This window comes from Physella acuta, unplaced genomic scaffold (assembly GCF_028476545.2).
Source record: "Physella acuta isolate Inbredline_101_S28 unplaced genomic scaffold, ASM2847654v3 ptg000200l, whole genome shotgun sequence".
NCBI classification, from domain to species: Eukaryota; Metazoa; Mollusca; class Gastropoda; family Physidae; genus Physella; species Physella acuta.
In genome coordinates this window covers 317,408-461,586 of record NW_026731719.1, presented here as the reverse complement: position 1 = coordinate 461,586, position 144,179 = coordinate 317,408, and the positions used below count along the sequence as shown (strand labels likewise).

Sequence of the window (144,179 nt, the reverse complement as noted above, 5' to 3'; positions counted from 1 at the left end):
GTTCTCAAGATCTTCCTCAGTAGCTATTTTATCATCTGCTATGTCTGTCTCATGGTCTGACTGCCCTTTTGATCCATGTCGACTTGCATATAGAATGCTACACAAACAAGAGCTAAACAATACGTTACTCTCAATGAAAACGCACCCAGAATAATGAAAATGCGATCACAACTTAGTCTAGATAGAACATTGGCCAGGACATCCCGGCCAGTGCGCGCATTGGCCGGTCAATGTACAAAATACGCTGTCAAGTTTAAGCGCTTCGGACTTTGGCCAGTACGTCCCGGCCAGTGCGCGCATTGGCCGGCCAATGTACGAAATACGATCTTAGTGCTAAGTTCTTCGGGCTTTGGCCAAGAGAGCCGGGGTTTAGCCGCACTTCGGGCTTTGACCGTAACATATATATATATATATATATTATATATATATATATATATATATATATATATATATATATATATATATATATATATATATATATATATATATATATCTGAAATGATTACATTACATTTAATTAATCGTCAGTTGAATACCTTAGTACATAAAAGCATTAACAAATTCCATTGAATTACACATTTGTGACATTTTTTTACTTTCGCGTATATATGTAGTATAGAGAAAGTCTTGTAATCGCGCAAAAAAAAAAAAGATTTTTGCAAATCTCGACGTTTTACAGCTCCTTGAGTCAGGAAAATATAGTTTTGAAATCTTGTCCGTATGTCTGTGTGTGTGTGTGTGTGTATTTGTGTGTGTCTGTGTGTGTGTCTGTAACACGATAACTTGAGTACCGTTACAGCTAGGTTGATGAAATTTCATATTTAAGTATTATATCAAAATCGTAGATCTGTATCAACTTTTGAGCGATTTCCGATAAACGAAAGTGTAGCTTTTTCTACTTTGAATTTTTCAAAAGCCTATAACTTGAGTACTATTTCAGATAGATAAATGACATTTCATATATAGGCTAAGTAAAACATCTAATTCTATGCCTTTTGTCAAATTTTTAGTAATTTCTGCTGATCGGAAGTAGTAATCTACGCTATTTCTGATTTCTCAAAAGACGGATGTGAATTTATAAAATACTAATAATATTCCACACTATTATGCACATTTTATTTGGCGTTCACTTGGTGTGCAATTCTTTTTTCTACGAGATTTAATTCTATTTTAAAAACTTTAAGTATTCAAAATGGATTAAAAATCATGTCTATATCCCACATTGCCATCCCCTGTTGATTCATATAAGAACATTCGAGAAAGTTTAGGGGAGATCACTCCCGGTTTATTTTCCATGTGACTTTTTCCTGTGACTTTTTCCTGTGACTTTTTTCCTACAATCGGCTGAGGAGAGGGAGGGGGATGGCGGTTTTGGTTCCTTCTGTATGGAAGGTATAGCTAGTTGAAATGGTCGACTCAGTGACGAGCTAGGAAAATTACTGTCACGAAAAAAGTCAGTTTTTGCAAGGAAAAAAGTCACAGAAATAAAGTCACAGAAAAAGAAGTCACAAATTTTAATGTTTATTATAAAATATTCGGTTTTAATTGTGATAACTGAACTGTAGTATTGCGGATATTTAAAAGCATTTTGGTTTATTATAATAGCCCGATGTATATCTTCTCAAAAGTAAATATATTATAAGACTAGACTACCCGGTCATACCTTGGATAACTGTGGGTTTCGGGGGTCATCCATAAAAAACACAACATCAAGTCTGTCACTTATCGTCACAAAAAAACCAGACCCCACATTCAAAAAAATGTTTTGTTATCTTTTAAAAACACCAATTTCGGCTGAGCATTGGTCTGCTCACACTATCCCTTCATATACTGACATCACAGGTGACCTACTCAACTCTACTTCACCTGCCTAGTGTCCCGCCAAGTCTCAGACAACATGTTTTTATCGTTTAAAAAACGATTCCTGCAGAGGCGTAGCGACCCTTCCCGGCGCCCAGGGAAAAACTTTCAATTTGGCGCCCAGCTCGGGAGCAAATTTTCAATTTGCATCCCCCCCTCAAACTTTCGATTTGCACCCCCCCCCCCTCACTCAAACTATTTATAATGCAAAAATGCAACTAAAATGACATTTTAAATTGTTTTTACAACCAATTTCGGCGCCCCCTAAGGTCGGCGCCCGGGGACATACGTACCCCCCTGCCCCCCCCATCCCTACGCCTCTGGATTCCGGCGGAGCATGTCTCTGACCACACTATCCTTCATGTGCTTAGGATAAAGAAACAGATGAACTCTACTTCACCTGCCCTGTATCCCGCCAAGTTCAGATAGGCAACTTTATCATTCACATTTTAATATTTTTTTGTTTTTTAACATTGACGTGATGTGTCTAGAATTCGTGCCACCCGCATGAAAGCCTATTACTCTATCAACTTAGCTATTCAGACTCGTGACGTCACTGATGTTTTTTTATGGTATAGTTTAATACTTTGAGTCTCCTTATGCAACTTGATTTACGCTGATTTAGGCCAGATCTAGATCTAAGTCTAGTAACTTTCAAATTAAATTGTATCTTAAATTAACTAATTCCATCGTTAAACAAACAAAGATTATATAAAATAATAAAGGTCTGAAATAGTTTAGTATATATAAACTTATTATTATCTAAATCTAGATAGAATTATCTATATTCTACGACTGGTTTGCTTAAGTCTAGTTTTTGCGGAGCTCTTGCTAGATCTAGATTAGACCTATTCTAGATCTAGATAGATAAATCACAAAGATTTATATCAAGTATTTAAGGACTAAAGTAGTTTAATAAAGAAACTCAAAAATGTATTATGATTTCAAAATGGATTGTATTTTTAACTAATTAATCTTTGGTTTGACCTAGATTCTAGATCTAGATCTATAAATAACATTCTTGGCCACCTGATATTTAGATCTATAAATAACTTTGTTGGACAGATTGCAGAGCTAATTTCATATTTATTCATATTTATTAAAAAAAAACGGTTACAATTGCAGGCACGAAGGCCTTTTTTTAACAAATAAAACAATTCAATAACACATAGCAGTAACATAGCACTAAAAATGTGGAATAAAGAAATAGTGTTACATAGTTATAATACAAAATGAGATTAAAAAAGAATATAATAGATGAATGAGAAATATTACAATGAGTCAGTTAGAGAGGTCATTAAATAATTGTAGTTTTAGTTTATATTTGAATATAGAGGAATTTATTGTAAAACTAAATGAAAAAGACAGTTAAAAATTGATATAAGTGTTAGAACGTAATAAATACAGCAAACGGACGTTTTGTTAAAGTTATAGCCGACAGAAAATTAGCTTTAGAACGCGTTAAACATTGGAATGGGAACACAATCTCCTTCGATAGAAGCCGCAATTTTATTGTACTAAAAAGTAAACAGATTTTGTGACGTCACTATTCAGTCAAAATAAAGCTATTGTTTGAAACTTTTAAAATTAATAAGGTTAATCTACCAATGAATAAATCAATAAATTAAAAACACTCGACTAAACACCATCCTAATATTTGACCAACTGCTCTAACACTCAACTAAACACCATCCTAATATTTGACCAACTGCTCTAACACTCGACTAAACACCTTCCTATTTGACCAACAGCTCTAACACTCGACTAAACACTATCCTATTCTTTTACCAACTGCTTTAACACTCGACTAAACACCTTCCTATTTAACCAACTGCTCTAACACTCGAATAAACACCATCCTAATTTTTGACCAACTGCTCTAACACTCGACTAAACACCTTCCTATTTAACCAACTGCTCTAACACTCGACTAAACACCTTCCTATTTAACCAACTGCTCTAACACTCGACTAAACACCATCCTAATATTTGACCAACTGCTCTAGAGTAATGTAGAGGAAAGTTAGGATTCGTGACCTACTAATGTAGAGGTAAGTTAGGATGGTGACCTACTAATGTAGAGGTAAGTTATGATGGTGACCTACTAATGTAGAGGTAAGTTGGGATGTTAACCTACAAATGTAGAGGTAAGATATGGATGGTGACCTACTAATGTAGAGGTAAGTTAGGGTGGTGACCTACTTATGTAGAGGTAAGTTAGGATGGAGACCTAGTAATGTAGAGGTAAGTTAGGATGGTGACCTAGTAATGTAGAGGTAAGTTAGGATGGTGACCTACTAATGTAGAGGTAAGTTGGGATGGTGACCTACTAATGTAGAGGTAAGTTGGGATGGTGACCTAGTAATGTAGAGGTAAGTTAGGATGGTGACCTACTAATGTAGAGGTAAGTTGGGATGGTGACCTACTAATGTAGAGGTAAGTTGGGATGGTGACCTAGTAATGTAGAGGTAAGTTAGGATGGTGACCTAGTAATGTAGAGGTAAGTTAGGATGGTGACCTACTAATGTAGAGGTAAGTTGGGATGGTGACCTACTAATGTAGAGGTAAGTTAGGATGGTGACCTACTAATGTAGAGGTAAGTTGGGATGGTGACCTAGTAATGTAGAGGTAATTTGGGATGCAGATTTCTATTGAGCCTTGCTGAACGTTCTAAGGGAGAGAATACATACTCTTCAAGTAATGATATCTAATTATTTTTTATTTCCCTTTACTTTGGAAAATGAAAACAATCATAGGGAAAATTCGTGACAATGAAAAGAGAATTTATAATAAAACTGACGAAGGAACATTGAGCTAAAAACTGGGGAACATTGGGGAACGTTGGGCCAATGACAGGGTAACATTGAGCCAATGACAGGGGAACATTGGGGAACATAGGACCAGTGATATGGGAACATTGGGGAACATTAGACCAGTGACAGTGTAACGATGGGCCAGTGAACGGGGAACATTGGGCCAGTGATAGGGGAACATTGGGCCAGTGATTGGGGAACATTGGGGAACATTGGGCGAGTGACTGAGAAACATTGGGCCAGTGATAGGGGAACATTGGGGAACATTGGGCTAGTGACTGGGGAACATCGGGCCAGTGATAGGGGAACATTGGGGAACATTAGGCCAGTGACTGGGGAACATTGGGCCAGTGATAGGGGAACATTAGGTCAGTGACTGGGGAACATTGGGCCAGTGATAGGGGAACATTGGGGAACATTGGGCTAGTGACCGGGGAAAATTGGGGAACATTGGGTTAGTGACCGGGGAACATCGGGCCAGTGATAGGGGAACATTGGGGAACATTTGGCCAGTGACCGTGGAACATCGGGCCAGTGATAGGGGAACATTGGGCCAGTGATAGGGGAACAATGGGCCAGTGATAGGGGAACATTGGGGAACATTGGGCCAGTGATAGGGGAACATTGGACCAGTGACTGGGGAACATTGTGCCAGTGACTGGGAACATTGGGGAACATTAGGCCAGTGACTGGGGAACATTGGGCCAGTGACTGGGGAACATTGGGGAACATTGGGCCAGTGATAGGGGAACATTGTGGAACATTTTTGCCAGTGACTGGGGAACATTGGGCCAGTGATAGGGGAACATTGGGCCAATGATAGGGGAACATTGAGGAACATTGGGCTAGTGACCGAGGAACATCGGGCCAGTGATAGGGGAACATTGGGGAACATTTGTCCAGTGACTGGGGAACATTGGGCCAATGATAGGGGAACAATGGGAAACATTGGGCCAGTGACTAGGGAACATGGGGCCAGTGATAGGGGAACATTGGGGAACATTGGACCAGTGATAGGGGAACATTGGGGAACACTGGGTCAGTAATAGGGGAACATTGGGCCAGTTAATGGGGAACATTGGGCCAGTGATAAGGGAACATTGGGCCAGTGATAGGGGAACATTGGGGAACATTAGGCTAGTGACCGGGGAACATTGGGGAACATTGGGGAACATTGGGCTAGTGACCGGGGAACTTCGGGCCAGTGATAGGGGAACATTGGGGAACATTTGGCCATTGACTGGGGAACATTGGGCCAGTGATAGGGGAACATTGGGCCAGTGATAGGGGAACATTGGGCCAGTGATAGGGGAACATTGGGGAACATTGGGCCAGTGATAGGGGAACATTGGGCCAGTGATAGGGCAACATTGGGCCAGTGACTGGGGAACATTGGGCCAGTGACTGGTGAACATTGGGCCAGTGACTGGGGAACATTGGGCCAGTGACTGGGGAACATTGGGCCAGTGATAGGGGAACATTGGGCCAGTGACTGGGGAACATTGGGCCAGTGACTGGGGAACATTGGGCCAGTGACTGGGGAACATTGGGCCAGTGACTGGGGAACATTGGGCCAGTGATAGGAGAACATTGGGCCAGTGATAGGGGAACATTGGGCCAGTGACTGGGGAACATTGGGCCAGTGATAGGAGAACATTGGGCCAGTGATAGGGGAACATTGGGCCAGTGACTGGGGAACATTGGGGAACATTGGGCCAGTGACTAGGGAACATTGGGAAACATTGGGCCAGTGATAGGGGAACATTGGGCCAGTGACTGGGGAACATTGGGCCAGTGACTGGGGAACATTGGGCCAGTGACTGGGGAACATTGGGCCAGTGACTGGGGAACATTGGGCCAGTGATAGGAGAACATTGGGCCAGTGATAGGGGAACATTGGGCCAGTGACTGGGGAACATTGGGGAACATTGGGCCAGTGACTAGGGAACATTGGGGAACATTGGGTCGGTAATAGGGGAACATTGGGCCAGTGACTGGGGAACATTGGGCAGGTGACTGGGGAACATTGGGCCAGTGATAGGGGAACATTGGGCCAGTGACTGGGGAACATTGGGGAACATTGGGCTAGTGACCGGGGAACATCGGGCCAGTGATAGGGGAACATTGGGGAACATTTGGCCAGTAACTGGGGAACATTGGGCCAGTGATATGGGAACATTGGGGAACATTGGGCTAGTGACTGGGAAACATCGGGCCAGTGATAGGGGAACATTTGGCCAGTGACTGGGGAACATTGTGCCAGTGACTGGGGAACATTGGGCCAGTGATAGGGGAACATTGGGGAACAATGGGCCAGTGATAGAGGAACATTGGGGAACATTGGGCCAGTGACTGGGGAACATTGGGCCAGTGATAGGGGAACATTGGGGAACAATGGGCCAGTGATATGGGAACATTGGGGAACATTGGGCCAGTGACTGGGGAACATTGGGCCAGTGATAGGGGAACATTGGGGAACATTGGGCTAGTGACTGGGGAACATTGGGCCAGTGATAGGGGAACATTGGGCCAGTGACTGGGGAACATTGTGCCAGTGACTGGGGAACATTGGGCCAGTGATAGGGGAACATTGGGCCAGTGAACGGGGAACATTGGGGACATTGGGCCAGTGACTGGGGAACATTGGGGAACATTGGGCTAGTGACTGGGGAACATTGCGCCAGTGATAGGAGAACATTGGGCCAGTGACTGGGGAACATTGGGCCAGTGATAGGGGAACATTGGGCCAGTGATTGGGGAACATTGGGGAACATTGGGGAACTTTGGGCCAGTGATAGGGGAACATTGGGCCAGTGATTGGGGAACATTGGGGAACATTGTGGAACTTTGGGCTAGTGACCGGGGAAAATTGCGGAACATTGGGTTAGTGACCGGGGAACATCGGGCCAGTGATAGGGGAACATTGGGGAACATTTGGCCAGTGACCGGGGAACATCGGGCCAGTGATAGGGGAACATTGGGAGACATTGGGCCAGTGATAGGGGAACATTGGGGAACTTTGTGCCAGTGATAGGGGAACATTGGGGACATTAGGCCAATGACATTGCCTACTGCCACATTTAACGCCGCTTTTATCACGCTCAAATGAGTTCATCTCTTTTGTCGGATTTTTTATCTTAAAAAACCTGAACTTAATTGTAGACATCAAATAAGATCGAGCAGTTTTACCAGAAGTCTGAGCTATAAATAGCCTCACAAGCTTTTTGCCTCCACGCCAGTTTCCGTGTCCACATTTTCTTCATTAAACGTATCAAGTTGCCCGGGAGATTAAACAGCCATGAAATTTGATGGCTACAAGCGCAGCAAACATGTAAGATATACAGTTGTCCATTACAGTCTGACACCGATCCTTGTAATGGTAGATAAGGTCTTTGTACACAGACAGCTTCAACAATTAACTGAGAACATTTGGAGGTGGGTGAACGGTGGAGGGAGACATGTAACTAGGTATACAAGAGTTACTCATCTTGTGTGATTAGATGAGTTACTCATCTTGTTTGATTAGATGAGTTACTCTTTATGTGTGATTTGATGAGTTACTCTTTATGTGTGTTACTGTTCTTGTGTGATAATCTCTAAACGAGCTTTATCAAGCACTTGAGATCAGTCTTGTGTGAAAGTCAACTGAGCAGTCCACACATCAAAGCCTACACCAACCGTCACGTAATGCTCCCGCACACACTTAGACATGACATCATCACACAGTTCATTACCCATTTCGTTAACCCACAGAATAATGACCCCTAAATTACTTTTCTTCCCTAACCCTATAGGTAACCCTAACCCTATAGGTAACCCTAACCCTAACCCTCTAGGTAACCCTAACCCTATAGGTAACCCTAACGCTAACCCTAACCCTATAGGTAACCCTAACCCTAACCCTAACCCTATAGGTAACCCTAACCCTAACCCTATAGGTAACCCTAACCCTCTAGGTGACCCTAACCCTAACCCTATAGGTAACCTATCTACAACACTGAACTAGGCATACAACTGACATTTCTCTGTAGCGAGGACTAACTTCAGGGTACATTTCTGATCAACAAGGTGGGAGGGGGGGGGGGAGGGAGTTATGTCATATTCCAGTGCTGAGAGAGAGGTAATAGACAGTTTATATCATAATAGAGAATTGCCGTACACAGCTACAGTTCATCTAATTATCCAATGAATAGGAAGGTTAAACCGTATCAGATCTACTAACTTAATTCAAGAGGTTGTCGAGTTAGTATCCTGTTCGCTGGGTTGTCGAGTGAGTATCCTGTTCGCTGGGTTGTCATGGTTGTATCCTGTTCCCTGGGTTGTCATGGTTGTATCCTGTTCCCTGGGTTGTCGAGTTAGTATCCTGTTCGCTGGGTTGTCATGGTTGTATCCTGTTCGCTGGGTTGTCGAGTTAGTATCCTGTTCGCTGGGTTGTCATGGTTGTATCCTGTTCCCTGGGTTGTCGAGTTAGTATCCTGTTCGCTGGGTTGTCATGGTTGTATCCTGTTCGCTGGGTTGTCGAGTTAGTATCCTGTTCGCTGGGTTGTCATGGTTGTATCCTGTTCGCTGGGTTGTCATGGTTGTATCCTGTTCGCTGGGTTGTCATGGTTGTATCCTGTTCGCTGGGTTGTCGAGTTAGTATCCTGTTCGCTGGGTTGTCGAGTTAGTATCCTGTTCACTGGGTTGTCATGGTTGTATCCTGTTCGCTGGGTTGTCGAGTTAGTATCATGTTCGCTGGGTTGTCATGGTTGTATCCTGTTCGCTGGGTTGTCGAGTTAGTATCCTGTTCGCTGGGTTGTCATGGTTGTATCCTGTTCCCTGGGTTGTCGAGTTAGTATCCTGTTCGCTGGGTTGTCATGGTTGTATCCTGTTCGCTGGGTTGTCATGGTTGTATCCTGTTCGCTGGGTTGTCATGGTTGTATCCTGTTCGCTGGGTTGTCATGGTTGTATCCTGTTCGCTGGGTTGTCGAGTTAGTATCCTGTTCGCTGGGTTGTCATGGTTGTATCCTGTTCACTGGGTTGTCATGGTTGTATCCTGTTCGCTGGGTTGTCATGGTTGATGTGGGTGACTGGTGGACAATTGGGTGGTGTGTCAGAGACGGCGTGTTGTTGCTGTGGGTGTACGGCGTGTTGTTGCTGTGGGTGGATGGCGTGTTGTTGCTGTGGGTGGATGGCGTGTTGTTGCTGTGGATGGATGGCGTGTTGTTGCTGTGGATGGATGGCGTGTTGTTGCTGTGGGTGGACAGCGTGTTGTTGCTGTGGATGGATGGCGTGTTGTTGCTGTGGATGGATGGCGTGTTGTTGCTGTGGGTGTACGGCGTGTTGTTGCTGTGGGTGGATGGCGTGTTGTTGCTGTGGGTGGATGGCGTGTTGTTGCTGTGGATGGATGGCGTGTTGTTGCTGTGGATGGATGGCGTGTTGTTGCTGTGGGTGGACAGCGTGTTGTTGCTGTGGATGGATGGCGTGTTGTTGCTGTGGATGGATGGCGTGTTGTTGCTGTGGGTGGATGGCGTGTTGTTGCTGTGGATGGATGGCGTGTTGTTGCTGTGGGTGGATGGCGTGTTGTTGCTATGGGTGGATGGCGTGTTGTTGCTGTGGATGGATGGCGTGTTGTTGCTGTGGATGGATGGCGTGTTGTTGCTGTGGGTGGATGGCGTGTTGTTGCTATGGGTGGATGGCGTGTTGTTGCTGTGGATGGATGGCGTGTTGTTGCTGTGGGTGGATGGCGTGTTGTTGCTGTGGGTGGATGGCGTGTTGCTGCTGTGGGTGGATGGCGTGTTGCTGCTGTGGGTGGATGGCGTGTTGCTGCTGTGGGTGGATGGCGTGTTGTTGCTGTGGGTGGATGGCGTGTTGTTGCTGTGGATGGATGGCGTGTTGTTGCTGTGGGTGGATGGCGTGTTGCTGCTGTGGGTGGATGTCGTGTTGCTGCTGTGGGTGGATGGCGTGTTGTTGCTGTGGGTGGATGGCGTGTTGTTGCTGTGGGTGGATGGCGTGTTGTTGCTGTGGATGGATGGCGTGTTGTTGCTGTGGGTGGATGGCGTGTTGTTGCTGTGGGTGGATGGCGTGTTGTTGCTGTGGATGGATGGCGTGTTGTTGCTGTGGGTGGATGGCGTGTTGTTGCTGTGGGTGGACGGCGTGTTGTTGCTGTGGGTGGATGGCGTGTTGTTGCTGTGGATGGATGGCGTGTTGTTGCTGTGGATGGATGGCGTGTTGTTGCTGTGGATGGATGGCGTGTTGTTGCTGTGGGTGTGTTGTTGCTGTGGGCGTGTTGTTGCTGTGGGTGGACGGCGTGTTGTTGCTGTGGGTGGATGGCGTGTTGTTGCTGTGGGTGGATGGCGTGTTGTTGCTGTGGGTGTGTTGTTGCTGTGGGTGGATGGCGTGTTGTTGCTGTGGGTGGATGGCGTGTTGTTGCTGTGGGTGTGTTGTTGCTGTGGGTGGATGGCGTGTTGTTGCTGTGGGTGGATGGCGTGTTGTTGCTGTGGGTGGACGGTGTGTTGTTGCTGTGGGTGGATGGCGTGTTGTTGCTGTGGGTGTGTTGTTGCTGTGGGTGGATGGCGTGTTGTTGCTGTGGGTGGATGGCGTGTTGTTGCTGTGGGTGGACGGTGTGTTGTTGCTGTGGGTGGATGGCGTGTTGTTGCTGTGGATGTGTTGTTGCTGTGGGTGTGTTGTTGCTGTGGGTGGACGGCGTGTTGTTGCTGTGGGTGTGTTGTTGCTGTGGGTGTACGGCGTGTTGTTGCTGTGGGTGTGTTGTTGCTGTGGGTGTGTTGTTGCTGTGGGTGTGTTGTTGCTGTGGGTGGACGGCGTGTTGTTGCTGTGGGTGGACGGCGTGTTGTTGCTGTGGGTGGATGGCGTGTTGTTGCTGTGGGTGTACGGCGTGTTGTTGCTGTGGGTGGACAACCTGCCCGCGGGCTGTCGTCACATCCTTGACATCCATTGTGGAAACTTCTCCAATACCGCTCTCGAAATCTTTGAATGTCAAATGGTGTGAGCGTTCAAAGCGAACGGACCCAGAAACGAAAGCTTACGCATGCGCCGTAGAAAGCATAAGACCAGGTGATAATCTAAGTTTTTATAACATTTGTGTGTACGTGGGAATTATAATGGCTAGACAAAACCACTCATAAAATGTGCATTGGTAGTTTTAAATTCATAATTCAAACACGAGAACACACTTGAAAAATGTAGTATAGTACATCTTTCGTCGAAATATTAAAAAAAAAATGAATGCCTATTGTTATATTGTATTGTTATACTGAGTTTGTGCGGTTTTCTTGTTACCTCTATTTTAAGGGGAGTATATCTGTGTGTGGGGAAAAGTATAGTTCTTGGTGTGGAAAGTATAGATGTGTGTATAAAGTATAGCTATGTGTGTGTGAAATATATGTGTGTGTGTGAAGTATAGATGTGTGTGTGGAAAGTATAGATAACAAAACCTCCTTGACATTTGAATCTACTTCTTCTTCTTCTTCTTCTTCGTTCTTAATTATTAGTGTTGAAGGGGGTCTAGATTTATCTGCCAGTGGGTTTTGATCTCGAGACTTTGTTCGAATTTATCAACAATGAGCTTTTTGCCGACTAGACCACGCCTCCAACACAATTAAGCGTTACGTGTCAACTGGTTATGCGCCATTGAGGCCATTGACTCCGATTTCAGCCTGCTTTTCTTTTTTGGATTTGCTTCCATAGCCTTTGTCCAACCAAGAACAAACTACAAGGCAGCAGTTGTTTAATTTTGGAGTTGTCTCTCCTAGAAGAGTGGCTGTCCCCAGCTAACGAGCCTCATCTGCCCGAGGGTTCGAACTCGAGACTTTTCGGTTTAGCAACCATGAGATTTACCGACTCGACCACGCCGAATCTAGAATCCCCTTATTTGTTGTGTTAGAAATGGCACACTTTTTCAAAACAGGTCGCAGTGACTATACTAGACACAGCTCCTCAAATCACGTGACTAGACACAGCTCCTCAAATCACGTGACTACACTAGACGCAGCTCCTCAAATCACATGACTACACTAGACACAGCTCCTCAAATCACATGACTACACTAGACACAGCTCCTCAAATCACGTGACTACACTAGACACAGGTCCTAAAATCACGTGACTACACTAGACACAGCTCCTCAAATCACGTGACTAGACACAGCTCCTCAAATCACGTGACTACACTAGACACAGCTCCTCAACTCACGTGAACTAGACACAGCTCTTCAAATCACGTGACTACACTAGACACAGCTCCTCAAATCACGTGACTACACTAGACACAGCTCCTCAACTCACGTGAACTAGACACAGCTCCTCAAATCACGTGACTACACTAGACACAGCTCCTCAACTCACGTGAACTAGACACAGCTCCTCAAATGACGTGACTACACTAGACACAGCTCCTCAAATCACGTGACTACACTAGACACAGCTCCTCAAATCACGTGACTACACTAGACACAGCTCCTCAAATCACGTGACTAGACACAGCTCCTCAAATCACGTGACTACACTAGACACAGGTCCTAAAATAACGTGACTACACTAGACACAGCTCCTCAAATCACGTGACTACACTAGACACAGCTCCTCAAATCACGTGACTACACTAGACACAGCTCCTCAAATCACGTGACTACACTAGACACAGCTCCTCAAATCACGTGACTACACTAGACACAGGTCCTAAAATAACGTGACTACACTAGACACAGCTCCTCAAATCACGTGACTACACTAGACACAGCTCCTCAAATCACGTGACTACACTAGACACAGCTCGTCAAATCACGTGACTACACTAGACACAGCTCGTCAAATCACATGACTACACTAGACACAGCTCCTCAAATCACGTGACTACACTAGACACAGCTCCTCAAATCACGTGACTAGACACAGCTCCTCAAATCACGTGACTACACTAGACGCAGCTCCTCAAATCACATGACTACACTAGACACAGCTCCTCAAATCACGTGACTACACTAGACACAGCTCCTCAAATCACGTGACTACACTAGACACAGCTCCTCAACTCACGTGAACTAGACACAGCTCTTCAAATGACGTGACTACACTAGACACAGCTCCTCAAATCACGTGACTACACTAGACACAGCTCCTCAAATCACGTGACTACAATAGACACAGCTCCTCAAATCACGTGACTAGACACAGCTCCTCAAATCACGTGACTACACTAGACACAGGTCCTAAAATAACGTGACTACACTAGACACAGCTCCTCAAATCACGTGACTACACTAGACACAGCTCCTCAAATCACGTGACTACACTAGACACAGCTCCTCAAATCACGTGACTACACTAGACACAGCTCCTCAAATCACGTGACTACACTAGACACAGCTCCTCAAATCACGTGACTACACTAGACACAGCTCGTCAAATCACGTGACTAATCTCCAGCAACTAGAACTGGCGCGTGCAGCAGACGATGGACTGGCAGATCGATACGATCGTCTGCCACATTCCCTCCAAATCAGCTGTGTCGTCTGGACACAATCATTTACAAACTACATCAGGACTATCAAACTATCAAATGTTTTGTTAAGGTATGACAAACTACATCAGGACTATCAAACTATCAAATGTTTTGTTAAGGTATGACAAACTACATCAGGACTATCAAACTATCAAATGTTTTGTTAAGGTATGACAAACTACATCAGGACTATCAAACTATCAAATGTTTTGTTAAGGTATGACAAACTAAATCAGGATTATCAAACCTTTATTTAAGGTATAACAAACATCATCTAGAACACAACATTCGTATCAAATCTGATTAACAAATGATTATTAGAATTTTTCAATGTTATTATCTGATTTATAACATTTGATTTTGTCTTATTTCTTTCAAGCAACGGCTGCTAGTTATAGATGCATGGCGTACCCTGCTCGCCATGTGAGGATCTGGGGTGGAAGCTATTCGTCCATTACCTCCCCTGCAGCGAGGGCCTTCCAATGACTAAACATGAGAGAAATAGGAGATTTCCTTCATAATACTGGCTCACATGACCAAACATTGGCAGCATTGAACGTTGGCCGTGTGTTTGTTTTAAAAACAATCATTTTATACTCGCATCAATTTCAAAACATGCTCTATAATGCACTGCGTGTGTGTTAAATTGTGTGAGGTGATTGTGTGTAAAATGATGTGAGGTGATTGTATATGCTAATTTATGTGAGGTGATTGTGTTTTGAATTATGTGAGGTGATAGTGTGTGTTAATTTATGTGAGGTGATTGTGTTTGTTAATTTATGTGAGGTGATTGTGTGTTGAATTATGTGAGGTGATTATGTGTGTTAATTTATGTGAGGTGATTGTGTGTTAAATTATGTGAGGTGATAGATGTATCTGCTACCTGTCAATAAAAAATATTTTATTTATTGTAGATCGTTGGTAACATTTGTTTTCCAGTAGATTTTAACGATTGTTGCATCACCTTTGGATCGCTAGTAATTATAGTTTGTACAGTTCCTATAAAATTGTACCACGATTCAGGATTAGAGATTGTGACTAAAGAGCTAAAGACAAAATTGGTCGGGCTCGGCTTCTACTTGTATGGTTAGATTCTAACACCAATAGTTTGGTTTCTACTTGTATGGTTAGATTCTAACACCAATAGTTTGGTTTCTACTTGTATGGTTAGATTCTAACACCAATAGTTTGGCTTCTACTTGTATGGTTAGATTCTAACACCAATAGTTTGGCTTCTAACTTCTACTTGTATGGTTAGATTCTAACACCAATAGTTTGGCTTCTACTTGTATGGTTAGATTCTAACACCAATAGTTTGATTTCTACTTGTATGGTTAGATTCTAACACCAATAGTTTGGCTTCTACTTGTATGGTTAGATTCTAACACCAATAGTTTGGCTTCTAACTTCTACTTGTATGGTTAGATTCTAACACCAATAGTTTGGTTTCTACTTGTATGGTTAGATTCTAACACCAATAGTTTGGTTTCTACTTGTATGGTTAGATTCTAACACCAATAGTTTGGCTTCTACTTGTATGGTTAGATTCTAACACCAATAGTTTGGCTTCTACTTGTATGGTTAGATTCTAACACCAATAGTTTGGTTTCTACTTGTATGGTTAGATTCTAACACCAATAGTTTGGCTTCTACTTGTATGGTTAGATTCTAACACCAATAGTTTGGTTTCTACTTGTATGGTTAGATTCTAACACCAATAGTTTGGCTTCTACTTGTATGGTTAGATTCTAACACCAATAGTTTGGCTTCTACTTGTATGGTTAGATTCTAACACCAATAGTTTGGTTTCTACTTGTATGGTTAGATTCTAACACCAATAGTTTGGCTTCTACTTGTATGGTTAGATTCTAACACCAATAGTTTGGCTTCTAACTTCTACTTGTATGGTTAGATTCTAACACCAATAGTTTGGTTTCTACTTGTATGGTTAGATTCTAACACCAATAGTTTGGCTTCTAACTTCTACTTGTATGGTTAGATTCTAACACCAATAGTTTGGCTTCTACTTGTATGGTTAGATTCTAACACCAATAGTTTGGCTTCTAACTTCTACTTGTATGGTTAGATTCTAACACCAATAGTTTGGCTTCTAACTTCTACTTGTATGGTTAGATTCTAACACCAATAGTTTGGCTTCTAACTTCTACTTGTATGGTTAGATTCTAACACCAACAGTTTGGTTTCTACTTGTATGGTTAGATTCTAACACCAATAGTTTGGCTTCTACTTGTATGGTTAGATTCTAACACCAATAGTTTGGCTTCTACTTGTATGGTTAGATTCTAACACCAATAGTTTGGTTTCTACTTGTATGGTTAGATTCTAACACCAACAGTTTGGTTTCTACTTGTATGGTTAGATTCTAACACCAATAGTTTGGCTTCTACTTGTATGGTTAGATTCTAACACCAACAGTTTGGTTTCTACTTGTATGGTTAGATTCTAACACCAATAGTTTGGCTTCTACTTGTATGGTTAGATTCTAACACCAACAGTTTGGTTTCTACTTGTATGGTTAGATTCTAACACCAATAGTTTGGCTTCTACTTGTATGGTTAGATTCTAACACCAACAGTTTGGCTTCTACTTGTATGGTTAGATTCTAACACCAATAGTTTGGCTTCTAACTTCTACTTGTATGGTTAGATTCTAACACCAACAGTTTGGTTTCTACTTGTATGGTTAGATTCTAACACCAACAGTTTGGCTTCTAACTTCTACTTGTATGGTTAGATTCTAACACCAATAGTTTGGTTTCTACTTGTATGGTTAGATTCTAACACCAATAGTTTGGCTTCTACTTGTATGGTTAGATTCTAACACCAATAGTTTGGCTTCTACTTGTATGGTTAGATTCTAACACCAACAGTTTGGTTTCTACTTGTATGGTTAGATTCTAACACCAACAGTTTGGCTTCTACTTGTATGGTTAGATTCTAACACCAATAGTTTGGCTTCTAACTTCTACTTGTATGGTTAGATTCTAACACCAATAGTTTGGCTTCTACTTGTATGGTTAGATTCTAACACCAATAGTTTGGTTTCTACTTGTATGGTTAGATTCTAACACCAATAGTTTGGCTTCTACTTGTATGGTTAGATTCTAACACCAATAGTTTGGCTTCTACTTGTATGGTTAGATTCTAACACCAATAGTTTGGTTTCTACTTGTATGGTTAGATTCTAACACCAATAGTTTGGCTTCTAACTTCTACTTGTATGGTTAGATTCTAACACCAATAGTTTGGTTTCTACTTGTATGGTTAGATTCTAACACCAATAGTTTGGCTTCTACTTGTATGGTTAGATTCTAACACCAATAGTTTGGTTTCTACTTGTATGGTTAGATTCTAACACCAATAGTTTGGCTTCTACTTGTATGGTTAGATTCTAACACCAATAGTTTGGTTTCTACTTGTATGGTTAGATTCTAACACCAATAGTTTGGCTTCTACTTGTATGGTTAGATTCTAACACCAACAGTTTGGTTTCTACTTGTATGGTTAGATTCTAACACCAACAGTTTGGCTTCTAACTTCTACTTGTATGGTTAGATTCTAACACCAATAGTTTGGTTTCTACTTGTATGGTTAGATTCTAACACCAATAGTTTGGTTTCTACTTGTATGGTTAGATTCTAACACCAATAGTTTGGCTTCTACTTGTATGGTTAGATTCTAACACCAATAGTTTGGCTTCTACTTGTATGGTTAGATTCTAACACCAATAGTTTGGTTTCTACTTGTATGGTTAGATTCTAACACCAATAGTTTGGTTTCTACTTGTATGGTTAGATTCTAACACCAATAGTTTGGTTTCTACTTGTATGGTTAGATTCTAACACCAATAGTTTGGCTTCTACTTGTATGGTTAGATTCTAACACCAACAGTTTGGTTTCTACTTGTATGGTTAGATTCTAACACCAATAGTTTGGTTTCTACTTGTATGGTTAGATTCTAACACCAATAGTTTGGTTTCTACTTGTATGGTTAGATTCTAACACCAATAGTTTCAACGCCTTTTTAATGAATAATTGGACACACCTCTCCCCAATTTTATTCCTAACTAATATGTGCGATGAAGGTAGCCTACATTTGTAATCCTTTGAGAACCTTATAAGTAACATGTGTTCAGGTTTGTGTGTGTGTTCGTGCGTATGAGTGTATGAGTATGTGTTTGTTTTTGTATGTATGTGTGTTTGTGTGTGTTTGTGTGTGAGAGGTATGGTGATCTTGTTCTTTCATCCGGGGTCACAAATATTGGGGTCACAAATATTGGGGTCACAAATATTTAATACTTTCGACATGAGTTTGCGAGTGGTAATAATGTTAGACTTAGGTCATATAAATGTCTTAGATCACATGAGTTTTAAGAAACTTACCCCGACATGGGTCCAACTTCCAAGCCTTGTGTACATAATTTTAGTTTTATCCCATCGGGGCTAAAGTTAGGTCCTAGTGAAATCTTAGACACAATCCTTATCCTAGAGAAATCTTAGACACAATCCTTATCCTAGAGAAATCTTAGACACAATCCTTATCCTAGAGAAATCTTAGACACAATCCTTATCCTAGAGAAATCTTAGACACAATCCTTATCCTAGTGAAATCTTAGACACAATCCTTATCCTAGAGAAATCTTAGACACAATAAGAATGATTGGTATTTTATTTTATTGCAATCATATATATCTATATCTATATCTATATATATATATATATATATATATATATATATATATATATATATATATATATATATATATATCTTGATAATGCCGATGACGTAACTAAGTAAAACGTATGTCGGTCCGTCAAATCTCGAATCACGTCTTCATGTGGTGGTGTTTGTATCGACAAACGTCGTATAGCCCACAGGAACGACAACTGGCTGTATTTCAACTTGATATCTTTAGGGTCCTTACTTCACACTTGATTCTAGTGCAACAATTAGGTACCCGCTATCAGCGTGCTACAACGCTCAAACCCCCACTCTCCCCCCTCCCCGCCTACTGTCTCAAACCACTTTTTTTCCTACCCGTTTTATCAGGTAGGTGCCAACTGAAACATAAGAACATAGACCTCGGCAAGCAAATGAGATTTGGTAATTTTTAATCTTTTCTGATTTAGGTAAGAGTTAATAGTTTTTCTTATTTAGGTAAAGGTTAAGTTGTTTGTAGTTAGGGACAGAGTTATTGTGCTGACTAGGTTAGGGTTAAGATGTTTGTAGTTAGGGACAGAGTTATTGTGCTGACTAGGTTAGGGTTAAGATGTTTGAGCCTATACCATCGATCGAGATGTGATCCTTCTTGACCTTTGACCCAACCCTTCAACTCACCCTAATACAGACATTTGTTGTTGACTAAAATCGATTTTCCCCTGACATTTTCTACCCAACAGTTGCTCACACAAATAATCGATTCATCCCGGAACCATGGCGGGCAGAGGGAAATTTGGATTGAACTTTATTCAATAAAAACTTTCATGGTGGCAGGGGCAGACAATCAGACATGGGAGGAGGGGCAGACAATCAGACATGGGAGGAGGGGCAGACAATCAGACATGGGAGGAGGGGCAGACAATAAGACATGGGAGGAGGGGAAGACAATCAGACATGGGAGGAGGGGCAGACAATCAGACATGGGAGGAGGGGCAGACAATCAGACATGGGAGGAGGGGCAGACAATAAGACATGGGAGGAGGGGAAGACAATCAGACATGGGAGGAGGGGCAGACAATCAGACATGGGAGGAGGGGTAGACAATCAGACATGGGAGGAGGGGCAGACAATCAGACATGGGAGGAGGGGCAGACAATCAGACATGGGAGGAGGGGCAGACAATCAGACATGGGAGGAGGGGAAGACATGGGAGGAGGGGCAGACAATCAGACATGGGAGGAGGGGCAGACAATAAGACATCGGAGGAGGGGAAGACAATCAGACATGGGAGGAGGGGCAGACAATCAGACATGGGAGGAGGGGCAGACAATAAGACATGGGAGGAGGGGAAGACAATCAGACATGGGAGGAGGGGCAGACAATCAGACATGGGAGGAGGGGTAGACAATCAGACATGGGAGGAGGGGCAGACAATCAGACATGGGAGGAGGGGCAGACAATCAGACATGGGAGGAGGGGCAGACAATCAGACATGGGAGGAGGGGAAGACATGGGAGGAGGGGCAGACAATCAGACATGGGAGGAGGGGCAGACAATCAGACATGGGAGGAGGTGTAGACAATCAGACATGGGAGGAGGGGTAGACAATCAGACATGGGAGGAGGGGCAGACAATCAGACATGGGAGGAGGGGCAGACAATCAGACATGGGAGGAGGGGCAGACAATCAGACATGGGAGGAGGGGCAGACAATCAGACATGGGAGGAGGGGCAGACAATCAGACATGGGAGGAGGGGTAGACAATCAGACATGGGAGGAGGGGTAGACAATCAGACATGGGAGGAGGGGCAGACAATCAGACATGGGAGGAGGGGCAGACAAAAGTGTGTGAGGGTAAAGTGTGAAAGTAAAGTGTGTGAGCGTATACTGTGTAATGGTAAATTGTGTGGGGGTAAAGTGTGAGGGTAAAGTGTGTGAGGGTAAAGTGTGAGGGTAAAGTTTGAGGGGGAATTGTGAGGGTAAACTGTGTAATGGTAAATTGTGTGGGGTAATGTATGAGGGTAAAATGTGAGGGTAAAGTGTGAGGGTAAAGTTTGAGGGGGAATTGTGAGGGTAAATTGTGAAATGGTAAATTGTGTGGAGTAAAGTGTGAAGGTAAAATGTGAGGGTAAAGTGTGAGGGTAAAGTGTGAGGGTAAAGTGTGAGGGTAAAGTTTGAGGGGGAAGTGTGTGAGGGTAAAGCGTGAGGGTAAAGTTTGAGGGTATAGTGTGTGAGGGTAAAGTGTGAGGGTAAAGTGTGTGAGGGTAAAGTGTGTGAGGGTAAAGTGTGAGGGTAAAGTGTGAGGGTAAAGTGTGAGGGTAAAGTGTGAGGGTAAAGTGTGAGGGTAAAGTGTGAGGGTAAAGTGTGAGGGTAAAGTTTGAGGGGGAAGTGTGTGAGGGTAAAGTGTGAGGGTAAAGTTTGAGGGTATAGTGTGTGAGGGTAAAGTGTGTGAGGGTAAAGTGTGAGGGTAAAGTGTGAGGGTAAAGTGTGAGGGTAAAGTGTGAGGGTAAAGTGTGAGGGTAAAGTTTGAGGGGGAAGTGTGTGAGGGTAAAGTGTGAGGGTAAAGTGTGAGGGTAAAGTTTGAGGGGGAAGTGTGTGAGGGTAAAGTGTGAGGGTAAAGTTTGAGGGTATAGTGTGAGGGGGAAGTGTGTGAGGGTAAAGTGTGAGGGTAAAGTTTGAGGGTATAGTGTGTGAGGGTAAAGTGTGTGAGGGTAAAGTGTGAGGGTAAAGTGTGAGGGTAAAGTGTGAGGGTAAAGTGTGAGGGTAAAGTTTGAGGGTATAGTTTGAGGGGGAAGTGTGTGAGGGTAAAGTGTGAGGGTAAAGTTTGAGGGTATAGTGTGTGAGGGTAAAGTGTGTGAGGGTATAGTGTGAGGGGGAAGTGTGTGAGGATAAAGTGTGTGGTGGTATAGTGTGTGAGGGTAAAGTGTGAGGGTAAAGTGTGTGAGGTAAAGTGTGTGAGGGTAAAGTGTGTGAGGTAAAGTGTGTGAGGGTAAAGTGTGTGAGGGTAAAGTGTGTGAGGGTAAAGTGTGAGGGTAAAATGTGTGAGGGTAAAGTGTGAGGGTAAAGTGTGAGGGTAAAGTGTGAGGGTAAAGTGTGTGAGGGTAAAGTGTGTGAGGGTAAAGTGTGAGGGTAAAATGTGTGAGGGTAAAGTGTGAGGGTAAAGTGTGAGGGTAAAGTGTGTGAGGTAAAGTGTGTGAGGGTAAAGTGTGTGAGGGTAAAGTGTGAGGGTAAAGTGTGTGAGGTAAAGTGTGTGAGGGTAAAGTGTGTGAGGGTAAAGTGTGAGGGTAAAGTGTGTGAGGGTAAAGTTTGAGGGTATAGTGTGTGAGGTAAAGTGTGTGAGGGTAAAGTGTGTGAGGGTAAAATGTGTGAGGGTAAAATGTGTGAGGGTAAAGTTTGAGGGTAAAGTGTGAGGGTAAATTGTGTAATGGTAAAGTGTGTGAGGGTAAAGTGTGAGGGTAAAGTGTGAGGGTAAAATGTGTGAGGGTAAAATGTGTGAGGGTAAAGTTTGAGGGTAAAGTGTGAGGGTAAATTGTGTAATGGTAAAGTGTGTGAGGGTAAAGTGTGAGGGTAAAGTGTGAGGGTAAATTGTGTAATGGTAAATTGTGTGGGGGTAAAGTGTGATGGTAAAGTGTGATGGTAAAGTGTGATGTTAAAGTGTGAGGGTAAAGTGTGAGGGTAAAGTGTGAGGGTAAAGTGTGAGGGTAAATTGTGTAATGGTAAAGTGTGTGATGGTAAAGTGTGTGGGTAAATTGTGTGAAGGTAAAATGTGAGGGGGAAGTATGTGGGGGAAGTGTGAGGGTGAAATGATGACACAAATTTTGAGACGTGCGTGATTATCACGTGATTACATAGTAAGCCGTATGTCTATTATTTCAGAGGGTAGAGACAATGTACAGCTCACCAGGTAAGTCAAGAAAAACCTTCAAATGAATTAACCTGTTTTTTCAAGACATTTACACCATAGGTCACTAACTCAGTAACTGATCCAACGTACTTAACAAAATAAAGTGAAATGGATCAGTTAGTAGCGAACATTGACTTGACGGCGATACATGTCTTTCGTCCTTTGATCTTTAGCGACAAACAGATAGGCTACATGCTAGCACACAGATAGGCTACATGCTAACACACAGATAGGCTACATGTTAGCACACAGATAGGCTACATGCTAGCACACAGATGGGCTACATGCTAGAACACAGATGGGCTACATGCTAGCACACAGATAGGCTACATGCTAACACACAGATAGGCTACATGTTAGCACACAGATAGGCTACATGCTAGCACACAGATGGGCTACATGCTAGAACACAGATGGGCTACATGCTAGCACACAGATAGGCTACATGCTAGCACACAGATAGGCTACATGCTAGCACACAGATAGGCTACATGCTAGCACACAGATGAGCTACATGCTAGCACACAGATGGGCTACATGCTAGCACACAGATAGGCTACATGCTAGCACACAGGCTACATGCTAGAACACAGATGGGCTACATGCTAGCACACAGATAGGCTACATGCTAGCACACAGATGAGCTACATGCTAGCACACAGATGGGCTACATGCTAGCACACAGATAGGCTACATGCTAGCACACAGGCTACATGCTAGAACACAGATGGGCTACATGCTAGCACACAGATAGGCTACATGCTAGCACACAGATAGGCGACATGCTAGCACACAGATAGGCTACATGCTAGAACACAGATGGGCTACATGCTAGCACACAGATAGGCTACATGCTAGCACACAGATAGGCTACATGCTAGAACACAGATGGGCTACATGCTAGCACACAGATAGGCTACATGCTAGCACACGGATAGGCTACATGCTAGCACACAGATAGGCTACATGCTAGCACACAGATAGGCTACATGCTAGAACACAGATGGGCTACATGCTAGCACACAGATAGGCTACATGTTAGCACACAGATAGGCTACATGCTAGCACACAGATAGGCTACATGCTAGCACACAGATAGGCTACATGCTAGCACACAGATGGGCTACATGCTAGAACACAGATAGGCTACATGCTAGCACACAGATAGGCTACATGCTAACACACAGATAGGCTACATGCTAGCACACAGATAGGCTACATGCTAGCACACAGATAGGCTACATGCTAGCACACAGATGAGCTACATGCTAGCACACAGATGGGCTACATGCTAGCACACAGATAGGCTACATGCTAGCACACAGATAGGCTACATGCTAGAACACAGATGGGCTACATGCTAGCACACAGATAGGCTACATGCTAGAACACAGATGGGCTACATGCTAGCACACAGATAGGCTACATGCTAGCACACAGATGGGCTACATGCTAGCACACAGATAGGCTAAATGACAGCACACAGACAGGCTACATGGCAGCACACCAGTTTTTCTTCCAGACTTGTTCTCCGGGGGGGGGGGGGCACTTGAAATTTTCGAGGTGGGGCGGTAGACTTTCTTCGGGGGGGGGGGGGGGGGGAGGCACTGCTAAAATTATATATTTTCTATATAAGTTTCATTTCGTTCGGGGGGGGGGGGGAAGGGCAGGAGGCGAAAGACTTTCTTCGGGGGAGGGGGGAGGCTGAGCCCACCCGAAGAGATGCCTGGAAGAAACTCTGCAGCACACCATATAGAAACCATATAGAAACTGTATAAAAAAAACATATAGAAACCATATAGAACTGTATAGAAATTATATAGAAATCGTGTAGAAACCGTATAGAAAGAATATAAAAATACGATCTGACCAGCGGTGTATCATATGCTGCTATTTGTTTTATTTTCTACTTTTCAGTACTTCATATTTAGTGAATTCGACTCTACCCTCCCTTCCATACCCCCCCCCCCCCCGCCACCGTGAAAGCAGCCGTCTGTGACGACAGTTTACGGACGACAATGAAAACATCAAGCACAACTTCTTACCTCTCCTTAGTTTCAAATCGTCAAAAGCTAAATTATCTGCCCCTAATAGCCGCTACTAATTCAACCCGGACCTATGATTGTAAACATTCAGGGTGAACCTTAGCTCACCAGAACGGTGGGGATGGCGGTTGTAGCTATATGCCTAGAGAGTGGGGGAGTAACGGCGTGCGTTTACGTTGTGTATCCCATGGTCCCCATAAAGAGAAAATCATTTATATAGAAGATACCTGACCTCCCCAGAAAGAAGGGGGGGGGGGGGTCAAGAAGGGGAGAGAATCGACGTCTCACACAAAGTTGAAAGCAATTTGAATTAGCGGTTTCCTTTGTTAAATCCATTTCCAATTAAATTTTTAACTTTATAAATAGTTATTTACATTGAATATAATGTTTTACTTTGTAAATTGTTATACACTTGGGATGTAAGTGTTTAACTTTATAAATAGTTATTTACATTGAATGAAAATGTTTTACTGTGTAAATTGTTCTACACTTGGGATGTAAATGTTCAACTTTATAGTTATTTACATTGAATGAAAATGTTTTACTGTGTAAATTGTTCTACACTTGGGACGTAAATGTTTAACTTTATAGTTATTTACATTGAATGAAAATGTTTTACTGTGTAAATTGTTCTACACTTGGGATGTAAATGTTTAACTTTATAGTTATTTACATTGAATGAAAATGTTTTACTGTGTAAATTGTTCTACACTTGGGTCGTAAATGTTTAACTTTATAGTTATTTACATTGAATGTAAATGTTTTACTGTGTAAATTGTTCTACACTTGGGATGTAAATGTTTAACTTTATAGTTATTTACATTGAATATAATGTTTTACTGTGTAAATTGTTTTACACTTGGGATGTAAATGATGAGAGAATTGAAGGTGGATTGTGCCCACGCCAAAATATGAGGCTGGTGGTGCCGAGTATACCATCGGTTGTCGTTGGTGTTGTCTCAACATATTTCAGATGTTTGATCTGACATGTTGGATGTACATCATGTCTTTTTGTACTAGGTGTACAGGGTCCATTGATTCGGCGTTTGATGTATTGCGGATTTGAAGAAAGCTATTGCATGGATCACTTAACAGTCCCATTATAGTGGTAAATCTTCTACATTCTTGTGATGTGCTATGTAGAAACGTTGAGTTTTATGTATATATATATATATATATATATATATATATATATAAATATATATATATATATATATATATATATATATATATTTATATTTATATTTATATTATTAGGACAGGTGGAGGGTATGTGGTGTTGTGATGGGTATGTATGAAAGGTGTGTATGTGGGACGGATCACTGCGTGTGTGTGTGTACATACGGTTGTGGTGAGCAAGGCTGGGTGTGATGACGTGTATGTTGTTGTACAGAGTGAACGAGGGTAACAAGGGAAGCGACTGGTCGAGTGACAGCGGTTGTGTTGTGAGCGGGAGAAAGGAGGTGTGTACAGTTGGAGGTAGAAGGTGACAGTTGGAGGTAGAAGGTGACAGTTGGAGGTAGAAGGTGACAGTTGGAGGTAGAAGGTGACAGTTGGAGGTAGAAGGTGACAGTTGGAGGTAGAAGGTGACAGTTGGAGGTAGAAGGTGACAGTTGGAGGTAGAAGGTGACAGTTAGAGGTAGAAGGTGACAGTTGGAGGTAGAAGGTGACAGTTGGAGGTAGAAGGTGACAGTTGGAGGTAGAAGGTGACAGTTGGAGGTAGAAGGTGACAGTTGGAGGTAGAAGGTGACAGTTGGAGGTAGAAGGTGACAGTTGGAGGTAGAAGGTGACAGTTGGAGGTAGAAGGTGACAGTTGGAGGTAGAAGGTGACAGTTGGAGGTAGAAGGTGACAGTTGGAGGTAGAAGGTGACAGTTGGAGGTAACAATTTGGTTGTAGTTGCAGAGATTAAAGAGACTTATGCTACCCAGATCGCTTAGAGTGTTGTGGTCTTCGTATACCAGACCTCCCCACAATATTGTAGAAACATATAGAGACATATAGAGACATATAGAGACATATAGAGACATATAGAAACATATAGAGACATATAGAAACATATAGAGACATATAGAGACATATAGAGACATATAGAAACATATAGAAACATATAGAGACATATAGAAACATATAGAGACATATAGAGACATATAGAGACATATAGAGACATATAGAGACATATAGAAACATATAGAAACATATAGAAACATATAGAGACATATAGAGACATATAGAGACATATAGAGACATATAGAGACATATAGAGACATATAGAAACATATAGAAACATATAGAAACATATAGAGACATATAGAGACATATAGAGACATATAGAGACATATAGAGACATATAGAAACATATAGAAACATATAGAAACATATAGAGACATATATAGACATATAGAGACATATAGAGACATATAGAGACATATAGAAACATATAGAAACATATAGAAACATATAGAAACATATAGAGACATATAGAGACATATAGAAACATATAAAAACATATAGAAACATATAGAGACATATAGAAACATATAGAAACATATAGAAACATATAGCGACAAATAGAAACATATAGAGACATATAGAAACATATAGAAACATATAGAAACATATAGAGACATATAGAGACATATAGAGACATATAGAGACATATAGAGACATATAGAAACATATAGAAACATATAGAAACATATAGAGACATATATAGACATATAGAGACATATAGAGACATATAGAGACATATAGAAACATATAGAAACATATAGAAACATATAGAAACATATAGAGACATATAGAGACATATAGAAACATATAAAAACATATAGAAACATATAGAGACATATAGAAACATATAGAAACATATAGAAACATATAGCGACAAATAGAAACATATAGAGACATATAGAGACATATAGAAACATATAGAAACATATAGAAACATATAGAAACATATAGAAACATATAGAAGTTAACATTGACACAGCACGTGAAGGAACTATGCGCAAAAAGCTCGAAGAGGTTGGCCATTCTTAAAAAGCTGACCCACACCAGGTGGGGCGCCGACGCTAAACTGCTCAGGGCCGCTTACATCGGGTACGTGAGAGGGGCTATAGAGTACGGGCTTCCCGTACTGACCTATGCGACTAAGACCACCCTCGAAGCATTGGACCGTGTCCAAAACGAGGGTTTACGTCTCATTACCGGGGCATATAGAACGACGCCCGTTCCAGCTTGTGAAATAATAGCGAACGTTGAGCCTCTGAAGCTCCGGATAGAAAAGGCAGTCCTGAAAACGGCTGAGAGGTTCGAAAGGTTAGGCGACTTTGAGCTATCGCACTCCATTCTGGCTGAAGAACGGACGCGGCTCAAGCGACAGAGCTTCGCCAATGTTGCAAGAACATTGCAGGCCAAACACGACCTACCTGAGAACAGAGCCCGAATTAGTACCGTACCTGAACGGCCCCCGATGGAACTGCCTGACTGTCCGGAACTAAGCCTCGAATTGCCGGGCGGGCTGAAGAAGAGCGCAAGCGTCGGTGATTTGCTATATGCCGCGGAAGCGGCAACCGAGCGGTACCCGGCCTTCTGGATAAGAGCGTACACCGATGGATCAGCCTCCTCGGGATTTACGCGGGTCGGGTACGGAGCCTATATTGAGTATTGGGACGGGTCGGTGACCCGAACCAGCTGTTTGAGCGGACCGTGCGGCGGCACCAACTATGAAGCAGAAATTAGCGCCATCGTGGCCACGCTCACGAAGATCGAGGATCTCGTAAGAAGCGGAGATGCCGTAGCACAAGGAGCAGTGATCTTCACTGACTCCATGTCAGCCCTCCAAGCTATGGGCAGCTACGGCAATGATGACAACGATTCATGCGTCCTATCAATGCTTTACGGTGCCGATCGCATTGCGAAAATCCTAGGCAGAAGAATCTGCTTCCAATGGGTGCCCGGCCACGTCGGCTTGGCAGGTAACGAGAAAGCAGACGCACTTGCGAATAGAGGGGCGCGGAAAGTAGTTGCTACCATTCCCGTTACATACAACGAGTGTCTAGTGAGGCTTAAAGAAAGTTTCAAACGGGAATGGGAAAAGGAGTGGGCAGAAGGGTCCAAAGGCCGGGCTGTCTTCAAGCATATGAAGAAGCCCTCGAGAACGGATCCATGGTGGAACTTGCAAAGATGGCAGCAGTCCATCATCACCCAGCTACGTACACGCCACTGTCCGTCGAAGTCCTACCTGAGTGGACTGAAGATTACCCGTGATGACCAATGTCGACACTGCGGTAATGCCGTAGAAACGGTCGAGCATGTCATTATAGAGTGCCCTGCACTGGCCCAGATGAGGCGGGAGCACATAGACGGGATCAAAGACATGGACAAGTATCTGTACAGAAACTGGGGCCTGATGAAGGACGTGTGCAGTTTCGTACGAGAGTCTGGTGTCCTCTCCTACTACCGCGTGGCGGACCATGGGTTCTGAACTCGAAAAAGCCCTTGGAGAACCGAGCTCCAACCAGAACCGCCTTGACCCCCCTACCGACGATCAAGTAGATACGCGGGAGGAAAGCGCGCGCCAAAGCCACGGATGTGGGGAACTGCTCATAGGCGGGCTAACGGGCGAGAGCCCAAGCAGGAGCGGAAACCACGGAGGTGGCAGCTCGAGACAAACGCCTACCCCCCCTCGTGTGAGATGTGCGCTAGCCTGGTCACCTGGATGTCCCTATTCGGCGGGGTACGGAAAGGTGTCCATAGCTACGACTTACCCACGGAATCACGAAAAGCTGACCGCGAAGGCCGACGTCCAAATTTGGCTAGATGCCCCCGCCCTGCACCCCCTGGCGGTTTTTAGGTGACCTGGCTTGCGACAGGGCCACCAGGGCTTCCCGCGAAGGCGTACCGCCCGGACACTGGAACGGGAAGTCGGACAAGGAACAGCTCCCAGGACGAGTAGTACGAAGTACTGGAGCGGCAGTAAAGCTCGAGTCCGCCCAGCAGACGAGAGGGAGCGCCTAGGAATAACGGGCACGCCAAGTGCGAGGCCAAGAACTGCGTTATCTCCTGCCAGGGTTGTTGTGGGATGACACCACGAGGGCCTAGATGGGGGTCTGGACCACCGTGGTGGAGAAACACGACAGCTAGAGCAATCCGAAGCCCCTCGACTCTGTTTTTAAAAAACGACCGAATGCCGTCCACGATCTAGCTAGATACCACGACGGTGGGACGATGTCCTGCGTCGGGTGATGGGGAAGGCAAGTCTAGTGGGAACCCACGGAAAATAGCGACCAAAGCGCGGCATTCAACCCGACATCTTCGAGCTGCCCACAGCTCGCAATAACTGCCAGTTAGTCGGAGTTTGCCGTGTGGAGGCCTGCCTGGTTAATGGGAGTCATACTCCTGAACCGGATTCCGTGTCATTTGAGAAACATATAGAAACATATAGAGACATATAGAGACATATAGAGACATATAGAGACATATAGAGACATATAGAAACATAGAAACCATATATAATCCAAAAGAAACCATATATAAACAATATAAAACCATATAGAAACCATATAGAATCCACATAAAAACTATATAGAAATGATATAAAAACCAACATCAAATTGAAATTAGAACTCTAATCACGTCTGTTTAAAATATATCTGACTTGTTGTTTAACTAAGCACAGGCTACTAGTGGCTTCACACATTGGTTGTAGTATCTTCGTCTATAGCAGTGGTTACCCAGGTTTGATGAATATAATATTTTTAAAATATCAGATTTTTATTTACATTATCTAGAATCTGCCGTGGATGTGTTGGATGGAACATTTAGTTTAAAGTTTTGTACTTACATGAACTGAAATACGTTCAAGGAAATCCACATCTTATCACACAAGTTGTGTCCCCTGATCCAGTCATCTTGCCAGACAGGCTAAATATAGCCTGACGTCTCGCGCGTGGTCAGGCCAATCTTGAGCCAGACTGATCCATTTGTTCGTCTGGGTACACTAGTGTTAAATTATCTGAGCTCCTCTCAACTTAGCTCCAACACTAGCATTACATTATTTGAGCTCCTCTCAACTTAGCTCCAACAGTAGCGTCAAATTATCTTAGCTCCTCTCTAAAAAACTTAGCTCCAACTAGATTTAAAGTATGTAAATAAATAAATAAAAAACACATTGAATTATCATGTTAGTATTTCAAAGTGTTCTTTCCTACTCGTTTACCACCGTACCCCAACATACATAATCCCCCCCCCCTCTCCCCAAGTACACAACCCAGCCAACATAATTCCCCCCTCTCTAGAACACAACCACCTCAAGTACACAAACCCCCACCCACCTAATTCCCCCACCCCAGTAATACAAACCCTACCCCCACCCCACCGACATTGGTGCAGGTCTAAGAGTGTGAACGGTAACACTGACATTGAAAGTGTGTCAACGGTAACACTGACATTAAAAGTGTGTCAACGGTAACACTGACATTAAAAGTGTGTGAACGGTAACACTGACATTGAAAGACTTCTCATGAGTTACCTAATTAATAAGTGGTAGATTCAGGGGTTACCTAATTAATGAGTGGTAGATTAGGGGGTTACCTAAGTAATGAATGGTAGATTCAGGGGTTACCTAATTAATGAATGGTAGATTAGGGGTTTACCTAATTAATGAATGGTAGATTCAAGGGTTACATAATTAATGAGTGATAGATTCAGGGGTTACATAATTAATGAGTGATAAATTCAGGGGTTACCTAATTAATGAGTGATAGATTCGGGGGTTACATAATTAATGAATGGTAGATTCAGGGGTTACATAATTAATGAGTGATAGATTCAGGGGTTACCTAATTAATGAGTGATAGATTCAGGGGTTACCTAAGAGTGAGTGGTAGTTCAGGAGTTTTTTTTAATTAATGAGTGGTAGATTAAAGAATTGCCTGATTAATGAATGGTAGATAGATGCTACGAGTTCACGAAGACGATACAGAGTGATAATTTTGATGGAGACACTCTATGTACGATACACTGATTTTTAGCAGGAATAGAAACACATGTATAACAATCATTGAATTATTTAAACATAAACAATTTTTTTTAACATAAACAAAATGAACTGTATGGGAATGTTCGTAGCGATTATCTTTTTGATGTGTATGTTTGTAGAAGATTATCTTTTTGATGTGTATGTTTGTAGAAGATTATCTTTTTGATGTGTATGTTTGTAGAAGATTATCTTTTTGATGTGTATGTTTGTAGAAGATTATCTTTTTGATGTGTATGTTTGTAGAAGATTATCTTTTTGATGTGTATGTTTGTAGAAGATTATCTTTTTGATGTGTATGTTTGTAGAAGATTAACATAAAATTAAAATCTCCTGTACATGGTTACTGTCTTAAGGTTTCATTTTTTTTTGCCTATATTTAAACTGATGTTTAGAAAATTCAATATTTATAATTCCAGCATTTGAGATTAGTTTTTAAACGAAACGATTTAATTAATGTAACGTACACATAAAACACATTATAAGTTTAAAACCCTTCTAAAAATTAATTATAAGTTACCATATATATATATATATATATATATATATATATATATATATATATATATATATATATATATATATATATATATACATACATACATACATACATACATACATACATATGTATATAGATATATATAGATATATATATATATATATATATATATATATATATATATATATATATATATATATATGTATATATATATATATATATATATATATATATATATATATATATATATATATATATATATATATATATATATATATATATATATATATACACATACATACATACATACATACATACATACATACATATATATATATATATATATATATATATATATATATATATATATATATATATATATATATATGTGTGTGTGTGTGTGTGTGTGTGTGTGTGTGTGAGAGAGTGTGTGTGTGTGTGCGACAGTCCGGAATCTATATATATAATTCTCTTCTGGGAGCCGTTAGAAAACAAGCTGCAAACGCCTCCTTGCAGTCCCCTCTCTTTCTCTCTATCACTATCACTACCACCCCCACCCCACCCCCACATTGTCTGGTGAGCTGTGGTCACGCTAAAAGTTTACAAAGCTAAATGTTTACAAATTGTAGAGCCGTAGAGCCGGGTTTCTATTAGGGGCAGATAATTTAGTTCGATTTTAAACTTACAGGAGGTAACTAAGAAATAACTAAGAGGAGGCTGCTTTCACGGGGGGGGGGGGGGGCTGTGTAGGGTCGGGGTTAGGGGAAAGGGGGGGGGGGTTGTGTAGGGTCGGGGTTAGGGGAAAGTGGGGGGGGGGGGTTGTGTAGGGTCGGGGTTAGGGGAAAGGGGGAAGGGGGGGGTAGTGTTTTAAAGCTCAATATTTTCAGTGGCAGCATTGGTACTGTCGAATTCACAAATTATGAATTACTGAAAAGTAGAAAATAAAACAACTAGATCTAAATAGCGGCGTATGATACGCTGCGGGTCGGCTCGAAAATTATTAATTACACTGTATGATTTTCGTTCCCTAAAACTTAACGCCAATTAAATTCCCCCTAACGTAAGATGCATTATCCTTTAAAAGATGATGATTAGTAATGTCAGAAAAAAATATGTAGCAGGTGCTAATTCGTTTAGGACAGTCTTTTTATGTTTTATTTTTGGAACAGTCTCTGTTATTATATAGTACACACTTGGATTATAAATTTGTTAGATTAACCCATATTATCCCAAGGTCTCAAATTTTTATAATTTTTTGATATGGTTTAGCTTTTGGGCACTGAATGAAGGAATGACTATGGATTTTTTTTTTAAATCAATACTTTTTTAAATATCGATTTTTTAAAAAACGTCCCATAAATGGGACGCTAGCAACGAACGGCCCCATGTACATTTATTGAAAAATAAAATCATTTATCACGAAATATGGCTATTTACGCGAAATTTAAACTGTATACTGATTTTGTATTGTTAGACCAATGATTACATTGTTTAGGACAGCTAAAAATACTGATAATGATCAATTGGGTTAGCCATACCATGGTCAAAAATGCAGAAATTATGTTCAAAAGTCTAGTTTTCTTTCAATCTAGCATCCATCAAAGTGAATAACACTTGGAAATAAGTAAAGCTGTGACTAGTACATCTAATTAGACACACATGATCACAAATATTGTTATTATTCATCAAAACTGTAATATAATTAAATATAAATAATTGATTTTTTGGTGGGCGTACTTGAAATTTTCAGGGGTGGGGACTTAAATTTCAGGGGAAGGGTGGACATTGGTAAAAGTATGTTTTGTATATAAATTCCATTTTGTTCTGGGGGCAGAGCCCCCCTCCCCCTCCTCCGAAATGATGCCTGAAAGAAACTCTGCCCTCAGTGAATTTGCAAAAGATGATCCGATCCAGTCCCAGATGTCATCCAGCCATCTTCTCTTTTGTTACCCTCGCTATTCCCCCCCCCCCCCACCCCTCACAGGCGTACATTAGGACATCAGACATCTTATTTCTAGGGCACGGATCCGTCTCTGGGGGCTTGTATTGAGTGTTCATGGCTCTCATCCATGTATGCACCTCACTATGCGAACGGTTCCCAATCTAACACCAGGGATCTCGTTTAAAAGTTAACAAAGTAAAACTGGTATTGGGAACCTTTGGATGAGAATATTATTGGGGCATGACAACTGTACACAGCTAATTCACATTTCTGCTATATGTAGCTTAAGCTCTCTGATATGAAGAGAGTTAACCAACACCCATGACTGAATTATTTCACCTAAATCGTGGCCATTGTTATTATTCTGGTTTGTTATAATTTTAATATCAAGCGCTAGTAAATTTACAGAAATACTAAATTAGTTTGTATTCAATGGTATTAAATACTTCAGTAAGTGTAATTCTGAAAACTTAAAAATAAAATGTAAGTTTTTCAATATTTGCTATTTTTTAATACAATAATATATAAGAAAATATAGCTCAAGGTCATAATTAAATATCTATAAATACTACTTAACACCCCAAAGTCAACAGTTAACAAAGTCAACAATTGTTTCACCATAAATAACCATTTAACATAAATATTTGCATCTGTGTTTCTCGCTAGTGTCCAATAAATGTGACGTTTGTGTAACAATCTGCATAAATATAGGTCAAGGTCATAATTAAATATCTATAAATACTACTTAACACCCCAAAGTCAGCAGTTAACAAAGTCAACAATTGTTTCACCATAAATAACCATTTAACATAAACATTTGCATCTTATTTTCTCGCTAGTGTCCAATAAATGTGACGTTTGTGTAACAATCTACATGGGGCCATTCGTTGCTAGCGTCCCACTTATGGGACGCTTGTTGTACACTTGATATAATGAAGTAGTAGAAAAAAATTGTTATTCTTAAATTTTTATCAGATAGAAATATGGTACTGCTACAAGTTTCAAATGTATGTTGCACTTAAAATGTTAATATTTTAGAAGATATGCATTTTCCTGTGCGCATGTTTTCTTTTTTCTGCCATTTTGACAAGTCCTGCAAATCCGGCACTATAACATTTTCTAAATTAATTTTTTTCAAAAAACACACACACATTCAATAGTCTAGCCATTTTCAAATACAATGAAACATAATTTGTGTTTTAACTAGTTTTTAATAAATTTTAGCAATTTTTTTTACAAGCGTCCCATAAGTGGGACGCTAGCAGAATATGGGTTAAGATTATACAGTTGACATGCAATAGCAAATTATTGTTGACATTGGAATACGATATGGTATTTCGTTGACTGGTTGATTGTATAATGAAACAAGCTAGAGGAAACAAACTGGAACCCAACGGACACAATAACTCGAAGTCTTCTCGCTCACAGTCAACAACAAATTCAGAACTAATTGTACTGGTTAAAGAAGCTGTAATAACCGGTTAAATGGTAGTAGCTGACGCCCATGACGTTCTGATTAGAATCAGCAGCGATAATAATAATCATTAAAAAAGTTTAAAAAAACCCACGTTTTCTGATTGAACTAAAAAAGTAGAAAATAAATGCTATACATCACAATAATGCAAGCGATCACTCTACAATAAGCGATCAAAAACGTGGGGCGCCGAAGTAAAAGTTATATTACTATTGATTAGATAATACTATTGACTTTTATTAGGGAGCTTGTAGAGAGTCAACAGTATTAGAAACTGTAAGAAAATCAAGGCGCCTTTGCATACTGATTTAACTGTTTTCTACCTTGATTGTGTAACTGTAAAACGTATATCTTTAAGAAACAGTGACCGGAAAAACCGCTTACCAGCTTTCCTAGATGGGGAGGGAAGGGGCCTTTTTCGAAGACTAAAATCGGAAAAATTCACACCGGATCAAGGAATAAATAACCGATATCACTCAGAAAAGAAACCCATTGAACTAAAGCGTATTTTACGATTGTGTAACATAAAAAAGAGTTAGTGACGTTTAAAATCCGCATTACCATTTTTGTCCAAGATGGTGGGGCGCTTTTTCACTAACAAAAATCGCAGGATTTGCAACGGATCGGTTGCTAGATAACTCTTTTAACACTTAGAAAAGAAATCAATTGTATTAACACTTAATGTACGATTTCACTACCCAGTTTTGCTAAGTAATAACGCGACTAGTTCTTTGTACGATTCTTACTATTCTCTCAACTTGATCGTGATAGATCAGATACTTTTACTTGATTGCATTACATCTTGCCTGGATCACTGCATTAAAGAAAAATAAATATAACGGATTCTTGTATCGCTATCCGATCAGTAAAATAGCAGACGGTCGGAGCGGGTGGATGGGAAGCGACACTCTTTGCCACAATTTTAAGAGAGAAGAAAATTAGTATATTGTACTGATTATTACTTTGTTCAACCTAACTGATAATTCTAAATTGCAATATTGGCCTACTGTTATCGAAATTTTTCTAAAGACACGACCAAAAGTAGACCAAATAAGGCTTGCAAAATACACTCTAAAGCAGTGGTTCTTAACTTTTTGGAGTACCGAACCCCACCAGTTTCATATGCGCAATCACCGAACCCTCCTTAATAGTTGTATCGTCCACAATGACAAAATCCGATCGTGAATCCTATGAGTCGGGTGTGTGTCTCGACCTCCGCGGAAGTCCTGAGACTGAATTACCGAACCTCTCGGGTTCGATGGAGCCCACTGTTCTAAGCTCTTTTGATTTTCTACTTTTTGTTCGTTTCGGCATCTTAAGGGGAATTTAATTGGCGCCCGGTGAAGTTTTAGGGAACAACAATCAGTGTAATTGTTAATTTTTTCCAGACTGTCGCACACACAAACACACACGCATATATATATATATATATATATATATATATATATATATATATATATATATATATATATATATATATATATATATATATATATATATATATATATACATATATACATATATATATATATATACATACATACATACATACATATATATATATATATATATATATATATATATATATATATATATATATATATACATACATATATATATATATATACATACATATATATATATATACATACATACATATATATATATATATATATATATATATATATATATATATATATATATATATATATATATATATATATATATATATATATATATATATATATATATATATATATATATATATATATATATATATATATATATATATATATATGGGGGGGGGGGCGCCAAACTGAAAGTTCGCCCCGGGCGCCGGGAGGGGTCGCTACGCCTCTGCCCGGGGCGGCCACCCTCCCCGCCCTCCCCTAGCTACGCCTCTGGTTTTAAGGTGACCAAGTGCCACAATTGAAGCAGGTAAAATGATTTTATTTTAAATGACGTCATTTATGGACGAGACCTTAGGACTAACTTGGATGGTTAGGGTAATGGTTACGATTAGGGTTAGGGTTAGAGTAAGAGTTAGGGTTAGATTTATAGAGTTAAAGTTAGTGTTAGGGTGAGGTTTGGGTTAGGGTTAGGATTAGAGTTAGGGTGAAGTTTGGGTTAGGGTAAGGATTAGGGTTTGGGTTGAGATAGGTTATATATGTGAACGACTCGTTAGGTGGCGTTTTGATTTTCTGATTTATTCGGTTCTTTCTATCGGTTTAAATTAGCGTGAAATGGCATAACGACGTAGTTAATGTAACTTGCTGCCCTCAATTAATCGCAACCATAGGTCAACCACCTTTACTGCCCGCTCTTGGGATAAGCATAGGATTAGAACAGAAAGCCGACACAGTACAAATGCTGTATTGACGCAAAACGTAAACAACACACAATATGGACAGACAAGGCTGACCAAGGAATGGCTACGACAAAAAACATGCAAAACACAATGATGTGCCTCCATCTTTTATAATTATTATTTCTACCCTGCATTTAACCAAAAACTTAACAAAAGTTGAATTTGCTGTGTAAATTATCTTATAGTATTCTTCACTTATTATTTGTTATAAACTCAAATGCTTTTACAGTTTATAAATATATACAAAAGAAAACCCACATCAATAAACACCCAAAATGTTAGAATTGTCAACAATTGAATCAAAATGTTTATCACAAGATTTCAGTGACTTTTTTCAGTGCTTTTATTTCTGTGACTATTTTTCCAATAAAATTTGTCCTTTGTGACTTTTATCTGCGATTTTTTTCCTCGCAAAAACTTACTTTATTCTGTGCTATTTTTCCTGTGGGTTTTTTCCGTTCACTGCACAGCAGCCCTACCCCAGCCCTACCCTAGCCCTACCCCAGCCCTACCCTAGCCCTACCCCAGCCCTTCCCCAGCCCTAGCCCAGCCCTACCCCAGCCCTACCCCAGCCCCAGCCCTAGCCCAGCCCTAGCCTAGCCCTACCCCAGCCCTAGCCCTACCCCAGCCCTACCCCAGCCCTAGCCCTACCCCAGCCCCAGCCCTAGCCCAGCCCTAGCCTAGCCCTACCCCAGCCCTAGCCCTAGCCCTACCCCAGCCCTACCCCAGTCCACCCCCGCCCCACTTCACCGCTACACCATTGGACCTCAGCACTGCTTCAACTCAATGACTTAATGACTTAATGACTGACTAGTCTACCCGAGTCAACTCAAGGACTAGTGTGAAACTTATAAATTAATGAGACTTAATGACCCTAAATGACCCATAAGAAAGACTGCAATTGAAATAAATTGCTAGGGTCATTAATAAATGTGTTAGGTGATATTCTGTGATAACGAATGACGTCACTAATTGATTAATTACAAGGTCTGAGCACACATTCGCCGTATGTTTTACGTTGCGGATATTTGTTTTCGTTACCTCTGGGGGAGGGGTGTGAGGAAGAGGTGTGTGTGAGGGGGTGGGGGTGAGGGGGTGGGGGTGAGGGGGTGCTGAGGTGACAGGTCGTTATCCCGCCTCTCAGTGTTTGTGTCGCTGTCTGTTTATCGATGTGTGTGTGTGTGCATGCGTGTGTGTGTGTGTGATATTCAGTGTGCATGCGTGTGTCTATGTATAAAATGTATCTAGTAATTGCAAATATTTAAATTAATTAATGACAGGCAAAGTTGTAAGTGGAGATTGATTAAAGTCAATAGTTCATGCCCTCACTGTTTCACAACTTAAGTTCTAAACAAGTGAGATTTAAAGAGGACATACACACTTACATGCACACATACAGGCAATACCCACCTACATGCACAGAGAACATATACACCTACATGCACAAAGAACATATACACCTACAAGCACAAAGAACATATACACCTACGTACATGAACACATTCATGACAGAAAACCGTAAATTTTAATGCATGAATACATACAAAAGACATCAGTTGCAAGTGATTGCTTTTAGTCATGCTTTACTTCCATATCGAAACCTCGTTTAGTAACTTGAGTTTTCTCACTAATACAGACTTGAAACTAAACCATCCGACATAACTATTCTGTTAATTATTCACCTAACTTACTGGTCCCAACCAACTAACATCTCCACATTGACTTATATTTCTCCCACTAACCCTAACTCTAACCCTAAACCCAATAACCTTACACTCACAAATCTAACCTGCCTATGTCGCTCACAAAAAAAGCTTTACTATTTTAAGACAGTCAATGTTGTAGTCTCGTAAAATCCACGTAAAATCCACGTAAAATCCACGTAAAATCCACGTAAAAACCAGGCAAATTCTTTACTGTTACGATCAAGATTTTTCCCCCAGTGTGCTAGATTTTTTGCGATCCTTTCCTTGTCTGGGCGAAGACGTGTTGTGTTTTGTGTTCGCTAAGAGGCGTGAGCCGTCACACTTTCACAATGCCTGTATCCAATGCTCTCAAAGTCTCCGAGAAAATGTCCCCGCTCGACACCTTGCCTACACTCGACACATGCATCGCCAGACCACCTCGCTTGATAATGGGCTTTTGCACGTGTAAAATAAAACCTAAGGGCACTAATGCCTCACACTCGGGCATAAAATGTTCGGGTAGTTAAGGGCTAACACCAGGGGAAACAATGCGCTCTACAGGGATCGATTTCCTTTTGATCGTCTCCCTTGGTAATTAGACGTTCTGTGTGAAACCAACAGCATCCAGGAGGTCCTGTCTTCTGCGATACCAGTAGGTCATGTCTTCAGCGATACCTGGACGAGATGTCTTCTGCGATACCATGAGGTTATATATTCTGCGATACCAGTAAGTTATATATTCTACGATACCACGAGGTAGTATATTCTACGATACCATGAGGTTATATATTCTGCGATACATTGAGGTTATATATTCTGCGATACCAGTAAGTTATATATTGTACGATACCACGAGGTAGTATATTCTACGATACCACGAGGTAGTATATTCTACGATACCATGAGGTTATATATTCTGCGATACCAGTAAGTTATATATTCTACGATACCACGAGGTAGTATATTCTACGATACCATGAAGTTATATATTCTGCGATACCATGAGGTTATATATTCTGCGATACCAGTAAGTTAGATATTCTATGATACCACGAGGTAGTATATTCTACGATACCATGAGGTTATATATTCTGCGATACCATGAGGTTATATATTCTGCGATACCAGTAAGTTATATATTGTACGATACCACGAGGTAGTATATTCTGCAATACCATGAGGTTATACATTTGTCTAGGGGACAGGGATAAAGATATAACCATGTGCGGACTAGGAATAGAGATAGACACGGAGTTAAAAATACAAATACAGATAGATATAGAGTTAAAGATACAGATACTGATAGATACAGAGTTAAAGATACAAATAGAGATAGATACAGAGTTAAAGATACAGATACTGATAGATACAGAGTTAAAGATACAAATAGAGATAGATACAGAGTTAAAGATACAGATACTGATAGATACAGAGTTAAAGATACAAATAGAGATAGATACAAATAGAGATAGATACAGAGTTAAAGATACAGATACTGATAGATACAGAGTTAAAGATACAAATAGAGATAGATACAAATAGAGATAGATACAGAGTTAAAGATACAGATACTGATAGATACAGAGTTAAAGATACAAATAGAGATAGATACAAATAGAGATAGATATAGAGTTAAAGATACAGATACTGATAGATACAGAGTTAAAGATACAAATAGAGATAGATACAGAGTTAAAGATACAGATACTGATAGATACAGAGTTAAAGATACAAATAGAGATAGATACAGAGTTAAAGATACAGATACTGATAGATACAGAGTTAAAGATACAAATAGAGATAGATACAAATAGAGATAGATACAGAGTTAAAGATACAAATAGAGATAGATACAGAGTTAAAGATACAAATAGAGATAGATACAGAGTTAAAGATACAAATAGAGATAGATACAAATAGAGATAGATACAGAGTTAAAGATACAAATAGAGATAGATACAGAGTTAAAGATACAGATACTGATAGATACAGAGTTAAAGATACAAATAGAGATAGATACAAATAGAGATCGATACAGAGTTAAAGATACAGATAGAGATAGATATAGAGTTAAAGATACAGATACTGATAGATACAGAGTTAAAGATACAAATAGAGATAGATACAAATAGAGATAGATACAGAGTTAAAGATACAGATACTGATAGATACAGAGTTAAAGATACAGATACTGATAGATACAGAGTTAAAGATACAAATAGAGATAGATACAAATAGAGATAGATACAGAGTTAAAGATACAAAAAGAGATAGATACAGAGTTAAAGATACAGATACTGATAGATACAGAGTTAAAGATACAAATAGAGATAGATACAAATAGAGATAGATACAGAGTTAAAGATACAGATACTGATAGATACAGAGTTAAAGATACAAATAGAGATAGATACAGAGTTAAAGATACAGATACTGATAGATACAGAGTTAAAGATACAAATAGAGATAGATACAGAGTTAAAGATACAGATACTGATAGATACAGAGTTAAAGATACAAATAGAGATAGATACAAATAGAGATAGATACAGAGTTAAAGATACAAATAGAGATAGATACAGAGTTAAAGATACAGATACTGATAGATACAGAGTTAAAGATACAAATAGAGATAGATACAAATAGAGATAGATACAGAGTTAAAGATACAGATACTGATAGATACAGAGTTAAAGATACAAATAGAGATAGATACAAATAGAGATAGATATAGAGTTAAAGATACAAATAGAGATAGATACAAATAGAGATAGATACAAATAGAGATAGATACAGAGTTAAAGATACAGATACTGATAGATACAGAGTTAAAGATACAAATAGAGATAGATACAGGGTTAAAGATACAGATACTGATAGATACAGAGTTAAAGATACAAATAGAGATAGATACAGAGTTAAAGATACAGATACTGATAGATACAGAGTTAAAGATACAAATAGAGATAGATACAAATAGAGATAGATACAGAGTTAAAGATACAGATAGAGATAGATACAAATAGAGATAGATATAGAGTTAAAGATACAGATACTGATAGATACAGAGTTAAAGATACAAATAGAGATAGATACAGAGTTAAAGATACAAATATGGGTAAGCTGAATGATTCGTAGTTAGATTTGCCTTGGGATTGGGATTGAGAATAATACATGTGCTACTACGTACATCTCCAGCAGAGGCGTAACGAGGGGGGGGGGTGCGGACCGCACCGGGTGACACCATTTAGGGGGGGTGATACCAAGGCAAAAAATAGTAAAATATATAGAGAAAAACTTGAGGGGGGGGGGGTGCAAATCGAAAGTTTGGGGGGAGGGGGGTGCAAATCGAAAATGTGTAGGTTTGTTCCCGGGAAGGGTCGCTATGCCTCTGGGAGTGACACCATTAAGTGCTCACCGGGTGACACCCGACCTCGCTACGCCGCTGATGTCCAGTTATGTACATGAATAGTACTCAAAGACATTTGGATAGAGTTAAGATTGCGCCAGTTTTTGTTTGACTATTGGATTAGGCCTAACTCCTAATCCTCGGCATTCTACTCTGTACGGATTAAGCATCAGTTCATCAGTCAGAAGTTGGACATCTCGCAGTAGTAGGTCTAATATAAGGTGACATTATTAACAGTTGGAGAAGGAGGGGGGGTGCAGGTAATTCTGTAGACAAGCAAGCAAGGGACCATCAGGCCAATAGTGAGCTAGACATCATTCATTTGGTGATTTGTCAAACGTCTAGTTATAAACTGTGGGTGTGTCTGTCTGTAAGATAGCATTAATTAATGAATTAATTAATGCGCTGGAGACCAAATACAACAACAGGCGGCAGTTGGTGTACTGTTTGCTGTGGATGTCATTAACGATATCACATTCACCTGTCTGTTAATTAGCTCAGTTACGTCATTAGCTCCGCTTGGAAACAAGCTCCGTGTACAATATATGTCTATATATGTTCAGATTCTTGTACAATATATGTTTATATATGTTCAGATTCTTGTACAATAAATGTTTATATTAGCACAAACTGTAGGGATAGTCTATTGTTTGCGTTCTAGACTAATATAGTTTAGGGTAATGATTTAGGCATTGTTTAGTGTTTAGATGGATGCATATCAGTATTTTTCATAGATACATAAATACATAGATACTTACATACATAGATACATAAATAAATACATAAATACTTAAATACATACATAAATAAATAAATACATACATAGATACAGAACTACATAACTACATAACTACATAGATACAAAGATACATATATACATCGATACATAGATACATAGATACATAGATACATAGATACATAGATACATAGGTACATAGGTACATAGGTACATAGGTACATAGATACATAGATACATAGATACATAGATACATAGATACATAGATACATAGATACATAGATACATAGATACATAGATACATAGATACATAGTACCTAGATACATAGAAACATATAGACATAGATACATGGATATAAAGAATACTAGATCTCATTCATAAGATCAATAATAGGCCTAATCATTTTGAAATGAACTCCCTTACAACATCTATATTTAGAAATTTTATTTTTACTAGCTTTAAAAGAAAAACTCGATTAATAATGCTTTTGTCTTTTTAAAAATTTCGGCGACTTCTAGTGCATCGATTTCATTTAAGCTTTACACGTAGGTAACAAAGCAGTTTGACATAAAATATGACTTGATAAAATGTTTCATAATTTGAGTCAGTCCTTCCTCCCATCATCGCTATAGATTTTGGAACCATGAAAGTAATTGCACCTCATTTCGTGCTTTTGACTTGCGTTTCAGTGTCTTAATAAAAAAGGGTGGGTATATTTATATAACAACTAAAAATAGTTTGTATAGTTGCCACTGGTTTTACTCTTTCGCCTAACGTGAATAAAATATTAAATAAACGCACGTTGCTAAAACATATTAAATGTATCAATGTCAAATAATATTTCGCTTAGATTACTAGAATAATTGGATACATTTTAATAACAGTAGGGTAAAAAAAAACTAATTAATTAAAATCTTTTATAATTTTGCCAGGAGAGTGGATTTAAAAAGCAATTCAACTCATGCTAATAAAAAAAATGTGAATGTAATTTCTGCGGAGTGCAAGACGACATTATTGTTAGAATATTAAAATTAGCTTTCATTGATAAAATGCACTGTGGTAGGTAAAACACGGATATTTTAAATTCTGCCTTTTGTTTATTTCATGGATAAGGTGGGGTATTATAGTCGTTTACTTAGTTGAATCAGGCGGTTCCGCCGGCGCCCCGGCTGGGTGCGATTTAGAGCCCCGGGTGACCGCACCGGGTGACACCATTTAGGGGTTACACCATGGCGCAAAATTGAAAAATGTACAGAAGAAAATGTGTCAGTTCCATTAATGATGAATTAAAGTTAAATAGTCTTTCAAGTGTAAATTGACAATTATTACAAGGGGGTTAGGGTGACATCATGTCATAACTGTGCTATAGAGAAAAAAGTGCTTCGTACATCTGTATTATTAACAGACTATAAATAAACATTGTTACTTTTACATCTGCAGTGATTAAGTAATGCACATACATGTACACGTAGGCGGCATATATTTAAAATATAGACTTATGTAGGCCGACACTAATATATAATTATATATATATATATATATATATATATATATATATATATATATATATATATATATATATATATATATATATATATATATATATATATATATATATATATATAAATATTTATTTATTTATATACAGTTTGTTTCTTTTTTTTTTGGGGGGGGGGGATGTTTACACCACGAAGTGCCACACCGGGTGACACCCAACCTAGTGACGCCACTGTCGCTAGGTGTAAAGAAGAATCTGCGTTTACTAGATATACATAATAACATTTGAGTGGGAGTATTAACAACATAATATAACATGTCAAACTTTATTTCGTCATACACACTAATTAGTGAGGCATTATCAAACATTGAACTACTTTTATATGCTACTTTTTAATGAAGATATGAGAGCTTGTAAATTCTGAATTTTTTAAGTGGTATAAAAAGTTGATCATTACGTTGATGACAGCACATACGTAAAAGAGTGATACAAATAGACTTACCTCTCGCGAGCAACTGACATCAAGTTCATTGGTAGAGTTTTACAAATGTAAACATTCTTTCATTTTCCATAGGCGATACTGTTGATTCTAGCGACGAGTTGCTATAGAGCAGACGAGTGAAATCGTGTAGAGCAGACGAGTGAAATCGTGTAGAGCAGACGACTGAAATCGTGTGGAGCAGACGACTGGTCAGGCGGCGACCACTGTCCTTCCTGGAGCTTCCTGCGCTCTCTGTCAGACGCCGGATAGACTCGTCACATCAACAAACCTCAGCGGTGCCCGACTGAATTATCTTTCCTTGTGTCAGTTGATCGTCAACTGGCTGTCGTCAATCACAGGGGTGGGAGGGGTGGAGGGGAGAACGGGGGGAGGGGGGAGGACGGGGAAGGGGAGGGATGGAGGGGAGGACGGGGGGAGGGGAGGGATGGAGGGGAGGACGGGGGGAGGGGAGGACGGGGGGAGGGGAGGGATGGGGGGGGGGGGAAGCGCTGTGTACATGGATTAGCACTGGCAGCGTATGTTTAGAATCGGGATGGTTGGATGGTTGGATGGTTAGAGGTTTGGGATGGTTGGATGGTTAGAGGTTTGGGATGGTTGGATGGTTAGAGGTTTGGGATGGTTGGATGGTTAGAGGTTTGGGATGGTTGGATGGTTAGAGGTTTGGGATGGTTGGATGGTTAGAGGTTTGGGATGGTTGGATGGTTAGAGGTTTGGGATGGTTGGATGGTTAGAGGTTTGGGATGGTTGGATGGTTAGAGGTTTGGGATGGTTGGATGGTTAGAGGTTTGGGATGGTTGGATGGTTAGAGGTTTGGGATGGTTGGATGGTTAGAGGTTTGGGATAGTTGGATGGTTAGAGGTTTGGGATGGTTGGATGGTAGAGGTTTGGGATGGTTGGATGGTTAGAGGTTTGGGATAGTTGGATGGTTAGAGGTTTGGGATGGTTGGATGGTAGAAGTTTGGGATGGTTGGATGGTTAGAGGTTTGGGATGGTTGGATGGTTAGAGGTTTGGGATGGTTGGATGGTAGAGGTTTGGGATGGTTGGATGGTAGAGGTTTGGGATGGTTGGATAGTTGGATGGTTAGAGGTTTGGGATGGTTGGATGGTAGAGGTTTGGGATGGTTGGATGGTTAGAGGTTTGGGATGGTTGGACGGTTGGAGGTTTGGGATGGTTGGATGGTTAGAGGTTTGGGATGGTTGGATGGTAGAGGTTTGGGATGGTTGGATGGTTAGAGGTTTGGGATGGTTGGATGGTTAGAGGTTTGGGATGGTTGGATGGTTAGAGGTTTGGGATGGTTGGACGGTTAGAGAATTGGTATGGTTGGATGGTTTTGGTTTAGGATTGTTGGATGGTTTGATGGACAGTAGCTAAATGTAGAAGTTTGGGATGGTTGATAGTTTAGGATGGTTGGATGGTTTGATGGACATTGGCTACAAGTAGATAAACGTGAAAAAAATTTATGGATGTTTAAGAAGTTATAGTTATAGCATCTAGGGTTAGGGTTAGGGTTAGGGTTATAGTTATAGCATCTATAATAAATGTGAGCTGAAGAAAGACACTATGGCATTTGGACTAAATTTTGATGACGTAATAAGGACCTATATGGTGTTGTTTTTACTGAACTATTCAGTCTGTAAAAGTGAACTATTATTCACCCTGTAAATGTGAACTATTATTCACCCTGTAAAAGTGAACTATCCAGCCTGTAAAAGTGAACTATTCAGCCTGTAAAAGTGAACTATTATTCACCCTGTAAATGTGAACTATTATTCACTCTGTAAAAGTGAACTATTCAGCCTGTAAATGTGAACTATTCAGTCTGTAAAAGTGAACTATTCAGCCTGTAAAAGTGAACTATTCAGTCTGTAAAAGTGAACTATTCAGTCTGTAAATGTGAACTATTCAGTCTGTAAAAGTGAACTATTCAGCCTGTAAAAGTGAACTATTCAGCCTGTAAAAGTGAACTATTCAGCCTGTAAAAGTGAACTATTCAGCCTGTAAAATTGAACTATTCAGTCTGTAAAAGTGAACTATTCAGCCTGTAAAAGTGAACTATTCAGTCTGTAAAAGTGAACTATTCACCCTGTAAAAGTGAACTATTCAGCCTGTAAAAGGGAACTATTCAGTCTGTAAAAGTGAACTATTCAGCCTGTAAAAGTGAACTATTCAGCCTGTAAAAGTGAACTATTCAGCCTGTAAAAGTGAACTATTCAGCCTGTAAAATTGAACTATTCAGTCTGTAAAATTGAACTATTCAGTCTGTAAAAGAGAACTATTCACACTGAAAAAGTGAACTATTCATTCTGTAAAAGTGAATTATTCATTCTGTAAAAGTGAACTATTCAGTCTGTAAAAGTGAATTATTCATTCTGTAAAAGTGAACTATTCATTCTGTAAAAGTGAACTATTCATTCTGTAAAATTGAACTATTCAGTCTGTAAAAGTGAACTATTCAGCCTGTAAAAGTGAACTATACACCCTGTAAAAGTGAACTATTATTCACCCTGTAAAAGTGAACTATTGAGTCTGTAAAATTGAACTATTCAGTCTGTAAAAGTAAACTATTCAGCCTGTAAAAGTGAACTATTCAGCCTGTAAAAGTGAACTATTCTGCCTGTAAAAGTGAACTATTCACCCTGTAAAAGTGAACTATTCAGCCTGTAAAAATGAACTATTCAGTCTGTAAAAGTGAACTATTCATTCTGTAAAAGAGAACTATTTACACTGAAAAAGTGAACTATTCATTCTGTAAAAGTGAACTATTCATTCTGTAAAGGTGAACTATTCAGTCTGTAAAAGTGAATTATTCATTCTGTAAAAGTGAACTATTCAGCCTGTAAAAATGAACTATTCACCCTGTAAAAGTGAACTATTCACCCTGTAAAAATGAACTATTCACCCTGTAAAAGTGAACTATTCAGCCTGTAAAAGTGAACTATTCACCCTGTAAATGTGAACTATTATTCACCCTGTAAATGTGAACTATTATTCACCCTGTAAAAGTGAACTATCCAGCCTGTAAAAGTGAACTATTCAGTCTGTAAAAGTGAACTATCCAGCCTGTAAAAGTGAACTATTCAGTCTGTAAAAGTGAACTATTATTCACCCTGTAAAAGTGAACTATCCAGTCTGTAAAAGCGAACTATACAGCCTGTAAAAGTGAACTATTCAGTCTGTAAAAGTGAACTATTATTCACCCTGTAAAAGTGAACTATTATTTACCCTGTAAAAGTGAACTATTCATTCTGTAAAAGTGAACTATTCAGCCTGTAAAAGTGAGCTATTCAGTCTGTAAAAGCGAACTATTCAGCCTGTAAAAGTGAACTATTCAGCCTGTAAAAGTGAACTATACAGCCTATAAAAGTGAACTATTCACCCTGTAAAAGTGAACTATTCAGCCTGCAAAGGTGAACTATTCAGTCTGTAAAAGTGAACTATTCAGCCTGTAAAAGTGAACTATTCAGTCTGTAAAAGTGAACTATTCAGCCTGTAAAAGTGAATTATTCATTCGGTAAAAGTGAACTATTCACCCTGTAAAAGTGAACTATTCACCCTGTAAAAGTGAACTATTCAGCCTGTAAAAGTGAACTATTCAGCCTGTAAAATTGAACTATTCAGTCTGTAAAAGTGAACTATTTAGCCTGTAAAAGTGAACTATTCAGTCTGTAAAAGTGAACTATTCATTCTGTAAAAGAGAACTATTCACACTGAAAAAGTGAACTATTCATTCTGTAAAAGTGAACTATTCATTCTGTAAAAGTGAACTATTCAGTCTGTAAAAGTGAATTATTCATTCTGTAAAAGTGAACTTTTCATTCTGTAAAAGTGAACTATTCATTCTGTAAAATTGAACTATTCAGTCTGTAAAAGTGAACTATTCAGCCTGTAAAAGTTAACTATTCACCCTGTAAAAGTGAACTATTATTCACCCTGTAAAAGTGAACTATTGAGTCTGTAAAATTGAACTATTCAGTCTGTAAAAGTGAACTATTCAGCCTGTAAAAGTGAACTATTCAGCCTGTAAAAGTGAACTATTCTGCCTGTAAAAGTGAACTATTCACCCTGTAAAAGAGAACTATTCAGCCGGTAAAAACGAACTATTCAGTTTGTAAAAGTGAACTATTCATTCTGTAAAAGAGAACTATTTACACTGAAAAAGTGAACTATTCATTCTGTAAAAGTGAACTATTCAATCTGTAAAGGTGAACTATTCAGTCTGTAAAAGTGAACTATTCACCCTGTAAAATGAACTATTCACCCTGTAAAAGCGAACTATTCAGCCTGTAAAAGTGAACTATTCAGCCTGTAAAAGTGAACTATTCAGTCTGTAAAAGTGAACTATTCATTCTTTAAAAGTGAACTATTCAGCCTGTAAAAGTGAACTATTCAGTCTGTAAAAGTGAACTATTCAGTCTGTAAAAGTGAACTATTCACCCCGTGAAAGTGAACTATTCACCCTGTAAAAGTGAAGTATTCAGCGTGTAAAAGTGAACTATTCAGCCTGTAAAAGTGAACTATTCAGCCTGTAAAAGTGAACTATTCAGCCTGTAAAAAAGAATTATTCAGTTTGTAAAAGAGAACTATTCAGTCTGTAAAAGTGAACTATTCAGTCTGTAAAAGTGAACTATTCAGCCTGTAAAATTGAACTATTCAGCCTTTAAAAGTGAACTATTCAGTCTGTAAAAGTGAACTATTTACCTGTAAAAGTGAACTATTCACCCTGTAAAAGTGAACTATTCAGTCTATAAAAGTGAACTATTCAGCCTGTAAAAATGAACTATTCAGTCTGTAAAAGTGAACTATTCAGCCTGTAAAAATGAACTATTCACCCTGTAAAAGTGAACTATTCACCCTTTAAAAGTGAACTATTCATGCTTTAAAAGTGAACTATTCAGTCTGTAAAAATGAAGTATTCATTCTGTAAAAGTGAACTATTCATTCTGTAAAAGTAAACTATTCAGTCTCTAAAATTGAACTATTCAGTCTGTAAAAGTGAACTATTCATTCTGCAAAAGTGAACTATTCAGTCTCTAAAATTGAACTATTCAGTCTGTAAAAGTGAACTATCCAGCCTGTAAAAGTGAACTATTCATTCTGTAAAAGTGAATTATTCACCCTGTAAAAGTGTACTATCCAGCCTGTAAAAATGAACTATTCAGTCTGTAAAAGTGAACTATTCAGTCTGTAAAAGTGAACTATTCACACTGAAAAAGAGAACTATTCATTCTGTAAAAGTGAACTATTCATTCTGTAAAAGTGAACAATTGAGTCTGTAAAAGTGAACTATTCACCCTGTAAAAGTGAACTATTCAGACTGTAAAAGTGAACTATTCACCTCGTGAAAGTGAACTATTTACCCTGTAAAAGTGAACTATTCAGCATGTAAAAGTGAAGTATTCAGTCTGTAAATGTGAACTATTGAGCCTGTAAAAATGAACTATTCAGCCTGTAAAAGTGAACTATTCAGTCTGTAAAAGTGAACTATCCAGCCTATAAAAGTGAACTATCCAGCCTGAAAAAGTGAACTATTCAGTCTGTAAAAGTGAACTATTCACACTGAAAAAGTGAACTATTCATTCTGTAAAAGTGAACTATTCATTCTGTAAAAGTGAACTGTTCATTCTGTAAAAGTGAACTATTCATTCTGTAAAAGTGAACTATTGAGTCTGTAAAAGTGAACTATTCACCGTGTAAAAGTGAACTATACACCCTGTAAAAGTGAACTATTCAGTCTGTAAAAGTGAACTATTATTCACCCTGTAAAAGTGAACTATTCAGCATGTAAAAGTGAACTATTCAGTCTGTAAAAGTGAACTATTGAGCCTGTAAAAGTGAACTATTCAGCCTGTAAAAATGAACTATTTACCCTGTAAAAGTGAACTATTCACCCTGTAAAAGTGAACTATTCAGCCTGTAAAAGTGAACTATTCAGCCTGTAAAATTGAACTATTCAGTCTGTAAAATTGAACTATTCAGTCTGTAAAAGTGAACTATTCAGTCTGTAAATGTGAACTATTCAGCCTGTAAAATTGAACTATTCAGCCTGTAAAAATGAACTATTCAGCCTGTAAAAATGAACTATTCAGTCTGTAAAAGTGAACTATTTAGCCTGTAAAAGTGAACTATTCAGTCTGTAAAAGTGAACTATTCATTCTGTAAAAGAGAACTATTCACACTGAAAAAGTGAACTATTCATTCTGTAAAAGTGAACTATTCATTCTGTAAAAGTGAACTATTCAGTCTGTAAAAGTGAATTATTCATTCTGTAAAAGTGAACTTTTCATTCTGTAAAAGTGAACTATTCATTCTGTAAAATTGAACTATTCAGTCTGTAAAAGTGAACTATTCAGCCTGTAAAAGTTAACTATTCACCCTGTAAAAGTGAACTATTATTCACCCTGTAAAAGTAAACTATTGAGTCTGTAAAATTGAACTATTCAGTCTGTAAAAGTGAACTATTCAGCCTGTAAAAGTGAACTATTCAGCCTGTAAAAGTGAACTATTCTGCCTGTAAAAGTGAACTATTCACCCTGTAAAAGTGAACTATTCAGCCGGTAAAAATGAACTATTCAGTCTGTAAAAGTGAACTATTCATTCTGTAAAAGAGAACTATTTACACTGAAAAAGTGAACTATTCATTCTGTAAAAGTGAACTATTCAATCTGTAAAGGTGAACTATTCAGTCTGTAAAAGTGAACTATTCACCCTGTAAAATGAACTATTCACCCTGTAAAAGCGAACTATTCAGCCTGTAAAAGTGAACTATTCAGCCTGTAAAATTGAACTATTGTTCACCCTGTAAAAGTGAACTATTCAGTCTGTAAAAGTGAACTATCCAGCCTGTAAATGTGAACTATTCAGTCTGTAAAAGTGAACTATTATTCACCCTGTAAAAGTGAACTATCCAGTCTGTAAAAGTGAACTATCCAGCCTGTAAAAGTGAACTATTCAGTCTGTAAAAGTGAACTATTATTCACCCTGTAAAAGTGAACGATTATTCACCCTGTAAAAGTGAACTATCCAGCCTGTAAAAGTGAACTATTTAGCCTGTAAAAGTGAACTATCCAGCCTGTAAAAGTGAACTATTCAGCCTGTAAAAGTGAACTATTCAGCCTGTAAAAGTGAACTATTCAGTCTGTAAAAATGAATTATTCACCCTGTAAAAGTGAACTATTCAGTCTGTAAAAGTGAACTATTCAGCCTGTAAAAGTGAACTATTCAGTCTGTAAAAGTGAACTATTATTCACCCTGTAAAAGTGAACTATTCAGCATGTAAAAGTGAACTATTCAGTCTGTAAAAGTGAACTATTGAGCCTGTAAAAGTGAACTATCCAGCCTGTAAAAGTGAACTATTCAGTCTGTAAAAGTGAACTATTCACACTGAAAAAGTGAACTATTCATTCTGTAAAAGTGAACTATTCATTCTGTAAAAGTGAACTATTCATTCTGTAAAAGTGAACTATTGAGTCTGTAAAAGTGAACTATTCACCCTGTAAAAGTGAACTATTCACCCTGTAAAAGTGAACTATTCAGCCTGTAAAACTGAACTATTCAGTCTGTAAAAATGAACTAATCAGACTGTAAAAGTGAACTGTTCAGTCTGTAAAAGTGAACTATTCAGTCTGTAAAAGTGAACTATTCAACCTGTAAAAGTCAACTATTCAGCCTGTAAAAGTGAACTATTCACCCTGTGAAAGTTAACTATCCAGCCTGTAAAAGTGAACTATTCACCAGGTAAAAGTGAACTATTCAGCCTGTAAAAGTGAACTATTCAGCCTGTAAAAGTGAACTATTCAGCCTGTAAAAGTGAACTATTCAGCCTGTAAAATTGAACTATTCAGTCTGTAAAAGTGAACTATTCAGCCTGTAAAAGTGAACTATTCATTCTGTAAAAGTGAACTATTCAGTCTGTAAAAGTGAACTATTTAGCCTGTAAAAGTGAACTATTCAGTCTGTAAAAGTGAATTATTCATTCTGTAAAAGTGAACTATTCACCCTGTGAAAGTTAACTATTCAGCCTGTAAAAGTGAACTATTCAGCCTGTAAAACTGAACTATTCAGTCTGTAAAAGTGAACTATTCAGCCTGTAAAACTGAACTATTCAGTCTGTAAAAATGAACTATTCAGACTGTAAAAGTGAACTATTCAGTCTGTAAAAGTGAACTATTCAGCCTGTAAAAGTGAACTATTCAGCCTGTAAAAGTGAACTATTCACTCTGTGAAAGTTAACTATCCAGCCTGTAAAAGTGAACTATTCAGTCTGTAAAAGTGAACTACTCAGTCTGTAAAAGTGAACTATTCAGTTTGTAAAAATGAACTATTCAATCTGTAAAGGTGAACTATTCAGCCTGTAAAAGTGAACTATTCAGCCTGTAAAAGTGAACTATTCATCCTGTAAAAGTGAACTATTCAGTCTGTGAAAGTGAACTATTCAGTCTGTAAAAGTGAACTATTCATCCTGTAAAAGTGAACTATTCAGTCTGTAAAAGTGAACTATTCAGTCTGTAAATGTGAACTATTCAGTTTGTAAAAATGAACTATTCAGTCTGTAAAAGTGAACTATTCAGCCTTTAAAAGTGAACTATTCAGCCTGTAAAAGTGAACTATTCAGTCTGTGAAAGTGAACTAGTCAGTCTGTAAAAATGAACTATTCAGTCTGTAAAAGTGAACTATTCAGCCTGTAAAAGTGTACTATTCAGTCTGTAAAAGTGTACTATTCAGTCTGTAATAGTGAACTATTCAGCCTGTAAAAGTGAACTATTCACCCTTAAAAAGTGAACTATTCAGTCTGTAAAAGTGAACTATTCACCCTGTAAAAGTGAACTATTCAGTCTGTAAAAGTGAACTATTCAGCCTGTAAAAGTGAACTATTCAGTCTGTAAAAGTGAACTATTCACCCTGTAAAAGTGAACTATTCAGCATGTAAAAGTGAACTATTCAGTCTGTAAAAGTGAACTATTGAGCCTGTAAAAGTGAACTATCCAGCCTGTAAAAGTGAACTATTCAGTCTGTAAAAGTGAACTATTCACACTGAAAAAGTGAACTATTCATTCTGTAAAAGTGAACTATTCATTCTGTAAAAGTGAACTATTCATTCTGTAAAAGTGAACTATTGAGTCTGTAAAAGTGAACTATTCACCCTGTAAAAGTGAACTATTCACCCTGTAAAAGTGAACTATTCAGCCTGTAAAACTGAACTATTCAGTCTGTAAAAATGAACTAATCAGACTGTAAAAGTGAACTGTTCAGTCTGTAAAAGTGAACTATTCAGTCTGTAAAAGTGAACTATTCAACCTGTAAAAGTCAACTATTCAGCCTGTAAAAGTGAACTATTCACCCTGTGAAAGTTAACTATCCAGCCTGTAAAAGTGAACTATTCACCAGGTAAAAGTGAACTATTCAGCCTGTAAAAGTGAACTATTCAGCCTGTAAAAGTGAACTATTCAGCCTGTAAAAGTGAACTATTCAGCCTGTAAAATTGAACTATTCAGTCTGTAAAAGTGAACTATTCAGCCTGTAAAAGTGAACTATTCATTCTGTAAAAGTGAACTATTCAGTCTGTAAAAGTGAACTATTTAGCCTGTAAAAGTGAACTATTCAGTCTGTAAAAGTGAATTATTCATTCTGTAAAAGTGAACTATTCACCCTGTGAAAGTTAACTATTCAGCCTGTAAAAGTGAACTATTCAGCCTGTAAAACTGAACTATTCAGTCTGTAAAAGTGAACTATTCAGCCTGTAAAACTGAACTATTCAGTCTGTAAAAATGAACTATTCAGACTGTAAAAGTGAACTATTCAGTCTGTAAAAGTGAACTATTCAGCCTGTAAAAGTGAACTATTCAGCCTGTAAAAGTGAACTATTCACTCTGTGAAAGTTAACTATCCAGCCTGTAAAAGTGAACTATTCAGTCTGTAAAAGTGAACTACTCAGTCTGTAAAAGTGAACTATTCAGTTTGTAAAAATGAACTATTCAATCTGTAAAGGTGAACTATTCAGCCTGTAAAAGTGAACTATTCAGCCTGTAAAAGTGAACTATTCATCCTGTAAAAGTGAACTATTCAGTCTGTGAAAGTGAACTATTCAGTCTGTAAAAGTGAACTATTCATCCTGTAAAAGTGAACTATTCAGTCTGTAAAAGTGAACTATTCAGTCTGTAAATGTGAACTATTCAGTTTGTAAAAATGAACTATTCAGTCTGTAAAAGTGAACTATTCAGCCTTTAAAAGTGAACTATTCAGCCTGTAAAAGTGAACTATTCAGTCTGTGAAAGTGAACTAGTCAGTCTGTAAAAATGAACTATTCAGTCTGTAAAAGTGAACTATTCAGCCTGTAAAAGTGTACTATTCAGTCTGTAAAAGTGTACTATTCAGTCTGTAATAGTGAACTATTCAGCCTGTAAAAGTGAACTATTCACCCTTAAAAAGTGAACTATTCAGTCTGTAAAAGTGAACTATTCACCCTGTAAAAGTGAACTATTCAGTCTGTAAAAGTGAACTATTCAGCCTGTAAAAGTGAACTATTCAGTCTGTAAAAGTGAACTATTCAGCCTGTAAAAGTGAACTATTCAGTCTGTAAAAGTGAACTATTCAGCCTGTAAAAGTGAACTATTCACCCTGTAATAGTGAACTATTCAGCCTGTAAAAGTGAACTATTCAGCCTGTAAAAGTGAACTATTCAGCCTGTAAAAGTGAACTATTCAGTCTGTAAAAGTGAACTATTCAGCCTGTAAAAGTGAACTTTTCAGCCTTTAAAAGTGAACTATTCAGTCTGTAAAAGTGAACTATTCAGTCTGTAAAAGTGAACTATTCAGCCTGTAAAAGTGAACTATTCAGTCTGTAAAAGTGAACTATTCAGCCTGTAAAAGTGAACTATTCAGCCTGTAAAAGTGAACTATTCAGTCTGTAAAAGTGAACTATTCAGCCTGTAAAAGTGAACGATTCAGTCTGTAAAAGTGAACTATTCAGCCTGTAAAAGTGAACTATTCAGTCTGTAAAAGTGAACTATTCAGCCTGTAAAAGTGAACTATTCAGCCTATAAAAGTGAACTATTCAGCCCATTTTCAGGGACCGGGTTTAAAGCGATTTGACCGTTGTCGTGTGTTTTCTAGAGCCCAACTTTTTTTGGCCATGCTCACAAATGTTAAACAACTCTTTTGTTTTACCTGAAATAAAAGTTATCTCTCCTAAACTTTCTCGAATATTCTTAGATAACACTATTTTAGATGGCAACTCTGGATATAGACTTGATTTTTAATCAATAGAATATCGTAGAAACTATCATTGTGCACCACTTGAACAGCAAACAATACGTGTTTAATAGTGCGGAATATTAATACTTTATACATTCCTATGCGTTTTTTTTTTGGAGAAATCGGAAATAGTGTCAAGTAGTATTTCCTTTAAACGGAAATTGCTCAAAATTTGACATATGTCCAGAGGTCGGCAACCTTTTGCGACGGAAGAGCCAAAAGTTACAATTTACAAAATTCTCAATTTTTAAAGACCCACTAACATTATTTTCATATTTTTTAAAAATGTTATAAGGATAAGGTAAATACATTTGATTTATGATTTGAAATAAATAGCGATATATATGAAGTCATATTGATTCATATAAAAACATACACGTTTAGCACAAAAACTCTTTTAGCTAGCTCTAACATGATAATATTAGTAATCAAATAATATAACTATATGACTAGGGATCCTTCATAAATGACGTCACGCTTTTTTGGCCATTTTTTACACCCTCCCCCCTACGTCACACATCGTCACAAAAGTCTGAACCCCCCTCCCCCCCAGGTGTGTGACGTCATTTATGGACACTCTCCTATCCCACTACACTTTAGAATTCAATAACTTTTTTTCCTTTCTTTACGGACACCACTGTCTAGGAGGAGTCTCCACACAGCCTACTTCAACGAACTGGTTTGGATATCGGTTTGATTACCGTGTATCGGTTTGATTACCGTGTATCGGTTTGATTACCGTGTATCGGTATGATTACCGTGTATCGGTTTGATTACCGTGTATCGGTTTGATTACCTTGTATCGGTTTGATTACCGTGTATCGGTTTGATTACCTTGTATCGGTTTGATTACCGTGTATCGGTTTGATTACCGTGTATGGGTTTGATTACCGTGTATCGGTTTGTTTGATTACCGTGTATCGGTTTGATTACCGTGTATCGGTTTGATTACCGTTTATCGGTTTGATTACCGTGTATCGGTTTGTTTGATTACCGTGTATCGGTTTGATTACCGTGTATCGGTTTGATTACCGTGTATCGGTTTGATTACCTTGTATCGGTTTGATTACTGTGTATCGGTTTGATTACCGTGTATCGGTTTGTTTGATTACCGTGTATCGGTTTGATTACCGTGTATCGGTTTGATTACCGTGTATCGGTTTGATTACCTTGTATCGGTTTGATTACTGTGTATCGGTTTGATTACCGTGTATCGGTTTGATTACCGTGTATGGGTTTGATTACCGTGTATCGGTTTGTTTGATTACCGTGTATCGGTTTGTTTGATTACCGTGTATCGGTTTGATTACCGTGTATCGGTTTGTTTGATTACCGTGTATCGGTTTGATTACCGTGTATCGGTTTGATTACCGTGTATCGGTTTGATTACCGTGTATCGGTTTGATTACCGTGTATCGGTTTGATTACCGTGTATGGGTTTGATTACCGTGTATCGGTTTGTTTGATTACCGTGTATCGGTTTGTTTGATTACCGTGTATCGGTTTGATTACCGTGTATCGGTTTGTTTGATTACCGTGTATCGGTTTGATTACCGTGTATCGGTTTGATTACCGTGTATCGGTTTGATTACCGTGTATCGGTTTGATTACCGTGTATGGGTTTGATTACCGTGTATCTGTTTGATTACCGTGTATCGGTTTGTTTGATTACCGTGTATCGGTTTGATTACCGTGTATCGGTTTGATTACCGTGTATCGGTTTGTTTGATTACCGTGTATCGGTTTGATTACCGTGTATCGGTTTGTTTGATTACCGTGTATCGGTTTGTTTGATTACCGTGTATCGGTTTGATTACCGTGTATCGGTTTGTTTGATTACCGTGTATCGGTTTGTTTGATTACCGTGTATCGGTTTGATTACCGTGTATCGGTTTGATTACTGTGTATCGGTTTGTTTGATTACCGTGTATCGGTTTGATTACCGTGTATCGGTTTGATTACCGTGTATCGGTTTGATTACCGTGTATCGGTTTGTTTGATTACCGTGTATCGGTTTGTTTGATTACCGTGTATCGGTTTGATTACCGTGTATCGGTTTGTTTGATTACCGTGTATCGGTTTGATTACCGTGTATCGGTTTGATTACCGTGTATCGGTTTGATTACCGTGTATCGGTTTGATTACCGTGTATGGGTTTGATTACCGTGTATCTGTTTGATTACCGTGTATCGGTTTGTTTGATTACCGTGTATCGGTTTGATTACCGTGTATCGGTTTGATTACCGTGTATCGGTTTGTTTGATTACCGTGTATCGGTTTGATTACCGTGTATCGGTTTGTTTGATTACCGTGTATCGGTTTGTTTGATTACCGTGTATCGGTTTGATTACCGTGTATCGGTTTGTTTGATTACCGTGTATCGGTTTGTTTGATTACCGTGTATCGGTTTGATTACCGTGTATCGGTTTGATTACTGTGTATCGGTTTGTTTGATTACCGTGTATCGGTTTGATTACCGTGTATCGGTTTGATTACCGTGTATCGGTTTGATTACCGTGTATCGGTTTGTTTGATTACCGTGTATCGGTTTGATTATCGTGTATCGGTTTGTTTGATTACCGTGTATCGGTTTGATTACCGTGTATCGGTTTGATTACCGTGTATCGGTTTGTTTGATTACCGTGTATCGGTTTGATTACCGTGTATCGGTTTGATTACCGTGTATCGGTTTGTTTGATTACCGTGTATCGGTTTGATTACCGTGTATCGGTTTGATTACCGTGTATCGGTTTGTTTGATTACCGTGTATCGGTTCGATTACCGTGTATCGGTTTGATTACCGTGTATCGGTTTGATTACCGTGTATCGGTTTGTTTGATTACCGTGTATCGGTTTGATTACCGTGTATCGGTTTGATTACCGTGTATCGGTTTGTTTGATTACCGTGTATCGGTTTGTTTGATTACCGTGTATCGGTTTGATTACCGTGTATCGGTTTGATTACCGTGTATCGGTTTGATTACCCTGTATCGGTTTGATTACCGTGTATCGGTTTGATTACCGTGTATCGGTCGCTTCTGTCTATCGTTTCGCACATGGTTTATCTTCCACCCTACCTGTACCAAGAGTCCAGTACCAGGCTCAACTGTAGAAAACTAATGACTAAAATACGTCACTCTTGTCAAATGAATGCATACGAATGAATGCATTCAGAATAAAATAACGTTCCCCATTCAACAATATTCGAAAAAGTCGGCACTTGGACGACGGCAAGCACTGACTTGTTGCCAAGCGGCTGTCAGCTGTCCGTATACTTTTCTGCCCCACCTAATTTATCTGTTCTCCGATGAGTGTTTTTATCCTGTTTAAGTTTTTAAAGTTGTTTCATTTTTACCGAATAATATTTTTTTATGAGTTTTGAAAATGAAATTATATAACTATTAATATTTGTGTATAGAGCCGGAGAGCCGCATCTTGACATCTAAAGAGCCGCATGCGGCTCGCGAGTTCTCAAGTTATAGGCTTTTGAAAAACCAAAAGTAGAATAAGTTCTACTTCCGTTTACCGGAAATCGCTGAAAAAAATAATACAGAACTTCAAAGTTTAAATATAATAATTATTTATGAAATTTCATCAACCTAGCTGTAACGGTACTCAAATTATCGTGTTCACAGACACACAGACAATAATCCACACAGACACAAACAGACACACGGACAAAATTGCAAAACTATGTTTTTCTGACTGAGGGAGGTGTACAACGTATAGATTTGGGAAAATCTCGATTTTGATTTTTTGCACGATTACAATGCTTTCTCCATACTTCGTCTACGACAAACTAAAAAGGACCACCTTTCTCGAAAAGCTAACTAAAAATGTGTGCTGTTTTAAAATCCAAGCTAAAAATTGTTAGTGAATATCTTCAAACTAATTTATTATGAATTTTCAAAATGTGGGCCCGTTAAAACCACTAGTTTTAATGACCATAAATTACCCAAAATTTAGTGTTTTTTAACGGACCCAAATTTTCAAAATTCATAATAAATGAGTTTGAAGATATGCACTTAACATTTTTAACTAAGTATCCCAAATTATGGAAGAAGATTATGAATTCATTGTATATTGGGCTTAAAATATAATATTTTATGAATGGTGAAAATCTTACGAAAGGGCTTATATTTTCAAGATGGCCGCCTTTGTCAAAGATAACAAGATTTTTCCACCATTTTTTAAAATGGGAAGCACATATGCAGATGTACCTTTAATGGTTCAAATTGAGCGGTCCAATGGGTTAGTAGTTTCAACCCTTAATTCTGAGAATCTGATAACAAAGTTCTGATAACAAAGTTCTGATAACAAACTTCTGATAACAAAGTTCTGATAACAAAGTTCTGATAACAAAGTTCTGATAACAAACTTCTGATAACAAACTTCTGATAACAAAGAGCAAGTTTGTGAAGCAGCTGCAAATGGTCGATCTACTTTATGCACTTTAAAACATGTAAAGATTAATAAAGCCGCGGTCAAATTTCAATTACTTAAAACGCGACTATTAGGATTAGGATTAGGGTTAGGGTTAGGATTAGGTTCAGGTTAAATGTCGCTTTTTTTGCAAGAAAATTATCACTCAAACGTTCCCGATTTAACAGGTGTGAGGCACAGTTTGACAGACGGACATCCCCAAATTTGTTTTTAAATATATATATATATATATATATATATATATATATATATATATATATATATATATATATATATATATATATATATATGTATTTATTGTTACGACTGTGGGGGCATAGATTGAAGGGATATGGTTGACAATAGAAGTGACACAGACTAAACAGTTCTTGACGAAGACGATTAGCGGTGTACGTGTTGCAATTAGATTGTAATTACGGACGATGGCATCGATGGAGGGTTAGGACAGTCAGGACAGAGCAGCTCAACAAGGAGGACGTGTAGTTGTAGATAGTGTAGGTTAGAGTAGGTGTTAGGATTTTCATATATTGTATCTAGGTGGTGATTATTCTTAAATGTTGTACCTCTGTTGTGAGAATTAAAGTTTAGCTATTATCGAAAGGTGTTCATTAGTCTTATTTTCTTGTTTTTGTTTACGATTCCCTGACTAGTTCGAAAGGATTAGAGAAATGGTCGTAACTATATATATATATATATATATATATATATATATATATATATATATATATATATAAATATATATATATATACATATATATATATATATATATATATATATATATATATATATATATATATATATATATACAAATATATATATATATATATATATATATATATATATATATATATATATATATATATATATATATATATATATATATATAAATATATCCTAATATATAAAAGACCAAGTGCGCACTTCTCTCTCTGTCCACAAAATATTTTCGCAGGATATCACATCAGAATCTTCAGCGATATATGGAGTAATCGATACGGACTTTTGTTGAAAAAAATATGGTAGATGTTTTAAATGTTCAAACAAAATTTTATTTAAAGAAGGAAAATAAAAAATAAAGGCTTATTCGAATATAGAAAAACAGTTTTGATTATGCAACCGGAAAAGTGTTTATAGTTGGGACAAGAACGCCGTAATCGATGATGTCACATGGTATATGTTTGAAGTACGGAAAGTACACAAAACCAATGGCGTCACCTTCCAATTTTAGAATACGAAGAAATGAACTATTTCATTAAAATTTGATTTAGATCTAAGATTTACTTATCGAGACGTAATGCATGAAATTTATACAATTTCCTCGGCCAAAACTAATGCAAATTACTTAAAAAAACAATATAAATACCATTGAAAAGCCGGGTTTTTCACGGAGCCATTTAAGTCTTTTAAGCAATGTATGCATTTAATATGGTGTTGTGTTGACTAATTATGTATATAATTTGGTTTTCTTTTTTCTAATAGGTATTAGTAGCCTATGTTATTTAAATGTGTCGGACTTTTAGAAATTTAGTTATTTCTTTGCATTGTCACTAATATCGTTAAACCTGCAGTAAAGCACATTGCGTTTTGACCAATAACTGTTTTATAAAATATCCTTCTAAAAATGTATACCATTAAAATATATAGACCGATAATTCACTTATAACGGGTACCAACGGCTAGTATGTTCATAAAGGCCTATATATATATATATATATATATATATATATATATATATATATATATATATATATATATATATATATATAAACACATTTTGTGTTTGCTTGTGTGTTAAAGTGGTGTTTACTTGTGTGTTAAAGTGGTGTTTATTTGTATGTTAAAGATGTGTTTACTTGTGTGTTAAAGTGGTGTTTACTTGTGTGTTAAAGTGGTGTTTACTTGTGTGTTAAAGTGGTGTTTACTTGTGTAAAGTCGTCATTTTAGATGTAGGGAAATACAGCATCGAACACCCGCGTTAAAACGACCTCAACAGAGAATATAATTTACAAGCGAGTTGGAATATTTATGGTGGCGGGAAGATTGGAATCACTTTGTAACAGGCCGCAGTCAACTAACATGCGGGATGAGGGCCTTGCATTAGAAAAAACTTTTCACAAACGCTTTACAAAAACATATTACAGAAGTTGGTTTAGAAAAACATAGTACTGAATGACATATTACAGAAATGGTTTTACAAAAAGATCAGCTAGCTAGAGAACGTAGGGACTTGGGGTAAGCAAATGATGTGGGCTCATTTTTATAACCAACTGTTAGAACGCGTGCGACGTCGAAACGGCCTTTGACAAAATACGACCCCTACATTTGAGCCCCGTCAAATACGACCCCTACATTGGAGCCCCGTCAAATACGACCCCTACATTTGAGCCCCGTCAAATACGACCCCTACATTTGAGCCCCGTCAAATACGACCCCTACATTGGAGCCCCGTTAAATACGACCCCTACATTTGAGCCCCGTCAAATACGACCCCTACATTGGAGCCCCGTCAAATACGACCCCTACATTGGAGCACGTCAAATCGAGCCCGTCAAAAGGCAGCGACCAATGGACCAATAGGCTCCCGTCCTCATTGAATATGACACTGCCAGTGGCCCCCGTTCATCAATACTCTTTAGAGTTAGCTAACATAGTACAACGTATGAATTTCTTGTTCGGCAGGCCTTATTTTTTATATTATTTTATCTAGTACAAGCCGACCCGCGGCGTAGCATGCGCCGCTGTTTAGTTGTTTTATTTTCTACTTTTCAGTAAAACATAATTTGTCAATTCGACACTACCAATGCTGCGACTGGAAATATTTTGCTTTAAAACAATCAGTAGCTCGTGAAGGACGATTATCCTCACCCAGGCTTTCTCGCCCCCCCCTCCCCCCCCCCCTCCCCCCACCCCCCGCACCCGGTCCCGTAAAAGCAGCCGTCAATGACGACAGTTTACAGACGACAATGAAAAGATCAAGCAGAACTTGTTACCTCCCCTCAGTTTCAAATCGTTTAAAAACTAAATTATCTGCCCCTAATATCATTCGCTAATTCGACCCGGCTCTACGATTGTAAACATTCGGCTTGAACCACACCTCATCAGTTAGGTGAGGGTGGTAGCGATATGGTCTGTTGCGCAAGCCTGGAGAAAAATGGAGGGGGCGAATGCGTATATATATATGGTGACAGGACAAATGATCTCAGGACTGTAAATATGGTTTTTTTTTTTAAATTTTTTTTTACGCATAATAATTGTGAATAAAATGAATTTGTTAAACTTAACAAAGCATCAAAAGATTCGTTAAAGTTAATGTTGTAATAGTATTTGATTTGAAAAAGTATAAATTAAAACAAAATTACTCCTTAGCCTGAAAGTTATAATAAATGATAATGTATAAAACAAATAAAGTAAAGGTAGCTAAACACCATTAATGTTAGAAACACGCATGTGAATGGGTATTAAGGTTTGTAACGTACAACTATTGCTTTTATTGCCTTATCAATACAAACATTACGTTTACGTTTTTTTTTTTATGATAACACCTCTCCAATATTATGTGATCATGTATTGTGTGAACTCTTGCTCGACATGTTCTAACTTCACATTTCCAAATTTCTTTGCCTGCTGCTCTACTTATGGCTTTTACAAACAGAAATCCACCAGAAACGAATGTCCTAAAACGTTTCTGCGAGGTAACAAAGAGGCCATAGCTTAGTAATCACCACAAATACTCTTTGTTTGCATGCACATTAAGAGATCTTAAGCTCCACGATGACCGCTGTCGTTTAAATAAGCATTTGTAATGTCCATGTAGGGGGGTCTTTCCTTTAAGGCATGTCTCTGCAATCAAAGCGAGCGGCCACCTTGATACAAAGGTGTGTCTTGTTTGTTATTTCATTCCATTTGATCTAGTTTCGTCCACCTGACGTGGTAGGATTGTCTCATGTTTGTCAAACACACTACGCTGTCTATCGAAACATTCTTTAATCTTCGCATACTGTATTAGTAATTTTAATTTATGTGTTTAGTTCAATATGACAAATTTAAACGGCAAACATTTCTTGCAATTATCTTGACTAAGTCGTTTTGTCGGGGTATATTGTCCGGGATGTTTTTTTCGGGGGGGGGGGGGGGACAAATACTTTGCTTATTACAACATATACCTTGCGACGTTACAACATATACCTTTGCGACGTTACAACATGTACCATGGATTTTACAACATATACCTTGGATGTTACAATATATACCTTGGATGTTACAATATATACCTTGGATGTTACAATATATACCTTGGATGTTACAATATATACCTTGGATGTTACAACATATACCTTGGATGTTACAATATATACCTTGGATGTTACAACATATACCTTGGATGTTACAATATATACCTTGGATGTTACAATATATACCTTGGATGTTACAATATATACCTTGGATGTTACAATATATACCTTGGATGTTACAATATATACCTTGGATGTTACAATATATACCTTGGATGTTACAATATATACCTTGGATGTTACAATATATACCTTGGGATTGTAGAGCATTTGCCATGGGGTTTTAAAAAAAACTATGTAATAATTGAATTGAGCTTTTGGACGTTGCTTAGGAACATCAAGCATAAATCAAATACCCATATAAGTTAGACAATTAGTACCGAATTTACTTGCATTAATTAAATATCACATTGATTATAACACATTGACGACATGAAATTGATGTCAACAAATATGTCTCCTGTAACAAGAATGTCAACATGCATCTTATTTATTTCATGCTTTCATCTTCTACGATTAACGATTTAACGATTGATTGTGTTTTTATCTTCTACGATTAACGATTCAACGATTGATTGTGTTTTCATCTTCTACGATTAACGATTTAACGATTGATTGTGTTTTTATCTTCTACGATTAACGATTCAATGATTGATTGTGTTTTCATCTTCTACGATTAACGATTTAACGATTGATTGTGTTTTCATCTTCTACGATTAACGATTTAACGATTGATTGTGTTTTTATCTTCTATGATTAACGATTCAACGATTGATTGTGTTTTCATCTTCTACGATTAACGATTTAACGATTGATTGTGTTTTTATCTTCTGCGATTAACTATTCAACGATTGATTGTGTTTTCATCTTCTACGATTAACGATTCAACGATTGATTGTGTTTTTATCTTCTACAATAATTATTTGAGACGGTATAGCGCGAATACTAAACCGAATATGTTAATTTCAGTTCACTGTATTAGCGCTGGGTGCCTGAATCGTGTTAGGGAAATTAAAGATGGCAGGTGCTACGTTAAATATAGGTTCGTAGGTTGGTGTGATAGTGCTACACTAACTATACGTTCATAGGTTAGTGTGATAGTGCTACACTAACTATACTTTCATAGGTTAGTATGATAGTGCTCCACTAACTATACGTTCATAGGTTAGTGTGATAGTGCTACACTAACTATACTTTCATAGGTTAGTATGATAGTGCTACACTAACTATACGTTCATAGGTTAGTGTGATAGTGCTACACTAACTATACGTTTATAGGTTGATGTGAAAGAGCTACACTAACTATACGTTCATAGGTTAGTGTGAAAGAGACAGGTGAACTCATCTTCATCTGCCCAGCCTTAGGTTCAATTGTAAACATGAAGACTATCAACGTTAATATGAAAACATATGGTACACAACTATACTTTATAAACAAACAGTTTTTTTTACAAAATGTTGGATCCTTTAAGGAATAATAATTATAATATATATGCCAAGTAATGGCTATGTGTCTAAGTGTGTGAGTTTGTAAATATGTGTGTGTGTGTGTGTATTTATGTCTGGTAGTAGTGAGTGCCTTTATATATATATATATATATATATATATATATATATATATATATATATATATATATATATATATATATATATATATATATATATATATATATATGGTGTCTATATATATCTGTGAGTGTCTGTGTATGTGTGTGGCTGTCTTTGCTCATGTGTTTTAGTGTCTCTGTAAAAGAATAAACCAATCTTGACTAAAACAAGAAATATCATTTTAAATGCAAATGACCACATGTTTTACATAATAACAGCTTTGGGTTGTTTAAATCACTAAAATCTTAACTGCGGTGATGATTGCCAAACTAATGACTAAACTTATCAGATTTTGACAAACATTATAAATACCAACTACGTGCCCAATGAATGCTATACCCTACCTGGTGAGTTTCTCTGTAAGGCTACACACGCAGTAATTCAAGGTTTAGAAATATATGAGCTCGACGCTTTTTCACTGATTTATTTCCACTAATCGTTCCATTGTTTTATCTTCAGAACTGTCAAAATGGTGTCGACGTGGTGTGTGTTCCTAGCCCTGATTGGTTGCTCTGTGACCCAGGCCGCCAGTGGCTGTCCAAAGACACCATCAGAATGTGGAGGCGCCAACACAAATGGAAACATCATCGACCTGCAAGAGCCGCAAAAGCCTGGCCCGTTTCATGACTTGACCAAAGCTGAGATGACTGAGGTAAGCAATGACTTGACCAAAGCTGAGATGACTGAGGTAAGCAATGGCTTGACCAAAGCTGAGATGACTGAGGTAAGCAATGACTTGACCAAAGCTGAGATGACTGAGGTAAGCAATGACTTGACCAAAGCTGAGATGACTGAGGTAAGCAATGACTTGACCAAAGCTGAGATGACTGAGGTAAGCAATGACTTGACCAAAGCTGAGATGACTGAGGTAAGCAATGACTTGACCAAAGCTGAGATGACTGAGGTAAGCAATGACTTGACCAAAGCTTAGATGACTCAAGTAAGCAATGACTTGACCAAAGCTGAGATGACTGAGGTAAGCAATGACTTGACCAAAGCTGAGATGACTGAGGTAAGCAATGACTTGACCAAAGCTGAGATGACTGAGGTAAGCAATGACTTGACCAAAGCTGAGATGACTGAGGTAAGCAATGACTTGACCAAAGCTGAGATGACTGAGGTAAGCAATGACTTGACCAAAGCTGAGATGATTGAGGTAAGCAATGACTTGACCAAAGCTGAGATGACTGAGGTAAGAAACCCGGAACGTTACAAATCCCAGTCCTTGTGACTTTCAACCTTATTTTTTACAGCTCCGTAAATTCCTGGAGAAAGATCCTAATATCCCAATTGATACCCATATGTTTACAGCTCCGTAAGTTCCTGGAGAAAGATCCTAATATCCCAATTGATACCCATATGTTTACAGCTCCGTAAGTTCCTGGAGAAAGATCCTAATATCCCAATTGATACCCATATGTTTACAGCTCCGTAAGTTCCTGGAGAAAGATCCTAATATCCCAATTGATACCCATATGTTTACAGCTCCGTAATTTCCTAGAGAAAGATCCTAATATCCCAATTGATACCCATATGCTTACAGCTCCGTAAGTTCCTGAAGAAAGATCCTAATATCCCAATTGATACCCATATGTTTACAGCTCCGTAAGTTCCTGGAGAAAGATCCTAATATCCCAATTGATACCCATATGTTTACAGCTCCGTAAGTTCCTGGAGAAAGATCCTAATATCCCAATTGATACCCATATGTTTACAGCTCCGTAAGTTCCTGGAGAAAGATCCTAATATCCCAATTGATACCCATATGTTTACAGCTCCGTAAGTTCCTGGAGAAAGATCCTAATATCCCAATTGATACCCATATGTTTACAGCTCCGTAAGTTCCTGGAGAAAGATCCTAATATCCCAATTGATACCCATATGTTTACAGCTCCGTAAGTTCCTGGAGAAAGATCCTAATATCCCAATTGATACCCATATGTTTACAGCTCCGTAAGTTCCTGGAAAAAGATCCTAATATCCCAATTGATATCTATATGTTTACAGCTCCGTAAGTTCCTGGAGAAAGATCCTAATATCCCAATTGATACCCATATGTTTACAGCTCCGTAAGTTCCTGGAGAAAGATCCTAATATCCCAATTGATACCCATATGTTTACAGCTCCGTAAGTTCCTGGAGAAAGATCCTAATATCCCAATTGATACCCATATGTTTACAGCTCCGTAAGTTCTTGGAGAAAGATCCTAATATCCCAATTGATACCCATATGTTTACAGCTCCGTAAGTTTCTGGAAAAAGATCCTAATATCCCAATTAATACCCATATGTTTACAGCTCCGTAAGTTCCTTGAGAAAGATCCTAATATCCCAATTGATACCCATATGTTTACAGCTCCGTAAGTTCCTGGAGAAAGATCCTAATATCCCAATTGATACCCATATGTTTACAGCTCCGTAAGTTCCTGGAAAAAGATCCTAATATCCCAATTGATACCCATATGTTTACAGCTCCGTAAGTTCCTGGAGAAAGATCCTAATATCCCAATTGATACCCATATGTTTACAGCTCCGTAAGTTCCTGGAGAAAGATCCTAATATCCCAATTGATACCCATATGTTTACAGCTCCGTAAGTTCCTGGAGAAAGATCCTAATATCCCAATTGATACCCATATGTTTACAGCTCCGTAAGTTCCTGGAGAAAGATCCTAATATCCCAATTGATACCCATATGTTTACAGCTCCGTAAGTTCCTGGAGAAAGATCCTAATATCCCAATTGATACCCATATGTTTACAGCTCCGTAAGTTCCTGGAGAAAGATCCTAATATCCCAATTGATACCCATATGTTTACAGCTCCGTAAGTTCCTGGAGAAAGATCCTAATATCCCAATTGATACCCATATGTTTACAGCTCCGTAAGTTCCTGGAGAAAGATCCTAATATCCCAATTGATACCCATATGTTTACAGCTCCGTAAGTTCCTGGAGAAAGATCCTAATATCCCAATTGATACCCATATGTTTACAGCTCCGTAAGTTCCTGGAGAAAGATCCTAATATCCCAATTGATACCCATATGTTTACAGCTCCGTAAGTTCCTGGAGAAAGATCCTAATATCCCAATTGATACCCATATGTTTACAGCTCCGTAAGTTCCTGGAGAAAGATCCTAATATCCAAATTAATACCCATATGTTTACAGCTCCGTAAGTTCCTGGAGAAAGATCCTAATATCCCAATTGATACCCATATGTTTACAGCTCCGTAAGTTCTTGGAGAAAGATCCTAATATCCCAATTGATACCCATATGTTTACAGCTCCGTAAGTTCCTGGAGAAAGATCCTAATATCCCAATTGATACCCATATGTTTACAGCTCCGTAAGTTCCTGGAGAAAGATCCTAATATCCCAATTGATACCCATATGTTTACAGCTCCGTAAGTTCCTGGAGAAAGATCCTAATATCCCAATTGATACCCATATGTTTACAGCTCCGTAAGTTCCTGGAGAAAGATCCTAATATCCCAATTGATACCCATATGTTTACAGCTCCGTAAGTTCCTGGAGAAAGATCCTAATATCCCAATTGATACCCATATGTTTACAGCTCCGTAAGTTCCTGGAGAAAGATCCTAATATCCCAATTGATACCCATATGTTTACAGCTCCGTAAGTTCCTGGAGAAAGATCCTAATATCCGAGCCGCCAACACGAGCACAGCCACCGTCAGCTCCAGCTTTATCTACATGGCTGATCTGTACCTGCCTAAGAAATCAGAGGTTCTCAAATTCCTGGATTCTATGGGTAATTTCATGTGTCGTTCTAGAAATGTGTTAAGTAATACACACAATTTAGGATTCTGAATGGATACGAATGATTTATAAAAGGAAATGCAATTACAAACATATATATATATATATATATATATATATATATATATATATATATATATATATAGATAGATAGATATAGATATAGATATAGATATAGATATAGATATAGATATAGATATAGATATAGATATAGATATAGATATAGATATAGATATAGATATAGATATAGATATAGATATAGATATAGATATAGATATAGATATAGATATAGATATAGATATAGATATAGATATAGATATAGATATAGATATAGATATAGATATAGATATAGATATAGATATAGATATAGATATAGATATAGATATAGATATAGGTATAGGTATAGGTATAGGTATAGGTATAGGTATAGGTATAGGTATAGGTATAGGTATAGGTATAGGTATAGGTATAGGTATAGGTATAGGTATAGGTATAGGTATAGGTATAGGTATAGGTATAGGTATAGGTATAGGTATAGGTATAGGTATAGGTATAGGTATAGATATAGATATAGATATAGATATAGATATAGATATAGATATAGATATAGATATAGATATAGATATAGATATAGATATAGATATAGATATAGATATAGATATAGATATAGATATAGATATAGATATAGATATAGATATAGATATAGATATAGATATAGATATAGATATAGATATAGATATAGATATAGATATAGATATAGATATAGATATAGATATAGATATAGATATAGATATAGATATAGATATAGATATAGATATAGATATAGATATAGATATAGATATAGATATAGATATAGATATAGATATAGATATAGATATAGATATAGATATAGATATAGATATAGATATAGATATAGATATAGATATAGATATAGATATAGATATAGATATAGATATAGATATAGATATAGATATAGATATAGATATAGATATAGATATAGATATAGATATAGATATAGATATAGATATAGATATAGATATAGATATAGATATAGATATAGATATAGATATAGATATAGATATATAGATATAGATATAGATATAGATATAGATATAGATATAGATATAGATATAGATATAGATATAGATATAGATATAGATATAGATATAGATATAGATATAGATATAGATATAGATATAGATATAGATATAGATATAGATATAGATATAGATATAGATATAGATATAGATATAGATATAGATATAGATATAGATATAGATATAGATATAGATATAGATATAGATATAGATATAGATATAGATATAGATATAGATATAGATATAGATATAGATATAGATATAGATATAGATATAGATATAGATATAGATATAGATATAGATATAGATATAGATATAGATATAGATATAGATATAGATATAGATATAGATATAGATATAGATATAGATATAGATATAGATATAGATATAGATATAGATATAGATATAGATATAGATATAGATATAGATATAGATATAGATATAGATATAGATATAGATATAGATATAGATATAGATATAGATATAGATATAGATATAGATATAGATATAGATATAGATATAGATATAGATATAGATATAGATATAGATATAGATATAGATATAGATATAGATATAGATATAGATATAGATATAGATATAGATATAGATATAGATATAGATATAGATATAGATATAGATATAGATATAGATATAGATATAGATAAAGATATAGATATAGATATAGATATAGATATAGATATAGATATATGCCCCGGGAGGGTGCGATTGTGTAAGGTATGTAAAAATAAAAGTTGAAATGCGGTTCGACACCGTTCATCCTATTGCCATAACAATTTTGAGGAGTTGATGAGAATACTCCAGAGAAGGTTCGTACGGGGGAAAATTTAGTTAGTTTTAATCAGCCAGGGTCCGTGCGCCGCGTCCATGCGGTAGTGTAACCGAGGCTCACGAGAGAGCCCCTCTAAGTCCCTGACACCTGGGCAGTTACCGTTATGTCTTAAAATATAGATGTAATACAAGGGATACAAATATCTAAATATTCATTTCCATAATATGCGAGTACATAAATAAATCTTGCTCCAGGTAAGCAACCTGCCAGGTATGCACGTGTGATGATGAACCGTGGTGACCTTGACCCCCCTGTGATAGAAGAATATGTCTGTGGACCTCTGCCTAGCGTCAAAAGTTGCGACCTGCTTAAGATTAGAAACAGAAGGAACCCAGTCGAGTTCTCTTTCAGGTGCTGACATTTTTAATGGCTGGTTGGGCTGGGTGGACATTTTGCGGTGTTTAATAATTAATTAATTGCGGAGATGAAAAGTGGGTGGGGATGTTTACCTTTCAATTAATTTTTTTGTTGCAATGGCTGGTGTAACTGGAAAGAAAAAGTGGGGGGGAGGTGGGAAGTGCCCCTAAAAACCTATTGTTTAAATGTTTTGACATAATTTCTTGATCTTTAAAGACGTATTTTAAAGATTTGAGACTATTTATTTATAGCGACAAATGGTTGATGATTTGACTAAATGTATTGATCTTTGGCACAAGATTAATTAGAGAGCCGTTTTCTCCACTCAACAGACCGTTTAATCAGATGGAGTTTGATGCAATCTACGACTACATTTGGGAACCTCTAGAAACTAAGGTAACCTTAGTCCTGGTACTTTGCTAATGAACTCTAGATATACATTTATGAGTCAGGATACACCACTAGGATTCTGGAGGCTAATGGTAGAAAAATGGTTGCTATAACAACTCATTCACTTTTCATTCGCTTCACTGCTTTAACAGATCGGCCATGTTCTAATGTTACTCTCTAATGTTACAACATATCGGCCATGTTCTAATGTTACAACATATCGGCCATGTTCTAATGTTACAACATATCGGTCATGTTCTAAAGTTACTCTCTAATGTTACAACAGATCGGCCATGTTCTAATGTTACACTCTAATGCAGTAGCGTAGCGAGGGGGGGCGGGGGGGGGGACAATTGTCCCCGGGCGCCGACCTTAGGGGGGGCGCCAAATTGAAAGTTTGAGGGGGGGGGGGGGTGCATTTGAAAAGTATCAGGGGGGTATGCAAATCGAAAGTTTGAGGGGGGTGCAAATGAAAAGTTCGAGGGGGGGGGGGGTGCAAATCGAAAATTTGCTCTCGAGGGGGCGCCAAATTGGAAGTATGTCCCCCGGGCGCCGGGAAGGGTCGCTACGCCTCTGCTCTAATGTTACAACAGATCTGCCATGTTCTAATGTTACAACAGATCTGCCTAGTTCTAAAGTTACAACAGATCTGCCTAGTTCTAAAGTTACAACAGATCGGCCATGTTCTAAAGTTACAACAGATCGGCCATGTTCTAAAGTTACACTCTAATGTTACAACATTTCGGCCATGTTCTAGTGTTACAACAGATCTGCCATGTTCTAATGTTACAACAGATCTGCCTAGTTCTAAAGTTACAACAGATCTGCCTAGTTCTAAAGTTACAACAGATCGGCCATGTTCTAAAGTTACAACAGATCGGCCATGTTCTAAAGTTACACTCTAATGTTACAACATTTCGGCCATGTTCTAGTGTTACAACAGATCTGCCATGTTCTAATGTTACAACAGATCTGCCTAGTTCTAAAGTTACAACAGATCGGCCATGTTCTAAAGTTACAACAGATCGGCCATGTTCTAAAGTTACACTCTAATGTTACAACATTTCGGCCATGTTCTAGTGTTACAACAGATCTGCCATGTTCTAATGTTACAACAGATCTGCCTAGTTCTAAAGTTTCAACAGATCTGCCTAGTTCTAAAGTTACAACAGATCGGCCATGTTCTAAAGTTACAACAGATCGGCCATGTTCTAAAGTTACACTCTAATGTTACAACATTTCGGCCATGTTCTAGTGTTACAACAGATCTGCCATGTTCTAATGTTACAACAGATCTGCCTAGTTCTAAAGTTACAACAGATCGGCCATGTTCTAAAGTTACAACAGATCGGCCATGTTCTAAAGTTACACTCTAATGTTACAACATTTCGGCCATGTTCTAGTGTTACAACAGATCTGCCATGTTCTAATGTTACAACAGATCTGCCTAGTTCTAAAGTTACAACAGATCTGCCTAGTTCTAAAGTTACAACAGATCGGCCATGTTCTAATGTTACTCTCTAATGTTACAACAGATCTGCCATGTTCTAATGTTACAACAGATCGGCCATGTTCTAATGTTACAACAGATCTGCCTAGTTCTAAAGTTACAATAGATCGGCCATGTTCTAATGTTACTCTCTAATGTTACAACAGATCGGCCATGTTCTAATGTTACACTCTAATGTTACAACATATCTGCCATGTTCTAATGTTACAACAGATCGGCCATGTTCTAATGTTACAACAGATCGGCCATGTTCTAATGTTACAACAGATCGGCCATGTTCTAATGTTACAACAGATCTGCCTAGTTCTAAAGTTACAACAGATCGGCCATGTTCTAAAGTTACAACAGATCGGCCATGTTCTAAAGTTACACTCTAATGTTACAACATTTCGGCCATGTTCTAGTGTTACAACAGATCTGCCATGTTCTAATGTTACAACAGATCTGCCTAGTTCTAAAGTTACAACAGATCTGCCTAGTTCTAAAGTTACAACAGATCGGCCATGTTCTAATGTTACAACATTTCGGCCATGTTCTAATGTTACACTCTAATGTTACAACAGATCGGCCATGTTCTAATGTTACAACAGATCGGCCATGTTCTAATGTTACAACAGATCGGCATTGTTCTAATGTTACAGCAGATCGGCCATGTTCTAATGTTAGAACAGATCGGCCATGTTCTGATGTTACTCTCTAATGTTACAACAGATCGGCCATGTTCTAATGTTACAACAGATCTGCCTAGTTCTAATGTTAAAACAGATCGGCCATGTTGTAATGTTACAACAGATCTGCCTAGTTCTAAAGTTACAACAGATCGGCCATGTTCTAATGTTACTCTCTAATGTTACAACAGATCTGCCTAGTTCTAATGTTACAACAGATCGGCCATGTTCTAATGTTACAACAGATCTGCCTAGTTCTAAAGTTACAACAGATCGACCATGTTCTAATGTTACTCTCTAATGTTACAACAGATCTGCCATGTTCTAATGTTACAACAGATCGGCCATGTTCTAATGTTACAACAGATCTGCCTAGTTCTAAAGTTACAATAGATCGGCCATGTTCTAATGTTACTCTCTAATGTTACAACAGATCGGCCATGTTCTAATGTTACACTCTAATGTTACAACATATCTGCCATGTTCTAATGTTACAACAGATCGGCCATGTTCTAATGTTACAACAGATCGGCCATGTTCTAATGTTACAACAGATCGGCCATGTTCTAATGTTACAACAGATAGGCCATGTTCTAATGTTACAACAGATCGGCCATGTTCTAAAGTTACAACAGATCGGCCATGTTCTAAAGTTACACTCTAATGTTACAACATTTCGGCCATGTTCTAGTGTTACAACAGATCTGCCATGTTCTAATGTTACAACAGATCTGCCTAGTTCTAAAGTTACAACAGATCGGCCATGTTCTAAAGTTACAACAGATCGGCCATGTTCTAAAGTTACACTCTAATGTTACAACATTTCGGCCATGTTCTAGTGTTACAACAGATCTGCCATGTTCTAATGTTACAACAGATCTGCCTAGTTCTAAAGTTACAACAGATCGGCCATGTTCTAAAGTTACAACAGATCGGCCATGTTCTAAAGTTACACTCTAATGTTACAACATTTCGGCCATGTTCTAGTGTTACAACAGATCTGCCATGTTCTAATGTTACAACAGATCTGCCTAGTTCTAAAGTTACAACAGATCTGCCTAGTTCTAAAGTTACAACAGATCGGCCATGTTCTAATGTTACTCTCTAATGTTTCAACAGATCTGCCATGTTCTAATGTTACAACAGATCGGCCATGTTCTAATGTTACAACAGATCTGCCTAGTTCTAAAGTTACAATAGATCGGCCATGTTCTAATGTTACTCTCTAATGTTACAACAGATCGGCCATGTTCTAATGTTACACTCTAATGTTACAACATATCTGCCATGTTCTAATGTTACAACAGATCGGCCATGTTCTAATGTTACAACAGATCGGCCATGTTCTAATGTTACAACAGATCGGCCATGTTCTAATGTTACAACAGATCTGCCTAGTTCTAAAGTTACAACAGATCGGCCATGTTCTAAAGTTACAACAGATCGGCCATGTTCTAAAATTACACTCTAATGTTACAACATTTCGGCCATGTTATAGTGTTACAACAGATCTGCCATGTTCTAATGTTACAACAGATCTGCCTAGTTCTAAAGTTACAACAGATCTGCCTAGTTCTAAAGTTACAACAGATCGGCCATGTTCTAATGTTACAACATTTCGGCCATGTTCTAATGTTACACTCTAATGTTACAACAGATCGGCCATGTTCTAATGTTACAACAGATCGGCCATGTTCTAATGTTACAACAGATCGGCATTGTTCTAATGTTACAGCAGATCGGCCATGTTCTAATGTTAGAACAGATCGGCCATGTTCTGATGTTACTCTCTAATGTTACAACAGATCGGCCATGTTCTAATGTTACAACAGATCTGCCTAGTTCTAATGTTACAACAGATCGGCCATGTTGTAATGTTACAACAGATCTGCCTAGTTCTAAAGTTACAACAGATCGGCCATGTTCTAATGTTACTCTCTAATGTTACAACAGATCTGCCTAGTTCTAATAATACAACAGATCGGCCATGTTCTAATGTTACAACAGATCTGCCTAGTTCTAAAGTTACAACAGATCGACCATGTTCTAATGTTACTCTCTAATGTTACAACAGATCTGCCATGTTCTAATGTTACAACAGATCGGCCATGTTCTAATGTTACAACAGATCTGCCTAGTTCTAAAGTTACAATAGATCGGCCATGTTCTAATGTTACTCTCTAATGTTACAACAGATCGGCCATGTTCTAATGTTACACTCTAATGTTACAACATATCTGCCATGTTCTAATGTTACAACAGATCGGCCATGTTCTAATGTTACAACAGATCGGCCATGTTCTAATGTTACAACAGATCGGCCATGTTCTAATGTTACAACAGATAGGCCATGTTCTAATGTTACAACAGATCGGCCATGTTCTAATGTTACAACAGATCGGCCATGTTCTAATGTTACAACAGATCGGCCTAGTTCTAAAGTTACAACAGATCGGCCATGTTCTAATGTTACAACAGATCGGCCTAGTTCTAAAGTTACAACAGATTGGCCATGTTCTAATGTTACTCTCTAATGTTACAACAGATCGGCCATGTTCTAAAGTTACACTCTAATGTTACAACATTTCGGCCATGTTCTAAAGTTACGCTCTAATGTTACAACACCAGTTCTAATATTACAAAAAATCGGCCATGTTCTAATGTTACAACAGATCGGCCATGTTCTAATGTTACAACAGATCTGCCATGTTCTAATGTTACAACAGATCGGCCATGTTCTAATGTTACACTCTAATGTTACAACAGATCGGCCATGTTCTAATGTTACAAAAGATCGGCCATGTTCTAATGTTACAACAGATCGGCCATGTTCTAATGTTACAACAGATCGGCCATGTTCTAATGTTACAAAAGATCGGCCATGTTCTAATGTTACAACAGATCGGCCATGTTCTAATGTTACAACAGATCGGCCATGTTCTGATGTTACTCTCTAATGTTACAACAGATCGGCCATGTTCTAATGTTACAACAGATCTGCCATGTTCTAATGTTACAACAGATCGGCCATGTTCTAATGTTACACTCTAATGTTACAACAGATCGGCCATGTTCTAATGTTACAAAAGATCGGCCATGTTCTAATGTTACAACAGATCGGCCATGTTCTAATGTTACAACAGATCGGCCATGTTCTAATGTTACAAAAGATCGGCCATGTTCTAATGTTACAACAGATCGGCCATGTTCTAATGTTACAACAGATCGGCCATGTTCTGATGTTACTCTCTAATGTTACAACAGATCGGCCATGTTCTAATGTTACAACAGATCGGCCATGTTCTAATGTTACAACAGATCGGCCATGTTCTAATGTTACACTCTAATGTTACAACAGATCGGCCATGTTCTAATGTTACAACAGATCGGCCATAATCTAATGTTACAACAGATCTGCCTAGTTCTAATGTTACAACAGATCGGCCATGTTCTAATGTTACAACAGATCTGCCTAGTTCTAATGTTACAACAGATCGGCCATGTTCTAATGTTACAACAGATCTGCCTAGTTCTAATGTTACAACAGATCGGCCATGTTCTAATGTTACAACAGATCTGCCTAGTTCTAATGTTACAACAGATCGGCCATGTTCTAATGTTACTCTCTAATGTTACAACAGATCTGCCATGTTCTAATGTTACAACAGATCGGCCATGTTCTAATGTAACAACAGATCTGCCTAGTTCTAATGTTACAACAGATCGGCCATGTTCTAATGTTACAACAGATCTGCCTAGTTCTAATGTTACAACAGATCGGCCATGTTCTAATGTTACTCTCTAATGTTACAACAGATCGGCCACATTTTACGTGAAAGCTACAACGCCTCGATAACCGGATGTGACGATGACCCGACAGATTGTCTGACCTACAATCCAATTCCTTTAGGGACTGGATTGTTGAGCAACATCAATCAAAGGTCAGATGCTTACATAATACACGAACCAAATAAAAGGTCAGATGCTTACACAATACACGAACCAAATAAAAGGTCAGATGCTTACATAATACACGAACCAAATAAAAGGTCAGATGCTTACATAATACACGAACCAAACATGGGATTTTGACTAGAGATACTTATCTTAGAAACACAGCATGTCTTAGGATTCGTTTATTTTTTACTTTTGAAAGATACAATCAAAAGGAAAATAAAACACTTATTAAACACTTAAATCTTACTTTCTCGTGTACTAGGTAGGGGGGGGGGGGAGTATTATAATCGTGCAAAAAAAAATTTCGAAATCTTCTGCCATATTTAAAAACAGAATTGAATCCCCTTAGAATTAAGCAACATATGAACCTACACTGTGTCAGCATAATAGAGAGGAAAATTAGTACTTTCTTAAGGAAACATTGATTACTTTAAAAAAAAAATCGGAAATGCGTAAAGTACTACTTCCGTGGAACGGAAATTCCTTAAAATGAAATGGAGAAACCAAAATAAGATCATAAAACTTTATTAGAAATTTCGTCTCGTTAACTGAAACTGTTTATAAGTTATAGTGCTCCCAGAAAATAAAGTGTATTACAACTTCCGATAGTTTATACCACTTTTAATTACAGAGAATCGTTCAAAAGTTAATTAGAACCTGCAAATAATATCTAATACTGTAAGGTTAAATCTCGTCTACTTTATTTTAATGGTACTTTACGAGACCGATAGTAGAGTACATACTACTTGCGGTTTCCGAAAATCGCCAGAAAGTACACATTTGATATAATTCTTATTTATGAAATTCAGACAACATAACTGAAACAGTGCTTAAGTTACAGTATTTAAACACACAAACACACACGCACCGACAGTAGGACAGGATTGCAAAATAAGTTTTTCGGGCGCCGTAATGTTGTAAAACGTCGACGTTTGTCCAAATATCGATTTAGATTTTCTTTACGATTATAATACTATTTTTACTTTCTCGTATACAAAATATAGAAAATATAGAGGAAGTATTGTAATCGTGCAAAAATAGATATCGAGATTTTCACATATGTTGACGTTTTACACCTCCCTGAGTCGGACAAACATATATATATATATATATATATATATATATATATATATATATATATATATATATATATATATATATATATATATATATATATATATATATATATATATATATATATATATATATATATATATATATATATATATATACATACATACATACATACATACATATATATATATATATATATGTCTGTTAACACGATGACTTGAATACCGTTACAGCTAGGTTGATGACATTTTAGAAATGAGTATTATATCAAATGTATAGTTTTGTATCAACTTTTGATCGATTTCCAGTAAACAAAAGTGGAACTTATTCTACTTTTGTTTTTTCTAAAGCCTATAACTTGAGTACTGTTTCATATAGATAAACGAAATTTCACATGCATGTAAAAGATCTAATAATCTGTCTTCTGTCAAATTAATTTCCGTCGACTGGAAGTACAACTTCCGATTTCTTAAAAAATCGTTTGTGAATGTATGAGGCACTAATAGTATTATAGTATATAATACTATTATACATATATTGTTTGCCGGTTACTTTATACGCAATTCTTTTTTCTCGAGTTGCCATCCCCATAGTGTTAAATATGAATATTCGAGAAAGTTTAGGGGATATTAATCCCGCTTTTTACATTTTGTTTACGATAGAGCAGGGCGGCGTAACTTAAAATTGTGTGCACGACTACAATCTATAATATAAGGCTGGTGGTAGTGTGTCAGTCAGTCTGTCATTCCGTCAGTCATTTCGTCATCTAAAGATTTTGGATAAATAAAAGTAAAGATCAAACTATGCAGTGCTTTAAAATTGCGTCGCATTGCCTTACTATTAGCAATGGAGTAGGTTATGTTTATGTAACGACTTAAATTTATTTTATAATTGCCACAGTTTTTAATTTTTTGCATAACGTGAAGCAAATATTAAATATAAGCTACGCTAAATATAGGTGATTAAAACATATTAAAAAGATCAATGTTAAATAATATTATCGCTCAAAAAAGGTTTAATAATAATGCCGGAGGGGGGGAAGGTGATTTTACAAGCTTTTATTTAACTCGCTTCCTCTGTCGTCAGTCTGTCTGTCTAGATCGAAACGCCGGAGTGAAAATTCGGACACTTATACTTGACCAATACGATTCACATTTGGCACGTGGGTCAAGACATGAAGACAATGCAATCTGAAATTAAATTTGACATAATTGGATGTATAATTAATTTTTTTATGAATTAATTAAAATTTGGACCGAGTTAGTAGACATGTCTAGCCAACCACACCACACGCGTCATCACCTTCAATAGCTGCGCCATCACGTTCAGTAGGCGCGCATTGGTTTTTAGTCATGTAACTCTATAGTAAATAAAACATGTAAAGTACTGAAAAAAAATTCATAAAAAACGTTTTAATAACAAGCTGTTATGTAATAATGCTCTAAAAAGTAGAAAATAAATTATAGACTACTATTTAAATAACTATAAAGAAAAGCGTGTGTCACTTTAGTATCTATTGGATACCTTTACTAATGTTAAGGAAGACACCCACGCTTTTCTTTATAGTAATTTAAATAGTAGTCCATAATTTATTTTCTACTTTTTAGAGCATTACTACATAACAGCTTGTGATTAAAGCACTTTGGGTTAGGGTTAGGGTTAGGATTTGCCCCGATCTAGACTATGAGCACTATGGGTTTATGTTTGAACTTAATTTTATATTTATTCAATGCGTTGTTATCTGCGTTTAATTTTGCGTTTGTGTTTAAGTGTTGCGTTTGCGTTTGTTATTAATTTTTCGGTTGTGTTTTGTCTTTGCATTTGTATTGTGTTTGTGTTTGCGTTTTCTATTTAGTTTGTGTTTGCGTTTCTTTGTGTTTGTGTTTGCTTTTGCGTTGTGTCTGTGAGTTTTTGCGTTTGTTTTGTGTTTTCTTTAGTGTTTGTGTTTGCGGTGTGTTTTTTTTTTCTTTTGTGTTGTGTTTGTGTTTTCTTTTGTGTTTGTATTTAGTTTTTTTTTCCATTCTATAGTTGGTACATTTAAAAAAGATTCCCCGTGGCGGAGCACGGGTATGCAGCTAGTACTTTGTATGTGTGGCGTGTATCAAAGTTCGCAGTATGTAAGAGTGTGACTTGTGTTTTTGCCATGTATCGAAGTGTCTTCTCTGTACGCAGGCGAATGTGGCTGTTCGCCATGTACAATATCCCCTTCTACGTTCTCCACCCCCTCGACTTTGGCGTCCTGTGTAACCTCGAGGGTTCGGATCCCAGCAAGTGGACCGTAGACATGTTGTGGTATGCTGGCCAAATGTACAACACGGTAGATGATCTAGTTGCCGGCCACAAGGCGAAAACGTAAATCTTTACTTACTTGTTTCATATGATACTGAAATGAAATGTTACGATTATTTAGTTCAACTTTCCCAAGATACTGACAATACATTTTTCCACATATCGACAACACATTCATTTCCATTGATTGCTAAACAGCAAAAATATCTTCTCTTCCCAGAATCCCCACGGTGAAAGTGGTCAAGCCAAAAGAGACCAACGAACTATTTAGCACTTTGCACAGACGAGGACAGCCTCTACCCAAGAAACCACAGAGAGCACCAATACAGGTAGAGCCAGACGGCAAGAGGTACTCACTCAAACACAGGAAGGTAAGTTAGGGGAGATAATCTAAATAAATCTTACTCACTCACAGAAAGGTAAGTTAGGGGAGATAATCAAAATAAATCTTACTCACTCACAGAAAGGTAAACTAGGGGAGATAATCAAAATAAATATTGCTCACTCAAACACAGAAAGGTAAGCTAGGGGAGATAATCAAAATAAATCTTACTCACTCACAGAAAGGTAAACTAGGGGAGATAATCAAAATAAATATTGCTCACTCAAACACAGAAAGGTAAGCTAGGGGAGATAACCAAAATAAATCTTGCAAGCCTCATTTTCACAATGGGTTGTTCAGGTTGTTCCATCCTCTCGATAGGTTATATAATGGAATAGTTTGGTGTAAAAAAAAAAAACCTCCATGCAGGATATGTTGAGTTCCTGGGAAATATTTAGCAACTTTTATTGAACTAGATTGGTGCTGTTGTCTATTACCACTTGTGTGACTTACCAGCGACCCGATGAGAGTGTAATCTAAAATCAACTTTGACTTTATTTCATCTCTAATCAATTACAAAAGTTTTCTAGATAAAGTACTATTTACCGTACTATTTTAAGCGTCGTTCATTGAGTACTTTTCTTTACAGTATATTTAAACTAGGCATGCTGCCCAGCTTCGCTTAGGCTTTCGAAAACTGAGAATTTGAATGCTTAATTAATTCGCCCGAAGGTCGGTCTACGACCTCAAGAGTTATGAAGAGGTTCCTCCGTGGACATTTTTTTTCGATTTATAGCTCATATAAGGTACCGGTCAGTCGAGGTCAGTTTTGACCCCCACATCGTAGACTTTTCGGCCAACCGGCCCCCGTGTTCTGTCGCACCAAGGCAAGATCATGCCAAATTTGAAGCGCCTGCGGCGCCGGGAAGTGCCCTATCGGACACCCGACAATCTAGATCTAGATCTAGATTCCTAAAAGAATTTTTTTTTTAAATTTAGCCCGAGCATAATAAAAAAGAATACATTAACCAAGTTGACTTGCTGTGTCTCGAACCCGCACCACCTGCGTGGTTTAATGTACACTAACATCTCCGCTATTTAGGCACCTTATAAAATACGGAGAATGAAACACGTATTTTAAAATCTTAACTTACGCGAATATGCCTATTCTTTCAAATTAATTTTTTATCCCAAATTATCCAGTTCCAAACAAAGATTTTGTATAAAATAAATAAGTCTTGAAATAGTTTAGTCATAATATAGAAATTTATTTTTGGAATTGATTTTAGAGAAGTTAGAGTCTAAATCTAGATCTTAGCGTCTACGTCTAGATCTAGTTATTGCGTAGATTTAGATTTAGATTTAGTCTAGATCTAGAATCTCTAGATCTAGAATCCAAATACATAAAATAAATTTTATGAGTTTAGGCCGGAAAAATTGTATTGTTTACATTTCATAGTGTACGTAGATCTAAATCAAATTTGAATGAAATAGTTCATTTCTTTTCATTCTTAACACGGCAGATGACGTCATTAGTTAATGTATAAGCAATAGTGACGTCACAGTTTTATGCGTTCTTTTTCACATATATTAATGCTTTTCCGGTTGCATAAATAATACTGTTTCTCTACATTCGAATACGCCTTAAATTTTTATTTTTCTTCTTTAAATAAAATTGTGGTTATACATTTAAAACATCTAACATATTATTTTCAACAAAAGTCCGTAAAAAATTCTCGATATATCGCTGCCGATTCTGACGTGATGTCCGGCGAAAATTTTTTGCGGACAGAGAAAGAGAGAGAGAGAGAGAGAGATGTGCGCACATTGGGCTTTTATAAATTAGGATAATAGTGTATTATTATTTTTTATAAATAATTTTTTTTTGCGCATTTTCCATTCTGGAGAATTGCGTTTATTAACCCGTCATTTCTGGATGTATGAATGTATGAATGTATGAATGTGTGTCCGCAGCTTTAAGTCGTATCTCCTCCTCAACGAAGCAATATCGAGGACTAGTTTCAAAGCAATTATGTTAAGCAAGTTACCAGGATGATAGTGGGTCAAAAAAATTCCGGGTTTCTTTCATGGATTTCCCGGAAAAGCCAAAAAAACTCGAAAAAATGCAGTTTTTGGCCCATATCTCGGCAACCAGACCACTTAGCGACTTGAAACATTTACCAATCGATTCCTGCCATAATTTAGAACAATATTGCCGAAGAAAGTTTTCAAAAATATCCTTTCGTTCGGTCACAAAATTTTTTTTTATTAATTAAAATTTGGACCGAATTAGTAGGCATGTTTATCCAACCACGGTTCCCAGAAAGAACCGCAACGGAAAAAAGCGCAACGGAAAAAAGCGCAAATCAAAAAGCGCAACGGAAATAAGCGCACACGGAAAAAAGCGCAAAGAGAAAAAAGCGCACACAGAAAAAAGCGCAAAGAGAAAAAAGCGCAAACGGAAAAAAGCGCAAAGAGAAAAAAGCGCACACAGAAAAAAGCGCAAACAGAAAAAAGCGCAAACGGAAAAAAGCGCAAAGAGAAAAAAGCGCACACAGAAAAAAGCGCAAACAGAAAAAAGCGCAAACGGAAAAAAGCGCAAAGAGAAAAAAGCGCAAACGGAAAAAAGCGCAAACAGAAAAAAGCGCACACGGAAAAAAGCGCAAACGGAAAAAAGCGCAAACGGAAAAAAGCGCAAACAGAAAAAAAGCGCAAACGGAAAAAAGCGCAAACAGAAAAAAGCGCACACAGAAAAAAGCGCAAACAGAAAAAAGCGCAAACGGAAAAAAGCGCAAACAGAAAAAAGCGCACACAGAAAAAAGCGCAAACGGAAAAAAGCGCAAACAGAAACAGAAAAATGCGCAACCAGAAAAAACACAAAGAAAAATGTACAAAAGAGAAATTTAGCACAAAGACCATATGGACTAGATGACACATTTATACATGACTGTTAGGGCTGCTGTGAGAGTGTCGTGTTTGATCACGTGATCTACTACCATTTAAAGCGTACCACTACCATCTGCATTCCCATCACCACGATACAGGCGATAATCACTTTACACAATGCCTATTATTTTCTTGGTCAATAATTATTCAACTACTATTCTCGTATAAACATAAAACTATCGACATTACACGAAGTATCTTTCACATTCTCCCTAGTCCGAACTACCTAGCTTGCATACTATAACAACCCGTTCCTATGGCAAAACTTCACTCTCTTTCGTCCGCGTGATCAAACATGCATTCGTCATATCTCTCGTAACAACATTCATTCGCACCAAAATAACAATTTTGTATTTAATATTTTTTCACATCATGACGCACCTACCTACCTACCTACTACCCACCTACCCACCTACCTACCTAACTACCCACCTACCCACTTACCCACCTACCCACCTACCCGCCAACATACTTACCAAACTACCCACCAAAAAAGTATCGGCGAAGTTCGTAAGTTTCGTAAACTGTACTAGACATCTTTTTTTTTTAATGAAAATTCATTGACATCATTGACATATGTTACATATATGTTACATTTTGCAACAACCTTAATTAGTGCGTTGGGCTTGTATGAAAACTCACTTCGAACTAACTCAATTACACCATACAACCGGGCAATCGTTCCTATTCTACAGAATTGTGTATACTATTTATTTACATTCTTTAATCTCAATATAACTAAAATAGACTTTTGTTTGAAGGGTAATGAAAACATGTAAACAATAGGGACGCTACTCTAAATCTATGCGAATACTTATATGCAGTGGCGTAGGCAGGGGGGGGTCATAACCCCTCCCCCCCCCCATAGACCCCTCGGTATATATATATATATATATATATATATATATATATATATATATATATATATATATATATATATCACATCACAACAGTTGGGTGACGCTTACCGTGTAATGTTAAAATAAATAGCATGTAATTGAGTTAGTTCGAAGTGAGTTTTCATACAAGCCCAACGCACTAATTAAGGTTGTCGCAAAATGTAACATATATGTAACATATGTCAATGATGTCAATGAATTTTCATTAAAAAAAAAGATGTCTAGTACAGTTTACGAAACTTACGAACTTCGCCGATACTTTTTTGGTGGGTAGTTTGGTAAGTATGTAGGCGGGTAGGTGGGTAAGTGGGTAAGTGGGTAGGTGGGTAGTTAGGTAGGTAGGTAGGTAGGTGGGTAGGTGGGTAGTAGGTAGGTAGGTAGGTGCGTCATGATGTGAAAAAATATTAAATACAAAATTGTTATTTTGGTGCGAATGAATGTTGTTACGAGAGATATGACGAATGCATGTTTGATGACGCGGATGAAAGAGAGTGAAGTTTTGCCATAGGAACGGGTTGTTATAGTATGCAAGCTAGGTAGTTCGGACTAGGGAGAATGTGAAAGATACTTCGTGTAATGTCGATAGTTTTATGTTTATACGAGAATAGTAGTTGAATAATTATTGACCAAGAAAATAATAGGCATTGTGTAAAGTGATTATCGCCTGTATCGTGGTGATGGGAATGCAGATGGTAGTGGTACGCTTTAAATGGTAGTAGATCACGTGATCAAACATGACACTCTCACAGCAGCCCTAACAGTCATGTATAAATGTGTCATCTAGTCCATATGGTCTTTGTGCTAAATTTCTCTTTTGCACATTTTTCTTTGTGTTTTTTCTGGTTGCGCATTTTTCTGTTTCTGTTTGCGCTTTTTTCCGTTTGCGCTTTTTTCTGTGTGCGCTTTTTTCTGTTTGCGCTTTTTTCCGTTTGCGCTTTTTTCTGTTTGCGCTTTTTTCTGTGTGCGCTTTTTTCTGTTTGCGCTTTTTTCCGTTTGCGCTTTTTTCTGTTTGCGCTTTTTTCCGTTTGCGCTTTTTTCCGTTTGCGCTTTTTTCCGTGTGCGCTTTTTTCTGTTTGCGCTTTTTTCCGTTTGCGCTTTTTTCTCTTTGCGCTTTTTTCCGTTTGCGCTTTTTTCTGTTTGCGCTTTTTTCTGTGTGCGCTTTTTTCTGTGTGCGCTTTTTTCTCTTTGCGCTTTTTTCTGTTTGCGCTTTTTTCTGTGTGCGCTTTTTTCTCTTTGCGCTTTTTTCCGTTTGCGCTTTTTTCTCTTTGCGCTTTTTTCTGTGTGCGCTTTTTTCTCTTTGCGCTTTTTTCCGTGTGCGCTTATTTCCGTTGCGCTTTTTGATTTGCGCTTTTTTCCGTTGCGCTTTTTTCCGTTGCGGTTCTTTCCGGCCACCCCAACCACACCACACGCGTCATCACGTTCAGTAGCTAGGCGCGCAATGGTTTTTAGTCATGTAACTCTATTGTACATAAGGACATTGCGCTAAAATTGTCACTAGACTTTTTAATTACCTTGTTTTTTCCTTTTAGTGAAGAATTATATAAAAGCTTGTCATTAAAACATTTTTACAAGCTTTTATTTTACTTGCGTCCTCTGTCTGTCGTCAGTAAGTCGTCAGTCTGTCCTCAGTCTTAATCCTAAATCAAGACGGGAAAGCGAAATTTCTGGCATTTCTAACCGACCAATTTCTCTGAAATTCAGCACGTGGGTCAAGACCCGTTGACAATTTAATATGACAGTAAATCTGACTTAATTATATGACTAATTAATTTTTTAGAAATTAATTTTAAAAATTTGAAATTAGTAGGTAGTCTTATCCTACTATTCCGCACTATTATACGTGCGTTATTGTGTTCATTATGTGTGCAATGGTTTTTAGTCATGCAACTCTATTGTAAATACAAAAATTATGAACTGAGAAAAAAAATGCATAAAAACGTTTTAATAACCCGATTTTATATAATAATGTGTTAAAAAGGAGAAAATAATTAATTTTCTTTAAATATTATAATACTCTACTATTTAAATAACTATAAAGAAAAGAGTGGATATATGTATTGGATACTTTTACTAATGTTTAGGAAGCGACCCACACTTTTCTTTATAGTTATTTATAAAAAGTTTATAATTAGATGTTTCAAGCATTTTTAATGCAATTTTGGGCACTAAAAAACTTTTTTTTTTTAAACTAACAATTCACAGCTATTTAAATAACCGTAATGATTAAAGAACAGTGTGTATCACTAAATAGTATATCGTGATAGTAGCGTAGGCAGGGGGAGGGGAGGGGGGGGGGGGTTAACCATTACAACAACTCTATAAGCAGCCCACGCTTTTCTTCAATTTATTGATATAGTGCTTTATCATTTAAAATAAAGATGTAATTAGTGTAATTAGTGTAATTAGTGTAATTAGTGTAAATAGTGTAATTAGTGTAATTTCTTGATTGGAGTACAGGTGGAGTACATGGGCTGGACCTTCAACTTCCGGATGTCAGCACTGACTGGACCTTCGCTCTATGACGTCAGGTTTAAAGGGGAGAGAATCGCTTACGAGCTTGGTCTGGCTGAGATATCCGTGTTTTATTCCGGTGGCGCCCCTTTGTCCGTGAGTTAACTTAAGAGTGTGTGTCAATTAGAAATACAATTATGAGTTTTGTGAGATAGTCTACCTTCGCTAACCTAAGTTAAACTTTTTATTTCACGTGAATTTTCAAATGTTTTTTCACAAAAACATAAAAATCGAGACATTTTATTTATTTAAATTAAAGGATACTTTTGTTTGTATAAAAAAAAATATCGCAATGATTGTTGAAGATTAATTTTCCCCAGCAAATAACAAACTACGTGGACAGTGGCGTGCTACTGGGGTCTCACTCCAAGTCAATGGTACCGGGGGGTGACTGCCCTGAGTTCTCTACCCTTGTCAACCAGGTGCTTTCTATTTCTGACTCTATCCTGAACCTCTTCATTACTACTGCATCAAACAAAGTTTGATTAGTACCAATTGTTTGTGTAATTAAGTACAATAACAGAAAATCTCTGATCTAGACATTCTGGAGTCAGCATCAAGACGAACCTGGAGTCTTTGACGCCACTTTCTGTTTGTTCGAGATCAACAACGGTTACCCGATTAGGAGACACTCGTCCTATGAGAAGGAAGCTGGTTCGTTCTATGGCGGCATGTTGGATTCTGTACTCACACTAAGGTTTGTTCTATGGCGGCATGTTGGATTCTGTACTCACATTAAGGTTTGTTCTGATGAATGAAACAAGTTAAAATGAAACAAATGAATGAAACAAAAGAATGAAACAAATGAATGAAACAAATGAATGAAACAAATGAATGAAACAAATGAATGAAACACATGAATGAAATGAATGAAACAAATGAATAAAACGAATGAAAAAAATGAATGAAACAAATAAATGAAACAAATGAATGAAACAAATGAATGAAACAAATAAATGAAACAAATGAATGAAACAAATGAATGAAACAAATGAATAAAACAAAAGAATGAACAAATGAATGAAACAAATGAATAAAACACATGAATGAAATGAATGAAACAAAAGAATGAAACAAATGAATCAAACAAATGATTGAAACAAATGAATGACAATTGCTCTGAATTTTCGCCTACAGATCCGCGTTGACAATAGGCAACTATGATTACATCATCGACTTCATCTTCCATCAAAATGGCGTTGTCGAGGCGAGATTAATGAGCACAGGTGAGTTGTGTCTAATTAGTCTAGTTAATGAGCATAGATGAGATATGTCTAATTAGTCTAGTTAATGAGCTCAGATGATATATGTCTAATTAGTCTAGTTAATGAGTTCAGATGAGATATATCTAATTAGTCTAGTTAATGAGCTCAGATGAGATATGTCTAATTAGTCTAGTTAATGGGCACATGTGAGTTGTGTCTAATTAGTCTAGTTAATGAGCTCAGATGATATATGTCTAATTAGTCTAGTTAATGAGCACAGATGATATATGTCTAATTAGTCTAGTTAATGAGCACATATGAGATATGTCTAATTAGTCTAGTTAATGAGCCCAGATGATATATGTCTAATTAGTCTAGTTAATGAGCTCAGATGAGATATGTCTAATTAGTCTAGTTAATGAGTCCAGATGAGATATATTTAATTAGTCTAGTTAATGAGCTCAGATGAGATATGTATAATTAGTCTGATTGTTACAACAAGTCCGTGTTTATATGTCCAAATGCTAAATCCAGTATGTGCTTCTATCCCAAAACTCTACATCCAATCCATAGTTCAATGACCTAATGTTACATCAAGTCCATGTTTTTATTACCCTATATTACTACCAATCCATGATTCTATTTCCCAATGTTACGTTCAGTCCATACTTTTGTCACCCAATGTTACATACAATCCATGTTTATGTCTGCAAATGCTACATCCAATCCATGTATATATCTGCAAATGTTACATCCAGTCAATAAATATCCAGTTTACATCCAGTCCATGTTTGTCCAGGTTACATCCAGTCCAGCTTTTACTCTGACCTTGAGAAGTCCTATGGCTTTAAACTTGAGAAATCACTGACCGGAAGTGTCCACCACCACATGGCCCACTTTAAAGCTGACCTGGATGTGGGTGGTACGTCTAACCGTTATGAGACTCTGGACATCGTCAACGAAGTAGTTTCAATCAGAGAGGTAAGGGTTGAGGTTAGGTTTAGGTTTATATTTAGTTGAAGTTAGGATTAGGTTTAAATTTAGTTGAGGTTAGGGTTAAGTATAAATTTAGTTGACGTTAGGATTAGGTTTAAATTTAGTGGAGGTTAGGATTAGGTTTAAATTTGGTTGAGGTTAGGGTTTGGTTTAAATTTAGTTTAGGTTAGGATTAGGTTTAAATTTAGTTTAGGTTAATACCATCTGATGGACGGCACGGTTAGGTTTAGATTTGTTAAGTTTAGGTTAGTTTGGCTTTAGGCTAGTGCACTTAGGGTTATGCAGCATTTAAACACGTAATACTAGTACATTTATATTCCCATCGAATGTATGAAAACATGATGCACACATAGAATGCAAGTGTGAGTAAAAAGCTAACTTTAAACTTGATTGATCTGAGAAAAGAACCCAGGCATGATGTACCAGCAAACAAAGTACACGAGAAACCTGAAGAAAACGGAGCGAGAAGCTGTCTACGACTACAACTTTCACACGCCAAAGTATCTTGTCGTACACAACGAGGCCAAGAAATCCAAATTTAATGAGCTCAAGGGTTACAGGTAGGGGAATCTAATCAACATTAAATTACAGGTAGGGGAATCTAATCAACATATCCGTAAGTTACAGGTAGGTGAATCTAATCAACATATCCGTAAGTTACAGGTAGGTGAATCTAATCAACATTAAGTTACAGGTAGGGGAATCTAATCAACATTAAGTTACAGGTAGGGGAGTCTAATCAACATTAAGTTACAGGTAGGGGAATCTAAACAACATTAAGTTACAGGTAGGGGAATCTATTCAACATATCCGTAAGTTACAGGTAGGGGAATCTAATCAACATATCCGTAAGTTACAGGTAGGGGAATCTAATCAACATTAAGTTACAGGTAGGGGAATCTAATCAACATATCCGTAAGTTACAGGTAGGTGAATCTAATCAACATATCCGTAAGTTACAGGTAGGGGAATCTAATCAACATATCCGTAAGTTACAGGTAGGGGAATCTAATCAACATATCCGTAAGTTACAGGTAGGGGAATCTAATCAACATATCCGTAAGTTACATTTAAGGGAATCTAATTAACATATCCGTAAGTTACAGGTAGGGGAATCTAATCAACATATCCGTAAGTTACAGGTAGGGGAATCTAATCAACATATCCGTAAGTTACAGGTAGGGGAATCTAATCAACATATCCGTAAGTTACAGGTAGGGGAATCTAATCAACATATCCGTAAGTTACATTTAAGGGAATCTAATTAACATATCCGTAAGTTACAGGTAGGGGAATCTAATCAACATTAAGTTACAGGTAGGGGAATCTAATCAACATATCCGTAAGTTACAGGTAGCTGAATCTAATCAACATTAAGTTACAGGTAGAGGAATCTAATCAACATATCCGTAAGTTACAGGTAGGGGAATCTAATCAACATTAAGTTACAGGTAGGGGAATCTAATCAACAAAGCCGTAAGTTACAGGTAGGGGAATCTAATCAACATTAAGTTACAGGTAGGGGAATCTAATCAACATATCCGTAAGTTACAGGTAGGGGAATCTAATCAACATTAAGTTACAGGTAGGTGAATCTAATCAACATATTCGTAAGTTACGGGTAGGGGAATCTAATCAACATATCCGTAAGTTACAGGTAGGTGAATCTAATCAACATATCCGTAAGTTACAGGTAGGGGAATCTAATCAACATTAAGTTACAGGTAGGGGAATCTAATCAACATTAAGTTACAGGTAGGGGAATCTAATCAACATTAAGTTACAGGTAGGGGAATCTAATCAACATATTCGTAAGTTACGGGTAAGGGAATCTAATCAACATATCCGTAAGTTACAGGTAGCGGAATCTAATTAACATATCCGTAAGTTACAGGTAGGGGAATCTAATCAACATATCCGTAAGTTACAGGTAGGTGAATCTAATCAACATATTCGTAAGTTACAGGTAGGGGAATCTAATTAACATATCCGTAAGTTACAGGTAGCTGAATCTAATCAACATTAAGTTACAGGTAGAGGAATCTAATCAACACATCCGTAAGTTACAGGTAGGGGAATCTAATCAACATTAAGTTACAGGTAGGGGAATCTAATCAACATATCCGTAAGTTACAGGTAGGGGAATCTAATCAACATTAAGTTACAGGTAGGGGAATCTAATCAACATTAAATTACAGGTAGGTGAATCTAATCAACATTAAGTTACAGGTAGGGGAATCTAATCAACATTAAGTTACAGGTAGGGGATCTAATCAACATTAAATTACAGGTAGGGGAATCTAATCAACATATCTGTAAGTTACAGGTAGGGGAATCTAATCAACATATCCGTAAGTTACAGGTAGGGGAATCTAATCAACATATCCGTAAGTTACAGGTAGCTGAATCTAATCAACATTAAGTTACAGGTAGAGGAATCTAATCAACACATCCGTAAGTTACAGGTAGGGGAATCTAATCAACATTAAGTTACAGGTAGGGGAATCTAATCAACATATCCGTAAGTTACAGGTAGGGGAATCTAATCAACATTAAGTTACAGGTAGGGGAATCTAATCAACATTAAATTACAGGTAGGTGAATCTAATCAACATTAAGTTACAGGTAGGGGAATCTAATCAACATTAAGTTACAGGTAGGGGATCTAATCAACATTAAATTACAGGTAGGGGAATCTAATCAACATATCTGTAAGTTACAGGTAGGGGAATCTAATCAACATATCCGTAAGTTACAGGTAGGGGAATCTAATCAACATATCCGTAAGTTACAGGTAGGGGAATCTAATCAACATTAAGTTACAGGTAGGTGAATCTAATCAACATATCCGTAAGTTACAGGTAGGGGAATCTAATCAACATACTCAGTACCGTTAGGTCATAGAACTGACCTAAACTTGATAGACGACTGAAACTAGACATTACTTTCTAGGATATGAAAGGAGACATTTAGTCTGGTCTAGTTAGTGGAATATTTTATCATGTCCACTGCAGGGGCGGACTACAGTGCCGCCAGACCCCGCAATGTGGGGGGCCCAGGCCGTTTAGGGGCCCACAGCCGACCATAATCATTTTTTTATAGTTAAAACAAAAATTTCTTGTAAAAAAACAAACTGATCTACTTCAGTAGTGATTGTTCTACAGTAGCTAACACACGCTGTTTCGTAAAAGGAAAAAATATATACAGGCTACATTCGTTGTAGTGTGAAAGGCAGACGTTCAAACCACTTCTATGACTTATTTCCTCTTTTCAAATAGTCAAATATGTGTGTTCTTAAGAACCTTTTAAACGATTTGCAATGAACAAATTAAAAAGCAATTACTTCTCTTAATTATTAATTTAAAAAAATACATAATAAAGAATGACATAGTATAAAAAGGAAATGTATTAAAAACTAATAATATAAATACGAAAAAAACATAGAAATAAACATTAGGCGAGAAACCATAACACCTTAAAAGCTTTCATGCTTCATATTTTTTGACCGACTTGTTATTTAGAAAGCAATATGCAAAACATGGAAACAAAAATTCAAAGCAGACTAATAGCACTTACACAAGTGATGAGTTGTTGTAACATGTTTCAATTAAAAATAAAAACTAAGAATTTTAATTTTTCAAATTTCGAACAAGACCGTTTTGAGTATTCTATGTTCGTATTTTGTATATATATATATATATATATATATATATATATATATATATATATATATATATATATATATATATATATATATATAATAGGACCATATATATATATATATATATATATATATATATAATAGGACCATATATATATATATATATATATATATATATATATATATATATATATATATATATATATATATATATATATATATATATATATATACTAGGCATACTGCCTAGCTTTGCTTAGGTTTTAAAATAAAGAAATTGAGAATTCCAATATTTGATTAATTGCTGATTGGCTATTATGTGGAATGCTTAGTTTTTTTTTGTTTTTTTTAACAGATATTTTATTTATTTTTAAAAACAAAATTGATGACAACAAAAATTTACAAAAGAAACCTCTCATACATGATCAAACAGAAGAAGCTGTTTTATGTTAGATATATAAACAATACAGCATGAAGGATGAAACATTTGAACCACACATGTTGAGATGATAATGAACCTTTATACAAATGAAGTCAGTGGTGAAATAGATGGACTGATCAGACTCTTTCTTGAGACTCTAACAGTACAAAACTGTCACCACGAATGACCACCATGCCAATGTTTCTCAGTTTTGACCCCTTTACGAAGTTTTCCCCGATATGCCGAGTTTTTTGTGACACCCCTAGGCGTTCTTCTACCACCTCACAAAATTTCAAGGGGGCTCGTCGGAGGAATTTTTTTTCGTAAAAGAGCTCATATAAAGAGAATTTCACTCGCGGTCATGTTTTAGCCCTTGTCGAGGGCTATGAGTAAAACCGACAGTTCTCCCAAACGGCGGAGCCATTTATCTAGATGTTAGCAAAAAAAAATAGCCAGATGTGCTGACCGTATGTGCCTTAAAATCTGAAATGAAATTACCCTCTGTTTTTCCCATAAAATATAAAGATTAAATAGGGAAATACTACTGGTCAGTTCTGACCCCTTTACGATGTTTTTCCAGAAATGCCGAGTTTTTATGACACCCCTAGGCGTTCCTCTACCACCTCATAAAATATCAAGGGGGGTGGTTGGGCAAAAGTTTTTTTCGTAGTATAACTCATATAAGGCGCCGATCAGTTGAGGTCAGTTTTGACCCCCTCTTCCTGGACTTTTCAGCCAACCGGCACCGGCCCTTTTGTTCCATTGTCCCAAGGCAGGATCCTGCCAAATTTGAAGCGCCTGCGGCGCCGGAAAGTGCCCTATCGGGCATCCGACCACTTTGGTTCATATATATATATATATATATATATATATATATATATATATATATATATATATATATATATATATATATATATATATATATATATGGGGCCACAAACATTTTTTTTTCGGGGTGGCCCTTTTTTTCTAGTTCCGCCACTGGTCCACTGTTTAAGTTTGTAACATTGACAATGTCCACTGGTAAACTATTTAACGTTGACCAACAGAATTCAGCTAAACGGCATCTCTCACAACCTGCTGCCACGTGACCGGGGCAATGAGGGCACCATCCCCTGGGCACGGCACCAGATGGTGGTCACCAGACACAAGGACGACGAGATCTGGTCCAGCTCCAACTACGGCATGTTTGACGGCCTTGACCCTGTAGTCAACTTCACCAAGTTTTATGATGACGACGAAGACATTGTTGACCAGGTAAGGACCTTTTATTTTATTTTGTTACAATCTTTGCAAACAGATTATTAATGTTGATTGAAATTGCTTGTTACAATCTTTGCAAACAGATTATTAATGTTGATTGAAATTGTTACAATCTTTGCAAACAGATTATTAATGTTGATTGAAATTGCTTGTTACAATCTTTGCAAACAGATTATTAATGTTGATTGAAATTGTTACAATCTTTGCAAACAGATTATTAATGTTGATTGAAATTGTTTTGTTACAATCTTTGCAAACAGATTATTAATGTTGATTGAAATTGTTTTGTTACAATCTTTGCAAACAGATTATTAATGTTAATTGAAATTGTTTTGTTAGAATCTTTGCAAACAGATTATTAATGTTGATTGAAATTGTTTTGTTACAATCTTTGCAAACAGATTATTAATGTTGATTGAAATTGTTTTGTTACAATCTTTGCAAACAGATTATTAATGATGATTGAAATTGTTACAATCTTTGCAAACAGATTATTAATGTTGATTGAAATTGCTTGTTACAATCTTTGCAAACAGATTATTAATGTTGATTGAAATTGCTTGTTACAATCTTTGCAAACAGATTATTAATGTTGATTGAAATTGTTACAATCTTTGCAAACAGATTATTAATGTTGATTGAAATTGTTACAACCTTTGCAAACAGATTATTAATGTTGATTGAAATTGTTACAATCTTTGCAAACAGATTATTAATGTTGATTGAAATTGTTACAATCTTTGCAAACAGATTATTAATGTTGATTGAAATTGTTTTGTTACAATCTTTGCAAACAGATTATTAATGATGATTGAAATTGTTACAATCTTTGCAAACAGATTATTAATGTTGATTGAAATTGTTACAATCTTTGCAAACAGATTATTAATGTTGATTGAAATTGTTTTGTTACAATCTTTGCAAACAGATTATTAATGATGATTGAAATTGTTACAATCTTTGCAAACAGATTATTAATGTTGATTGAAATTGCTTGTTACAATCTTTGCAAACAGATTATTAATGTTGATTGAAATTGCTTGTTACAATCTTTGCAAACAGATTATTAATGTTGATTGAAATTGCTTGTTACAATCTTTGCAAACAGATTATTAATGTTGATTGAAATTGTTACAATCTTTGCAAACAGATTATTAATGTTGATTGAAATTGTTACAATCTTTGCAAACAGATTATTAATGTTGATTGAAATTGCTTGTTACAATCTTTGCAAACAGATTATTAATGTTGATTGAAATTGCTTGTTACAATCTTTGCAAACAGATTATTAATGTTGATTGAAATTGCTTGTTACAATCTTTGCAAACAGATTATTAATGTTGATTGGAATTGCTTGTTACAATCTTTGCAAACAGATTATTAATGTTGATTGAAATTGCTTGTTACAATCTTTGCAAACAGATTATTAATGTAGATTGAATTTGTTACAATCTTTACAAACAAGTTTAAAATGTAGATTGAAATTGTTCCAACCGTTGCTAACGTCTCCCAACCAGGACCTGGTATTCTGGCTGACTGGGGGCATGCATCACATCCCCCACACTGAAGACCTGCCTGTGACCCCAACTGTAGGCAATCACTTGACCTTCTTCTTGCTGCCCTACAACTATTTCGATGAGTGTCCGTCAATGGGTTCACGGGATGCAATGTATATCAAACACATTGACCCACGTGACCCCACCAAAGGTGTTACTGTTGACAGGTGAGATTAAGAGTTTATACATATTTAAACATACAATGGAGAGGTCACCTGAAATCATACACGCTTTTTCCCCCCAAAATACCCAGTAACTATTATAGCCGACCTGTGAGATTATAAGGATTTTTGGAAATATTATAGCAAGAGTGAGCTCCATACAACCTGGTACTGTAAACTTTGGGATGGCCTTGTAGTGGAGTCAGCCAATGATATGGCACATGTAGTGGAGTCAGCCAATGATATGGCCCATGTAGTGGAGTCAGCCAATGGTATGGCCCATGTAGTGGAGTCAGCCAATGGTATGGCCCATGTAGTGGAGTCAGCCAATGGTATGGCCCATGTAGTGGAGTCAGCCAATGATATGGTAGGAAAGTTTGTGATAAAGTTACTCGTGTTTCGACAACTCTACTTCACCTGCTCTGTGTCCCGCCAAAACCCGATAGGCAACTTTATCCTTCACATATAAAAAATGAAAAAAAAATAAACCGGGAGTGATCTCCTCTAAACTTTCTCGAATATCCTTATTTAACTCGGAATATAGACATTATTTTTAATTACTTTTAAAAATAGAATAGAATCTCGTAGAAAAAAAAGAATTGCGCACCAAGCGAACGCCAAAACAAAATGTGCATAACAGTGCGCAATATTATTAGTACTTTATAAATTTACATGCTTTTTTTGAGAAATCGGAAATAGCGTAAATTAGTACTTCTGGTCAACGGAAATTACTCAAAATTTGAAAGAAGGTAGAGAATTAGATCTTTTACTAACATGTGAAATTTCATTTATCTATCTGAAATAGTACTCAAGTTATAGGCTTTTGAAAAATTCAAAGTAGAAAAAGTACCTTTTCCGGTTATCAGAAATAACGGTACTCAAGTTATCGTGTTTACACACACACAGACAGACAGACAAACAGACACACACACACACACATACACACGGACAAGATTGCAAAATTATGTTTTTCCGTATCAGTGAGGTGTAAAACGTCGAAATTTGTAAAAATCTCGATTTTCTTTTTGCACGATTACAAGACTTTCTCTATACTTCGTATATACGAGAAAGTAAAAATTACAATGTCGTGATAGAACCAGATCTAGATAATGATGTAAAATCTACTGCTAGCTTAAAGTCTCAAGTTTTTCCGTAGTTCTAGATTCTACATATGAAACCTAGGTAGGTAAATCCCATGTATTGTCAAATTAGATGATCATTGAAGCTAAAAAGCAAAGATTTATATCAAATTAAATATTTAAGGACTTACATAGTTAAAGAAACTCAATACTTTATTGTGTTTTTATAATTGATTTTATTTTTTACTAATTAATTTTGGTTTGACCTAGATTCCCGATTTTAGATCTAGGATTAACGTTCCCTTCGCCATGGGCCCTGAGTCCTATTGCTTATCTGTAAATCTTGAGAAATTTATTGTATAGGCCTACTCACATTAGCAGAATTGTTGAAAATTGATAATAGTGTTCGAACCTAATAAAAATAGCAAACGAACGTAACGTGAAAGCTACAGCCGACATAAAATTAGCTTTATAACGCATTTAACGATTAAATGGGCAAAAAAGCTTCGATGGAAGCCGCCATTATTGTTATAAAAAGTAAATAAATCATGTGACGTCACTATAAGTAAAGTCATTGTTCTGAACTTTTATAATTAAAGTGGTTTATCTACCAATGAATATATCAATAAATTAATTAACGTCTATTAATTTTTTATTTACAATTTGGTCAAAAAGTACTTTGTTCTCTACCTAAATACGTATTTTCCTGCTCTACAAATAGTGCAGATTCTCTCCTGTAACCAAACAGACAAACAAAAAAAAAACAGTAAAAAGCAAAAAAAAAAAAAAAATAAGCATACAGACATGTAAACAAACTTGCGTTTTAATAATAGATTTATAGATAGATAGATTGATTGATTGATAGATTGTATATACGAAATTGTTTCCAACCCAAAAAAATAAACAGACAGACGCCATTTTGATATACGTCAAGGCTACAATACTGCCTCCATACTTTTTTACAAACTTTTATTTTACTTACTTCCTCTGTCTGTCTATCGTTAGTCTGTCTGTCTAGATCGAAACGCCCGAAAGAAATTACGGGCACTTCTAACAGAGTCGGTCCATAGTTGGTAAGTGGGTCACGATATGAAGACAATGGAACATGACATTAAATTTGACTTAATGGTTGCCTAATTATTTTTTTTTATTAATTATTTTAAATTTTGACCAAATTAGTAGGCAGTCTTACCCACATATTCCGCACCATTATACGTTATCACGTTCATTAGGTGCGCAATCATGCAATTCTACTGTAAATTTTAAAAATGTAAACTACTGAAAAAAATATTTCACAAAAAACGTTTTAATAAAAAGCTTTTATTTAATAATGCACTCTAAAGTAGAAAATAAACAAATTTCTTAAAATATATAATAATACAATACTATTTATATAACTTTAAGTAGTAATAGTATCCAATAAATAATATAATGACCCACGCGTTTCTTTATAGTTATATAAATAGTACTGTATTTTTTAATATTTTAAGAAATGTATTTATTTTCTACTTTTTAGTGCATAAAAGCTTGTTATTAAAACTTTTTTTTTAATTTAGAAAAAAAAAATCCTTTAAAAAGTATAAACTTTGTTATGAAATTATTCTTTTTTAACTGCAGGAACGGCAACTCAAAGCTACAGTGCGTCATACCTATACCTTCCCTTGAAAATGATGTCGCTAAGAATCCAGATTTAGTCCTGGAAAGCAAGAAGAAAAATTTCATTTATTAATTAATTTCTGTCACTCCAGCCAAGTAGGCATATCAATCGCAAAATGAAAACTTTCACACGATAAAACAGAGATTCCAGAATTATTTTATTTATCAATGAAATTTTCAAAATGATTATAAAGTATAAAATGTAAAGAATAAAATAGTCGCCTTGACTTAAATACATTGAGTTTCATTTGTGTTTATCACACTATTAGCACACTATTAATACAGTTGTTTTGAATTAAATACATTTCTGTTTTTCAATAGAGTATAACCGATTAGCACACTATTAATACAGTTGTTTTGAATTAAATACATTTCTGTTTGTCAATAGAGTATAACCGATTAGCACACTATTAATACAGTTGTTTTGAATTAAATACATTTCTGTTTGTCACTAGAGATGTAATGATTAGAACACAACCCGTGTTGCTGTATTCGTGGTATTCAATTTTAAATGCGGACATTTAAAATTTCGGACATGATTCTAATAGATTAATTTAAAAATAGTGAATAGTCCTGATTACTTGAATCTATAAGGCTTACTCATTATGACGAATAGTTCTTATTACTTGAATCTATAAGGCTTACTAATTATGATGAATAGTGCTGATTACATGAATCTATAAAGCTTACTAATTATGACGAATAGTGCTGATTACTTAAATGAGATAAAACCAAACCCGTTGTGCCAAAAATGTGTTAAAATCACCACTAGAACAAAATCGAAAAGTAAAATAAAATGAAAAATTCATAAAAAAACCGTTTTAATAACAAGTAGAAAATAAATTATACACTACTACTAGCCGTCCCGGCCAGGCCCTGCTCTGGCTTCTGTGAAAAACCTTTCTGTTAAAGACCGTTACCTGTGTGTTTAGTAATCATCATAAACCCGGCATTGCCCACCCAAACCACAACCAACCAAAACAACAAAACGCAAACATAACGCTAACACAATTACAAATACAAACGAAAACAAAAACCTAACAACAAACCCAACCACAATCACAAACACCAACACAAACACAAAGAAAAAACAAACAAAAAAGAAAACGACAAAAAAACCTAACAACAAACCCAACCACAATCACAAACACCAATACAAACACAAAGAAAAAAAAAACGAAAAAGCAAACAAAAACAAACCAAATCCAAACGCAAAACCAACCACAAGCACAAACCCAAAGAAAAAAAACACAAACGAAAAAGCAAACGAAAACAAACCAAATCCAAACGCAAAACCAACCACAAACACAAATACAAACACAAACCCAAAGAAAAAAATACAAACGAAAACGAAAAAAGAAAGAACAAAAACGAACCAAATCAAAACGCAACGACTAACGCAAACCCAACCTAAACACAAAGAAAACACTAACGCGAACATAAACGCAAAGTGCTCACAGTCTAGCCCTGAGCACAATCGCATGTTTCAGCTTAATAATCGACTACAGTACCCCAACTTATTCATAGTCTTTTGCACTCACTTTAACGAACGTAGGTGCCAAACCAAACCAAATGAACAATTATAATACTCCAAGCTTATTCGTAAAATACCTACAACATTTTCACTTGATCAATCCCCGCTAATTATGTTATTATTTTTTTCCCAACACCAAAATAAAGTAATAAAAAGTAAATTCTTTTCCACTAATGCAATGTTTTATAAAGGGAAGTAATTGTGTTTTCCTAATTTATCAAAGGGAAGTAAGCGCTAAAGGACTAAATATAAATAATTTTCAGACATAATTAGAATTTTTGTTATTTTTTTTAAAATTATGTTTAATGAACATGCCGACAATTATTACTATCAGTTTGATAAATGAAAATTATTTCCCAACACTTTCAATAGTAAATTTTTTAACTCACAAATTTAGACTAAGAGTACGATAATAGTCTAACACTTAAATCCATGGAAGTATGTCAACGACAAACAAACAAACTTAATTTTACATACAGAATTGAGCTTTATATATTAGATTTAGATTACTATAAAGAAAAGCGTGGGTCTCTTCTCAAATATTAGTAAAGGTATCCAATAGGTACTAAAGTACTAAAGTGACCCACGCTTTTCTTTATAGTAATTTAAATAGTAGTGTATAATTTATTTTCTACTTTTTAGTGTATTAGTACATAAAAGCTTGTTGTTAAAACGTTTTTTTTTTCAGTACTTTATAAATTTTATTTACAACTAGCCGTCCCGGCCAGGCCCTGCTCTGGCTTCTGTGAAAAACCTTTCTGTTAAAGACCATTACCTGTGTGTTTAGTAATCATCATAAACCCGGCATTGCCCACCCAAACCACAACCAACCAAAACCAAAACAACAAAACGCAAACATAACGCTAACACAATTACAAATACAAACGAAAACAAAAACTTAACAACAAACACAACCACACCCACAAACAGCAATACAAACACAAAGAAAAAACAAACAAAAAAGCAAACGAAAACAAAAACCTAACAACAAACCCAACCACAAACACCAATACCAACAAAAAAAAATCAACGAAAAAAGCAAACGAAAACAAACCAAATCCAAACGCAAAACCAACCAAAAACACAAATACAAACCCAAACAAAAAAAAACACAAACAAAAACGAAAAAAGAAAGAACAAAAACGAACCAAATTAAAACGCAACCACTAACGCAAACCCACCTAAACACAAAGAAAACACTAACGCGAACATAAACGCCCGGGGCGGAATCGCCTGTTTTAGCTTAATGAACGACTATAGTACCCCAACTTATTCACAGTCTTTTGCACTCACTTAAACGAACGCGCCTGTTTCAATTTAATAAACAATTTTAATACTCCAAGCTTATCCGTAAAATACCTACAACATTTGCACTTGATCAATCCCCGCTAATTATGTAATTATTTTTTTTCCCAACACCAAAACAAAGTAATTAAAAAGTAAATTATTTTCACGGAATGCAATGGTTTTATAAAGGGAAGTAATTGTGTTTTTCCTAATTTATCAAAGGGAAGTAAGTGCTCTAGGACTAAATAAAGACATAATTAGAATTTTTGTAAAAGATGATATTTTTTTAAAACTTGTGTTTAATGAACATGCCGACAATTATTACTATAATTTGAAAAATGAAAATTATTTCCCAACACTTTCAATAGTAATTTTTTAGCTCATAAATTTAGACAAATGCGCACGATAATTTTCTAACACTTAAATTCGTACAATTCCAACGACATACAAATGCATTACATACAGAACTGAGCTTTATATATTAGATAGTGTTACATGACTAAAAACCCATGTTTAAAACAATTGAATTAATAAAAATAAAAATAAAAAAATCTACCCCCTCCTCTCTCCCACTCTATCCACTTTACCCCCAGACATGATAACCCCACAATCCCTTTAACTGTTCCAACGACCCCACCACCCACCGCAACATCAATATCCAGAACTTATTTAAAGTTCTAAATCTTGTCTCTTTCCCCTCATCTTTCACACTGCAACCTTTTGAAACCTCAATGCGACCACTACAACACCCTTTCAACTAGTCAACTTAAGTTGTTTCACTACATAGAAAATGCTTCACTGTCCCATTGACCCTCTTTGAAAAATTTCCTTTCCTCTCCCCACCCAGACTTCTGACACTTTCATTTGACCTTCACCCCTTTTACTGTCATCCTTTGCAATTTTTATAATCAAATACATGACATCATGTAAATATTCATTATGTACATTTGCAAAACCTGTCGTTTTCATTTGGTGTTCAAAATTATGTTAAAAAAATTGATGTTGATGTACTTGTTTTAATTGCAAATAAAAGTATTAAAAAAAAAAAAACCATTGCGCGTCTATTGAACGTGATGGCGCAGATATTGAACGTAATGACGCGTGTGGTGTGGTTGGATAGACATGCCTACTAATTCGGTCCAAATTTTAATTAATTCATAAAAAATTAATTAGGCATCCAATTAAGTCAAATTTAGTTTCAGATTGCATGGTCTTCATGTCTTGACCCACGTGCCTACTGTGAATCGTATCGGTCAAGTAGAACTGCGTTTCGATCTAGCCTGACGACACAGGAAGTGAGTTAAATAAAAGCTTGTAACTAAAATAACTTTAGATTGACGTTTGCTGTTTTACAAATGGAAAATGTGTTAGAGGCTTTGCCAACTGAGGGGTCAGGTAATTGGGGCATGAAGGTCCTCACAATCTGCCAAATCAGGTAGCTAGGAAATCAAGGTCCTCACAATCTTCCAAATCAGGTAGCTAGGACATCAAGGTCCTCACAATCTGCCAAATCAGGTAGCAAGGACATCAAGGTCCTCACAATCTGCCGAATCAGGTAGCTAGGACGTCAAGGTCCTCACAATCTGCCAAATCAGGTAGCAAGGACATCAAGGTCCTCACAATCTGCCGAATCAGGTAGCTAGGACATCAAGGTCCTCACAATCTGCCAAATCAGGTAGCTAGGACATCAAGGTCCTCACAATCTGCCAAATCAGGTAGCTAGGATATAAAATGATAAACAATCCACTGACAGAATATTAATAGTTTCGCTTTCAGATCTACTTTAAAAGTCTTTTATACTGGTAATATTTTTAAAAAGATATTGTATGATAATTGTTAATTCACACAATGATCATACAACTGATTTTCAACATCACATAGCTACACGCCATAAAATATCAAACCACACATCACATCACCACACCACACCACACATAACCACACCACACATCACCAAACAACACATCACAACACCACACCACACATAACTACACCACATATCACCACACCACACATTACCACACCACACATCACCACACCACACATCACCGCACTGCACATTACCACACCACACATCACCACACCACACAATACCACACCACACATAACCACAATGCACATAGCCACACCGCACCCAACCAACATCACCCCACCACACATTACCCCACCACACATCACCCCACCACACATTACCGCACCACACGTTACCACAGTGCACATAACTACAACTGACATTACCAATCTAAAAAGCACGGCACCACACATCACCACACCACACATCATGACACCACACATTACCGCACCGCACCACACATCACCACACATTACCGCACAAAACATCACGACACCACACATTAGCACACCAGACATCACCACATCACAGAATAATGCACCGCACCAAACATCACATCACCACACCACACATCACCATACCACACATCACCACACCACACATCACCATACCACACATCACCACACCATACATCACCGTACCACACATAAACATACCACACATCACCACACCACACATTACCAGACCACACATCACCAGACCACACATCACCACACCACACTTCACCACACCACACATCAGCACACCACACATCACCACATCACAGAATAACGCACCGCACCACACCAAACATCACATCACCACACCACACCACACATAACCATACCACATATCACCATACCACACATCAGCACACCACACATCAGCACACCACACATCACCACACCACACCACACATAACCACACCACACATAGCCACACCACACATCACCACACCATACATCACCACAACACACATTACAACACCACACATTACCACACATCACCACAATGCACATAGCCACACCGCACCACACATCACATCACCCCACCACACATTACCACACATCACCGCACCCCACCACACATCACCGCACCCCACCACACATCACCACAATGCACATAGCCACAACACACATTACTACACCACACATTACCACACATCACCACAATGCACATAGCCACAACGCACCACACATCACATCACCCCACCACACATTACCCCACCAAACATCACCCCACCACACATCACCGCACCCCACCACACATCACCGCACCCCACCACACATTACCACACATCACCGCACCCCACATTACCCCACCAAACATCACCCCACCACACATTACCACACATCACCGCACCCCACCACACATTACCGCACCACACGTTACCACAGTGTACATAACTACAACTGACATTACCAATCTACAAAGCTCCGCACCACACATCTCCACACCACACATCATGACACCAAACATTACCGCACCACACCACACATCACTACACCACACTTCACCACACCACACATAAACACACCACACATAAACACACCACACATCACTGCACCACACATCACCACACAAAACATCACCACACTACACATCACCACACCACATATCACCACACCACACATCACCACACCACACATTACCACAGTGCTTATAACCACACCGCATATCACCAAAACTAAAACTGACATTACCAATCTACACAGCACCGCTCATTACCACACCACACATCACCACACCACACATCACCGCACCACACCACACATCACCGCACCACACCACACATCACCACACAATACATTACCACAACACACATTACCATTAAACACATCAGCACACCGCACTCGCATCACCACACCACACATCACCACAACACACATCACCATACCACACATCAGCATACCACACATCACCACACCACAGAATACCGCACCGCACCACAACACATCACCACACACCACATCACCACACTACACATCACCAGACTACAGATCACCACACCACACATCACCACCCCACACATTACCAATCTACAAAGCACCGCACCACACATCACCACACCACACCTCATATTACCACACCACACATTACCACACTGCAAATAAACACACCACACCACACATCAACATAACTACAACTGACATTACAATCTACAACAATCTACACAGCGCCGCACCCCACCATACATTACCTTACATACCACACCACACATTACCACACCACACATTACCACACCACACATTACCATACTCCACAGCACAACACAACACATTACCACATCACACATTACCGCACCGCACATAACCACAACTCATATTAGCACACCACATACACGAGCACACCAAAGATAATAATTTGGCACGCAATAGCTTTTAATATGATATAGATTACATACATTAACCAGGGTGTCTTTTGATACGCAAGCGCATGTAGAACAAAATGTCGAGCCAACACGAACAATAGAAGATTTTGTTTATTTCATTGTAAGAACTGTACAAAAGTTAGCTCAAATAGAATTTAAAATTGATAATTAAGATGGGGATTTAAATCGAACATTCTGATGAAATTAATATTTAAAAAGAACTAAAGTAAAAATGGTTTGATAATGGATCAATTGAATGTAAAGCAAATTTTATTGAGCCTAAAAGGTCGAGGGTTCGGGTTAATCTCGGTTCCCTCAGCTCCAACAGGGGTGCCCTTCACTGCTTCAGTACTTATCGTATCTCTGATGGTGCTCAAACAGAGCCGTCTGGGAATTCACTCGTTTCGAGTTTTCTTTCTCAGATCTGTAACAGAGCGTCTGACACTAAACATACGAGTGACACTAAACACACGAGTGACATTAAACATACGAGTGACACTAAACACGTGAGTGACAATAAACACGTGAGTGACACTAAACACACGAGTGACACTAAACACACGAGTGACACTAAACACACGAGTGACACTAAACACACGAGTGACACTAAACACACGAGTGACACTAAACACACGAGTGACCATAAACACACTAGTGACACTAAACACTTGAGTGACACTAAACACACTAGTGACAATAAACACACGAGTGACAATAAACACACGAGTGACACTAAACACACTAGTGACAATAAACAGACTAGTGACACTAAACACACTAGTGACAATAAACACACGAGTGACACTAAACACACGAGTGACACTAAACACACGAGTGACACTAAACACACTAGTGACAATAAACACACTAGTGACACTAAACACACTAGTGACAATAAACACACGAGTGACAATAAACACACTAGTGACACTAAACACACTAGTGACAATAAACACACTAGTGACAATAAACACACGAGTGACACTAAACACACGAGTGACACTAAACACACGAGTGACACTAAACACACGAGTGACACTAAACACACGAGTGACACTAAACACACGAGTGACACTAAACACACGAGTGACACTAAACACACGAGTGACACTAAACACACGAGTGACACTAAACACACTAGTGACAATAAACACACGAGTGACACTAAACATGCGAGTGACACTAAACACATGAGTGACACTAAACACATGTGTGACACTAAACACACGAGTGACACTAAACACACGAGTGACACTAAACACGTGAGTGACACTAAACACACGAGTGACACTAAACACACGAGTGACACTAAACACACGAGTGACCATAAACACACGAGTGACACTAAACACACGAGTGACACTAAACACACGAGTGACACTAAACACATGAGTGACACTAAACACACGAGTGACACTAAACACGTGAGTGACACTAAACACATGAGTGACACTAAACACACGAGTGACACTAAACACACGAGTGACAATAAACACACGAGTGACAATAAACAAGCGAGTGACACTAAACACTTGAGTGACACTAAACACACGAGTGACACTAAACACACGAGTGACACTAAACACACGAGTGACACTAAACACACTAGTGACAATAAACACACGAGTGACACTAAACACACGAGTGACACTAAACACACGAGTGACACTAAACACATGAGTGACACTAAACACACGAGTGACACTAAACACGTGAGTGACACTAAACACACGAGTGACACTAAACACACGAGTGACACTAAACACACGAGTGACCATAAACACACTAGTGACACTAAACACATGAGTGACACTAAACACATGTGTGACACTAAACACATGTGTGACACTAAACACACGAGTGACCATAAACACACTAGTGACACTAAACACTTGAGTGATACTAAACACACTAGTGACAATAAACACGTGTGTGACACTAAACACACGAGTGACACTAAACACACGAGTGACACTAAACACACGAGTGACACTAAACACATGAGTGACACTAAACACATGAGTGACACTAAACACATGAGTGACACTAAACACATGAGTGACACTAAACACATGAGTGACACTAAACACACGAGTGACACTAAACACACGAGTGACACTAAACACATGGGTGACACTAAACATACGAGTAACACTAAACACACGAGTGACACTAAACACACGAGTGACACTAAACACATGAGTGACACTAAACACATGTGTGACACTAAACACACGAGTGACACTAAACACACTAGTGACATTAAACACATGAGTGACACTAAACACATGTGTGACACTAAACACACGAGTGACACTAAACACATGGGTGACACTAAACACACGAGTGACACTAAACACACGAGTGACACTAAACACACGAGTGACACTAAACACATGGGTGACACTAAACACACGAGTGACACTAAACACACGAGTGACACTAAACACACGAGTAACACTAAACACATGAAGAAACGTGTACCTAAATCGAGCAGAGAAGTAGATGACGGTGACGAAGGTGAGTACACAAAGGCCCATGATGACAAGGACGTGGAGTGACGAGATGGACGACAACTGATGACGTCGGTGAGCCTCGCGCACAGCACGAACTGCAACAGTAGAGGTTCTCAACAGGTTTCAAATAGGTTGCCTAATTATTTAAACAGGTTGCCCAATTATTTAAATAGGTTGCCCAATTATTTAAATAGGTTGCCCAATTATTTAAATAGGTTGCCCAATTATTTAAATAGGTTGCCCAATTATTTAAATAGGTTGCCCAATTATTTAAATAGGTTTCCCAATTATTTAAAAAGGTTGCCCAATTATTTAAATAGGTTGCCCAATTATTTAAATAGGTTGCCCAACTATTTAAATAGGTTGCCCAACTATTTAAATAGGTTGCCCAATTATTTAAATAGGTTGCCCAACTATTTCAATAGGTTGCCCAATTATTTAAATAGGTTGCCGAATTATTTAAATAGGTTGCCCAATTATTTAAATAGGTTGCCCAATTATTTAAATAGGTTGCCCAATTATTTTAATAGGTTGCCCAATTATTTAAATAGGTTGCCCAATTATTTAAATAGGTTGCCCAATTATTTAAATAGGTTGCCCAATTATTTAAATAGGTTGCCCAATTATTTAAATAGGTTGCCCAATTATTTAAATAGGTTGCCCAATTATTTAAATAGGTTGCCCAATTATTTAAATAGGTTGCCCAATTATTTAAATAGGTTGCCCAATGATTTAAATAGGTTGCCCAATTATTTTAATAGGTTGCCCAATTATTTAAATAGGTTGCCCAATTATTTAAATAGGTTGCCCAATTATTTAAATAGGTTGCCCAATTTTTTAAATAGGTTGCCCAATTATTTAAATAGGTTGCCCAATTATTTAAATAGGTTGCCCAATTATTTAAATAGGTTGCCCAATTATTTAAATAGGTTGCCCAATTATTTAAATAGGTTGCTGATATTTACCGGCATGTAATATCGTATGAGGGTATGTAAGGATATTATAGGCATTTGGTGACACATTGGTATATGAAGTAACGTACATTAAGAAGCGAGCGACATGTGGTGACATGTGGTGACCTATGATGCCCTATGGTGTAATATGGTGACATTTATGGTGACCTATGATGATCTATGGTGACATCTGGTGACATATGGTGATCTATGGTGACCTGTGGTGACCTATGGTGACCTATGGTGATCTATGGTGACATGTGGTGACCTATGGTGATCTATGGTGAAATCTGGTGACCTATGGTGATATATGGTGACTTATGGTGACATATGGTGACCTATGGTAACTTATGGTGATCTATGGTGACATGTGGTGACCTATGGTGCCTTATAGTGTAATATCGTGGCATTTATGGTAACCTGTGATGACATATGGTGACATATGGTGACTTGTGATGACCTATGGCGACATGTGGTGACTGTGATGACATATGGTGACTTATGGTGTAATATGGTGACATTTATGGTGACCTATGGTGAGATATGGTAACCTATGGTGACATGTGGTGACCTATTGTGGCATCTTAACACTTATTGCCATTCACCAACCTTGAGAATCAACCAATGGGCTCAACTCCACATTTGTATTGGCGTTCAGTTCGCCCCCCATCAGCGTCCCTTTCATGCTGTAGACTTCCAGTACGTCCGCAAATTTCGCCTTGTCTTTCGTGCGATCAGTCACGTGGTTACTGTCTGCACTTGCTGATGTGCTTTTGGTCGTGGTGCTGGTAGCTCTCACCGTCGATCGCTTGTCTCCCACGTGACCCTTAGAGTCGAGCGCTGCAGCATTGGTCAGTGTGGCTTCCTTTGCCTCCTTGACCGATCCATCTTTGTCGAATATAATGTAACCCAGCCTGGCTATTTTCAAACTCTCGACTTTGCTCTTCTTCTCTTGTTTTCTGGAGTGTTTGTTGGGGTGGGCACTATCCGTGCTGGTCACTGTGTCACGTGCCTCTCTTGGACGGCGGATTAATTCTACACCTGAAGGATGATGCGCCTTATCATCCACTTGCTTTTTCTTATTGTCTACAAGCGACACATCGGAAAGAATAAGGGCAGCTCCCTGTATATCTGGTGCAGACTGCTCATATGCCCTGTCCCCGTCTTTACTAAGTAAAACATCGAGTTGGTCCATGTTTAAACTATTTCCATCTTCTAATACACCGACTTGAGCCCAATTTCTTGGTTCAACTTGAAACATGCGAGCAAACACGCCTTCGCTTATTTTAGCAATTGAGTTTAAAATGATATCCTCCCCAAGTGGGACTTGTTCCTGCGCCTCCACATTTTGTTCCTGCAGTAATTCTAGAATGTTTCTAAACTTCTTAATTTTTTCTCTCCTGTCTGTCGGAGTACTGTCTGCCGTGGCAACTTTTCCAGATACAATCTCGGGCCTACTTTCGTCAAGCCCTACTGGAGCCTGCTGGGACCCACTAACGTCACGTCCTGGTGCCTGCTGGGACCCACTAACGTCACGTCCTGGAGCCTGCTGGGACCCACTAACGTCACGTCCTGGAGCCTGCTGGGACCCACTAACGTCACGTCCTGGAGCCTGCTGGGACCCACTAACGTCACGTCCTGGAGCCTGCTGGGACCCACTAACGTCACGTCCTGGAGCCTGCTGGGACCCACTAACGTCACGTCCTGCTGGAGCCTGCGTGTTGAGCTTGAGATGCGGGTAAGCAGACGGCGAGTTTCCTGTGTGCTCGTGAGATGACGTAGAGCCATCTGGTGCCGACATTCGTGTCCCACGCTCTCTGGAGTCGGTACGTTCAATTGATTTCCTAAACTTTCTCAAACCCTGAGTTTGGACGAAGCTTTTAAAATTAGTACCGTTAGGGTTAGGGGCTAGAAAAATCAATCACACTCTACCGATTCAAGTTTAAATCATACTCGATTAAATCAATTTCAACTTTAAATCATACTCGATTAAATCAATTTCAACTTTAAATCATACTCGATTAAATCAATTTCAACTTTAAATCATACTCGATTAAATCAATTTCAACTTTAAATCATACTCGATTAAATCAATTTCAACTTTAAATCATACTCGATTAAATCAATTTCAACTTTAAATCATACTCGATTAAATCAATTTCAACTTTAAATCATACTCGATTAAATCAATTTCAACTTTAAATCATACTCGATTAAATCAATTTCAACTTTAAATCATACTCGATTAAATCAATTTCAACTTTAAATCATTCTCGATTAAATCAATTTCAGCTTTAAATCATACTCGATTAAATCAATTTCAACTTTATATCATACTCGATTAAATCAACTTCAGCTTTAAATCATACTCGATTTAATCAATTTCAACTTTAAATCGTACAAAAGAAGTCAATTTTAACACTATAGGATAGGATGAAATGACTAATGAAACTGATTAACCTTTAGCATTTAATGACCCATGTAACTGAATAACCTTCAACATGTAATGACCCAAGTAACTGATTAACGTGTAAGATGTAATGACCCATGTAACGGATTAATTTTTAGCTTGTAATGACCCATATAACTTATTAACGTGAAGATGTACCTGTTGAGCGTTGGACATCTTCAACTTTTCGAATCCCGGCAAAGTATGTGCTTTATTTTGCCCACCAAGTGCTGGCCCACCAAGTGTTGGCCCACCAAGTGTTGGCCCACCAAGTGTTGGCCCTCCAAGTGTTGGCCCTCCAAGTGCTAGCCCATCCTGTTGTTGCCCAACATCACGTGACTTTTCATGTTTATCACCATCATCTATAAATAGTTTAACACACTGACAGTAACTATAAATAGCTCAACAAACTGACAGTAACTATAAATAGCTCAACAAACTGACAGTAACTATAAATAGCTCAACACACTGACAGTAACTATAAATAGCTCAACACACTGACCGAAACTTTAATACCTATCTCACAATAGAAAATAGTATGTTACATCTAATGACATGTATTGTACCAAAAAAATAAGAAGGACGAAGAACGACAGTAACAAATCAATAGACAGTAACAAATCAATAGGCAGTAACAAATCAATAGGCAGTAACAAATCAATAGGCAGTAACAAATCAATAGGCAGTAACAAATCAATAGGCAGTAACAAATCAATAGGCAGTAACAAATCAATAGGCAGTAACAAATCAATAGGCAGCAACAAATCAATAGGCAGCAACAAATCAATAGGCAGTAACAAATCAATAGGCAGTAACAAATCAATAGGCAGTAACAAATCAATAGGCAGTAACAAATCAATAGGCAGTAACAAATCAATAGGCAGTAACAAATCAATAGGCAGTAACAAATCAATAGGCAGTAACAAATCAATAGGCAGTAACAAATCAATAGGCAGTAACAAATCAATAGGCAGTAACAAATCAATAGGCAGTAACAAATCAATAGGCAGTAACAAATCAATAGGCAGTAACAAATCAATAGGCAGTAACAAATCAATAGGCAGTAACAAATCAATAGGCAGTAACAAATCAATAGGCAGTAACAAATCAATAGGCAGTAACAAATCAATAGGCAGTAACAAATCAAAAGGCAGTAACAAATCAATAGGCAGTACGAATCAATAGGCAGTAACAAATCAATAGGCAGCAACAAATCAATAGGCAGTAACAAATCAATAGGCAGTAACAAATCAATAGGCAGTAACAAATCAATAGGCAGTAACAAATCAATAGGCAGTAACAAATCAAAAGGCAGTAACAAATCAATAGGCAGTACGAATCAATAGGCAGTAACAAATCAATAGGCAGCAACAAATCAATAGGCAGTAACAAATCAATAGGCAGTAACAAATCAATAGGCAGTAACAAATCAATAGGCAGTAACAAATCAATAGGCAGTAACAAATCAAAAGGCTAGCCTCTGGTTATCGGCTTACAGGTGAGGTAGGAGTTTGGAGAACTACCAGGAAACCAAGCAATAGGTTGAGCCAGACAAAAGAATTGTGGAGATCAAACAGTTCGATCCACATATAGGTCCACTTACTTTGACCAAAGAATTGTGGAGATCAAACAGTTCGATCCACATATAGGTCCACTTACTTTGACCAAAGAATTGTGGAGATCAAACAGTTCGATCCACATATAGGTCCACTTACTTTGACCAAAGAATTGTGGAGATCAAACAGTTCGATCCACATATAGGTCAACTTACTTTGACCAAAGAATTGTGGAGATCAAACAGTTTGATCCACATATAGGTCCACTTACTTTGACCAAAGAATTGTGGAGATCAAACAGTTCGATCCACATATAGGTCCACTTACTTTGACCAAAGAATTGTGGAGATCAAACAGTTCGATCCACATATAGGTCCACTTACTTTGACCAAAGAATTGTGGAGATCAAACAGTTCGATCCACATATAGGTCCATTTACTTTGACCAAAGAATTGTGGAGATCAAACAGTTCGATCCACATATAGGTCCACTTACTTTGACCAAAGAATTGTGGAGATCAAACAGTTCGATCCACATATAGGTCCATTTACTTTGACCAAAGAATTGTGGAGATCAAACAGTTCGATCCACATATAGGTCCATTTACTTTGACCAAAGAATTGTGGAGATCAAACAGTTCGATCCACATATAGGTCCACTTACTTTGAAAATGTGTGTTGGTATTGGTAGCCCTGAGCTGTTTGGCTTGAGATCGTCCAAAATCAAATCGTTCAACTAGTGCTTGGATGATGTCTGACACATCTCTGACAGGAACAAATCAGTTGAGTCATTCATATTTTTCTATTCATTCATTCAAGCAAAAGCCTAACAATCAAATACAGGAACAAATCAGTTGAGTCATTCATATTTTTCTATTCATTCATTCAAGCAAAAGCCTAACAATCAAATACAGGAACAAATCAGTTGAGTCATTCATATTTTTCTATTCATTCATTCAAGCAAAAGCCTAACAATCAAATACAGGAACAAATCAGTTGAGTCATTCATATTTTTCTATTCATTCATTCAAGCAAAAGCCTAACAATCAAATACAGGAACAAATCAGTTGAATCATTCATATTTTTCTATTCATTCATTTAAGCAAAAGCCTAACAATCAAATACAGGAACAAATCAGTTGAGTCATTCATATTTTTCTATTCATTCATTCAAGCAAAAGCCTAACAATCAAATACAGGAACAAATCAGTTGAATCATTCATATTTTTCTATTCATTCATTCAAGCAAAAGCCTAACAATCAAATACAGGAACAAATCAGTTGAGTCATTCATATTTTTCTATTCATTCATTCAAGCAAAAGCATAACAATCAAATACAGGAACAAATCAGTTGAGTCATTCATATTTTTCTATTCATTCATTCAAGCAAAAGCCTAACAATCAAATACAGGAACAAATTAGTTGAGTCATTCATATTTTTCTATTCATTCATTCAAGCAAAAGCCTAACAAACTGGCATTACTTTACATAAAGTCGAGACAACCATGAGTGTAATGCAGTTATTTTTAAAAGCTTATCCTCAATACAAATAAAATACTTAAAAAAAAACTTTTTAAAAAACCACGTTTTTCTTGTGGACTAAAAAGTAGAAAATAACTATTTACATACATTTGATGACAAAAAACGTGGGTACGTTCACCATCAAATTTCCCGACCCATCTGCCCGACCCACGTTTTTTGTCATCAAATGTATGTAAATAGTTATTTTCTACTTTTTAGTCCACAAGAAAAACGTGGTTTTTTAAAAAGTTTTTTTTTAAGTATTTTATTTTCTCCTTTTTAGTCCGTTGCTACACATGAAAAACGTGGTTTTTAAAAAGTTTTTTATATAGTTTATTTTCTACTTTATCTAATCACTTGATTAAGTATGACTTGACTAAGTGTTTTTAAATACACGGACTAAAAAAATCTTGAGCGACCGATACGCTTTAAACAGAGAAAGGGTGTAATTTACGTTGCTGGCGTGGAGATCTACTCACGAATCACGTGATCAAATCTCCCATAAACAAACAAATAAACGCGAAGCTGAGTTAAGGAAAAACGTGTTTATGTGTATTTTAGCATGCCCAGCGTACCAACCGTGTCACCGTTAACAATGTGTTACCGTGTCCGTTCTCCTTTTTAGTCCGTTGCTACACATAAAAAACGTGGTTTTTTAAAAAGTTTTTTTTAAGTATTTTATTTTCTCCTTTTTAGTCCGTTGCTACACATGAAAAACGTGGTTTTTAAAAAAGTGTTTATAAATACACGGACTAAAAAAATCTTGAGCGACCAGGATTCGAACTTGGGTTGACACGGCCACAACGCGAAGTACTAACCACTATACGATCACGGCCAGCGCGCTCACATCGATTGGGGCCGAAGTAACTGTGTCAATAGGCCTCAAGTCTTGTCGGTATCTTTAGAAATCATGTCCTCAATTTTATGGTCCTTGGGGCGTAATTAAATTAAGCTAATTACGGTCACTAATTGCTAGTTTTTATGATTGCATCTGAAATTGTTAGGCGAAAGTAGCATGCATGCCAAATTTCAGGTCTCTAGAGCAATCAGAAGTGGGCTAATTTTCGATGTCAATTTTAACAACAAACATCCAAACAAACAAACAAACGCGAAGCTGAGTTAAGAAAAACGTGTTAAAAAGGTAAAAATTAATGAAATCGATGGTTTCCAAACTGCTTAAATTATTAAAAATATAACACTAATTTATTTTATTTCTAACTGTTTTAAAGAATTTTTAAATTAATTTTTACATTTGGTTTCTACAGTTTGCCTAATACCATTTGCTTTCTATAGTTTGCCTACTACCGTTTGGTTTCAATAGTTTGCTTACTACCCTTCACCTCACTTAGATTATCACTTAGATTCAGTGGTGGTGGTGGTGGTGGTAATGGTGGTAATAGTGGTGGTAGTGGTGGTGGTAGTGATGGTGGTGGTGGTGGTGGTGGTGGTGGTGGTGGTGGTGGTGCTCCGAGTGGTTGTGTTAGTAGTGTTGGTGGTAGTGGTGGTGGTGATAGTGGTGGTGGTTGTTTTGGTGCTAGTGGTGGTGATAGTGGTGGTGGTGATAGTGGTGGTGGTGGTGGTAGTGGTGGTGATAGTGGTGGTGGTGGTGGTGGTGATAGTGGTGGTGGTGATAGTGGTGGCGGTGGTGGTAGTGGTGGTGATAGTGGTGGTGGTGATAGTGGTGGCGGTGGTGGTAGTGGTGGCAGTGATAGTGGTGGTGGTGATAGTGGTGGTGGTGATAGTGGTGGCGGTGGTGGTAGTGGTGGTGATAGTGGTGGTGGTGATAGTGGTGGCGGTGGTGGTAGTGGTGGTGGTGGTGGTGGTAGTGGTGGTGGAAGTGATGGTGATAGTGGTGGTGGCGGCGTCTGTGGTGGTGATGGTAGTGGTGATAGTGGTGGTGGTGATAGTGATAGTGGTGATAGTAGTGGTGGTGGTAGTGGTGGTGGGGGTGGTGGTAGTGGTGGTGTAGTGGTGGTGTTAGTGGTTGTGCTAGTGGTGGTGGTGGTGGTAGTGGTAGTGGTGGTAATAGTGGTTGTGTTAGTAGTGTTGGTGGTAGTGGTGGTGGTTGTGTTGGTGCTAGTGGTGGTGATTGTGGTGGTGGTGATAGTGGTGGTGGTGGTGGTAGTGGTGGTGATAGTGGTGGTGGTGGTGGTAGTGGTGGTGGAAGTGGTGGTGATAGTGGTGGAGGCGGCGTCTGTGGTGGTGATGGTGGTGGTGATAGTGGTGGTGGTGATAGTGGTAGTGGTGATAGTAGTGGTGGTGGTAGTGGTGGTGGGGGTGGTGGTAGTGATGGTGTAGTGGTGGTGTTAGTGGTGGTGCTAGTGGTTGTGTTAGTAGTGTTGGTGGTAGTGGTGGTGGTTGTGTTGGTGCTAGTGGTGGTGATTGTGGTGGTGGTGATAGTGGTGGTGGTGGTGGTAGTGGTGGTGATAGTGGTGGTGGTGGTGGTAGTGGTGGTGGAAGTGGTGGTGATAGTGGTGGTGGTGATGGTGGTTGTGATAGTGGTGGTAGTCGTGGTAGTGGTGGTAGTGGTGGTGGTGATAGTGGTGGTGGTAATAGTGGTGGTGGTGATAGTGGTGGTGGTGATAGTGGTAGTGGTGATAGTGGTGGTGGTGATAGTGGTGGTGGTGATAGTGGTATTGGTGATAGTGGTGGTGGTGATAGTGGTGGTGGTGGTGATAGTGGTGGTGGTGATAGTGGTAGTGGTGATATAGTGGTGGTAGTGGTGGTAGTGGTGGTGGTGATAGTGGTGGTGGTGATAGTGGTGGTGGTGATAGTGGTGGTGGTGATAGTGGTAGTGGTGATAGTGGTGGTGGTGATAGTGGTATTGGTGATAGTGGTGGTGGTGATAGTGGTGGTAGTGGTGATAGTGGTGGTGGTGATAGTGGTAGTGGTGATAGTGGTGGTGGTGATGGTGGTGGTGATAGTGGTGGTAGTGGTGGTAGTGGTGGTGGTGATAGTGGTGGTGGTGATAGTGGTGGTGGTGATAATGGTGGTAGTGGTGAGGATAACGGTAACAACATCAGTAATTATGTAAGGATTTAATAAAGTATATAAATAGCGTGAAGATTAATGATAAGCATAATGCTATGGTTAACACAAGGGTTGGGGATATGGAGATGGCTCAGTATAAAGAAATGGATTCGTATTGATATAATATGTATTGTGTAATTGGGTAATTACACAGCGGGTAATAGAGAGGAGTTAATTAATCTGGGGGCTAATGACTGGGTGGGAGTAGGTGGGGCTAATATACAACCAAATAAAGCATGTCAAAATTAAGATCAAATTGAGGTTGAATTTTAATTATTTACTTATTTTAAGTTACCTTTTATTATTATTGGCAATTCTGTTTATAATATTTAACATTATACGCAGTAGGAGCTTTGTGTTTGTAATAGATATGGAGTATGCTGTATGTGTAGTGTAGTAGATTTAGAGTATGTTGTATGTGTAGTAGATATAGAGTATGCTGTATGTGTAGTGTAGTAGATATAGCGTATGCTGTATGTGTAGTGTAGTAGATTTAGAGTATGTTGTATGTGTAGTAGATATAGAGTATGCTGTATGTGTAGTAGATATAGAGTATGCTGTATGTGTAGTGTAGTAGATATAGAGTAGGCCTATGTTGTATGTGTAGTGTAGTATATATTTTTAATTTTTTTTTTCTTCGTTAACGTTAATGTTACGTTTGGGATTTTTGCTATTATGGTGTAACAAGCTATATACAGTAACATGATAATAATCCGACATTTTAAGATTGTAGATTTTAATTCTATAATATGAGGAGAGGTAAAGCAAGTAACAAACGATTTTCTGAATGGTTTGTGTAAGGAATCGTGCTATGGAGGAATAACACGAGTTGTGGAGTTCACCTGGAGATGTTGTTGTTTTAAGCAATAATGTTTAGCTTTATTAACTAATTCTATCATTATAAATGTTTAGCTTTATTAACTAATTCTATCATTATATATGTTTAGTTCTTTTAACTAATTCTATCATTATAAATGTTTAGCTCTATTAACTAATTCTATCATTATATATGTTTAGTTCTTTTAACTAATTCTATCATTAAATATGTTTAGCTCTATTAACTAATTCTATCATTATATATGTTTAGTTCTTTTAACTAATTCTATCATTATAAATGTTTAAATCTATTAACTAATTCTATCATTAAATATGTTTAGCTCTATTAACTAATTTTATCATTATAAATGTTTAGCTCTATTACTAATTCTATCATTATAAATGTTTAGCTCTATTAACTAATTCTATCATTATATATGTTTAGTTCTTTTAACTAATTCTATCATTATAAATGTTTAGCTCTATTAACTAATTCTATAATTAAATATGTTTGGCTCTATTGACTAATTCTATCCTTATATATGTTTAGCTCTTTTAACTAATTCTATCAAGATAAATGTTTAGTTCTTTTAACTAATTCTATCATTATAAATGTCTAGTTCTTTTAACTAATTCTATCATTATAAATTTTTAAATCTATTACCAAGAATGACTTCACTGATGATCTTTAAATATTTAATTCTTGAACAGTAAGAGTATTTTTTAATTAGACTAATTATTTTAATAGATTCAGGGTTGATTATCTGCCTCTTTTCAAGGGTTGTCATCAGTGTGGCTGGTTTCAGAGTTTGATAGAATTATATATATTGTCAGTATGGTTAGTTTCAGAGTTTGATAGAATTATATATATTGTCAGTATGGTTAGTTTCAGAGTTTGATAGAATCAGATTTATTGTCAGTATGGTTAGCTTCAGAGTTTGATAGAATCAGATTTATTGTCAGTATGGTTAGTTTCAGAGTTTGATAGAATCAGATATATTGTCAGTATGGTTAGTTTCAGAGTTTGATAGAATTAGATATATTGTCAGTATGGTTAGTTTCAGAGTTTGATAGAATTATATATATTGTCAGTATGGTTAGTTTCAGAGTTTGATAGAATCAGATTTATTGTCAGTATGGTTAGCTTCAGAGTTTGATAGAATCAGATATATTGTCAGTATGGTTAGTTTCAGAGTTTGATAGAATTAGATATATTGTCAGTATGGTTAGTTTCAGAGTTTGATAGAATCAGATTTATTGTCAGTATGGCTAGTTTCAGAGTTTGATATAATCATATATATTGTCAGTATGGTTAGTTTCAGAGTTTGATATAATCAGATTTATTGTCAGTATGGTTAGTTTTAGAGTTTGATAGAATCATATTTATTGTCAGTATGGTTAGTTTTAGAGTTTGATAGAATCAGATATATTGTCAGTATGGTTAGTTTTAGAGTTTGATAGAATCATATACATTGTCAGTAAGACAAGGGAAGCTGTCATGTTTCATGCAGCCATTCAAAATGTCTTTATTATCATGCTGACATTTGTATAAGTAACAAACCCCATTCAATATCGATGATGTAATAATATTTTAATAGGTATTATACATTTTTAGTATGGTATACATTGAAGTTTTGATATGTTGTACCGAACATAGTCGATTTAACCTCTACATCAAAAAGAAACTGACTAAACGAATCACTCGAATGGAACTTACGGCTCTAGATTTGGTCTGCGAGGGGTTGTCAAATTAGGCGGGAAATCCTCCGTGTACGCCGTCTGCTCACCATATCCTGGCTGAAAAACTGCAGACAACAGCACAGACAAGACCACAAGTTGGGTTAGTCCAGCGTCTGCCATAGCAGCAGTTGTTGATCGTGGCCTGATCTAGTCTAGAATTATTTCTAGCAAAAAATAATCTCAATTCAAATTGAAGGCGTTCCTACTGATAAAGCTCGAATTTTTGTTAATTTTCAAAAACAATACATTTAGAATCTAAATTTTATCTAATATTTCGCTAATTTTCTTAGTAAATAAACATATGAGTATAGAAGAATAGCTGACGTCATTGTAAAGGAAGAGACGTAACAGGAGAGAAATCGTGTACAAGTGGCTTAGAGAGTTTCAACAAAGTTGTCAACATTTAATGACGGCATCCATTAGGTTGGCTTAGAATACCACACATTATTCCAGGTCCGTAATTTTTTTTAACGTTAGCTTTCAGACATTGAATAAAGCAATGACATGTTGATTTTGTTTTAAATTGAATAGGGAAGAGGTTTGAGACGTGGGGCACAGAGTTTCTTCCAGCACCCCCGAAGAAAGTCTTCCGCACCCCCCCCCCCCCGAACGTGATAGATTTTATATAGTAAACATACAATTTTACTAGTGTCCGCCCGCCCCCCCCCCCCCCCGAAAAATGTTGACCGCACCCCACCCCCCCCCACCCCACCGAAATATTCTAGTGCCCCCCCCCCCCTCCACGGAGAAAAAAGTCTGGAAGAAACACTGATGAGGCAACGATTTAACCCCTTCATAATAAATGTTGTTTACCTTTCGTCTGTCTAAAATAATCACAAACATTTTCAATCACTTCTGTACGCGTTTATTTAAAGTTTGACTAGATTTGTTGCAGAAGTTAAAAGTTATCATGATGATGCGATGTCGTAAAGGGGTAACGGCACAGGGGTGGTTAGATGTGGGTCAGAGGTGGTGGGATGTGGTACAGGAGTGGTGAGATGTGTGACAGGGGTGGTGAGATGTGAGACAGGGGTGGTGAGATGTGGGACAGGAGTGGTGAGATGTGGGTCAGTGGTGGTGGGTAAGGGGTGGTGAGATGTGGGACAGGGGTGGTGGGATGTGGGACAGGGGTGGTGAGATGTGGGTCAAGGGTGTTGAGATGTGGGACAGGGGTGGTGAGATGTGGGTCAGGGGTGGTGAGATGTGGGTCAGGGGTGGTGGGACAGGGGTGGTTGGATGTGTGACAGGGGTGGTGGGATTGGGGTGGTGAGATGTGGGACAGGGGTGTAGGGATGTGGGACAGGGGTGGTGAGATGTGGGACAGGGGTGGTGAGATGTGGGTCAAGGGTGGTGGGATGTGGGACAGAGGTGGTGAGATGTGGGTCAGGGGTGGTGAGATGTGGGTCAGGGGTGGTGGGACAGGGGTGGTGGGATGTGGAACAGGAGTGGTGGAATGTGGGACAGGGGTGGTGAGATGTGGGTCAAGGGTGGTGGGCCAGGGGTGGTGGGATGTGGGACAGGGGTGGTGAGATGTGGGACAGGGGTGGTGAGATGTGGGACAGGGGTGGTGAGATGTGTGACAGGGGTGGTGGGACAGGGATGGTGGGACAGGGGTGGTGAGATGTGGGACAGGGGTGTAGGGATGTGGGACAGGGGTGGTGAGATGTGGGTCAAGGATGGTGGGCCAGGGGTGGTGGGATGTGGGACAGAGGTGGTGAGATGTGGGTCAGGGGTGGTGAGATGTGGGTCAGGGGTGGTGGGACAGGGGTGGTGGGATGTGGAACAGGGGCGGTGAGATGTGTGACTTTGGTGGTGAGATGTGGGACAGGGGAGGTGAGATGTGGGACAGGGGAGGTGGGATGTGGGACAGGGGTGGTGGGACAGGGGTGGTGGGATGTGGGACAGGGGAGGTGAGATGTGGGTCAGGGGTGGTGGGACAGGGGTGGTCGGATGTGGGACAGGGGAGGTGGGATGTGGGACAGGGGTGGTGAGATGTGGGACAGGGTTGGTGAGATGTGGGACAGGGGTGGTGAGATGTGGGACATGGGTGGTTAGATGTGGTACAGGGGTGGTGAGATGTGGGACAGGGGTGGTGAGATGTGGGACAGGGGTGGTGGGACAGGGGTGATGGGACAGGGGTGGTGGGATGTGGGACAGGGGAGGTGAGATGTGGGTCAGGGGTGGTGGGACAGGGGTGGTGGGATGTGGGACAGGGGAGGTGAGATGTGGGACAGGGGAGGTGGGATGTGGGACAGGGGTGGTGAGATGTGGGACAGGGTGGTTAGATGTGGGACAGGGGTGGTGGGACAGGGGTGATGGGATAATTATTAATAAATTGTTTGCTGTTCATTTGGTGCGCAATTCTTTTTTCAACGACATTCTATTTTGTTTTAATTTAAATATTTAAAAATTAACTAGACTTACCCGGTTATCTAAAGGTTAACTGTGGGTTTCGGGGTCATCCATAAATGACATCACGTATGTCACTTATTTTCACAAAATAACCAGACCCCACATTCAAAAAGACGTTTTTATCTTTTAAAAACACCGATTTCAGCTGAGCATTGGTCTGACCACACTATCCTTTTATCTACTGACGTCACAGGTGACCTGCTCAACTCTACTTCACTTGCCCAGTGTCCCGCCAAGTCTCAGACAACATGTTTTTATCGTTTAAAAAAAAAACGACTTCCTACTAACTTGTCTATCCCAAACTGCAACATACAATTTCATGGTGGAGATCACAAAGAAACTAAACGAGCTAAATGTAAAACTGCATGGAAAGGAAAACCCAGCCTATTGCCTTGCTTTTTTCGAAAAATCTGAAAAAATCTAAAAAAGTCATAATAAAACTAACGCTACTATTACCATGACGCACTTCTGCATACTATAAACAAAATGAAGGATGAGTTTACTGAGATATATGAGCAATTCAAAAGAAATGCAAGTACTCTGACGTTCATAGTCATAGTAGATTCTCTCAACAGAAAAACAAATGAGATTAACTTTAAGCTGTTTGGAATTGATGCATGTGTGTTTCAAATTAAATTGCTAGATTTGAAAACCAATAATTTGTGGAGCGGTAAGTTCACATATCACAAGAGCAAGTAAGATTATTTGGAGGTCCAGTAAAAACATGCACGTTTCACTGTACTACTGGACAGCTCTAAAAGAGTTGAGGCCCTATTATGTGACGCATGGAATAGTCTTGCATGATGCTTCAGTAAGGTGAATATTTTGGTATTTGGAGTTTTGACGATCTTCGGGTCAACATATTCATGTGAGCAAGCGTTTTCTTGCATGAATATAAAATTGAAAGTTTGTCCCCGGGAAGGGTCGCTGCGCCTCTGGGGGGGGGGGGGGGGGTGACACCATTAAGTGCTGCACCGGGTGACACCCGACCTCGCTACGCCACTGCAAAGATATATATATATATATATATATATATATATATATATATATATATATATATATATATATATATATATATAATCCTAATCAAATATCATAATATTAAACTCGAAATGTTAGTGGCTCTTTAAAAACTGGGATATTTGGTAAATTGTAACTTTTGGCTCTTCCATCCCAAAAGGTTGCCGACCGCTGGTATATAATAATACGTTGAGTCTTCTTATGCAACTTGATTTACGCGCATAGGCCCTATCTCTAGATCTAGATCTAAGTCTAGTAATTTTCAAATTAAATTGTATCTTAAATTAGCAAATTCCATAGCTAAACAAACAAGGATTATATAAAATAATAAAGGTCAGAAATAGTTTAGTATATAGAAACTCATCTATATACTACTAAATTTAATATCTAAATCTAGATAGAATTATCTATATTCTACGACTGCTTTGCTTAAGTCTAGTTTCTGCGTAGCTCTTGCTAGATCTAGATTAGATCTGTTCTAGATCTAGATAGATAAATCACAAAGATTTATATAAAGTATTTAAGGACTAAAGGAGTTCAATAAAGAAACTAATAAATATATTATGATTTCAAAATGGATTGTATTTTTAACTAATTAATCTTTGGTTTGACCTAGATTCTAGATCTATAAATAACTTTCTTGGACAAATTGTAGAGCTAGAGAAATTTATTGTAAAACTAAATGAAAACTAAATGAAAAAGACCGTTGAAAATTGATATAAGTGTTAGAACGTAATATAAACAGCAAACGGACGTATTGTTAAAGTTATAGCCGACATAAAATTAGCTTTATAACGCGTTAAAGATGTGAATAAGATACGAAATCTTGTAATGGAGCCGCCATTTATTGTACTAAAAAGTAAACATATCATGTTTGACGTCACTATTCACTCAAAGTAAAGTCGTTTTTCTAAACTTTTAAAATTAATGTGGTTAATCTACCAATAAATAAATCAATAAATTAATTAACGTCTTTAAATAAATTTGTGATTAACAGTCTGTTTGAAAACAAAAATTGTTCTCTACCTACATACTATTTTACAGCTCTACACATAGAGCAGATTCTCTCCATTAGCCAATCAGACAAACAAAAAAACAAAAACAAAATAAATATTCAAACATGTAAACAAACTTGAGTTTTAGTATTATAGAGATTAAAAATCATGTGTATATCCCGAGTTGCCATTCCGTATAGGAATACTCAAGAATGTTTTGGGGAAATCACTCCCGTTTTATTTTCTTGAGAAGCTGTAGAGTATTACTTACGGTCACCGGAATTTGACAGAATGAAGAGAATACTTATACCTGTATCTAATATTTGGCCGACCTAACTGAAATGGTATTATGAAAACTAGAAATAGAGCGAAGTGCCACTTCCGTTTATCGTATGTCAGAAAAAATAAAAGTGATTTAATAATATAATCGTAAATTTATATATACATTTCGTCATCCACAACATTACAGTTGAATATAACTTCCGGCTACGGGAAATCGTTAAAAATTGGATATATATATATATATATATATATATATATATATATATATGCCTATAATGTAATACGTATATGTACAAGTTACTGTATATCCACACAAATAAAGTTCACTATCACTTTTCAACGTTTGGCTTTTGAGAATTTTTTCAACGTTTGGCTTTTGAGAAACTTTTCAACGTTTGGCTTTTGAGAAACATTTCAACGTTTGGCTTTTGAGAAACTTTTCAACGTTTGGCTTTTGAGAAACTTTTCAACGTTTTGCTTTTGAGAAACTTTTCAACGTTTGGCTTTTGAGAAACCGAAAGTTGAGTAAGAACCACTTCCCGTTAAAAGCAAAAATTCGCCAAAATTTGTAAAATACCTACACATATGATATAGTACTTATATAATTGAGTACAAATAACTACAAATATGATATAGTACTTATATAATTTAGTAAACATAACTACAAATATGATATAGTACTTATATAATTTAGTAAAAATAACTACAAATATGATATAGTATTATAGAATTTAGTAAAAATAACTACAAATATGAAGTAGTACTTATATAATTTAGTAAACATAACTATAAATATGATATAGTACTTATATAATTTATAAAAAATAACTACACATATGATACAGTACTTATACAATTTAGTAAAAATAACTACAAATATGATATAGTAGTTATATAATTTACTAAGAATAACTCCAGATATAATATAGTACTTATAAAATTTAGTAAAAATACACATATGATATAGTACTTATATAATTTAGTAAACATAACTTTTTTACAAATATGATATAGTACATATATAATGTAGTAAAAATAACTACAAATATTATATAGTACTTATATAATTTAGTAAAACTTTAGAGAGAGAGAGAGAGAGAGAAAGAGAGACAGAGGGAGAGAGAGAGAGAAACCTACATTTATTTTTTATAAACATATGTTGCAAGCTTTGGTTTCTACAAGTTGCTTATAAGCAGAGATGTACCTGTGATTAACTTAAATTCTACAGTCGTCCTTGTAGGAAATACTTAAGCTGCACAGAGATGCTAATATTGAGAAAACCATTGAAGTGTAATTTAAATGATACGCTAAAATCTCTATTGAAATAAACTTTGAGCAAGGAAAACTCTGGCACACGTATAAAGATAAAAGCTATATTGTGAGGAACGTGTGCATCATAAAAGAGAAAATGGGTTGCCGCTTTTGTGAGCTGTGCACGAACAATGCGGTTCAAGGCTGGTGAGGTAAGAAGGCCATTTAGTACAGTAAATAAGAACATGGTTCAAATGTTCTTCAAAATCAGAAAGGTTTGGATTTTTAAAAAAAAAAAATTCATAAAAGACTTTTTAATTATACGCTTTTATGTAATAATGCACTTAAAAGGAGAAAATAAATAAGGCACTAATATTTAAATAAATATAAAGAAAAGCGTGGGTCACTTTAGTATCTATTGGATACTTTTACTAACATGTAAGGAGAGTCCCACGCTTTTCTTTATAGTTATTTTAATAGTAGTGTATAATTTATTTTCTTCTTTTTAGTGCGTTATTACATAAAATTGTGTTATTAAAACGTTTTTTATGAATTTTTTTTAGTACTTTACATGTTTTTATTTACAATAGAGTTTCATGACTAAAAACTATTGCGCACCTATTGAACGTGATGACGCGCTTTTGTCATGGTGACGCGTGTGGATAGAACTGCCTACTAATTTGGTCAAAATGTTAAAATTCATAAAAAATTAATTAGGCGACCAATTCAGTCAAATTTAATGTCACGATGCATTGTCTTCATGTCTTGACCCACGTTCCAACTACGAACCGTAGACTGACGACTGACGAGGAAGTGAGTTAAATAAAAGCTTGTAATAAACAATACTTCCTCAATCTGATGCATTAAAAAAAGAAAATTTATGTTAAAAAAACATTTTTTCCCACTTAAATTTCAATAGCCAATGTAAAATATATGATTAAAAAATCTTCTATTTTGGAAATTAGGAGAATTCTTTATTCTAAGCTGGGAATTTAAAACTTGGTCACGGTACGGTAGCAATAAAAGAGTTAAGTAATCAGAATCTCACACATGTCACTAACAAACTGATAGCATAATCTTCTCATCTGATATGTAGACTAAATTATTTACGCTACCAAAACATATACTACTTTAGAGACAGCGTAATATGCAAAATGTTTTATACTGAAACAGTATTCAAGTTATAGATTTCACAGGAAAATAGAGTTAAGCACTACTACCGTTATCAGGAAATCTTTCAAAGTTTGATTGAAACATGCCCTTACAATGTAACACTCATACGTAAAATTTTTGTCTAAGTTAATCTAACGATACTCTAGTTATTGGCTAGTGAAATGGTACTAAGGATATCTTATTGAGACACACACAGAGACAGACACACAAACATACAGAAACCATTTAAAATCTCGATTTCGTTTTTTTGCTCGATTACAATACTTCCTTTATTAGCTCTCTTTTTCAGAAACATTTTCTCTTTGTAAATAGAAACACTAGCTCTTTTATTTGAAAATAGAAACACATATCTATTCGTTCAGACAGTCCCCGATTTTCACGGTCTGAATTGAAACCAATTCTTCGAAGATTCTATCGAAATCCTAATCAAATACTGAGCCCCTAGCTTGAAGCCATGCAACCGAGTGCAATTAAAAATATCAATACATCTTTTGTGTCAATTTCTTGACACAATGCCAGACAAAATGTTTAAAGTAGTCAAATATTTACCAGATAAAGGCCATTTTTCTGTAACTGAGAATTAATTTTACAAGACACGCCTGTTTTTACTTGGTTTTGTTATCTTTGAATGTGCTGGTTCTGCCAGTTCTCGGTTTTTTGGATGCGAGTTGTTGAACGTGTTGTGGAGGTTACTACTGAAGCTACTAGAGATAATGTATGAGCATAGAAGTCAATTCACTAAAGTGTTTAATATTATTCCAGTTTTTTTTAAATTAGATATTTAACATTTATAAATTTGATTTTATTTAATTTTAAAATATCACTTTTTAAAAATCTACATAATGGTTTTATTATTCTATCTGTATGACTCGTGGTTTTTCTTTCAAGAACGTTACGTTTCAAATTCTAGATCTACTGTGTGCAAAACCTGACTAAATGTTTGTAGTAAAAAATAGCAATAGCGATAGTTTAACCGATGTTAATATTTTCAGTGGTAAATACGAGATACAACATACTAAAAACGTTTTTGATTACAAGCTCTTGACATATTTGTTTTTACCAATCTTAAGTTTGTGATGTAAGCTGTCGATACCACTTTTTTAGATCTTTAATTTTAATATTTTATTCACTATTTATATATTTCAATATTTAATGTGGGCTGCTAAGCAATTTTAGTTGGGGTTAAAAAGAAATAAAATTACCATCCACGATAGTCGCCAATATTATATAAATACCCGTGTCTTAGTTAATATATAAAAAATCCTTTTTTTTACTTTCTCGTATACGAAGTATAGAGAAAGTATTGTAATCGAGCAAAAAATAAACCGTGAGTGATCTCCCCTAAACTTTCTCGAATATTCTTTGAAAACACGACGGAAGATGGCAACTTGGGATATAGGCATGATTTTTTATCAATTTTTAATTACTTAAATTTTTAAGAATAGAATAGAATCTCGTACAAAAAGAATTTAGCACTAAGTAAACGACAAACAATATATGTATAATAATGCAGAATATTATTAGTACATTATAAATTTACATGCGAATTTTGAGAAATTGGAAATAGAAAAAAAATCATTTAGGTGATATCACTCCAGGTTTATTATATTTTATTTAAATTTTTGAGCGGAAGTAAATTTTATTTAGATTATTTTTACTTAGGAGTGAACTTGAATATCCGATATTGACACGTAACTGTCTTTCCGTGAAAACTGGATAACTTGAGTACAGTTTCTGATAATTACCACATCCGCTAAACGGAAACGGTTCTATATTTCCGATTTCTGAAAACCTTAATAATTTTATTCAGTTGTATTATATTTTATAAAAAAATATTCCAATAATTTTTACTTTTGCGTACATACGAAGTATAGAGAAAGTCTTGTAATCGTGCAAAAAAAAAAAATCGAGATTTTCGCAGATATCGACGTTTTACACCTCAATGATACGGAAAAACATAATTTTGCAATCTTGTCCGTATGTCTCTGTGTGTGTCTGTCTGTCTGTGTGTGTGTAAACACGATTACTTGAGTACCGTTACAGCTAGGTTGATGAAATTTCATATATAAGTATTTTATCAAAATGGTAGATCCGTATCAACTTTTGAACGATTTCCAATAACCGGAAGTGGTACTTTTTCTACTTTGAATTTTTCAAAAGCCCATAACTTGGATACTATTTCAGATAGATAAATGAAGTTTCACATGTGAGTAAAAGATTTAATTTTCTACCTTCTGTTAAATTTTGAGTAATTTCTGTTGACCGGAAATAGTAATTTACGCTACTTCCGATTTCTCAAAAAAACTAATGTAAATTTTTTAAGTACTAATAATATTGCGCACTATTATGCGCTTTTTTATTTGGCGTTCACTTGGTGTGCAATTAATTTGTCTACGAGATTTTATTCTATTTTTAAAACTTTAAGTATTTAAAATGGATTAAAAATCATGTCTATAGCCCGAGTTCCCATCCCCTGTTATTTTATATAAGAATATTCGAGAAAGTTTAGGGGAGATCACTCCCGGTTTATTTATTTTACGTTCACTTGGTGTGCAATTCTTTTGTCTACGAGATTTTATTCTATTTTTAAAACTTTAAGTAGGCCTATTTAAAATGGATTAAAAATCATGTCTATAGCCCGAGTTCCCATCCTGTTTTTTTTATATAAGAATATTCGAGAAAGTTTAGGGGATATCACTCCTGGTTTATTCGTCATTGTTTTTACTTTCTATTATATACGAAGTATAGAGAAAGTCTTGCAAATCTCGACGTTTTATGCCTCCCTGAGTCGGAAAAACATAGTTTTGGAATCTCGTCCGTATATCTGTGTGTATCTGTGTCTGTGTGTATGTGTGTCTGTGTGTCTGTGTGTCTGTGTGTGTAAACACGATAACTTGAGTACCGTTACAGCTAATTTGATGAAATTTCATAAATAAGTATTATATCAAAATTGTAGATCCGTATCGACTTTAAGCGATATCCGATAAACGGAAGTGGAACATTTTCTACTTTGAATTTTTCAAAAGCCTATAATTTGAGTACTATTTCAGATAGATAAATGAAATTTCACATGTAAGAAAAAGTTTTAATTCTCTGCCTTCTTTCAAATTTTGAGTAATTTCCGTCGACCGGAAGTAGTAATTAAAGTTATTTTCGATTTCTCAAAAAAAAACGCATGTGAATTTACAAAGTACTTATAATATCCAGCACTATTATGCACATTTTATTTGGTGTTCACTTGGTGTGCAATTCCTTTTTTACGAGATTCTATTCTTTTATAAAAAGTTTAAGTAATTAAAAATGGATTACAAATATTGTCTATGTCCTGAGTTGCCATCCACCGTAGTGTTATATTAGAATATTCGAGAAAGTTTAGGGGAGATCACTCCCAGTTTATTTTTTCTCATCAAACTAGATCTAGTGGTATCACCCATAGCTTTCATATTTTTTTATGAAAGTAAGGAAAACTTTTTTTTTGTGTCAAGGCAATTAAAAGTTTATAATAAAAAGGTTGTTTAATTAAAAGTTTATAATTTCAAACGTTGTTTAATTAAAATTTATAATTAAAAACGTTGTTTAATTAAAAGATTATAATTAAACGTTGTTTATACGTTTTATTTACTTCTTTTCAAAGACTAAATGGGACTAAAAATATTTTCTAGCCTAACCTAACCTAACCTAACCTAACCTAACCTAACCTAACCTAACCTAACCTAACCTAACCTAACCGAACCTAACCTAACCTAACCTAAACTAAACTAAACTAACCTAACCTAACCTAACCTAACCTAACCTAACCTAACCTAACCTAACCTAACCTAACCTAACCTAACCTAACCTAACCTAACCTAACCTAACCTAACCTAACCTAACCTAACCTAACCTAACCTAACCTAACCTTACATAACCTAACCTAACCTTAACTTACCTTACCTACCCTACCCTACCCGAACCTAACCTAACCTAACCTAACCTAACCTAACCTAACCTAACCTAACCTAACCTAATCTAATCTAACCTAACCTAACCTAACCTAACCTAACCTAACCTAACCTAACCTAACCTACCCTACCCTACCCTAACCTAACCTAACTTAACTAACCTAACCTAACCTAACCTAACCTAACCTAACCTAACCTAACCTAACCTAACCTAACCTAACCTAACCTAACCTTACCTAACCTAACCTAACCTAACCTAATCTAACCTAAACTAATCTAACCTAACCTAACCTTACCTAACCGTATCGTATGATGACGATTAATATAAAGAATGATTTTAGCACACACACCTAAAATATAGTGTCAGTATTTTACAATTTGATACCTTCAAACACAGATGAATTTTTCAGCTGGATTGATGTATTCGAATAAAAATATGTAAACGATAGTTTTGATTGTGTTCAATTAATTAAATAGGAACTTTTCCAATTAGAAAACGTGCAGACACGGAGAAGATAAATTGGAATTAAAACGCTGTTCATTGTAGTTCTCTTTGCCATCAAACAATGCGATTGGTTGGTTTTCTTTTTAAACTTACTTTGATTCACACGGCGTGTTGCGTGGAATGTCGAAGCCACCAGTTTAGAATGAAGCCCTGCCCGTCAATAGAGTTGAATGACACAACCATAGAGCAATGTTTCCATGTGATATCTGGAACCTTTCATTTACTCAAGTGCCTTGCAGTCTGCAGTGCTAATGATTCTTGCATCGGACTTTTATGGATTCGAACTGGACTTTGTCATTTGTATAGCTCTAACACATGCCTGGACTCCAACCAAATCTGCAAATCTGGCGATGTTGAGTACCGGAACTACGTCAAGACCAGCAGCGTCACTCAATCGATCTCATCTGGTTTGAATGTTACACCAATTGATCCAATCACTGGTGCTTCTGATACTCCTTACACAGTACCCCCAATCACACAAACAACTGTTACATTACAACTCCAACCCCAAGCTCCAACCATGCAATCAACAACCACGCCGACCCAAACTACAATCATGCAACCAACAACCACCCCGACCCAAACTACAATCATGCAACCAACAACCATTCAAACACAAACTACAACCATGCAACCAACAACCACGTCGACCCAAACTACAACCACGCAACCAACAACCACTCCAACCCAAACTACAACCACGCAACCAACAACCACCCCAGCGAAAACTACAACCATACAACCAACAACCACCCCAACCCAAACTACAACCACGCAACCAACAACCACCCCAACCCAAACTACAACCACGCAACCAACAACCACCCCAGCGAAAACTACAACCATACAACCAACAACCACCCCAACCCAAACTACAACCACGCAACCAACAACCACCCCAACCCAAACTACAACCATGCAACCAACAACCACCCCAACCCAAACTACAACCAACAAACCTCCAACTTTCAGCACACCTATAACTATAACATCGACAACAACACGACCGACCACACCAGCTCCCACATTTCCATTGACCACCCCTCCCCCCACCAGCACTACCAAACAAATAACTCCGGTAGCGGGAACGAATCCCTGTACCACGAGCTCGGGTGGATTCAGCAACATGTTGCTATGTATAACCATTTAAAACTTTCCTAAACCAACATGATGCTATGTATACCCATTTAAAACTTTCCTAAACCAACGCGATGCTATGTATACCCATTTAAAACAAACTTTCGTAAACCAACATGATGCTATGTATACCCATTTAAAACTTTCCTAAACCAACATGATGCTATGTATAACCATTTAAAACTTTCCTAAACCAACATGATGCTATGTATACCCATTTAAAACAAACTTTCCTAAACCAACATGATGCTATGTATACCCATTTAAAACAAACTTTCCTAAACCAACATGTTCCTATGTATACCCATTTAAAACAAACTTTCCTAAACCAACATGTTCCTATGTATACCCATTTAAAACAAACTTTCCTAAACCAACATGATGCTATGTATACCCATTTAAAACAAACTTTCCTAAACCAACATGTTCCTATGTATACCCATTTAAAACAAACTTTCCTAAACCAACATGTTGCTATGAATAACCATTTAAAACAAACTTTCCTAAACCAAAATTATGAAAAGAAAATGTAACTTGCAGTAGCGTACGCAGGGAGGGGGGGGGGGGCAGGGGGAGCGGCTGCTCCCCCTCTGGCCATTTTTAGCAAACTGGCGCCTTTTTGAAAACTTTTTACAAGCTTTTATCTAACTCACTTCCTCGTCAGTCTGTCTAGACCAAAACGCAGGAGTGAAAATTCGGACACTTCTACTTGACCGATACGATTCACATTTGACACGTGGGTCAAGACATGAAGACAATGCAATCTGAAATTAAATTTGACTTAATAGGATGCCTAATTAATTTTTTATGAATTAATTAAAATTTGGACCGAATTAGTAAGCATGTCTATCCAACCACACCACACGCGTCATCACTTGCAATGGCTGCGTTCAAAAACCATTGCGCGCCTACTGAACGTGATGTTCAGTAGGCGCGCAATGGTTTTTAGTCATGTAACTCTATTGTAAATAAAACATGTAAAGTACTAAAAAAAAATTCATAAAAAACGTTTTATAACAAGCTTTTATGTACTAATGCACTAAAAAGTAGAAAATAAATTATGGACTACTATTTAAATTACTATAAAGAAAAGCGTGGGTGTCTTCCTTAACATTAGTAAAGGTATCCAATAGATACTAAAGTGACCCACGCTTTTCTTTCTAGTAATTTAAATAGTAGTGTATAATTTATGTTCTACTTTTTAGTGCATTAGTACATAAAAGCTTGTTATTAAAACGTTTTTTATGAATTTTTTTTTAAACTCAACGTTTTAAAAATTGATATTTGTTAAAAAAATATCTTTGGTCGGCACATTTGAAACGAAAATCTCTGTGAATATTGTTTTTTCAATTGCCAGTAAAAGGTGTGTGAGCAATACAGTGATCTAACCAATACCTTCTCATTATGTTAAAAAAATTATCTTTAAAAAACACAGAAAGTCAGTAGCTATTTAAATCGTTCACGATCTGAAATGTAAGACCAATACTTTAGTTATATAAAGAATTTAATTCCGAACGTTTTACTCCTATGCGGAAAAGCTGGCTTTTATACCAACTCTGATTTTAAAAACTTTCATTATGCTGTAATACTTTAGCATTTATAATGACAATATATTTCATTGTGATTTTAGACAAATAATTTTTGTAAAAACGAAAAGTGTTAAGCTACTTTATTAGATTCTAAAGTAATTATTGATTTGTTTTGATATTTATAATAAAATGAGTAGACATATACATATTTAAATTAAGATATTGATTATTTCCCTTTTTCGCTAGTCTTAATAGATGTCCCAGGAATTATTATGTAATTTTTTTTGTTGTAGTGTGTTTATATATATATATATATATATATATATATATATATATATATATATATATATATATATATATATTAGAGTAATACCATATTTTTTTGTTTCGTCGGCCTACATTGTGTGTGTTTTTTTTTCTTCAGAGCGCTAATTTAAGTTTATTTTACATCATATCGACGCAATAACATACAGCTAATATATATATATATATATATATATATATATATATATATATATATATATATATATATATATATATATATATATATAAGTAAAGTTTCCCTTTCAAACCTGACGGTCTATGGGGCAAGTGAAGTAGAGTTCACTTGTTTCTGTGACCTCGGCATATGAAGAGATATTGTGGTCAGCACTATGCCCAGCCGCCTTTACTTTCCCTAACGTGAGTTTGGTACCCATCAGAGTTGGGTGGACTCAGGGACGTTCTACTGTCTTGAACCCGGATTCGAGCAGTCCAGCTCTCTACCGCTAGACCACTCCGTCCCTTATGTATGTATATACTTTTTTTGCTATTTCCGCTCCCCCTACAACAAAAACCTAGATACGCCTCTGGTAACTTGTATAGTCTCTTTTAATATTGTTTGTTAATTAAAGTCAAATGTTTTATTTAAAATCAAATAGAAGAGAGAAATATATTGAATTGAATAAGAATATTTCACATTTTAAAAATGTGTATATTATTTACGTTCCTCTTTGCAGTTGATCGATTCCCATTTTTAGATCCAACGAGACACTTTCTCGCCTGCCCCTCCCCCCCTCCCCCCCCCCCCTCCCCCACACACAGCACAAAGGATTATTCCCACCATCGTTGACATTACTTATTAACGTTTTTTTTTTTTACTTTCTCGTATGGACAGTCTAAGTCTAGATGAAGTATTGTGATCATGCTCATAAATGTTTGTAGCTCCTGCCATTTATATCTCGCTACTTTATTGTAGATGGGGTAGGCCTATAAGAAATTTATTATTATCCTGCAAAATATCTAAATAAAGATTTATAAAAACATCGACGTTTACGTGTCGCTAAGTCTGAAAAACTCGAACTCTGTGTGTCTGTGAACATGATAACTTATGTATAGTTTCAGTTATGTTGACGGAACTTCATATATATAACAGTTATATTACATTTTGGCTTTCTACCGACTTTAAGAGATTTCCGTTAACCGAAATTTGTAAAACTGTCAATAAATTTAGGTAGACGAAATAGCAGATAGACATATTATATTAAATCCGCAGGTTTCTATCGAGCTTTGAACGATTTTCGGTAACAGGAAGTAGTATTTGATTTCTCCGAGAACAATATAATTTCAAAACTAAGTAAGTTCTATCACTTTCAATTTTCAAGTGAATATTGATATCCGGTTCTTTACTTTATTTTAGGTTTTTAAAATACCGCTAACCTGCGTATCGTTTGGATTAGCTGGCTTAAATTCCATTAACAGTCATGTAATCTTATCAACTTGGATTCTTTCTAAGGTTTTACGTTACAGGAAGCAGTCGTTGACTCCAATGTGCACCATCGAAATAGTCTAAAAATTAGCCGAAAGGCCAATTCAATCAATTTTTAAATTTTATTTAGGTTTTCTAAAGATTGGATGTATTTGATATTATATTATTATTGGGAACCGAACATAGTTTGAAAAATAGGCTAAAACAATTATCACTTAAGAATGTTTTTTTTTAAGTATTACAAAAATATTCTATTGGTAATGTTTTGAGTACAGATTTTAAGAAGGACGGTTTTTCAGAAGATCAACTAGATGTACAACTAGTGGTGAGCTAAAAATGAAGGGGGGGGGGGGGGGCAGAGAGGGAGCACCCAGAGGCCCTCAATTTTAAGGGCCCCTAAATTTGACCTTACCAAAATCAGTAAGTTTAATTTTCCCATAGACTTTTGTTTTCGTTAGTTAAAAGATTGTTTGAATTTTTAGATTACAAACTTTTCATTTTCGAAACAAAGGTCAGACAAAGTTGAGTTGCCCCACACCTCCATACCCACCCCACCCCTTTCCCTGGTCCAGCAGTGTCTCTATAGTAACACAAACATTTCTGACAAACAAATGGCTTGACGAACCAGTGGCAGAAAATCTTATCAAAACAATCTGGAAAAACTTGATTTACTCCGAAACTTTAGTTAATGACTCATCCGGCTAGTACTAGCACGAATAATAGAGCGCTATAGGGCTGGTAAGTAGGTCAATAAACAGTTCTATGGCTCACGCAGGTTTTATTTAGCCGTAGAACTGGTTGGTGACCTACTTACCAGCGCTGTAGGCCCTAACCCTAGGCCGAATAATAGAGCGTTGTAGGTCCTATCCTTAATTCACATAATTTTAAAAAATGTACAGACCTACTAGTCTGCACAGTTTGCAAACACACAATTTTTGAAGGACAGAATTAAGATCAAAATTTTGTTAGTAAACCAACTAAACGCGATGTATGTGTTCCACACAATATACCGTATGTGCTCATATTTAAATACACTCAGCATTAGCTATGTAATTACACAGAAAGACTTTATATACCGAGACCTTCATACAAATCTATGTATATAATTCTCTTCTGGGAGACGCTAGAAAACAAGCTGTAAACGCGCTCCATACCATCCCCACCCCTTCATGGTCTTAGTGAGCTGTGGTTCACGCTATGTTTACCTTCGTGGAGTCGGGTTTAGTGACGGCTATTAGGGGCAGATAATTTAGTTTGAAACGATTTTAAACTTGGGGGGGTGGGGGAGAAGGAAAGGGGGGGGGGGGGTTATGGTTCTTAACGAGCTACTTATGGTGTTTTAAAGAAATATTTTCAGTGTCAGCGTTGGTACTGTCGAATTCACAAATTATGAATTACTGAAAAGTAGAAAAAACAACAACTAAATAGCGGCGTATGTTATGCCGCGGGCCGGCTCGTATTTTTAAAAACTTTACAGCTACAAGCTTTTAATTGCACTGAAAATAGAAAAATAAAATTAATTTGCTTTACTTGAATAAAAGATTTTGTCGCTTATAATTGTTTAATTTTTTTAACATTTGACTGATTACTAAGTTATTCATCGTCACGACTAAAAATATTTGCATTAAAACACGATCATAAGCTCGCAATATCTGAAAGACGATTCTCTGCCCCGTGAAAGCAGCCATCCGTGACCATAGGCATAGTTTACAGACAACAGCAAGTTCTAAATCTTCTTATCTCCCCTTAGTTTCAAATCGTTTAAAAACTTTATTATCTGCCCCTAATAGCCTTCACTTGATGGACAGGCTTTACGATTGTAAACATTCGGCGTGAACCCCAGCTCACCAGACCATGTAGGGGTGGGGGTGGTAGGGAGAGCGCTTATAGCTTGGTGTTTTCTATCGCCCCCAGGAAAAATAATTTTATATATAGATAGTAATCTATCGGGTGATTTAATTTTGTTGGCACCAAGTTTTGAAACCGTTTAATTAATTTTTTATTACTAATTTAACAGTTATATACGTTTTTAAAAATAGATTTATATTGTCATCGAAGTGGAACGTTTGAAAGAGATCATTGCATTAGAAGTGGGTCAAAATTGGGTGACAAGATTTGCCACAAACCCACAAACAGATGTTGCAAACTAAATAAAAAATTGTAATTAATTATCCTGATTTTAATTCAGTCTGTGTGGTCTAGTTCAATACTTATTTAAAATGTTCAAATATAATAAACGAGCCGGCCCGCGGCATAACATACGCCGCTATTTAGTTGTTTCTAATTTTCAATAATTCATAATTTGTGAATTCGACAGTACCAACGCTGACACTGAAAATATTTCTTTAAAACACTATAAGTAGCTCGTTAAGGACCATACCCCCCCCCCCTTCCTTCCATCCCCCCCCCCCCTCCCCCCCCCCCTACGTTTAAAATCGTTGGCTCTGCTTGTAAACATTTAGAGTGAACACAGCTCACTAAAACCATGTAGGGGTGGGGAGGTAGGGAGAGCGTTTGCAGCTTGTTTTCTAACGGCTCGAAGAAGAGAATTATATATATAGATATAACATATGTACTACTGACCTATGCCATAGTACTGCAAACTACATATGTGCTACTGTCCTATGTGTACACAGGGGAGGTGTTTGCTGTCTGTCGTGTGTACACAGGGAGGTGTTTGCTGTCTGTCGTGTGTACACATTGGAGGGGAGGTGTTTGCTGTCTGTCGTGTGTACACAGGGAGGTGTTTGCTGTCTGTCGTGTGTACACAGGGAGGTGTTTGCTGTCTTTCGTGTGTACACATTGGAGGGGAGGTGTTTGCTGTCTGTCGTGTGTACACAGGGAGGTGTTTGCTGTCTGTCGTGTGTACACATTGGAGGGGAGGTGTTTGGTGTCTGTCGTGTGTACACAGGGAGGTGTTTGCTGTCTGTCGTGTGTACACAGGGAGGTGTTTGCTGTCTGTCGTGTGTACACAGGGAGGTGTTTGCTGTCTGTCGTGTGTACACATTGGAGGGGAGGTGTTTGGTGTCTGTCGTGTGTACACATTGGAGGGGAGGTGTTTGCTGTCTGTCGTGTGTCGTGTGTACACATTGGAGGGGAGGTGTTTGCTGTCTGTCGTGTGTACACATTGGAGGGGAGGTGTTTGCTGTCTGTCGTGTGTACACATTGGAGGGGAGGTGTTTGGTGTCTGTCGTGTGTCGTGTGTACACATTGGAGGGGAGGTGTTTGCTGTCTGTCGTGTGTCGTGTGTACACATTGGAGGGGAGGTGTTTGCTGTCTGTCGTGTGTACACATTGGAGGGGAGGTGTTTGCTGTCTGTCGTGTGTACACATTGGAGGGGAGGTGTTTAGTGTCTGTCGTGTGTCGTGTGTACACATTGGAGGGGAGGTGTTTGCTGTCTGTCGTGTGTACACAGGGAGGTGTTTGCTGTCTGTCGTGTGTACACATTGGAGGGGGGTGTTTGCTGTCTGTCGTGTGTCGTGTGTACACATTGGAGGGGAGGTGTTTGCTGTCTGTCGTGTGTACACATTGGAGGGGAGGTGTTTGCTGTCTGTCGTGTGTACACATTGGAGGGGAGGTGTTTGCTGTCTGTCGTGTGTCGTGTGTACACATTGGAGGGGAGGTGTTTGGTGTCTGTCGTGTGTACACATTGGAGGGGAGGTGTTTGCTGTCTGTCGTGTGTCGTGTGTACACATTGGAGGGGAGGTGTTTGCTGTCTGTCGTGTGTACACATTGGAGGGGAGGTGTTTGCTGTCTGTCGTGTGTACACATTGGAGGGGAGGTGTTTGCTGTCTGTCGTGTGTACACATTGGAGGGGAGGTGTTTGCTGTCTGTTGTGTGTACACAGGGAGGTGTTTGCTGTCTGTCGTGTGTCGTGTGTACACATTGGAGGGGAGGTGTTTGCTGTCTGTCGTGTGTCGTGTGTACACATTGGAGGGGGGGTGTTTGCTGTCTGTCGTGTGTACACATTGGAGGGGAGGTGTTTGCTGTCTGTCGTGTGTACACATTGGAGGGGAGGTGTTTGCTGTCTGTCGTGTGTCGTGTGTACACATTGGAGGGGAGGTGTTTGCTGTCTGTCGTGTGTACACATTGGAGGGGAGGTGTTTGCTGTCTGTCGTGTGTCGTGTGTACACATTGGAGGGGAGGTGTTTGCTGTCTGTCGTGTGTACACATTGGAGGGGAGGTGTTTGCTGTCTGTCGTGTGTACACATTGGAGGGGAGGTGTTTAGTGTCTGTCGTGTGTCGTGTGTACACATTGGAGGGGAGGTGTTTGCTGTCTGTCGTGTGTACACAGGGAGGTGTTTGCTGTCTGTCGTGTGTACACATTGGAGGGGAGGTGTTTGGTGTCTGTCGTGTGTACACATTGGAGGGGAGGTGTTTGCTGTCTGTC

At 37.5% G+C, this 144,179-nt stretch overlaps 3 protein-coding genes across 5 annotated transcripts; 2 read left to right on the top strand and 1 right to left on the bottom strand.

Annotated features, from left to right (window-relative positions):
• Window positions 1–22,739: 22,739 nt before the first annotated feature.
• On the top strand, window positions 22,740–29,287 carry LOC131937088 (uncharacterized). The gene is made up of 2 exons (XM_059294280.1): window positions 22,740–22,755; window positions 28,053–29,287. The coding sequence occupies exons 1-2, from the start codon at window positions 22,740–22,742 to the stop codon at window positions 29,285–29,287; spliced, it is 1,251 nt and encodes a 416-aa protein (XP_059150263.1).
• A 34,546-nt stretch (window positions 29,288–63,833) lies between these two features.
• On the top strand, window positions 63,834–102,416 carry LOC131937087 (putative amine oxidase [copper-containing]). The gene is made up of 17 exons (XM_059294279.1): window positions 63,834–63,880; window positions 68,008–68,200; window positions 71,180–71,318; window positions 73,468–73,624; window positions 73,930–74,026; window positions 80,015–80,139; window positions 83,402–83,581; window positions 83,739–83,889; window positions 90,143–90,292; window positions 90,517–90,618; window positions 90,736–90,893; window positions 91,334–91,422; window positions 92,201–92,382; window positions 92,803–92,957; window positions 97,529–97,736; window positions 99,260–99,465; window positions 102,156–102,416. Exons 1-17 carry the CDS (start codon window positions 63,834–63,836, stop codon window positions 102,265–102,267), a joined length of 2,451 nt encoding a protein of 816 aa, XP_059150262.1. The 3' UTR covers window positions 102,268–102,416.
• Window positions 102,417–109,310: 6,894 nt separating this feature from the next.
• LOC131937143 (uncharacterized) lies at window positions 109,311–124,135 on the bottom strand. 3 transcript variants are annotated; one of them, XM_059294336.1, is made up of 7 exons: window positions 123,775–124,135; window positions 117,355–117,455; window positions 115,295–115,497; window positions 114,401–114,547; window positions 113,296–114,364; window positions 111,702–111,828; window positions 109,311–109,641 (listed from the first exon to the last, which is right to left on the bottom strand). In XM_059294336.1, the coding sequence occupies exons 1-7, from the start codon at window positions 123,915–123,917 to the stop codon at window positions 109,563–109,565; spliced, it is 1,869 nt and encodes a 622-aa protein (XP_059150319.1). In that variant the 5' UTR covers window positions 123,918–124,135; the 3' UTR covers window positions 109,311–109,562. The 3 variants fall into 3 exon arrangements, with proteins under 3 accessions (XP_059150319.1, XP_059150320.1, XP_059150318.1); XM_059294337.1 differs by having other exon boundaries at window positions 113,296–114,547; window positions 115,295–115,387; window positions 115,433–115,497; XM_059294335.1 differs by having other exon boundaries at window positions 113,296–114,547.
• Window positions 124,136–144,179: the final 20,044 nt, after the last annotated feature.

Bases quoted from the DNA above. Each gene is read 5' to 3' on its own strand.
- LOC131937087 (XM_059294279.1), top strand. From the start codon at position 63,834: ATGGTTTTACAAAAAGATCAGCTAGCTAGAGAACGTAGGGACTTGGG. The intron at 63,881-68,007 runs GTAAGCAAATGA...TTTTATCTTCAG, and splicing joins AGAGAACGTAGGGACTTGGG to AACTGTCAAAATGGTGTCGA. The intron at 92,958-97,528 runs GTAGGGGAATCT...GTTGACCAACAG, and splicing joins AATGAGCTCAAGGGTTACAG to AATTCAGCTAAACGGCATCT.
- LOC131937143 (XM_059294335.1), bottom strand. From the start codon at position 123,917: ATGGCAGACGCTGGACTAACCCAACTTGTGGTCTTGTCTGTGCTGTTG. The intron at 117,456-123,774 runs GTAAGTTCCATT...TGTTCCTGTCAG, and splicing joins CGCAGACCAAATCTAGAGCC to AGATGTGTCAGACATCATCC. The intron at 109,642-111,701 runs GTACACGTTTCT...GCTCTGTTACAG, and splicing joins TACTTCTCTGCTCGATTTAG to ATCTGAGAAAGAAAACTCGA.